General features: G+C 33.8%; 2 protein-coding genes and 1 pseudogene across 7 annotated transcripts in view; 1 reads left to right on the top strand and 2 right to left on the bottom strand.

Moving 5' to 3' along the window:
• The first annotated feature begins 39,253 nt into the window (after positions 1-39,253).
• Positions 39,254-129,033, top strand: KIF2A (kinesin family member 2A). 4 transcript variants are annotated; one of them, XM_074282420.1, is made up of 21 exons: positions 39,258-39,661; positions 77,549-77,643; positions 78,271-78,390; positions 80,135-80,189; positions 82,260-82,325; positions 83,077-83,177; positions 96,985-97,080; positions 100,738-100,792; positions 101,704-101,866; positions 104,231-104,321; positions 104,461-104,524; positions 105,411-105,502; positions 105,720-105,862; positions 110,856-111,060; positions 114,381-114,491; positions 115,400-115,467; positions 117,946-118,059; positions 119,320-119,470; positions 125,544-125,645; positions 127,098-127,233; positions 128,362-129,033. In XM_074282420.1, exons 1-21 carry the CDS (start codon positions 39,598-39,600, stop codon positions 128,445-128,447), a joined length of 2,178 nt encoding a protein of 725 aa, XP_074138521.1. In that variant the 5' UTR covers positions 39,258-39,597; the 3' UTR covers positions 128,448-129,033. The 4 variants fall into 4 exon arrangements, with proteins under 4 accessions (XP_074138522.1, XP_074138521.1, XP_074138520.1 ...); XM_074282419.1 differs by having other exon boundaries at positions 82,260-82,382; XM_074282421.1 differs by lacking the exon at positions 117,946-118,059 and having other exon boundaries at positions 39,254-39,661; positions 82,260-82,382.
• A 2,607-nt stretch (positions 129,034-131,640) lies between these two features.
• Positions 131,641-144,179, bottom strand: part of DIMT1 (DIM1 rRNA methyltransferase and ribosome maturation factor) — a 21,685-nt gene continuing 9,146 nt past the window's right edge. For all 3 annotated transcript variants that reach the window (XM_074282423.1, XM_074282425.1, XM_074282424.1), the window contains 6 exons: positions 139,413-139,536; positions 139,180-139,272; positions 138,749-138,813; positions 135,294-135,357; positions 134,732-134,838; positions 131,641-132,556 (listed from right to left, as the gene is read on the bottom strand). In XM_074282423.1, coding sequence (XP_074138524.1) covers positions 132,514-132,556; positions 134,732-134,838; positions 135,294-135,357; positions 138,749-138,813; positions 139,180-139,272; positions 139,413-139,536 — 496 coding nt within the window. In that variant the 3' untranslated portion in view covers positions 131,641-132,513. The remainder of the gene's footprint in view (positions 132,557-134,731; positions 134,839-135,293; positions 135,358-138,748; positions 138,814-139,179; positions 139,273-139,412; positions 139,537-144,179) is intronic.
• On the bottom strand, positions 136,972-138,450 carry LOC141551122 (zinc finger CCCH domain-containing protein 15 pseudogene; annotated as a pseudogene).

Raw genomic sequence — 144,179 nt, 5'->3', positions numbered from 1 at the left:
CTTAATGATGCAGATTTTTTTTTTTTTTAAGATTTCAACTTCCCAATGGGTGGAGGAAGTTTCTGTCAGATGTTCTCATCATAATGAGAGATAGTGTGAAATGGATACATCCTTGACTTTGTAACTAAGAAGATCCAAATTCAAATTCTTCCTCAGAAAAAAGGCTTTGCTAATCAGAGAAATGCAAATTAAGACAACTGTGAGATACCATTACACACCTGTCAGATTAGCTAGAATGGCAGAGAAAGATAATATAGGGGCAGCTAGGTGGCACAGTGGATAGAGCACTATCCTTGAAATCGGGAGGACCTGAGTTCAAATTTGGTCTCAGACACTTAACACTTCCTAGCTGTGTGACTCTGGGCAAGTCACTTAACCCCAATTGCCTCAGCAGCAAAAAAAAAAAAAAAAAAAAAAAAGATAATATAGAATGTTGGAGGGGATGTGGGAAAAACTGGGACACTGATGCATTGTGGTGGAATTGTGAATACATACAGCCATTCTGAAGAGCAATTTGGAACTATGCCCAAAAAGTTATCAAACTGTGCATACCCTTTGACCCAGTAGTACTACTACTGGGCTTATATCCCAAAGAGATTTTAAAGAAGAGAAAGGGACCCATATGTGCAAAAATGTTTGTGGCAGCCCTCTTTATAGTAGCCAGAAACTGAGTGGATACCCATCAATTGGAGAATGGCTGAATAAATTGTGGTGTATGAATATTATGGAATATTATTGTTCTGTAAGAAATGACCAACAGGATGATTTCAGAAAGACGTGGAGAGACTTGCATGAAGCGATGCTGACTGAAATGAGCAGGACCAGGAGATCACTATATACTTCGACACCAATACTATATGATGATCAATTCTGGTGGATGTGGCCATCTTCAACAATGAGATGAACCAAATCAGTTCCAATAGAGCAAGTAATGAACTGAACCAACTACACCCAGGGAAAGAACTCTGGGAGATAACTATGAACCACTACATAGAATTCCCAATCCCTCTATTTTTGTCTGCCTGCATTTTTTATATCCTTCACAGGTTAATTGTACACTATTTCAAAGTCCGATAATTTTTGTACAGCAAAATAACTGTGTGGACATGTATACATATATTGTATTTAACTCATACTTTAACATATTTAACATGTATTGGTCAACCTGCCATCTGGGGGAGGGGATGGGGGAAAGGAGGGGAAAAACTGGAACAAAAGGTTTTGCAATTATCAATGCTGGAAAATTACCCATGCATATATCTTGTAAATGAAAAGCTATTAATTAAAAAAAAGAAAAGAGAAGAAAAAAGGCTTTGCAACTACTGGCTATGCAACCCTACACATGTCAGCTTACCTTGTATCACCATAGGTAATCTCTAAGACTTATTAATTGCAAAGAAGATAGCAAGATTTGTTTTGGTTTTTATGTTTCTTTTGTAATAATAGCTTTTTATTTTTCAAAATATAGTAAAGACAGTCTTCAACATTCACCTTTGCAAAACCTTGTATTCCAAAGTTTTTTTCCTCCCCTAAACAGCAAGTAATCCAATATAGGTTAAAAATGAAGCAGACTTGCTTGGCAAGAGGAAGTTCCTCATTAGGGACTCCCTACAACAATGAAGACTCTCTGGCCCTAGTTCTAGGTCTATTACATTAGTTGCTACTTTGAAAAGTAATTATGTCTTCTCACAACTTGTATTTTTCCCATGAACTTGAAAGTATGTTCAGAAAATGTTAGTAACTAGTTTACAAATAATGTAAATGCTCCCTTAGGCAATTAGAATAGTCGCTGGATATTCTTTTCCTTTATAGTTTATTGTCCAATGATGAATAGGAGAATATGTAATTAGAATCTTTTTTGCATGACAGGGTACCTTGAAATATAATTCCATGATGAATAATCTCCATCATGGAATATTAATAAGCCAATATGCCTTATTCCTCTCCCTAAAGAGATAAAGACCATAGGACAAGAATGCAGTTTATACTATTTTATACAATCAAATGTGGCTTTTGTGTCATTTAACTTGGCTTGAATTTGTTGTTTCAAAAAAGATTCAATTGAGTGGAGCTTGGAGAATTAAGGGTGAATGGTAAAAAAAAACAAAAATAAAATTGCCATTAAAAAGAAAAAGAAATGCAATTAAATACAGTTGGTATGTGCAGTCATTTTTCAGTCATTCCTGACTCTTCATGCCCTTTTTTGGGGTTTTCTTGGCAGAGATACTGGAGTGGTTTGCCATTTCCTTTTTCAGCTCATTTTATAGATGAGGAAACTAAGGCAAACAGGGTTAAGTTAGTATCTGAGGACAGATTTGAACTCGTAAAGATAAATCTTCTGGATTCTAGATCTAGCATTCCAATCACTGTGCCCTCTAGCTAGATCAATAAATGGCTAACAAACAAATTTGCTATGAATCCTTTCCCAGCATTATATATTTAACTACCAATATGTGGATGAGGTCCTAAATGGTGTGTGAGACAGAAACTAAAGAATTGAACCCTGAAGCAAGAGGGAAAAGGCACTGATAGATATCAGTTTAGCTTCATGGTTCCACCCTCTGAGAAGATCATCCAGTCAGAAATCCAAGTTATGTCAAACCCCTGAGACTACCTTATGTAAAGGTCTTGAACAGTCTCACCTCACCATGTTTTGTCAGAGATCCCAGTCATGTCCCTGAGGTTAATTTTTTCTCTATAAAATCTACTTATGGGCCAACCCATGGCTGCTGCCTTCCAAAGGAAGTCCATCTGACACTTTGCCTCATGATGTCTTTCCCCTTACCTTTCTCCCATGCCATGTGGTCTCTCTCCTAATTCCACTATACTTTTCAACCCACTTCTCCTCCTTCTGGCTAACTAACTCTTTTTAGGTGCTAAGTCCCTTTTAGGACTCAGCCTGCAAGCTAAGGACATGCCTTGTCTTAACCTCATGTCCAACCTCATGGAATAATCCCTTTCCACTGGGTAATTGTGAGTTCCACTGAGGAATTTGTCTTTCATATGCTTTCCCACTCTATTTCATATTTACTATTCCAGTGTTTATTGTGTCCCTTCATTTTGTCTGTAACTTTACCCCTCCTAAATAAACCTTTTGCCAAAGAAAATGACCATTGTGATTCATTCTTCACATGACTGAACTCCAACTTTTGGTGCTTACCATCATCTGATGTCTACATCACCCATAACATGTATGATCACCAACTAGTCAATTTGCCTCTTTGGAAATGTTTCCTCCTCTGTGAAAAATAAATTTTTAAAAAATTTCTCTGGCTTTAAATCTCATTATTTTCTAAAGTAAAACTCCATTGTAATTTTAAGCAAGTCAATTTTGAGACTTATGTTTGACCCATGGAGAGATTGATATCAACCTGACATAAAGCTTTAGGCTAAATTAGAACTAAGTGATCATACTCTCAGAATCACATGAGGGTGAAAGAGCAGGAGCTAACTTCCATCAGCATTGAAGTCTTACTTGCTATTGATATTAAGCACAGGAGATGCCAAATAAAATGCAGCTCAAAAAAATTAAGCAAAAGTTTCACTGAAAACAGCAAATCAGGGGAACTGTTCCAGGGACACAAATCAAAATTTAATTCTCACTTATCATTTCCTGAGTATAAATAGATGGAGAATCCTTTTAACTCCCAGTAATCACTTAAAGCATGAAAACTAGGAAAGCTGGGCTCACATGAAGCATTCAGATTAGCATGCAAATTATGCTCATCCTTTCCTGAAGCTTTCACTCTAATACAGGGTTCTTAACCTGGAATATGTGGCTAAATTTCAAAGGATCTGTGAACCTGAATGGAGGAGAAAATTACATCTTTATTTTCATTTAACTCTAAGTGAAATTTATCATTTCCTTCAATTATTTAAAAACATTCTGAAAAGTAGTCCATATACTTCAGCAGACTGTCAAAGGGACTGTGACAAAAAAAAACAGGTTAAAGATTGCTACATGAAAAGGAAATTAGATTTTCTCTGCTTGATTTCAGAGGGTAGGACTAGGAACAATGAATGTTGCTGATTTTGGTAGCATGCTTTTAGTTATATAAATAGGCTATTTGAGGATTTACTGGGTCCCTTTTCATAATAGGTCTTCAAAAGAAGGGAACTTGTGGATATATTATAGTGGATTCTTAATCACATATGGCTTTAGATAGGCTCTAATGGACTTTAAAAATTGAGGTGGAATAAAATAAATATCACATAAACATGATGGGAAAAAAAGATTAAGAACATCTGCTTTAATACTCAACCAAATTTATAACAATTAATAACAATTTATTAAGTGCTTACTATGTGCCAGACACTATGCTGGGAACACAAATTAAAAGTATAAACCATCCTTTAGTTACAATCTAATAGAAGACCCAATATTTTCACAAATAGGCATATGTAAGATAACTACACAATAGACACAAGGTAGCTTTAGAAGGGAAGACTCTAGCAGTTGGGAGAAACTAGCAAAGGCTTCCTATCCAGGAGAGAAGATTAGGTTTAACCTAAATCTTAAAGGATGAGTGCAAAGGTAAAGATATGGGAGAGTGAGTGTTATGTGTAGAACATTGCAAATAAGACAGTATGGCTAGACTGTGTCAGAAGAGTGCAAAGGTATGGATATGAGAGAGTGAGTGTTATGTGTAGAACATGGCAAATAGGTCAGTATGGCTAGACTGTGTCAGAAGACTGAAACAGGGAGGAGCCAGGTTGTAACAAGCTTTAAATGCCAAAAGAGGACTCTAAAAAATTCCCTGGGTGCCAGCTTCAGATGGGTTCTTAGATAAGAAATCTTTAATATTCTATATGTTTAATGAAGGCTTCCAGCAGCTGTCTGATCACTGGCTATGATCTCACTTTGTAATAAAAACAAAGACATCTGTGACTTGCCTTAAAATTAGTGCCAGAGTCTGACTTTTCATTTATTGTGTAACTGTCTCTGCCCTACTATTTGCATAGAAAAGAGTTTCTTGAAGTTTTTTCTGGGTTTGCAAAGGAAACTTTACAATCGATACTTTGGAAAATGGCCAATACATTTTTTTTCAATTATATAGTATATAAAACTAGAAGAGATCTAAACTAATTCTGTCATTTTACAGATGGAAAAGCTGAGGCCCAATTTGTTTTTGTTTTTATTTCCCTATGTATATTGTCTTTCCCCAGAAAAAAAAAAGAACCAATAATCGAGAGTTTAAAAAAATACAACAAAGCAGATGTTGTTCAAAGCTCTTTCTCCTTCACATACAGAACTATTTGTGCAGATACTAGGCTTTTATCCTCATCCCCAGCTATCTAAAAAAAAAAAAAAAAAAAAAAAAAAAAAAAAAAAAAAAAAAGTGACTTAGCAACCCAACTTTTTTATTAAGGTCAGATAACAATCAAAACGTATGAGATATAGTAAGACCAAATAAGCAAGGCAATAAAGTTAAATTTGAATTGATTTTTACAACTAAAAAAAGTATAACAATTAAAAAAGTTCTTCATATTTAGAATCACAAATTTGTTATACATGTAATGGAGACTTCAAAGGACCCCTTTCCCTGATTTCAGACCAGTTTCTTTGACAGAGGCTATTATTGGGAGAAAAACAGATTTCACTTCTTTCCCTCCAATGACCTAAATAATCTTTTGAGAAGTAAACCCTGGGAAAAAAAAAGACAGAGGACAATGCATCCCACAGGCAAAAAAAAGTTGGGGAGATAGTACCAAAAGAGTGAAGGATTAACATAATGAAGGCAGAGAGCCAGGGCACCTTTCTGTGTCTTTTCTAAGTAAATAAAATCTTTGCTATATTTGAATCTATGTGTGCCTAAGTTCTTGTAATGGGAAACGGCAGTGATGTTGCTATCCCTAGAAAAGTGACCAATACTGAAATTCCCAGGTTACATATGAACAGGTAAACTGGACAGATAAGTGATCCCCAAAGATGTCTAGACCTTTAGTGTAAAGAGCAAACCTCTAAAATAGGGGTCAGATTTACATGGTTGGTTTTTAATTAAATTAGAGAGTGCTTAATACCTATTATGCTCGGAATTGAATAAGTAGTAGAGATGAGTAACAGCCAGTCTTTGTTCTCAAGGAGCCTACAATCTAGAAAAGAAGATAAGACATAACCACAAAACTAAGCAAAATCAAATAAATGGGGACAGCTACAAGCCCTGAGTGTTCTATTACTAGCTATAGAAAAGCATTTGTGTATTATCTGTGGTTAGTATAGCATAATTTCTTTGATTTTTATAAGTCAGTAAGTAGTAAAAAATAATTTAGCCCAAACTGAATCTGAAGTTAAACTCTTCCATAGTTGGTATTCCCATATCTACTTTCTCTCTGCTAATAAATTCCCAAACATTTGTACTTTAAAGGTAAGGCATCATCTAGTAAGATGTCTGTCACATAATAGGTACTATATAAATGCTTATTCTTTTTCCTTACTCCTCTCTTTCAACCCACATCTAATCACAGGACACAAGCTATGGTTGAGCATAATTTTTCACTCAATACAAATACAGGCAATGATTTTTTTGCCTAATAAATTCAATTTGATCTCTTCCATATTAGTCTTTCTTTTTTCCTTTACCCCAGGTTTTCAAATCTGTCATTGGGTGTCTCCTTCTTCCCAATTCCCAAAGGAACAAGCTGACTCCAAATTGGCCTACTTCTCAGTCTCAGTAATACAATGGTTCATTATTTGTTAAGTGTGCTCATCTTCATGTGCAAATGATACTTTTAGTCCAAATCCTTTAGTTCAATCCACTAGAGAGAGGACAAAATCTGACCATACTGGTCAGAATTCACCACCTTTGATAATTTATTCAGAGAAAAGGAATAGTTGACTCAGTTTTCCTTCCAACCCAGTAATTCACCTGTAGAAGTTTCTTCTCCACTGTTGTAAACTTGGCCATGAAACAATAGGTTATGGTGTCATCTACCTTCTATTCTATATCCACGTGTTCTATTATCTTTTCCTCTTACTAAGGAGCAAGTTTTTCATTGCTCAACATTTTCAAAAGATTTTCAAAGAAATATCAAGAGGGATTTCTTTGGTGTGGATTACCAACTCTTAAAAACAGACTGACAAGGGAGATGATAAAATCTCCTTCCTCCTAGATTTTTATGGAAAGCAATATTTTGGTAATATATAATCCTACATGATGGCAAAGGGCCAGAAACAATGAGGTAAGTTGTATTCCTTTGGTTCTATTAACAATGGAATGATAAAATTCATATAAAAAATTCAATGGAAAGTTGAAGGAGTTTATATGTAATGAAATAAAATACTAAATAAAAAAAAAAGTTGAAGGGAGAAAAATGTGACAAAGAAAGAAGAGACAATTTAAAGTTGTTATAATAGGCATGAAGCTCTTCCTTGTGGGGCAAGTTGGTTTTTCTGAAAAAGAAATAGTACTTTGTGTTCCAAGGAATGATACTTCAGATTCCCAAGTGCTACTCAGAAAAAAGGTTATCCATTGATGGTTATAGGAAGATGACATGAGTAGCTGGTAAACTCTTTGCTGAGGAATATCAAAGTAGCATAGTATCAAGTTGACTTTAACAATAGAGAACTCAGGTGTCTTCCCAGGGCATGTATCCAACACATTGACAGTGTCTTCAAAGACTTGTCAAAACTGCAAATCACTACCCACTCCTGGTGATTCATGTAGGATAAATAGTACTGCCAGAAAGAACCCAGAAAACATTGCTAGGGATTATGCAATTCTAAACAAGAAACTAAAAACCTTATTAAAGGCAGGGAGTTCTGATGAGAACAGCAGATTTAGGGCAGGTAAAGGGAGATAAATACAAAAAAGGGGTATGATGCTACAAAACAAGGCTCAAAAGTGATAAAGACCAGATTATAATGCTAATACGAACAACAAAAAAGAAGACTTTTTAAAAAAATATCTATGTTACTGTAACTAATCAAAAAAAAAAAAATTCAGACATCTCGATTAAATAACAAAGTTAAAGATAAATTAAGTATAAATAAGTACTTGATGAAAGGGACTTTGAATCACTGGATGAAAGATGACATCTCATGGGAAATACCTTGTAATTGGTTAAAGAGAATTGTTTGTGCCATAAAGATAATATATAAAAACATCAAGTTAGTTCAAAGCCTCTTCAATTAATTAATTAGTTAAATGATGGTCAAATTCAGTTGGAAAGGACTCCTGAGAAGAAATTGCCTTTGCTGGATAGAGGAAGAAAAAAAGTGTTCTCTTTCTCTCCAGCTCTCCTGCCAGGCTTATTGTGATAGTCTGGTGAGAGCAGGGTAATAAGGATCTGTGTTAGTCTGGTAATAATAAGAATAGAGAAGAAGAGACAACTACTAGAGAAAATGTTAAAGCAGAATCATCAGGACTTGGTAAACTACTAAGCTATAAGAGAAGAGAGAGAATGAAGATTTAAATAACTCCTGGGTTTCAAACACAAAAGACATAAGTGACAATACATAGATAGAAATAACGACATCAGAAAGAGGAGCAGATTAAAAGGGAAAGATGATCACCACAATTTAGAATTAGATGTCCAAAGAATATCCAAGTGGGTAGAGCAGTTGAAGATATAAGTCTACAGATTTAAAAAAAAAAAAAAAAAGTCATTACTAAAAATGATAAATTTGGGTGGAAGTAATTAATATTGAAGTGTAATTAAAACTATGGGAATGGATTGATTCAATTAACAAAGGAAAGTATATGGAAAGAGAAAAATCACAGATCATAAAAGCTAGAAGGAACTTTATAGACTGGGATATGCTAGAGCCAGCTCAGAGCCGTAAACCAATTCTTAAATTATCAGTATGAGCAATATATACCTTGAAAATTACAAATATTACAAATCACAAATCAACACTTGCTTTGTGATTTTGTTGATTTTCTAAACTAAAGAAAGTGATGGAAAAAAATGTTAATAATGTAGATTAAACCTAAAAGGGTATCATCCAAACAGATCTTCCAGAACAATTACCAAAACATTCCTGCAAACAGATCATCTGAACGAACTCTTTTGTTTTATGAATGATGAAACTGAAGCCCAAAGAAGTAATGACTTGTTCAAAGTGATCCCCAGCAAATTCATTGTCTTCTGATTTCAGTCCAAGACTCTCTCTATTATAGTGTCTTTCAGATCAGTAAAGTAGACTATCCATAAGGAAGACTTAGACAACAGTATTAAATATTGTTGAAAGATCAAAGAGTAAGAGGATTTGTTTAAAAAAAAAAAAAAAAAAAAAAAAGGATTCAGTGTTTATGTGGTCATCAGTGACATTTGACAGGGCAATTCCAGTATACTAGTATATGTAGAAATCAAAATGCCAGGAGTTGACAGAAAAGTAGAAAGAAATAGAATGTAAACTCAGTGAAGGCAATGACTGTTTTATTTCATCTTCTAGTAAAAGCTGCTTAACATATGCTTATTGAATTGAATTGCATTGAAGTTGAGGTACGATATGTAGACAATTGTTTTAAGAATTTTAGCAGTGAACATGTCTAATACAAAAATATGTTTTACATGACTTCACATGTATAGTTGATATATTGTTTGCCTTTTCAATGTATAGGGGAAGGTCAGGAGGAAGAGAATTTGGAATTCAAAATGTTTTTAAATGAAGGTTAAAAATAAACTTTGGAATAATTTTAGCAGTGAAATCGAAGAGAGCATGAGAGTAATGGTATTTAAGGGCAAAGGAAAGAATATTTTAGGATTGGGGAGAGCATGTATATAGCTATAGAAATAGAAGATGTAGGAGAGAAAATGACTCCTGAAGCAAGGTCCTGGAGGGAGTGGGTCAAAAGGGCAGCAAGAATCTAGATAGAGAAATTAGTCATAGGAAAAAAATAGGAATACTACTTCTGTGTCCAGAGAGAAGGAAGAAAAAAGTGGGTGATGATACTGAGAAGTTTTTAAAAAGCAAGAGAAGGGATAAAGAAACTATTTTCAAATAGTTTTAGTCTCCTCAGTGAAGAAAGAAACTAAATCATTGCTTTAACAGTGGATGATGTTTTTGTTTTTCTTCTCAGATTATTTTTACCTTCTTTCTAAATCCGATTTTTCTTGTGCAACAAGATAACTGTATAAATATATATACATATATTGTATTTAACACATTCTTTAACATGTTTAACATGTATGGGACTGCCTGCCGTCTAGAAGAGGGGGTGGAGGAAAGGAGGGGAAAAGTTGGAACAGAAATTTTGCGAGGGTCAATGTTGAAAAATTACCTATACATATATGTTTTGTCGATAAAAAGTTATAATAATAACAATAATAATAATAATAATAAGATTTTTTAAAAAGTGGATGCTGGCAATGTGGATGGATCAAGAAGAAAGAAAATTTTTTTTGCTATACTCAGCAAGTATTCGATTGGAGATTAATGTTATTAAGGATAGAGTAGGAGGATTATCAAACATCAGTGAAGACCCAGTTGAAGTTATATTCCACAAAAGATAATGTGGGGGTTGAATTGACAGGACTTGGTAATTCATGTGGAGAGGGAAATAGGGGGAAGCTCCAGAATAATGGAAATTTCAAGTCTGCATAGCTGGAGGAAGATGATACCTATCCTCAACCAAAAGTATATTTGTAGCTGCTAATTGCTTCTTAACCTAGTTCCTTACACTCCACCAGACACCTGGTATGAGATAAACTCTACCCCAGAGGTAAGAAGATGCATATAGAATTAATAGCTACTGGTCACCTTTATAGCCATTTTTGTTTTTTCTGGATTTGTAGATGTTAATTACTGAAGGCTTATTTTAGTGCTTATAATAATGCATATGAAGACTTTTAGTTTTAGCAAAAAATAGTTTTCAAATTCAAAGTTTCTCTTAATTTTTAAAATTAATTTATTTTTCCTCTATTGGAACTAGAAGGTAAAAAAATAAGAGAAAATGCTCTATGAAAACATTCAAGGCAGCCATTGTCATTAATCTCTCAAATACAAGGGGATGTGAAACTGCACTAGAAAGTTGACACTGAATTTTATGATTATCAATTACTTGATTTTTTTTTTTTACTAGACTTAAGAAGGTTTCATGTAGATTAATAGGTGTTTACTGTGCTGCACTTCAACCTACACTTTTAGCAGATTCAATTTTATCATAAATTTGCATTGCTGATATCACAGGTTTGTTTTTTTTTAAAGGGAACTTTACAATAAGATATGTGCAATATGTACAAACGCCTTATAAATATCTGTAGAATGACCAATTAACTTGATTTTTTTACATATAAAAAGAGTAGCTTATACTTTATCTAGATTGTAAACTTTTAATGGAGGTATTTTTCCTTAACATAAAATTTGGACAAAGATTTTTAATGAAACATCTCTAGAACTTGGATATTTATACTTCTTTTGAATAAATGCCATAAAAGAAAAACAAATACCCAAAATTTCGATTCATAAAAATGACAACCTATGACCTGAAAGCATTAGACTTTTTTTTCCTTCTCTTTTTGAAGATTCTCCAGGTTCTGAATTTCATACATTTGGTGAGACAGTTTCACACATGGCAGTCACATTATAGGAGAATGTTTTAATCTCAAAGATGAATCTCAAAGAATTCATAGGACAATAAAAGCAAGATAGTGAAAAGTATGTGCTAAATGTTAAAAGAGAACCTAAGACTCAAGAATATTCAAAGCACATTCCAATATCCAGCTGACAGGTTTTTCTTCTTACACAAGAAGAAAATTTATTTTCCTGAATCAATGATGATATCATAATGCTCACCATTAAAATTTCATTTGTATCATTCTAAGAAGTAGGACAGTATTTTAACTCAGTGTTCAAAAATTCATCTAGTAAGCAACTTTATTAACATAATTCAAGAGAATTAAGGTTTTATATATATTTTGTATTATGCTACTGGGAAATAATTCTGCTTTACTAAAAAATAACAGCACATTATTCATGTAATTATATTGCCTCCAAGTAGTAAGTTTCAGTAAACATAGTTTTTTAAATCATAGTTTTAAAATTTTAAATCCCACAATGTTTTAAAATGGAAAAATAATTTAAGTTAAACTTGCTGATTCTATTTTGGTTTGCCCCTTATATATCTTTAACCAAATTAGTTTTGTTTGTTTGTTTGTTTTGTTTTTTTAAATAGAGGGTTTACTGCTAAAATAAGTAGATGGCAATTCCATGCTCTTGGTTATTTGTTGATGGTGTCAGTAGATAGAAACAATAGCTAATGAAGTCCAAAGCAAAATTCTCTTTTGGTGGAATTTGTGATAGTTTAGTCCAAGCTCTTACTCACTGTTTACATGGAAAAAACCCACAGGAGATAATAGGGCTAGATGGGTTGCAGTATTAGACCATCTTAATGAAATCACAGGCTCATATTAGAGTATTTCCCAAAGCATTCTCCTTTTTATTTCTAGTAAATATTCGTGCCTCTTAATCTGTTCCAACCAAACCTTCAAAAGTGACTTTGCTAGTAACCAAAGAAGCACTTCATAGGAAAACATTTTGTAGAGAGAAAAGGCCACATTTTCTTTTTGAACTGGATGTGGGAAATCTCATGGCAGAATGCAAGAGTACTTGTCTTGGATTTTGGGTACCTGGGGTAAGAATCATGCCTCTTATGCTTACCCTGTGCCTAGCATAATTCCTGACCTTGAGCAAGGATTGTAATTTTCTTGAGTTAGAGTAAATGTACTCCAAGTTCCCATTTAGCTCTAGATCTATAATTTGATCATAAGAAATATGAGGTTTTGAAGGCTAGGATTGAAAATATACAAATTTAATAAAATTCCTTTCCATAAGCATAGAACCAGGTCAGTGATTAAGTAGATAAAAAATATTAAAAATTATATTCTTAAATCTAGGTAATTCATTCATTAAAGTCAGTCAAAATAAGCCAAAGTTTCTAGTCATATGTGAATACTTGGATATTTTGACGGATTTGTGATTTTTCTTTTCTTTGTGAGAGAACCCTGCCATAGTGAAGACTGCAAGCCCTCCTTATCTTCCCATCCTGTGCAATGTCTTTGCACAAACCTTCCAAAAAAGATATTTTTAGTTCTTTTAACACTAGAGAACAACATTGTAGTACTTGTGCTATCTTATTTGTTCTTTTGCTTTCTTAATACATTTCTATCTACTTTCTGTTCTTCTTAGACATGACCTTAATTTATACCAATTCTTCTACCTAAATCATCATTGGTAATGTTTTCCAGTCTACATATAAATATATCTTGTAATTCTCCATTCAATTTTTTCAAGAGATGAAACAATCTTGAAAAAAAAATATTTATTCCAAAGTCTATATTTATCTTTTCTTTATATTTCAAGGCCTTCAGTTAAACATTTGATAGTTGATTGGAGATTCATACTGTACTTAAAGGGAGAACATATAAAATTATACTTCTGAAATAAATATTTAAAATGAAGGCAGGAAGTTGGCATAGTGAGGAGAGTTCCAAAGCTGTCCAAAAGATCTGAATTCAAATATTGTCTCTAGCACTCACTAGCTATATCACCCTAAATAAGACACTTAAATTCTCTCAGACTCAGTTTGCAGCAACTAAATGGTTAGTGCATTTGTAATCAAGAAATAATGAGTTCAAATCCTTCCATTTACTATCTTCGTGACCCTAAGGAAGTCACTTAACTTCTTAGTTTCCTTATCAGTAACTATAAGAGGGTTAGATTAGATGACCCTTAAAAGACCTTTTCCAATTCTTGAGATAATTCTAAAATTTCCAATAAACTGGTGCCAGTTGTTTCCAAATATAGACATATCTATGAACATATTCTCATAGATATATATGTATATACATATATTATCTATAATTGATATTTTAATAATTCAATGGAGTCATGATTTTATCAACACAAACATTCCTATTAATGGTAAATATTGCAACCATTTTTCATGGAGATCCCATCAATGTCCTCTTCTTCTAAGTGTCTTGACATTAGGTTGGTATCAATGTTTCAATCACTCTGTCCATCTGAAATTCCTTAATCTTGCTATATAAACAAACTCTCTTCTTTTCCTCCTCCCCTTCTCCCTTTTCCTTTCCTCTTCCTCCTCTTCCTCCTTCTGCTTTTTCTTTTTTGGTCATGCATCTCTTTAATAGCATCTTTTGCCTCATTTTTTGTGTACAAATCATCATTGGGAATACACTGCAGTCCATCACAATGTGCTATTCTATCACCCTTTGGATGACCTACAGTTTTAATTCTTTGGGGAAATTGTGATGTTCTATGATTCACAGTCACATAACACATAATAAGAAAAACATTGCTATAGAAAAGATGAGTTAGTATTTTGCTTTGGGTTTTTTTGTTTGTTTTTTCAGAGAAACTCTTGGTGTTATTGAAAGCACTGCTCGTATACATAGCAATCCAGACTGCTTCCTTTTTCATTCATTTCTGACCTCAGTTTATAATTCATCTATAATATCTTATCAATATATATGTACTGATAGATCAACACTATGGGCTACCTATCCAACTGAAATTGTGGTTTGGATAATTCAAGTCATAATAGTCTAGTCAGTGGTGATTTACATTTATATTTTATCTTTCAATTAATAAGATTTACAAATTTATGAATTTGGAAAATGGACATATTATCAAAGTACATAATTCCAATGTTTTCAACATACCTGGTTGAAAAAATAAAAATAAAATTCCAACTAGCCAATTGTTTTTGTGAATGATTTTTTTCAAAGTTTGACTGAATTTTTACTATTTGGACCAAAATTATTATTTTTTTTTACTGAATTAACTAAATCAATTAGTTATTTTAAAATTATGTAGACACAAACTATAGAAGCAAAGAAAGGAGAAGATAGCAATAATATGGTGATTTTAATCAATATAGATTATGAATCTAATTCAAATTCCAAAATTATTATGGTTTTGTTACTGCTACTATTTTACTGAATGACTAATGCTTAATTTTTAATTCCTAAAATGTCCTCAAATCCTCTAAGGTGCAGGGTTTATTAAAATATACAAAGGGATATAATAACTTCACTACTTATTAAAATACACATGTACATTTTACAAGAAACATAATAAATCTTAATAATATTGAAAAACTATATACAACAAAGAACATCTGAATAATAGATGACTACCTGGTGGAGATGACAAATAAATGGTAAATGTAGGATATGAGTAATCACTGAACAATACCACTGATATTATTACTGGGCATATACCTAATATATGGCAAAGATAGAAGGAAGGGTCTTAAGGAAATGTACTTAACCTACGCTATAATCTGTGTGTGGGTGTGTGTGTGAGAGAGAGAGAGAAAGCACTTTTTGTAGTAGCAAAGAACTGAAAAAGTAAGTACCTTTTGGTTGGAGAATAGTTTGATAAAATATGTTGTTGTTGTTGTTATAGGAGTGGAATGACTATTATTCTGTCATAAGAAACATGGAATATAAAGAATTCAAACAAACCAAGGAAAAGTTATATGAGTGGATGCATAGAAAATTAAATAGATCCAGAATAGTCAACACAGTGACCACAATAATATAAGGAAAACAATATTGAAAGAGAGTAATGTTCCTGACTACAGGTAACTGACCATAAAAAAGGCTTCCCTTTACTTAACAGAGAAATACTAAGATGCAGCTACAAAACAAGACATACATTTATCACCCATGATCAAGATTTTCATTTCTTTTGTTTTTCTTCTCCAGTTCATTTTACTGATGAGGAAACAGGTAAACAGGATCCAATGATTTACCCAGGGTCACACAGTTAGTGTCTCAGCTAGGCCTGGCACTCTACTTATTTAGCAAAGACAAAACCAAATTAGTCCTTGCCCTCAATTAGTCCTTCCTACTGATGGAAAGAACAAACAAATTAGAGAAATCTTAGTGAATACAAGATTGCTTAAGGAGAGCACTAACAACTAGGGAGAATAGAGAAGACTTCTTACATGAGGCAGTACCTAAGCAGAACCTTGAAGACTTTACAACCTGGCATCCTACCTTTCAAATCTTCTTACTCCTTCCTCCCTCCCTTCTTCCTCTCTGTGACCCCATGATACTAGTCTCCTTGCTGTTCACACAAAATTCTCCATCTCTCAATTCTGAATGGTTTCACTGTCCCCCATGTTGGGGGATGCTTTCCCTTTCTTGTTGCCATCTACTACTTTCAAAATTCTATGTCTACTGATACCTCTTAATGTCAGCTCCTTCCCTCTGTTGATTGTCTCTTTCTTATTTTATTTATATATCTTGCTTGTACATAATTGTTTTCATGTTTTCTCCTTAGGTACTGTCTCTTACTTTTTTGGTTTCCCTCGCACTTAGAACAGTGTTTGACACATAGTAGACACTTACTAAATGCTTATTGACTAACTGACTGCAGATAAGGATAGTGGAACTGAGCAGGGAAGTCACTGGAGAATGAACGTGAAGAGATAGAAGCTGAGTTGGAGAAGATCTGGAATGTTGTGATAAGGATAATAGAAAGGTTTAGGATGAATAAGATAGAAAAGAGATGGAAGGACAGGAGATCTTGATCAAGGTCATGTAAGTATCATCATTTGAAGGGATGATAAGGTGTTAGATGTTGTAATGTTCTTTTTCTCTAAATTATAATCGTTCTCTGGGAGCAGGATTTCTTGGGGAACTTCTGGAGGCAGCCTTAGTTTCAGTTCAGTTCAATAATCCCAAAATGCAGCCAGGAGTTAAAGTCCAGATCCTTTATTGTGTCCTTCAAAATCCTGAATCTTTTCCTGGGCCAGGTTAGCTTTTTTAAAGGCCTATCTCTCTCTTTGGTTCCCGAGAGCTCTTGTCTGAATATCTCTAAATCCAAAGGTTTGTCCTTCAACCTCCAGCCTCTGATCCTTCCAATAACTCCAGCCAGCATAAACGTGGAAGTTGGAATGAATCTTGACTCCTCCTTCCAGAGAGTGGGCTTGTGGGTACTCCCTGGGCTTGTGGGAGCTCCTTAAAAGTATGCTCTTTTAAAGGTGTGAATATCATGGAATTCTAGTAAGTACATTACTGAACTAGAAAACTGCTAAGTACCATGCTACATTAGATAATTATTATCTCTATTCATTCCAGTGACTTAGCACCTTGTAAGAATCCTAACAGATGTGATCACCAAACAATAAAGTTAAACAGGGTGAAATAGAGAAATTGGTCATGACAGCTGATTGATAACTGATGAAGTGAGAAGCAAGGAGGTTTGAAGAAATGTCAGTGAAAATACTGAAAGCTTTAAATATGAGAGGAATTGGAGATAGGAAGGAATAATGAGAGTTAGAAAAAATTGGATAGTGACTTAATGAATGATAAATGATAATAACAATAGCTTTCATTTGTCTATAGTATTTTAAGTTTGCAAAGTGCTTTAGAGATAACTTATTTAATCATCACCCAACTGCCAGTTCAGTTGGGTCCCCAGTGGGGCAGATCTACTCATAGAGATCGTTATTTATCCTTCATTCTCAAAGAAGACCATGATATCAGGGAAATGATGCCATCACATGCAAGTATGTTGTATTTAAGTAAGGATCGGCTGGGCAAGATCACCAGCCTCACTTTCTCCTACAAAATAATCTGGATTCAATGGCAAAACATAGATCAGCTTGACTGAATATGGCTCTGGGTGCGATGACCTTTTTAAGATAAGATCCTTCCTTGGTTTTTGTTTGTCCTTCATTCTCAAAGAGGACAATGACAGCAGGAAAATGGTGCCATAACTAGCAAGTGAATTGGGGGCATTTTCTCAAGCTCCTTGCGACTGGGGGCCAGGGAGCTGGTCATGGCTTTCTGCATTGGGGTCTCCAGGGATAGAAGCTCACCTGTTGCACAGGTGACAACCTATATTCATTTTACCAGGTTGTGTAGGTTTGCCAGGACTGAGTATTAACCTGTTCCATTGGGGCTAGAGTCCTCATGGCTGTTCCAACCTGTGCTGCTGGCCTATGGAACTAGGACTTTGGGACTAGAAGCCTTCCACTGGCTTGTCCAGATATTACTTGAATTGAGCTGTGTTCCCTTTTACCCAAGTGAAACTGATTTTTCCTGTGGTTCTTCCAAGTTATCTTAAACTGGAAAGTTGTTTTACTTCATCTTTTTATGTATTCTATCATTTCAAATGTGTTTTTAAGAAGTGATTTAAAGTTATTTTGATGGAATGTGGGGAGATTTCAGACAACTTCCTGTCTTTTCTCTGCCATACTCTATCCTTTACTTTTATCACATGTCTACCCCCACCTCCTTTTCCAACCACATTTTTTGGGCGATGCCTTTTATATTATTTTGTGTGAAAAACACTGTTAGTAAAGTGTTGCAACCTACTTCCTCATACCATGTATCTCTTCTCTCTTCTGTGGGTCACAGGCAGTTTGTATGCTTTGATATTTATGATATTCCATGACTTGCAGCCATATAGCAATGCTAAAAGAATCTGCTATCAAGACTGATATTGAGTCAGGGAAGAACTCACACTTGCTAAAAGTGCTGTGCAATTTCATAAATGAAAATCAGTCTGCCTTCTTTCTTCTACTCAAGTCAAGACAACAAGCTTAAGTAGGAACTTAACATGTATAAGCATTGTACTAAGCAATGGAGATACAAACCAGTTCCTGCTCTCAAAGAGTTCATATTCTACTAGGGGAGAAAACCTGCAAAGAACTATGTACAAACAACACAGATACAGGCTAAATTGAAGATAACCAAAAAAAGAGAAGACTTCTTACAGAGGGTGGGATTTTAGCTGAAATCTGAAAAAAATTATGAAATAAAGAGGGAGAGCATTCCAGGCACTGAAGTGAAGAGAGATAGAGAAAATGCATTGAGTACGTAGATTGGCTATCCAGTTTGAGAAACAACAAGGAGATCAGTATCATTGGAACTTAGAGAGGAATAAGGCACAATCAGATTGGAAAGATCAGAGGGGCCCCAGCTATGAAGAGTTTAGAATGCCAAATAGAAGACTTTATGTCTGCTCTAGAAGGCAATAGGGAGCCACTGGGACTTATTAAATAGGGGGTGATAGGGTCAGATCTAGACTTGGAAAAGAATAAGGAGAGACATAAGGCAAAAAGACCAAGAAAACTATTGTGAAAGTCCAGACATGAGTGATAAGGACCTGTACTAGTGTGGTGGCAGTAACAGAGGAGAGAAAGAGAGGTTTAAAAGAGATGTGAAGATAAAATTGACATTACTTGGCAACAAGTTGATTATGAGAGGTGAGAAAGCAAGAAGTTGAATATCATATCTAGATTGTAAATCTAGGTGACTGAAAGAATGGTGATGTTTTCTATAGTGATTAAAAAAAGGGAAGAGTTTCTCAAGAGATATGCCTTTAATTCTGGACATGCTGAATTTAAAATGAATATGAGACAATGAACTCAAAATGTTCAATAGACAATTAAAGATGTGAGAGTAGAGGTCTAGAGAGAGGTTAGGGCTGGAAAAATAGATCTGAGAATTACTGATTTAGAGATGATTGTTGAATCCATGGGAATCCATGGGAGCTGATGAGATCACCAAAAAATAAAAACAGTATAGTGGGAAAAGAGGAATGAGCTCAGATGGACTACCCAAATTTACTTGTTTGAAAATTCAGAAAATGAGATTGGTTCCAATCATCGTTCTGCTATAGAGCCTGGGAGCTAGATACTGTTTGATACTATCTATGGCTTGGTGTGCAGCTGTCAGAAAATAATTGCTGCCAACTCTGATTTTGACTGCATTGTTTTTATACAGGCTCCAAAGAAGAATTTGTAGCCTCAGCTATGTATCAGGTCATATGATTTTCTCAAAAAATGGCTCTAGTCTGTGTAATACAAGGCTGTTGGTAGCTTGACAAATGCTGCAAATAATCTTAAGCTTCTTTTAACTGCATCCTTAGTGAGAAAGATTAGGTTATAACAGTGATCATTAGCATAATGAGAGTGTCTGGATCCTGCTTGCTTGTGATGTAAAGTATTGGTTTGGAAATTACTGCCTCACATTAGTCCTGCTATGCTTTTGTCCAGTGAAATTTAGGTTGGCTGCTTAATTTGTCTAGCTGTTGACAGTGACTAGATGCCTCTAAAACATATGAACACAGTTCTTGGGAATCAGAGTCTTCAATCTAGGAGGGACAATAGAGAACAAATGGAATCTCTCTGTTTCTCAGTGTGTGTGTGTATACTTTCTTTACACACATACATACATATATACCTATGTATACATTAGAAAAAAGACTCGCAGAGAGATGAAAATAATTGGTCTTTGTTATACAAGGAATTGTGTGGCAGATCTGCAACTAGAACCAGGGTTTTCTGGCTTCCAATCTGCTTCCTTTCCTATTACTCCTGATTGCCAACAGAAATTAACATCTGACACTGAAGAAAATGCACACATTTTTCCAAAGTACATTGCATTTTGTGACTATAGAATTACTAAAGTGAGGGGGAGATAGAAAATACAAATCTGCCTTAATTCACATAGTCCATTTTTATGAAATGGACTTCTCAACTGGAAGAACTAGAAACATCATGAATAGGGAGCTATGTATAGTGCTGGAACAGTTAAATAAAACTTAAGAGTTCAAGTAAAGTAGATGAATGGGTGACAAGATTTTGCATGGAGAACGGTGAGAAATCAATAGAAGAACCAATTACCAATACCCTCAGGAATATAAAAGAACTCAACCCTGGGGGAAAGGAAAAGACATGGAGCAAGACATCATGAAATTAGATCACAAACACATCAAGGCAGAAACAAGTAGGCAGAGTTGGCATTGAAGATCACTTTTTCTTGCATCTAGAATTTATTTCTGCCAGAAAGTTTGAAAGTCTTGAAAAAAAGATGAAATTATTAGGATAGGTAGTATGTAAAGCTATGAGGAAATCTTTTTGATCATTTATTTATATTGAAAATATATTCATTTATTCACTTATTTATATTTAAAATTGTGTCATATCATATTAATATCATAATTTCATTTAAAAATCTAAGTAATATGCATCTTGTTTCTGCTGGCCTTAAGCCTTTGTCTTATGTGCCCAATGTATCCAATTTTACCATCTATAAATGAAGACCTTCTACTCTTTGGAGTGATTTTCTTTTTTCCACATTGTTAAATGAGAGGGAAGAAAAAGGAGGTAACATAAAAGAACAATTGGGTTTGAAAACAAAGATTTAATTCTCAGAAAAACTGTTGAAATCAGTTATTAGTAAGTCTATGAGTCTATTACTATTGTCATCAAGATCTGAGGAGGTAGGTGTTAATGGAAAAATAGGAATATAATCAAGATCCTTTAGCAGATGTTTCACCACAGCAAAATAATAATGTTGAAGCTATAATCTATACTTTTTGTTATGTGAGCACTTTCAAAGCACTCACCACTAAGGAAATGGAGAACTTAATTAAACCCCTTTCATTAGTAGTAATGGAGAAAGAATCATACAACTTTAGATATAGGATTTAGTTTTAGTAATGGCATAGAGATAGGAGAATATGGGACAATTTGGATAAAAAAGGAATCTAATATTCCAAGAGAAAAGAACATATGAGTGATCTAAGACTGAAAAAGTAGATTAGAGATTGAAGTTGAGAATCTTAAGTACCAGATTAAGTCCTTATTTTTTTGGTTTTTGTCTAGGAAATAAGTCATTTGGAGATTTTTGAGTAGAAGTTAATGCTATTTTGACCACTGAATGGGATAGATTAAATAGCAAGAAATTGGGAAAGAAAGCCAGTTAAGGCAATTGCAATAGTGCTGTGCCTGAATTAAAATAGAGGCAGCATAATACAGTGGATAAGGAGTCAAATTCAAAACCAGGAGAACCTGGACTAAAATCCTACCTTAATACATACTGATTGTATGACCCTGGGCAAGTCATTTAATACCTCAAAATTCTAGGTAACTTTAATACTATAAGTTTCAGAAGGCACTGACTTGTCTTGGTAAAGAGAGTTTCCTTACCTCAGCATCTCTTATGTTTATGAAATCACAGGTCTAGGCCCTAGCCCCGCCTATACTTGAATCAATGTGGTGACATTAAAACTAGTAAAGAGGGGAGGGGATGGATAAAAGAGATGTGGCAGAATTATTGTTAATGATACATAAATGCTGTGATAGAGCCAATAATCCATCTCTTGAGATAACTAAGGTACATTTAGAAGCCCATATGCTTCAGACAAGAATGTTCATAGAAGTCCTTGTCAAAACAGGAGCTCCAGGAAAGCTTCACAGTCTCCACAATAATGAAAATAACAGAAGAACTCTGGAGTTGGAAATGGTGCAAATCTCCTAATTTCAAGGCCAGAGCCCTTTCTTTCATACTATGTAAACTTGAGCAAACCTTTAACCTTTCTAGGCCTGAATTTCACTATTCAAAAATAGGAGTAATAATTCTTATACTTCCTACTTCATAGGTTTATCATAAGAAAAAAAATATTCTTTAAATTCTAAAGGGTTTATAAGGTGTGTCCCAAAAGTCTTAGTGCAATTTTAAGCTATTAAGCTTTACTATAGTTATTAAAGCATTTAATTGCACTAAGACTTTTGAGACAATATATATAAATTTAATAATATTTAATAGGGGCATCTGGATGACACAATGGATAAAATACCAGCTCTAGAATCAGAAAACCTGAGTTTGAATCCATTCTCAGATACTTAACTTTAGCTGTGTGATCCTAGAGAAAGCACTGAAGCTGGATTGCCTCAAAAAAAAATTAGTAGCTTAAATTTGACTAATACTTTTGGCACATCCTATATAAATTTAATAAGATTTCATAGCTTTACACCCAGTAAAAGAACTCTGGGAGATGACTATGAACCATTACATAGAATTCTGAATCTCTCTATTTTTGTCCGCCTGCATTTTTTATTTCCTTCACAGGCTAATTGTACACTATTTCAAAGTCTGATTCTTTTTTTACAGCAAAACAACTGCTTGGACATGTATACATATATTGTATTTAACTTATACTTTAACATATTTAACATGTATTGGTCAACCTGCCATCTGAGGGAGGGTGTGGGGGGGAAGGAGGGGAAAAGTTGGAACACAGGTTTTTGCAGTTGTCAATGCTGAAAAATTACCTATGCATATATCTTGTAAATAAAAAGCTATAATAATAATAAAAAAAAAGATTTCATAGCTTTAAAATGTATTAGGATTTTTGGAACACCCTGAATAAATCTATTAACAGCAAAGTCACTTCTTTTTTTTTTCCTTTTACTATTTTTATCTTGACTCTGCTGATCTTTCTTTTGTATTATCCTATTGTTGATGTGAATCTTAAACATATAGTACATATTTCCCATGTAAAAAATAAATAAATAAACAATTTGTCCATGTTGAGTTCCTTGAAATTGATCTTTGATATTGGGTCTTAAATTTTAAAGTTAAATTTTCTTATTTATAGAAAGTCCTGAAAATCTGCAAGTTCACTGGATGTCCATTTTTTTCTCCTTCAATATCATAATTTTGTGGATATTCTATTTTTGGCCACAGGCCTAGTACTTTTGATTGTATATATATAATTCCAAGACCTGTGGTCTTTTATTGTAGCTACTAATAAGTCCCGTACAATTGTGATTGTAGCTTCACTATATTTGAATTGCTTTTTTTTGTTTCTTGCAAAATGTTCTCTTTGATGTGATTGTTTTGAAATTTGGCAATAATATTTCTGTGTATTTTTCACAAAGGATTTCACTGAGATGATAATGGGTTGATTTTTTTCTATTTCTACTTTCCCTTCATGTTCTATCATTTCAGAACAATTTTCTTGGATTATTTCCTGCATTATATGTCACAGTTCTCTTTTTGGTCACAACTTTCTCACAGTTCAGTTATTCTTATATTTTCTCCCCTTGATCTGTTCTCCAGATCTTCAGACATTTTTCCTATGTTTCACATTCTGTTTTATTTTCTCATTCTTTCTAATCTATTTTGTTATTTCTTGGTCTCTCATAGTTTGCTGACTTCCCCTAACTTGATTATAATTTTCAAAGAATTATTTTCATCTTTAAGACTCTATCTCTCCTTCTTAGTTCGTTAACTTTTGTTTATATTTTGTTTTTCTTGGTTATTATTTTAGTTTTTCTTCAATATCTATCATTTGATTTATAAATTCTTTTGTGAGTTTTCCTATAAATTCTCTCTGAGCAGGGAGCCATTTCACGTTATTCTTTGAGGTAGAAGTTTTTTTTTACTTGAGTGTCCTCCTTTGAAAATGGACCTTGGTCTTCTCTGTTCCCACAGGAAGTTTCTATGGTGAGGTTTTTTTCTTCATTGCCAATTCATTTTTTTAAATAAGAGGTTTTAGTGTAAGCACCTCTAATCATGAAGTGGGGGGATAGTACCTGAAACTTTCCTTCAGTTCTCCATTCTGACCAGGAGCCCAAATCCTGCAAGTACCCACAACCAGCAGCATCCTTGCTGTGCTGCTTCTACATTCAGTAGATGCTAGTTCTTTCTAACCCAGGGCCTTATCTCAGCAGCACAACTAGTTCTAGCAATCAGTCGAATTTCACTTAGTCTTCCTGGACTCAGACCCTAATGCCACAAACAGTCCAGGAGGTCAAAGTCTCTGTGGTTCCTGCTGAGACTCCAGCTACACTTTTAACTAGCTGAGGAGTCCCCAAGTAGTGTTTCTGTGGGGCTAATAGGAAGGTTTTTGCACCTCAGGTGGGGATTTCTTCAGATCTTGTTGGGTTGTACCAGGAGGACCCCTGTTCTACCCCAAATATTATTGATTTTTCATCAGTCTATGTTCACCTTGAAGCATATTTATGGTTGAAATTTGCCAACCTACTCTACCATTTTCCCAGAATCTTGCCCCAGGGAAAGTAACTTCTCTCAATGCTCCAGGCAACCTGCTAAAACTATAAATTGCAGAGGCATTAACCTGCATTAGTAGAGATTATTTTGAGGAAATTTAGCCCCTTAAAGACTAGATGAATTTGTCCAGGGTCATGAAATTAGTAGAATTTGAGTCCTCTTATTTTTAAATCCAGTACTCTATCCACTCACTATGCCACACTGACTCTACATCATAGGTTTTGTATGAAATCAAAATATAAAGCAAATCATTAAATAAAGAGAATATATATGTGTGCATGTATACACATATATAACTACACACACATATACATATATATAGCCCAATCTCACTTGAATCCAGAGAATCACATCAAGCCTGTATGTTCTTGGAAGAACACACTCTCCTACTCAATAAACTCCAATAATTCCCTATTACCTCCAAGATCAAATATAAAATCCTCTGTTTAGCCTTTAAAGCCCTTCACTGTCTTTCTAGCCTTCTAATGCTGCACTCCCCTCCATGCATTGTAAAACCAGTCATATTGTAATACACCTTAGAAGCATAAAAATAGTGAGGAATCGGCACTGGCAAAAGATTCCTTGATGCTTATTGATATCATGTAAGTGCTGAAGGTAAGTGAAGGAGAGTCAGGATGGAGACACTTAAGAAAGACTTCTTGGAGCAAATAAGACTTGAACTGGAATTTGAAGGACAGGTAAGATTCAAATAGAAGGTAGAAGAAAGGAATTTTATGAGAAGAACATTGTAAGTAAAGCACCAAGGTAGGAATAAACCTATTCACATACAGTTTATAATATCTTAAGCAGAATACTCCAACTCAAGCAGAAGGGGATATTTAGGGAGTACTTTTGGCTAAAGAGAGTTATATTATGGAGGACCTTGAATGATAACTAGAGTTTATATTTGATGTGGATAACCATAAGGAGCCATTGAAAGATTCTGAAAATGGAAATGTCATAATCAAAGTACTGAGATCAGCCTTGACTTGAACTGTTCTAAAATTGAACCTCCAAATGCCTTATCTCAATATGCAAGTCCCATCAACAGCTCAAACTTGTCCTCTAAAACTCAACTTTTCTTTTTTTTTTAACTTCTAGAGTCAACTTTTTTCTTACTTTTTCATTTCTGATAATGGCACCTCCTCATTTCTGAAAAAGGCATCCCCTGTCTGCCACAACTTATAGACCATCAGAAAGAAATTATTTTTGATAAATGAAATTAGGAAAAGTGGAAAAGAAATGAGAGAAAGATTTGGAAAAAGAGAAAAAAAACTTAAGAATCATTATTGTGAAAGTCATGAACAACAACAACAAAAAAGAGCCTAGACAACAGATTTCAGGAAATTATGAAACAAAGCTGCCTAAATCTCTTGGAATCAGAGGAAAAAGTAGACATAGAATCTACTGGTCACCTCTTGAAACAAATCTCAAAACAAAAACTCCAAAATCCAGAGCCATTAGATCAAAGAAAAGATACAACAACCAACCAGAAAGAAAGAATTACAGTACCAAGGAGAGAGAGAGAGAACACATATGATTTAATAGTCACAATTATAAAGGAGTAGAGAACAATATTTCAGAAGGCAAAGGATATAGGTGCACAACAAGAATAATTGACAGCAAAGGTGAGTATAATTATATGAGAGGAAAATGGGTTTTTAGTAATATAAAAGACATAATTATTTCTAACAAAAAGACCTCTCCCCTGCCATTTTAATAGAGATCTGAGTCTTCCTCATTTAGAATGTGAATTGCATGAGCTCAGAAACTGTTCCTTTCCTACTTGAATCTCCAACACTTTAAAAAGTTATAAAGTTCGTGGTACTGAAACTGGTGACTTTATACAACCCTCTCTCACTTAAATCCAATTCACTTGTAAATCATGGTACCACCTTCCTGAAGTCCTGGTCCTCTTCAAGAATAAAGAACAAACAACAACAATAATCCATGAGATCAGGCACTGCTCCTTTCATATTTGAATCTCCAACACTTCACTCAGTCCTTGATACATACTAAGTGCTTAATAATGTTTTGTCAGTTATTAATAATACGTGCTTTTTGACATTCATTGATAGATATGATAGCAAGTATAATAAATATAAATAATATTTAATATAACTATAAGGATTTGAAATGCTTAGCTTTGGTTTCATAATTACAAAAGTAGGGGAGGATTCTGAGAAGATGGCAAAACAAGTTAGCAAATTTCAAACTCTTCAGATTTCCCCCACAAATGGTATAAATTTGTACCTAGGGTGAACGCAGACTAGTGGAAAAAACAAGAAGACTTGGGGCAAAACAGGGATCCTCCAAAGAAGAAAATCCTGAGGATTAATCCAAGTGAAGTGCAAACATCTCCAGGCTAGCTTCAGAGAAACAGTAAATTGGGACCTCTGGGGCTAGCTGAGTTTAGAAGGAGTCTCAGCAGGAACTAAAGAAACTTTCACCTCTCAAGAAGACAGAGGAAACTCTGTTGATTAGGAGCACCAGGCTCAGCTGTGCTACAGAAACCAAGCGCTGGGTGAGAAGGAACCAGCACACCTGGTCAGTGCAGAGGCAGTGAGACACGGATACTGCTAGCTGTGGGCACTTGTAGGAGGTTGAAGATTTTAGTTTGGGGTTCCAGATTAGAGGGAAGAGCAGAAGTGAAGCTAGAGGCATCATCCCTCACCCATCCTATGTTTAGAGGTGTCTACACTCATACTTTTCATTTAAAAAAAAAATGAACCAGCAAAGAAGAAAGAATGCAACCATAGAACTTTACTATAGTAATAGGGAAAACTGAGGTTCATCTTCAGAAGGTTACATTAAAATAAAAAAAGCTTCTACCCCAAAGAGTAAAGTTAAATGGCTTCCTATCCAGAGAGAATTTAGCTGTGTGACCCTCAGCAAGTCACTTAACCCAAATCACATTAGCAAAAAAAAAAAAAAAAAAAAAAAAAAAGGGGGGGGGAATGAAAGGAGAAGGAAGCAAAGGAGGCAAGGTAGAAGATAAGGAAGAAATCCATGGATGGGAGGAGATCAAGTAATAATAGGGTTAAAGAACAGAATTAAAGTAGAAAAGTTGGCAGGGATAGGAAAGAAGAAATATATCCAAACACACAACAAATATCAGGAGTAGAATTTATGGGGGAAAAAAGTAGGGTTAGTAATCATTGATCTTAGACAAAGTCAAACCTAAAGATTAAATCAAGAGAGAAATCTATATGTCAGTCATACTAATATTGTTTTAGATGCATATTTACCTATGGACAAATACATATGCATATGTGTTGTCTGAGTATATATATGTAGGTTTGTAGGCATGTAGTTCTATGCATATATGTATATAGATTTATGATTATACTAAAGAAGAAAATCTCCAGTGATATAATTTCCTTTTCCTATACAGATCAGCACCTGCTAACTCTTTAGAATATTAGTGAGCTGCCTGAGGACATTGAGTTTAAATGACTTGCCCAAGGTCATACAACTACAGTATGTGTCAAAAGCAGAGATCTTTTTTGATTCCAAACTTGGCTCTCTATTCACTATATGCCCCATTGACTCCCTGTAAGTATAATACAATTATTATTTCTTTTAAGGATTTTAATATTCACTTCTAGCATGTTTTTGGATAATACCTTATATATTTCAAAGAGTTTTTAATAGCATTGCCTCATTTGAATCTTAGAACAACTCAGTGATATTAGGAAGAGTGTTACCATCCTGTGACTTTATTCATTAAATAGTGACACCCCTCATTTCTAAAATAGAGAATTGACTTAAATTCATAAGAATATAAGCTATTCCCTACCTGATAAATGGTCAAAAGTTATAAACAATTTTCAGATGAAAAGATTTAAGACATTTCTAGTCATATGAAAAAATGCTCTAAATCACTATTAAAGAAATGCAAATTAAGATAACTCTAAGGTGTTAATTCATACCTCTCAGATTGGCTAAAATGAAGGAAAGAATGATAAAGATTGGAAAGGATGTGGAAAAACTGGGATAATAATGCATTATTGGTGGAGTTGTGAAATGATCCAACCATTCTGGAGAACAATATGAAACTATGCCCAAAGAGCTAGCAAACTGTGCATACCCTTTGATGTAGCACTGTCTCTACTGGCTCTGCACCTGAAAAAAGATCATAAAAAGGGGGAAAGTACCCACATGTGCAATTAATGTTTGTATAAGCCCTTTTTGTAGTGGCAAAGAACTGGAAATTGAGTAGATGTCCTTCAGTTGGGGAATGGCTGAATAAGTTATAGTACATGAATGTAATGTAATATTATTGTTGTATATGAGATGATTAATATGCTGATCCCAGAAAAGCCTGGAAAGACTTACATGACAAGTGAGTAGAACTAAGAGACTATCATAAACAGCAACAACAAGAATATATGATGATCAATTGTGATGGACTTGACTCATTTCAACAATGAGGTGATTCAAGACAATTCCAATAGATGGAAAGAACCATTTGCATCCAAGAGGCTTTGGAGGCTGAATGTGGATCAAAGTGTAATTTCACCTTGTTGTTATCTGCTTGTTGTTGGGGGTTTTTTTCCTTGTTTTTTTTCTCCTTTTGTCTGATTTTTCTTGTGCACCATGATGACTATGGATATTTGCTTAGAAGAATTGCACAAGTTTAATCCATATCAGATTGTTTGCTATCTAGGAAAGGGGAGAAGGGAGAGAAAAAATTAGAACACAGGGTTTTACAAAAGTGAATGTTGAAAATTATCTTTGCATATACATGGAAAAATAAAATGTTATTTAAAAAAAATTTTTAAACTAGTCCTCTGCTCATTGAGATTAGCACATTAACCATTTGAAGAGTCTATCAAAGATAAAAAAAAAAAATGGACAGACCAACAGAATGGATTTTCTACCTAAATGCATATCATAGTTTGATAATAAACACTGGGGTCTTTTATTCTGGCTGCTGTTACAATTCTAATCGTAGCTCCAGTATATTTGAATTGTTTTTTTTCTTGTTTCTTGCAAATTTTTCTCTTTGACTGGGGGTTTTGAAATTTGGCAATAATGTTCCTGTGTGTTTTCCACAAAGTATCTCATCAAGGTGGTCGTCAGTGAATTTTTTTTTCTACTTTCCCCTCATGTTCTATCACTCCAGAATAATTTTCTTGGATTATTTCTTACACCATTGTGTCAAGGTTGTTTTTTTAATTAAAACTTTTTATTTTCAAAACATAAGTATTTCTACTGGGTTTATATCCCAAAGAGTTGAATGTTATGGAATATTATTGTTCTATAAGAAATGATCAGGATGATTTTAGAAAGGACTGGAGAGACTTAAATTAACTGATGCTACATGAAATTCAATTTAAAAAATGCATAGATAATTTTCAACACTCACTCTTGAAAAACCTTATGTTCCAAATTTGTTCTTCCCTTCCCTCCACCCCCTTTTCTAGATTCCAAGCAATCCAATATACGTTCTATACATATTTTCACTATTATCATACTGCACAAGAAAAATCAGATCAAAAAGGAAAAAAGAAAAAAAAATAGTAAAAAAACAAAATACAAGCAAGCAAGAACAAAAAGAAAATACTATGTTGTGATCCATACTCAGTCTTATCTGGATACAGATGGGTCTATTCATCACAAGACCATTGGAACTGGCCTCAATCATCTCGTTGAAGAGTCACATCCATCAGAATTGTTCATCATATAATCTTGCTGTTGCTGTGTACAATGATCTCTTAGTTCTGTTCACTTCATTTAAGGCATTAATTCATGTAAATCTCTCTGGGCCTCTCTGAAATAATCCTGCTGATCATTTCTTATAGAACAATAATATGCCATAACATTCATAAACCATAACTTATTCAGCCATTCTCCAACTAATGGGTATCCACTCAATTTCCAGTTTCTAGCCACCACAAAAAAGGGCTGCTACAAACATTTTTGCACATATGGGTCCTTTTATCTCTTTAGGATATAAGTCCAGCAGAAACACTGCTGGATTAAAGAGTATGAACAGTTTGGCAGGCTTTTGGGCATAGTTCCAAATTGCTCTCCAGAATGGGTTGAATCTAAGTGGGGTTTTTTTGGTCATAACTTTCAAGCAATCCAATTATTCTTATATTTTCTTTTCTTGATCTGTTCTCTAGGTATGTCATTTTTCTTATTTTTCACATTCTGTCCTACTTTTTCATTCTTTACGATTTGTTTTATTTTTTGATCTCTCATAGATTCACCGGCTTCCCCTTGCCCAATTCTAATTTTCAAAGAATTATTTTCATCTATATCTCCTTTTCTAGTTGGCTAACTTTTTTTTTTCTTTGCAATCTTCTTGTTTTTCCTGGATGTTTGTTTTAGTTTTTCCTCATTGTTTCTCATTTGATTTTAAAATTCTTTTTTGAGTTCTTCTATAAATTCTCTCTGGGCAGGGAGCCATTTCACATTACTCTTTGGGGTAGCAGTTTTTTGCTTTTGGTTTTTTTTTTTTTTTTTTAATTCCTTACTTCCATAGTATGTTTCTATGCTAGACTTCTTTCTTCTTTGCTGGTTCATTAAAAAAAAAAAAAAAAAAAAAAAAAAGAGGCATTAATGTAAACACCTCTAATCCTGGATCGGATAGTGGGAAATAGTGTCTCTGACTTTACTTCAGCTCTCTCATCTGGCCAGGAACCCTAAACCAAGAGCTTTCCACTCAATTAAGTGCCTGTAGTTAGCAGGTCTCTGTCCCACTGCCTCTGCATTCACCAATAAGCATTATTAATCAGCTGACCCTGGTATTCTTAATCAGCAAGGTTCCCTCTGTCTTCCCAGACTCAGACCCCAACTGCACGAACAATCCAGGAAGTGAAAAATTTTATAGTTTCTGCTGAGGCCCCAGCCATACCTAGGTAGTCCCAGGATTTCCCTCCTTGATGTTTCTAAGGAGCTACCCTGGAGGTGTTTGCCCTTCATTTGGGTTAATCTTGGACCCCAGGTCTTTCTTTGGATCTTCTTGGGTTATATCAGGAGGGTTATATCAAACTGCCCCAAGTCTTCTTGATTTTTCACTAGTCTATGTTAGCCCCAAGATGCAAATTTGTTCTATTTGTGGAAGAAATCCATAGAGCTTGAAATTTACCAACCACTTCCCATCTTCCCAGAATTCCTCCCACCCAATTTTCTTGAATGATAATAGAGTTCATTTAATAAGCTCTGAAAAATTCTGGGACTTATACAATCAGCATAGTACATTCCAGAAAGAGAATTACATTGGAGTATATGTTAAAAACCTGGCATGTCTTATCAATATCTATACAGAATTTTTCTTCTGTATAATTTTTTCAACAGATATTAGCATATAGATATCTTCATAATGATCTTCAAATGCTCATGAGAAAACCAAATATACATATTAAAACTTTACCAACCTTTGTATTTTTCTCTCCAAAGAAAACCTATGAACCATCCTCTATTTAATTCTTTCAATGTTTACTCTTTGGTCATTGAATAAAAATCTGAAGTACAGAGCATCAAAAAATTAAGTTAATATTAATGCATGTCCTAAAAATAATGTGAATATTAGCATCTCAGCCAAATGGCCAGCCTTCTAATGATAACCCTTTCTATCCTTAGCTAGATGGTCTTTAAAAAGGAAATATATCTAGGACCATATTCAATGCCTTTCCAGAATGTCAGAAATTTCTTGCATTCTACTAGAAAAGCCTTCAAGAACCTTGAGTTATTATTCTATTATGATGAGGCATTAAACTGGGGCCTTCTGATTCTGATATATAATTTAAAAGTTTATGCAATATGTCTACAAGGATATGTGTCATATTTTTAATGGGATAAGTAGATGCAGATACTTTATAATGCTATATTTTTCAGATGGTACATGGATGAGGTTAAAACTTTTTAATTATATATCACAAAAGCTCCAAAGAACATGTCAACCTTAATGAATGGTACAGAAACCTTTAGGGAGGCAATTATAATAATAAGTTTGCATTTATGCAGAGCTTTATACACATTATCTCATTTGATCCTCAAAACATGCCAGTGAAGTAGGGGGTAAAAGTATCATTATCCCCATTTTACAAATGAGAAAAAACTGAGGCTTAAAGAAGTTAAATGATAAACTCAAAGTCACACTGAAGATAAACAGCAGAGCTAAATTCTAACCTAAGTTAAGTGCACTTATCATGATGTTTCAGTAATAATATTTGTCAACAACTGAGTTTCATATATATATATATATATATACATATATATAATATTTCTGAGTTAGGCTAACAAATCCTATTCTAATTGAAAATAACATCAATGAATGATTTGCAGGATTTCATGAATTATTTTTCCTTTGAGATTATAAGGAAAAGTGATTATACCCTGACTGGATCAAACACTACTATGGAAATAAAATCTTAGAAATGCTCCAACCATTTATTTGTTTGAATGTTCAAACAAACATTATCAATGTTAAAGCAATTTATTTTTGTACATTACCTACTATCCATTACAACTTAAATGAAATTGACAATCTTAACAGAAAATTTTAAAAGTAGAAGCTATTTTGTATGTTGTCTAAATAATAGATATTATATTAGATAGGTACCTTAGTTCATTAAATAATTTTTAAAATATTATCTATATTTTAATTTTAATCCAACATCTCCTATTATTTTCCAGTAATCATTTAGCAAAAAATTATCAATTCACTCCCTAACAGATATAATCAAAAAATATGAACAAACAGTTCCTTAAAAGGAAAAAAGAACATACTATTAACAACTCTACAAAAGAAAGCTCCAAATCACTTATAAGAAAACTAAGTACAATACACAGTACAATAGCAAAAATAACAAAAGTAAAGAAAGTCGATGTTAGAAGGGTTGAGGTTGTTTTTTTTTTTTTTTAAACATGTTAATTTCCTTTGGCAAAACTGAGAATTAATCCTGCCATTTTGGAAAAACAATTTAGAATTATGAAAAGAAGATTAGTAAAATTTCTATACCCTCTGACCCAGAGATTCCATGAGTCATGTACTCATTTCTTGAGATCCCTGATACAATGTACATATATATAGTATTTATAACTACATTTTTTATAGTAGCAAAGAACTGGAAACAAAATAAGTATCCATTGACTGAGAGGGAAATGGCTGCACAAATTGTGGTATATGAAATGAATGGAATATTACTGTGATATAAGAAACAATGAAAATAATGAGTGGAAAAGAATCATGGGAAAATTATGAACTATATGAACTTACACAACATGAAGTAAGATAAACTAGAAAAAAACAAGACAGATAGACTACAATGAAAATGGAAAGAATGAGAACCATTGAGCCTGAAGGCAGTGAGATTATAATTTAAGGTTGACTTCAAATAAAAGGTTAGAGAAGGCACCTCCCTCCTCTCTTTGTAAAGGTGGGGAGCTGCTGGTGTGGAACACTACACATGTCAGAGTTTTTCAATGTTTGGAAGTATTGTTTTGGCAATGTTATGCTATTTTTATTTTTACAAGAGATCGTTCTATGAGAAGGATGGAAGAGGGATACATTGAAAAATGTAAATGATGTAAGAAAACAGATAAAAATGTATTTTAAATATATATTTTTTAATGTGTCAAGCTTAAAATTAGTACCCACCACACCTCTGATTTTACTGATTTGGAGAACTTTTTATACATGTGGGAAGTTTTTGGGGTAGACATTCCCTCTACTAAGGCATATCAGCAAGCAATATAGAATTTATAGTATCAGGGTTGCCTGAGTCTTGAAAAGTTAAGAAATTTGCCCAACATATGTTTTTTTTTTTTTTTCCAACATATGTTTAAAGTAGTACTTAGGTTTTTCTGACTTTGAAGGTCAGGTTATTTATCTACAAAGCCAGGTTGTCTCCAATCATTTAAAAAGTCAGGTCTATCTGTGATTACATAGCATGGAGGGAAAATAAACAGTAGACACAACTGTGGATGAGAATAGGATGAATCTTCTATAAAATGGAAGTGCCTAGCAGAGTGGATAAAAAACCAGAATTTAATAATATGTTGTTTACAAGAAACACATTTATGAAGAGAGCCATCTGCACATAGAGAGAGGACTGTGGGGACTGAGTATAGATCACACCACAGTATTTTCACTCGTTTTTGTTGTTTGCATTTTGTTTTCTTTCTCATTTTTTTCCTTTTTTGATCTGATTTTTCTTGTGCTGTGCAGCATGATAGTTGTGGAAATATATACAGAACGATTGCACATGTTTAACATATATTAGATTACCTGCAGTCTAGGGGAGTGAGGGGGAAGGAAGGGAAAAAAATTGGAACATAAAGTTTTGCAGGAATAAATATTGAAAATTATCTTTGCATATGCTTTGAAAATAAAAAAAAGTTTTAATAATAACAAAAAACCAAGAAACATATTTAAAGCAGAGAGACACACACACAATAAAAGTAAGGGGCTGAAGCAGAATCTTTCATGTTTTAGCTCAAGTGAAAAAAAAGTAGCAATCCTGATCTCAGACAAAACAAAAACAAAAATAGACCTAATTAGAGCGGTAAAGAAGGAAACTACATCTTGCTAAAAGGTACCATGGATAATGAAGTAATATTAATACTAAAATAACCTATTTATCAGATCTATGGAGAAGGAAAAAATTCATGACCAAACAAGAGATAGAGAGAATTACACATTTTTTTTTTAAATAGACAATTTTAATTATTTAAATAAAAAAAAAAAAAACCTTTTGTACAAGCAACTGGGATAAGAAGGAAAGCAGAAAACTAGGAAATAATTTTTTAGCAAGTGTCTCTGATAAAGGCCTCATTTCTTGAATATATAAAGAACTGAGTTAAATTTATAAGAATACAAATCCTTCAATAGGTAAATGGTCAAAGGATATGAACAGAAAGTTTTCAGATAAAGGAATCAAAGTTATCTACAGGTATATGAAGTAGTATTCTAAGACACTTTTGATTAAAGAAATTAAAATAAAACAATTCTTGAGGTACCACCTTACACATATCAGATTGGCTAATATGACCAAAAAAAAAAAAAAGAAATGTTGTAGAGGATGTGAGGAAATTGTAACACTAATGGAGCTGTGAACTGATTTAACCATTCTGGAGACAATTTGGAGCTATGCTCAAAAGGCAACCAAATTGTATGTACCTTTTAATTCAGTAATATCACTATTAGGTCTGTATCCCAAAGAGATCATAAGAAAGGGAAATGAATCTACATGTACAAAAATATTTATAGCAGCTCTTTTCATGCTGGCAAAATATTGAAAATTGAGGGAGTACCCATTAAGTCTGGGAATGGTTGAACAAACTATTTATGAATGTAATGAAATACAATTATACAATAGGAAATGATGAACAAGCAGATTTCAGAAAAATCTGGAAAGACTTGTATGAACTGATGCAAAGTGAAATAAGCAGAACTGGGAAAACATTGTATATAGTATCAGCAACATTGTGTGATGATTAACTGAGAAGCTCTTCTTAGCAATACAATGATCTGAGACAAGTAGAAAGTACTCCTGAAGTAAAATGCTCTCCATTTCCAGATAAAGAACTGATGGATTCTGAATGAAGACTAAAGCATACTTTTTTTTACTTTATTCTATTTTGTAGCTGTCTGCCACTTTTTGATCAGTTTTTGTTTCACTTCTGTGACTAATATGGAAATATTTCACATGTGTAAGTTATGTCAAATTGTCTATCATCTTAAAAAAAAAAGTGAGGTAAGGGAGGGACATATAAGTAGGAAAAACACTATATAAAAATATAGCTGCTGGTTTTAACTATTTTTGCATCTGTAAGAGGAAAAGTTATAACTATTCCTTACTGGTTTCTAAGTGGAACTAAAATAGAGTGTTGAAATTAATAGCTGAAGTCAATTTTCCATGTAAAATGATTTCGAGATGAATTCAATTGGATTAATGTTATCTCAGTGGCAATGTTTTATATTTCAAATTTTAAATTTACAACATTGTTTTATCCTATTATAATGCTTAGTTTTTTGCTTTGTGAAATTTGAAAAATGTTGCATAGGAATATTATGGATTTGGGGGAAAATTTTTAAAGAAAATAACTTTTCCCCTCATCAGAAAAGCTAATTTGTTTCTCTTCTAGTTTACTTATATCACCTTTTATACCTAAATTTTTTTTTTATATCACATTTTATAGCTAAACCATGTATGTATTTGAAACTTGTCTTGGTATATGGAATGAGATGTTGGTCTATATTTAGTTTTTGCTGTATGGCTTTCCAGTTTTTCCCAAAAGTTTTTGTTAAAGGGACTTCTTGTTATGGGCCAGAACTTGAAACAAGGTACTGAGTGGAATTGAGGAGACAGTGGTTAAATCTAGTTTAGCATTGATTTAATCCTACAACAGATAATGATTTCTAAGTGATATAATGATTGGTGTATACTCAGTCTGGAGCACATAAGGAAGAGCTGTCAGGGACAGGAAGGAGAAGCCCACTAGAAGCTCTCGGAGGAGGAGACAGATTCATTCCATCTTCCACCTTTGTGGTGGCTAGAGGCTGAAGCACAAACCTTTGGATTCAAAGGGCAGAAAAGGAAGCAGGAGCTCAAGCTCTTGGAATCAAGGAGAGAGATAGGCCTCTTAAAAAACTAGTCCAGTCCCAAGTGAAGGAGATAGGACTTTGAAGGAGACAATAAAGGATTTGTGGGGATTACTGAACTGAAAGGAAGGCTTCCTCCAGAGTTCCCAAAAAAACTTACAACAGAGAATATTACATTTTAGAGAGAACATTACACTTCTTACCCCAGAAACTAGGGTCCTAGGGCCATTGAACACTATGCTACTGTATGTTTGCTTCTGTATATTGTGTGTACCTTTTCTATTCCACTGATCAACTTCTCTCCTTTAAGCGGTACCAAATTGTTTTATTATGGCATTTAGTTTGAGATTGAGATCTGGGCCTATCATCTTCCTACTTTCCCACTTCCCTTAGTGTTCTTGACTTTTTATTTTCCAAAGGAAATTTGTTATGCTTTCTAGTTCTATAAAATGATCTATTAATTTGGCTGGTATGGATCAAATAAGTAAATTAATTTAATTATATTGCTATGACCTACCCATGAGCAATATGGGTTTCTGCAAGTCCCCCCAAAATTCACAGGTGTAGCCTTCTCCCTCTCCCCCATATTACATCCAATATTTGAAACAATTAAAAAAAAATCTGTAATGGAAGTTAAGAGTATGGGCAGTAAGACTCCTGTCAGCTTCCTAGCTTTCTGTTCTAAGGGTAGGGAAGAAAATATCCCACCCTGGAAGTTTAAAAGGCCTGGGAATGTGAGAGTTAGAATCCAAGCCTTCACAGCTGGAAGCTAGATACAGAAAGGAGCAGTTTTGGAGGAGACCTTCTGAATCCAAGCTTGGTGTAGAAATCCTTTCGATTTATTTAGCAGAAATGTCACGCACAGTGGGGGTAGAGACGACCGAGTGTGTTACCCATTATAACGTTTTTGGTAAAAATCAATGGCTCATAGATTTAAAACTGGGACATAACTTAGGGGCCACCGAGTTCAACTCATTTTTACAGTAGAAGACACGGAGGTTAAAAGAAGGCATGTGACTCGGCCAGGGCCACAGCACTACCCTCCCATTCCAATTTGAATTCAGGTCTTCTTGACGTCACGCTTCTCTCCCCACGCGGGCCACCACTTCCCAAGGACTCCAGCATCATCAGTAGTTGACGCTGCTCCCTCGGTCCCCTTAGTCCAGTGACATGGGTAAAACCTCAGGCTGTGTCATCATTCCCTCGCCGCTGTTTTCTTTGGGGAGGAGCGTCGGCGCCAGTCAGCTCCGCGGGATGAGAGTCATTTTGCTCATTGCATTTACCGAACAAGTAGGGAGAGATTTCCCTGCGGTTTCTTTCCTTTGCAGGCAGGTTTCAAGGTGGGAAGGCAGACCCGTGGTTCTTCATTCCAATTCCAGCTAAGAACAGCAAGATGTTTGATTAGGCACGACGTGGGGGCGCCCCGCGGGAGGGCTCTTGGGCCGGCCTGGTACTAGTGGAGAAGCAGAGCGTCATTCTGAGAGGGCAAACGCTCTAGTGCCACGCTCACGTCCCCAGATCCCGAAGTCAACCCTCGCCAAACGGGTGGGGGCCCTACGTAGTCTCTGCAGCGGCCTCGGCCGCACGGCTCGTAGCTGTAGCAGCATCAACTAACAAGCAAGACGGCCAACCAGAGAGCTCCGAAACCCTGGCTCCAGGGCTCTCCACTAGTTTTCCAGACCACGCCTGCCAACCAAAGTCGCGCGCGCGAGAGAGACCCTCCCTACCGCGGCGCACGCGCCTCCCTCTTCCCCCTCAGCCCGCCAGCCAGTCTCCTCAACTCCGCGGGGCGCTATGACGCTAAGCTCCGCGGAGTTGGGCGGGGCAAGACGAGTGCGTGAGGGGGAGGAGGGAAGAGAAGGAGATGGAAGATCCCTTCCGCGCAGGCGCGTTGCTAGTGGCCTTGCCCGCGTCGGCTTTATCCCAGACGAGGCTGGTAGCTCAGGCCCTCCCTCTCCCCTCCCCTCCCCGCCGCGGCCCCGGCCCCGGCTCCGGCCCCGCTCCACCTCGGCCTCCTGCCGCAGCTGCAGCCCCGGTGGGTGTAGCTCGGCTCCGCCTCCTTCGCTCTCCCTCCACGCTCCCGCCGCCTCCACTCCAGGCGATAACCGTCCCGGCGTCCCCCACCCTCCGTCTTCCTTACCTCCTTCTCCGCCCCCTCCCCTCCCGCGCCCCTTCCTCCCCCGCCCCTGCCCAGCCTTGCACCCGCAGCCGCCGCCGCCTAGTCCTCAGCCTCTTCTCCCGATGAGGTGATGGCAGCGGCCAACTTCGGCAAGATCCAGATCGGGATATACGTGGAAATAAAGCGCAGCGATGGTGAGCGCGGGGCCTGGCTCCCGAGGGGAAGAGCAGAGAGCCGGGAGGGCCCACCGGCCGACAGCCGCGGCTTCATTGATTCTTCGGGTTCGGCCTGGGGTGGGAGGGGGAGTGCAGAGAGGCTGTAGAAGCTTTTGTGTGTTCGTGGGCAGCGGGGCTCGTGGGCACGACTATGTGCTTGTGAATATGTGTGTACGTGCGCGCGCGCGCGTGTCTTGAGCTGGGTCGAGGGGTCGGCGCTACTGCAGTGCTAGGGGCGGGGAGGCTGGCCTGGCTTTTGGGGGAGGGGGCGTGCGGGAGAGGAGACATCGGGAAGTGAAGGGGGGGGGCGCTCTTCTAAGCGTGACGGACTTTGCGCCCAGGTTGGGAGAGGTGGGGTCATCAGGAAGTGCGGGGAAAAGAGAAAGAGGGACTGAGACAGATGCAGATGGGGTGGGGTCCGGGCGGGAGGAAACGGCTTGATTTACCCACAATTAACCCCTCCTTTGGACTCCAAGCCTTTGGATGCTTGCTGCTCCTTGGGGGTGACCCAGGATGTCAAACGCGAGACCCATTTTCCCTTGTAGCACTTCCCTGCCATCCTTATCTCTGTGGCGCTGGGGGAGGGGGGTGACTTGAGTATTTGGAGCGGTAGTTTCTAGCTTTGCTGTTGGAGTTAGTTTATTTTTAAAGGCGAGTCCAATAGATACTCTCTGATTCCCAGGCCTTCCTGGCTCTCTGGCTTTTTCCCGGGCGCGCTTTTACCCCCTTGGCTAGCCTTTTCTTGCTGGAGGATGTGGAGAATTTTTCTTGTCCACTCATTGGGGAGAGAGAGACTAGGGTGGAGGAGTCAGAGATGTGTTCTTCAAAGGTGAGACCTCTGGAGCAGGTTACGGGAAACGGAATAATTACTAAAATATGAAATATGGGAGGGTGATGCTAGGTGGGACTATGCTAATGATTTTAATCCCCTAAAAGTATCAAGGGAGACAATTAAGGGAAATTGTCGTTATTACCTAATTTATTAGGTATTTCTGTTTTTCTTTAGTTTTGTGGGGAGATGATGAAGATAGGGGAGGATGGGACCTCATTAAGACTCCAGTTCCAGGTTACTATGGTATACGGACTCCTTTCTTTTCACCGACGGGATTATGATATACATACATACATACATACATACATACATACATACGTAATGCAAGAGCCTTTAAGTCTTTCTCTTTTTCCTCTAAGGCATAGTTTTTGTGTGTATATTTTGCTCAACCCTCCATAGTTATTGTTGAGGGGGGGGGTGTTTCCCATTATTTCTGAAGTCAATTTATCTTAGCAACTGAAAGCTTTGTCATCCTGTGTGTGAAAAGCAAAAGCCTACCACTAAGAGCTTTAGGCGCTTTTAACTGCTACCGGAGGAAGGGATGCATATATTGCTTGAGGCCAGGGCAGTATTTATATACTTTTTCCAGAGCAATGTCATTTATTGCTTCTTTGAGATTAAATTTATTTTTAGGAAGGAAAAATTAAGATTTTAAAAATTAAAGACATTTTTTGGTACACTAAACTAAAATAATCATCTAACTTTTATTTACACCTTATTTTCCTTGAATGATTTGAGTAAAAATTTTTTGATGTGTTAAAATGAATTATGGAGGTTCTTGAGTGAATTTCTTTGCATGGTTTCTGTGTAGTGACATTTGAGGTGTGTTTGTGCAATTTTCCTGGATTTATTTGAGGAGACACTTTTTTTCTATTTAAATTAGATCAAAATGACAATAAACCTATAAATCATTACTGTCCTTCATGCTCCTGTTTGTAACTGATCTATTGTGCAAGATAATCTCCTTCCTGAACCTTCAGTCTTCACCCATCACCATTCAAGACAGAACTCAAAATCTTTTCCATGAAGTTTGGCCAGATTACTCTTGCCAAAACTATCTCTCCCTTTTCTCAACTATGAGTCTTAGTACTACTTGTAATGAATTTGTGGTACATTATACTTGCCCTTTTTAATAATTGTGTTCTTAGATCAGTTTTAGACTAGATTATATATAGCACCTTGAGGAAAAGTAAACTGAAGACATACATACATATATTAGACTTTGTTAACCCAAAAAATGGAGCCCCTTAACATCCTGATGCAAACATTTGGTGAACGAATGAATCCCTCATTCTTGGGATTTTTGAGTCTTATGATTTAGCTTTGCATCCTTAGAACCAGATTGAAGAGAATCCTAACTGAACTCCCCAGGATATTCCAAGATAGATATGACTGGCTGTTTTAAAGTTTAAATGTAATTCCACTTGTAGTAGACTGTAAATCTGAGTTCAAGAATCAGGCCCAGAACTGAACTTGATCTAGGGTTGGTAGATAGAGAAGTATTACTAATTGCTACCCCTTAGCAAACTTTTCTTCCCAGTCACTTTAAAGGTTGTTGTTTGGGCAGCTAGGAGATAAAGTGCATAAAGTGTTGGGTCTGGAGTTAAGGAGATTCTTCTTCATAAATTTAAATCTTATGTCAAATATATTTAATATCAGTGTGATCCTGAGCAAGTCACTTATTTTCCTTAGTTTCCTCATCTGTAAAATTTGAAGGTAGCTATTGTGTCCACAATATATCTTCTCTCCTCCAGAATCTCGAGTTCCTTTTAATCCAGTCTCAACTAGTATAGTCTTAAGGTTCCTCAATTTATTCATTGCCTTGCTTTGGACACTACCTTGTCCTTCCAAAAATTTGGTTCCTGGAATGAAACACAGAACTACAGATGTGGTCCACTCAGGGCAGAGTCAAATGGGTCTCTTACCTTTCTAATTGTGATTATTCTTCCTCTTCTGGAAGACTTGATTGTAGAAGGAATGACAAAGTATAATAACGTCTTTGCCAAGAAGAGCCCAATGGGATCACAGAGGGTTGGACATGACTGAAAAATGATGTAACAACAAAAAATTCTTCTTTGTAGATAGCAATAGCTTTTTTGGGGGGCTGCCATATAATATTTTTCCCCTTAATCTTGCAGTTTAACAAAACCTCTCTTTTTTTAGGTGTAGGTCTAGTCACATATTCCTCAACTTATATTTGCAAAATCCAAATGTGAACCGAACACATATATTGATATGCTTCTGTGTTTCTTAAAGTAAAACTATACATTTGTTTAAACTTGTGTTTATATGTAAAAAGCTTCATTATTCAGAGTTATTGATTCCTTAGCCCTTGGTTTTTATGGGAACCTGAAGAAAAGTAGAATTTTATTAAAGGAATATCCAGGACCTTTGTGGAAGTAAGATTTTTATTGTGGGGCTGCGGATAACAATGTTGGCTTCCACTAGTTGCAGAAAACTCTTGTCTCTTGCAGCATGGGCACGAGTCATTTTTTAAATTTCTCTCAGCAAAGCAACCAGACTTGTATTGTAAAGGCCTGAACTTAAATTATTTAACTCATTCCTAAGCTAGGAAGAAGAGAGTGCCTCTGGGCTTTATATGGCTTGTGGTAGAAAGGAGGGACTTAGAAGAATGAATGGTTAAGTTGAGTTATCTCAAATGAAAAAAGAAACAAATGCTTAAATCTACTCAGAATGTCATGTGATGAAATATTATGACTCTTTATCTTGTTCCTTATACTTCCACATATATAGAATGGGTAGTGCTGGAATGGACTCTAGAGGTCATCTAGCCAAATCTTCTCATCTTACAGATGAAGAAACTAAGACCTGGAGAGGTTAAGTGACTTACTCCAAATCACACAGGTATTTCAAGTCCAAGTGCTTTGCCTCCAAGTCCTGTGCTTTTTTTGCACTGTATTACTGATAGAGCATTGCTACTAGAAGGTCACAAAGGGAGCATTACTGTTTTCTACATTAAAGGGAAAAGTTGTAACATCTGTGTTAAGTATAGGTGAAAATAATGCTTTTGACTATTACCAGGAATTCCAGTAGCAATTGAAAATCCCAAAGGAGCCATAGGTTATTAACTTTAATGCCATGGGTGGAGATACTTCTTTGATTAGAAAGGTTAAAAATTGCTTATGCCCAGCTGGCTGTTCCTCTCATGTCAATAATACATATATATATTATGTATCTTTTTATATAGATCAAACTAGATGGACTTTAGAAGAATAGAGATAGTATTTCAGGTTATATGAAATAGTTATTTGTTACATTTTCAGATATCAAAATTATCTGGGAGAGCACCTATTGAGAGTAGAAAAGAAGAAAGGGAATAGCTTTATAATAGTGGATTAAATTCTTTTTGTACTATTTCTAATTGTTACTGTCCAAAAAAAAAAAAAAAAAAAAAAAGGCCTTTTATTTGTATTAGTGTTAGTGGATTAAATTTTTGGTACAATTTTTATTTGTTACCCAAAAAAAAACCTTTTATCTGAATGGTGCTTTGTCAGTTTTCAAAGTGTTTTTTATATAATAGCTCTTTTGATCCCCACAATAGCCCTTTGAGGTATTGGACTTATCTGTAGTTATTGAATCTCTACTTAGAATGTAAGGTCCTTGAGGTTAGGGAAATTTTTTTTTCCCCTTTGCTTCCTAGCACAATGCCTTGCACAAAGTAGCCACGAAATAAGTGTCTTCAGTTGAATGTAGGCAATTGTAAATATTAATCCATTTTACAGATGATAAAGTTGAAGAACTGATAGGTTAAACTTGTCCTAAATCATAAGACTAGTAAGTTTTTGCCGATACTTTGATTCCTTTGAGAACTATGTGATTTTGTGTTCTCTCTAAAATGTAATGTTCTCTGTTGAGGTTTTCTTGGGGTCTCTGGAGGCAGTCTTTGTTTTAGTTCAGTCATCACCACAAGCGCAGCCTAGGTGTTAAAGTCCAAATCCTTTATTATCTCTTTCAAAGTCTTATCTCCTTTCCTGGGGCCTGGTTAAGCTTTCTTTTCTTTTTTTTTTTTTTTTTAATTATATATATATATATATATATATATATTTTATATAATATTATCCCTTGTATTCATTTTTCCAAATTACCCCCCCTCCGTCTATTCCCTCACCCCGACGACAGGCAATACCATACATTTTACATGTGTTACAATATAGTCTAGGTACAATACATGTGTGCGAATATCATTTTCTTGTTGCACAATAAACATTAGAATCCGAAGGTACATGCAACCTGGGCAGACAGATATTAGTGCTAACAATTTTCATTCCCCTCCCAGTGTTTCTTCTCTGGGTGCAGCTACCCCTGTCCATCATTGATCAACTGGAAGTGAGTTGGATCTTCTTTATGTTGAAGATTTCCACTTCCATCAGAATACATCCCCATACAGTATTGTTGTTGAAGTGTACAGTGATCTTCTGGTTCTGCTCATTTCACTCAGCATCAGTTGATTTAAGTCTCTCCAGGCCTCTCTGTATTCCTCCTGCTGGTCATTTCTTACCGAGCAATAATATTCCATAACCTTCATATACCACAATTTACCCAACCATTCTCCAACTGATGGACATCCATTCATCTTCCAGTTTCTAGCTACAACAAAAAGAGCTGCCACAAACATTTTGGCACATATATGTCTCTTTCCGCTCTTTAGTATTTCTTTGGGATATAATCCCAGTAGTAGCGCTGCTGGGTCAAAGGGTATGCACAGTTTGATAACTTTTTGGGCATAATTCCAGATTGCTCTCCAGAATGGCTGGATTCTTTCACAACTCCACCAGCAATGTATTAGTGTCCCAATTTCCCCACATCCCCTCCAACATTTGTCATTATTTGTTCCTGTCATCTTTGGTTAAGCTTTCTTAGAGGCCTATCTGTCTCCTTGGTTCTGAGGGCTTGAGCTCCCAGCTGCCTTCTCTGGCTTCTGAAACTCCCCAACTTCCAAGGGTTTGTGCTTCAGCCTCCAGCCACAACAAATGTGGAAGATGAAACGAATCTGTCTCAGCCCTCAAGAGCTTCTAGTGTGCTTGTCTCTTCTGGCCCTGAGAGCTTCTAGCTTATATGCACCACACTCAGTATACACCAATTATTATATCACTAGGAAACCATTATTTGTTGTAGGATTAAATCAATGCTAAACTAGATTTAACCATTGTCTCCTCCATTCCACTTACTACCTTGTTCTGGCCCATAACATCTCCTTATAAGATTGTCAATCATACTCAACCATGCTAAATTAGATAATTGTTTCTATCAATTCCACTGACTTAGTACCTTGTAAGAATCCTTTGTTTCAAGTTCAGAGTTCTGGCCCATAACATTTTGTTTATTTTGCCAACAGTCCAACATGTAAAACTTATAATGATATTAAATTATGTTTGTTGTCAGTGGTAAAATTAGTTAAATGCATGTATATGTATCTGAGGTATGTATGATGATTCAAAAGCTTCTGTTTCAAAAAGAAACTTTTTTTAGTCCTTACACATTAAAAAGCTGCCAACCTAGAATTTATAATCTAACATTGATAACATTCATATAATTATGTAAGATTGACTGGTGCTGCTTGTAGACCTGGTAATAAATGTTTGGGTTTTTTTGCCCAAGGAGATTTCTTGGTTTAAAACTCAACTTCTGAATTCTGGCATTCTAAGGTATCTTCTTTTCTACAGCAATATTCTTTTCCATCTTGACTAAGTGACTTAGCACAGTTCCTGGAACATAGTAGTGGGTAATTAATAAATACTTGTTCCCCTTTCCCCTTTCTACTGTAGTCTGATATTTGATTGAAGCATACGACTATCTTATTAGGCTGTAAGGTAATTTAAATATATGGTTAATGGTAGCAATTCACCTTTATATAGTACTTTATAGCTTACAAAATTTAAAAGCAAAAAACCCCAAAGTTTAAAAGGCTTATTTTGAAAGCTGCTTTCTCCAGAAGAGGAAACTCAAGGCCTATCCTTATTACTGGGCCACTTTACTCCTAGCATGCTAAAAATGGAGTTGCCTTTTTTTTGGGGGGAGGGGGTCCTAGAAAAAGAACATATACTAACCTCTCTCTTGCCAATTAGCAATGTGAGCAAAATAACAAGGCCAGAAGCAGTTTAACCCAGTATTTTGCTGCTTGTAAGGATTGGAGTTCCTTTACTGGAAAATCCAAAACAAAATTACTGGAGGTTATTTCCTCAATCTCTTGTCATCTCAAGATATTCTAGTTTTTAACATTTTCTAGCTCATTGTAATACTGCTTTACCCAAGGACCTTGCTGCATACTGCAATAGTAATACTACTTCATCCAAGGACCCTGCACCTTTTATGCTACCTCTCTTTCATGACTGGAATTGACCTTGGAAATGCATATTAATTGAATATCATTTCTTAGTTTGTGTCAATATAGTTTTCACTTCCATAATGATCTTTGAGGCAGAACTTTGGATTGCTCTTTCCATTATTTTCTGCTTAATAAAAGAGATAAAGTTGGTGTTATAATTCCTGGATGAGATCCTACCAAAAAGGATACCTAAAGTATAGCTAAAAGAAGGATACTTAAGTGTTTCTTATTTTATTTTCTCATCGAAAGACCATAGTGTTAAGAACCCTATGTAGTCCATGCTCATTAAGAACTAGAAAATCTCCCATTGCTAGTAGCTTTACTCTCAAAAATAAAAAAGTAATGGATCAATTGCTGTCTTGCTGGGCCGTGGCTACAGTGATATCTTATTCTCATATCCTGCTTACTGCTGTCCAGCATTTGACTCAGCATTTAATCTGAATAATTTTAGTAATAGACCTATTGTATGTATAGTACTTTATACTTGACAAAATGCTTTCCTTGAGGTATACCACAGGTAAAATCTGTTCTCTTGGCATAACTTTAATCTCCTATATCTTTTCAGGTGTTCTGCCACTACTCTCCTTGTAGACTACTTAGCTGTAAACTATTTAAGTTTTTCTAGATATTTCACCTTATTTTTTACTGAGTAGTTCTAGCTTGAGACATTCTTTTGGGCTTCATGTTGACTTTTAATGACTTCTTTTCCTCTTCAGGGCTACCTTTAATGTTTATAAGGATTTATAGTAGCCCCAGAACAATGCATTCTAAAGTGTATGATAACTTGCCCTGAATTCTCTTTATCTTCTCTTATTTAAATTCATTAAGATTAAGTGTTTATGTTTTAATATGGAAATGTCTCATGGTTAATAAATTGAGGGAAAAAAACATTTTACCACTTGTATATGAGTCAGTGTGAACCACATTCTAAACTAATCAACGATGTATTGAAGTGTAGTGCACACAGTTATTATATATATATGAAGGCTGCATGCAGGTTTTTTTGTGATTTCCTCTCTAGGGTTGCCCTGAATCTTGTTTGATTCTATTTTTGTCCAAGGAAACTATTTTATAAAGTATGAAACATCAAGTCAGAATGTGAATGGACTTTTAATTAGTAATTGCTAGGTGTGCAAAAAAGACAAAAGTCCAATTAATGTGTAAATTTGAATTTTGGTATAGATGGTAGAGCAGTCAACTTTTTATTTTTTCCTGTAAGTGAGATTTAAAGAATTAATTTAAATGGAGGGAGGAATCTTGGAGTTATTGGGGGGAAAGGAAGGAACTTATGGAGTGTCAATGGCCACTTGATGCATGCAGTAGTAAATTGAGAGAAACTCAGAGCAGGGAGTATGATAGAAAGGAGATTTATTACAAACCTTTAGACAGAGAAGAAATGAAATGAAGTAGATTTCATGCACTGTGGAACAAAAGGTAAGGATTTTGGACCTCACTTAAACTGAAAAGTCCCCTTAAGGGATTTAGGGAAAGGGTGAATGGATGGAGGGAGTAAAGATAGGAATCAAGTAGAAAGATTGATTCCTACCATAGTAGAGAATACAACTTTGGTAAAAGTGTTTAGGATAGACTGCAGGCAGCTAGTGTGAAAGATAAGTATAGCAAGGATGAGATTTTGTGATAGGCTGGTGAGAGATAAAGGTAAAGATACAGTACTGAGTATAAGGGGACAAAATTGGACAAAGTAACATGATTTGACAAGTCAAGAGTGCAGAATAAAAGACCCCAGTGAGTTTTTAAGGGAAAGGCCAAAAACCCAATTTCCTAATGTAAAAAAAATAATAATAATAATTCAATTTAGGAAATGCTTTCTAAGGGCTAATAACATATTGTAACATTCAAATAAAGAAACGTCTTGTGGAGTCAATAGCTTTTGCTTTTAATGGTAAACCCATGTGGTCTTGAGTAAAGTGACATTTATGGCACACAGCTTTTTTTGTTTTGTTTTGAGCTGCAAATTGTAAGCATATAAACCATTTTTGACTATTCTTCTAAAAGCTGATCTCCATTTTTTAGCTCAAATCTCTTTGGAGTCCTAAGATTAACCAATTCCTGACATGTAATGCCTTCTTTTTCCTTGATAGTATTTTATTCCTTTCTCCTTATGTCCTTATGTTTTGCTTATTTTTTTTTTTCTCAATAATTCTGTACATTTGATCCAAGAAGGCACATTAGTGTACCTTCTGCTTAAGTAAGTCATGACTACTGGGGTGATCTCATTAGTGATAATATCCCTCAAAGAAAGGAGTGGTTTCTGGCAACTCCTCATTCCTTTTACCTGATGTACCTTTAAAGTGTGACATTAGCTTGCAAAAAGGTGGCTATAGCTAGAGGTTGCTGCTCCATAATAAAGGCTTGGTTTGTAGCCTATTCCGACAGACCTATAAGAAATGTGTTGATCTTTCAAAAAATTGAGATGGTATACAAACATAGTTTAAAAAAAAAAAAAAAAACTCTTTAGATCTAGATTTTCTGAGTAGAACCAGGAGATCATTATACACTTCAGCAACAATACTATGAGGATCAATTCTGATGGAAGTGGCTATCTTCAACAATGAGAGGATCCAAATCAGTTCCAGTTGATCAGTAATGAACAGAACCAGCTAGACCCAGTAAAAGAACACTGGGAAATGAGTGTGAACTACAACATAGCATTTACACTCTTTCTATCATTATTTGTTTGCTTGCATTTTTATTTTTCTTCCCAGGTTATTTTTACCTTCTTTCTAAATCTGATTTTTCTTCTGTAGGAAGACAACTGTATAAATATGTGTATATGTGTGTGTGTAGTATTTAATATATACTTTGACATATTTAACATGTATGGGACTACTACTAACTACTCTAGGGAAGGGGGTGGAAGGAAGGAGGGGAAAAGTTGGAATAGAAGTTTTTGCAAGGGTCTGAAAAATTACCCATGCATATGTTTTGTCAATAAAAAGCTATAATAATTTTTTTTTAAATCTAGATTTCCATGAGGACTGGTAGAAAATTATTAGAATCCAATTTTTTATTATTTTTAGAGAATGAAGCAAGGTCTGTGTCTCATTCATGAATTAAGTTATGGATAGGGATGGGTTAGCCATAAAACAATAGGCAAGCAAGAACTACAAGGAAGTTAGACTGATGGTCTTTGTACTTGTTAATTGGAAAAAAATGGTGAAAACATTAAACTTAATTTTCAGCCACCATTATATGCTTCACATAATGTTTGGCTAGCATTTAGAAAATTGTAAAGTTTAATCAAAATGATAAAAAATGTTATGGTGAATAGAATTCTGAGTTTGCAGTGGAGAGACTTGTTTCTCTTCACAGTCTTATCAGTGACATGTGACCTTGAACACATAAGGTAATTTTCCTTTTATTTCCCATTCATCTTCAAATGTAAAATTAAATTTTTTTATTACTTTAACAAGGTGGATCCTTGTGGCATTTTTCAGAGTTTTTGTTCCATCGTATTGAATAAGAAAGGTACTGTAGAATTAAAAATGTACAGTGGTTTTTTTGGTTCTCAGGAAAAGGAAGAAGGTAGAGTCTTTGAATTACTACATATTGGTGAACTTGTTGATTCTTTGGCAAAATTCTAGTGTGTATTAATAAAAGAGTATTTTATGAGTACAAAGAGAAACAAGGATAACTAGGTTATTGCATGGACTATTTATTAAGTTATTCCAAATGAATCTAATTTCATAATTTTTTTTAATAGGCTTACTAGACCGGTAAATCAGGGAAATGCCATAGACACATTATACCAAGATTCCGGCGAGGCATTTCAAAAAGTTTCTCATAGTATCCTGGTGGACAAGATAGAGAGATATTAACTAAATGATAGTACAGTTAGGTGGGTTGAAACAGGCTGACTAGATCCATAGAATGATGATTAATGGATCAATGTTTACTTTGAAAGCTCTCTAATAGAGCGTCACAAGGTTCTTATTCTTTTTTGTTCCATAATCTTTAATCAGTGACTTTAGATAAAGATATAAATTGTATTCTTTTCAAATTTATTGATGACAAAGTATTTTGACAGATTAGAACAATGAAATATTTCAAGATGGGCATGGGAGAATGAATGCTCAGCTTGAGCTTGAAAATTATCTGCATGAGTTTAAAATTTAGAAAATGTGAGGCAGTTCGGTAGTGCAGGGGATAGAGCACCAACCCTGAAGTCAGGAGGACCTGAGTTCAAATTTGATCTCAGACACTTAAATCTTCCTAGCTGTGTCATCCTGGGCAAGTCATTTAACCCCAATTGCCTCAGGGGGGGAAAAAAATTAGAACATGTGCCAAAACAGCAGTTTGGATCGGAAAAAAGACCTAGTTAGTGAACTACAAGTTCAAAATGAGGCAACTCTTGATTAACCAAGCAGTTAAAAAGCTAATGTGATCGTAGGCTCTTTAATAGATTTACAATGTTTTAACAAAGAAATGTGTTATAGTTTTACTGTATTTTGTCCTAGTCAGCCCTCATCTGGAGGATTATGTTTGGTTTTAGACATCACATTTTAGGAATGATATTGGCAAAAAGAAGAACATCAAGATAGGCAAATGACTCAAAATCACATCCTGTGTTTAGCCATAAGAAGAGACTTGTTGGCAGACTGCGATTTCTGTTTTCAAATATTTGAAACACTGTTCTGTTTGTTTGACCCCAGATGACACACATCAGTTTTTTGGTTCAATATAAGAAAAAACAATAAATTTGGGGTGGGGAGGGTGAGGCAATTGGACCTAAGTGACTTGCCCAGGGTCATACAGCTATAGTAAGTATTAAATTAAGGCCAGATTTGAACTCAGGTTCTCCTGACTGCAGGGTTGGTGCTCTATCCATTGTGTCACCTAACTGCCCCCAAACAAATATATACAACCCACTCTATAACTTTTTTCATTTCATAGAAGTTCCATAAAGTAATAGTGAATTAATAGATCCCAAATTAGACATACCATAGTTTTTTTTTAAAGTTTTCAACACTTTCCATCAGAATGTATTGACTTTTATATATATATGACTTACCTGATTATCATAAATTCTATAGATTCTAGCATCCCAAGCACATCAACATTTATATATACCTATTATGTCATAACAATCTACATAATACATTTTAGATGATTGTAATAAATGGAAAGAATACTTTAAAAATTATATGGAGTAAACACTATGGTGTTTTATAGGCATTATGTTACCATGGTATCTAGAAACTTGGTGTTTTTGTTTGAATGTTGTGATAATTCAATATAATTGGTTTCTTTTGCAATCCCCTATATTTTATATATCTAAGAACATTATTCTGAGAAAGAGTCTATTATGCTTCATTGCCAAAGGGATCTACAACCAAAAAAAGAACCCCTGTGCAGACAGAAACAAAATCTTAGTGCTTCTTTTCAGCTTAAATGTCATTGGCTCATTTGGCAAAACACCAATTGTGTTTTTGTTTTTGACCATTGCTTAAGATTTAATTTGTCCTAGTTAGTGGCTGGCTATTTGGATTGAATCCTTTCTTTAATTAAATTTTTCTTTTTCCATAGCAATCCCTGTTAAAGATCTCACAAATGCCTTTTGGTTATAAAGCCATCTAGATCTTGGGGATACCTCCAATATCACAAAGCCAATTTGAAGACACATATCCTCCTGATCAGTGGCGTTTTCCATGTATAAAAACACATTATTTTTTCTCATTATATCTCCACCTATAAGAATATTATAAAATGTTAAGCTCTGTAGTGATTTGATAATTACCACAAGATACAAGTGCTGCTTATGAAGTGACAGCTGATGATGATTCAGCATAAGTTCATTGAGGGTAGAGACTATTTTGTTTTCTCCCAGCTTTTCACAGTCACTTTATAACTGTTGGTTGAAGTAATAAATAGGGTTTGTTGCATTAAAAAACTGTGTACATGTAGCTTGTCATGCTGAGTATATAGATAACAGACTATTTTGACAAGTTTACATATCCTCTGCATATAACATTTAAATTTTACTAGGAGCTTATAATTTATTTATAAAATACTTCCATTAATTTGAGGAAATAATCTCTTTAAATAAAATCTTATTATCTTAGATAAACTTAGATGTGCTTTTTAATACTTATTTTCAGTTGTGTCCAATGTTTTTGAAAAGAATAATAGACCTGATGATACTTGTCACACGTGTATGTCTTCTTGATTAAGTCTGTGAGAGGGACCAGAGAATCACAGAATCTTAGAGTTGGAAGGGCCCTTTAAAGATCGTCTAAGCCAATGCTTCTCATTCTACATGTGAGAAAATTTGAAGCTCCAAGATGAAACCAGTCTAAGAGAAGGGGCAAAGCCAAGCCTTGACCTTAGTTCTTTTGATTCCACCTCCAGGATTCTTTTCTCTTTACTTGTGCTGCCTCTACTGAGCTTGTTTTACTCTACTGGTTGTTTTATTTTGCCTGCCTACCAACAAAATGTGTAGCTATTTTTTAGGAAATATCCCAAATTGTATTTCTTTATTTGTTGGATAGTTGTAATTTACTGCTTTTTTTTTTTTTTTTTCCCCTGACTGTATTCTTATACGTAATTATTTCTTGTGTACATTGTCTTTTAGTTAGCATTCTAATTGCAGGTGTGATTTGATAGGTTGGAGTTCAGAGTTTGATTTGTGGGGCAAGAAACAATGCATTTCATTGAGAGTAGAAGAAACATCCTCAAATTTCAGAGCACTAGTCATATACTTTTTACTGAATTTTAAAGCTGTTCACTTTCAAAATTGATATTTAGTGCATTTAAAAGCTATATAATTGTATTGTTGTTCTTATTTAAGATCTAGTAAAAAATGAAAATTTGCTTTTTTCTTTCTTTTTGCTAAGGCAATTGAAGTTAAGTGACTTGTCCAGGGTCCTATAGCTAGTAAGTGTTAAGTGTCTGAGGTCAAATTGAAACTCAAGTCCTCCTGACTCCCAGACCAGTGTTTTATCCACTGTGCTGTCTAGCTGCCCCTAATTCAATTTGCTTTTACATTTGCCATGCAGATATTGGATTAATGATATCTACATTATTAAATGTGAAAAGTTGAAAGTTTGAAAGGATAAAAACTACAAAACTATTTTAAAATCCTAAACCATTTTAAGTCCCCTTATAGTGATGAACATTGATGAAAATATCATGTTGGGACTATTTGATTTAACATTTGATAACATCCAAATAAAGATTAATGAGGATGAACAGTATTTAGAGTGTATCATAGGGAGAGAATCTAGTTGTGGATATGGATTAGACAGCAATTGCAATATCCCAGGCATGGAATTTATAAGGACCTAAATTAGTGTGGTAGGAATGGCCAAAAAACAACAAAACCCCAAACCTATGAAAGACATTCAATAGGATAGGAATCAGATACTTTCTCAATTTCCTTATTCTTTACCTTATTTTTTTCCCCTTCTTTCTGGTATATGTTCCTGGTATTATGCCAAGAGTATATATTTCACATTCAATATTTCTTTCCTATTGGATGTATTTTAAGTATGTGTGGTTTTTTTTTTTTTTTTTTTTTTTTTTTTTTTACTTCATATCATCTTATTTTTTCCAGTTACATGTGAAGATAGTTTTCAGCATTATCTTTATAATATTTTGAGCTCTCTGATTTTTCTCTCTTCTCCTCCCCCCAAGACAGTAAGCAATCTAGTACATTTAATGCATTTAAAAATAAATTCTCAGCTCTTTTTTCTTTTTGATTTAATTCCAATGACTTTCTCTAGGAATCTTTAGTACATACATATATTTTACTTTAATATGTTTTGCATTTAGTGTAAATGTTGCTAATGAATTTGCTTTTTGCCAGGCACTGATGCTAGACTTTGGGGATAGAAATACAAAAGTGAGTCCATGACCTCAAGGAACTTATACTTAAGGAGAAATGGTTGGCCAAGTAAGGGAGTTTGGTTTGAAGAGGCACAGGAATGGTAATTGAAGCCACAGGGAAGCCAATTGCCAGGCCCTTTCTAAAAGCAGTGGTAATATTGGGTCAATTACTGTCTTTAGCATAAGTGATAAAAGAACATATTTTAGGTTGATAACTGAGAATCAGCTGGACATAATGGATTAGGTGAGTAATTTGGTATGGGAAAGTGAATGGTGAGCATTGTGTTTTGAGCGTGTCTTGTAACTACAATTTGCAGTACTTTGCTATAAACAAAAAAAAGTGGGGTTTTTTTTGGTGAGATGTTTACAAAATGACTTTGGGATAGGAAGTAGGAAACCTGCATACTTTTTCTCTTCAGCGTCCTCTTGCTACATTTGAATTTACTGTGGTTCATAGTTCATGACATTTCTGGATGTCACAGTTCAGCATGTCTTTTCTTTTTTTTTCTTTCTTTTTTTGACCATCTGCTGAATAAAGGTCCCACTATTCCAATTTCTAACTAATGTAGTTTAATCCAGATGAAGGATGATGAGCAGATGGTTTAGGAGAATTTTATGTTAACATTTGAGTTCCCAGATATCCTAAATTGAATGGTTTCTGTCTGAGCTTTCTGCTGCTTGCAAGAAATTGTGTGTAATTAATCAGATCTGTAGTAAGACACAGGTGCAACAGTTTTGGGTGGTTGAAATATATATTATTTAAATAGTTGTTTTCTAATAATACTAGCTAACTTTTATGTTATTTATTTTAACTATGTGCTAGTTATTGTTCTAAATGCTTTACAAATACTATTTCATTTGAAACTCCCAACAACCCTAGGAGTTGTTATTACTTCTATTTGCACAAGAGGAAAGTGAGGTAAACAGATTAAGTGCCTTGCCTAGGATCACATAGCTAGTGTGTATCTGAGATCATATTGTAATTCAGTTCTTCCCTAACTGCAAATGTAGTACTCTCTACCTGTGGTGCTATTTAGTTTCCTCTAGTAGCACCTTTGATAGTGATTAATATTAGGAAATTTATATATATATATATATATATATATATATATATATATATATATTTTTTTTTTTTTTTTTTTTTTTTTTTTTTTTTTTTCTGAGGCCATTGAAATTAGGTGATTTGCCCAGGCTTACACAGCTAGGAAGTGCTAAGTGTCTGAGACCAGATTTGAACTGACTTCAGGGCTGGTGCTCTATCCACTGTGCCACCAAGCTGCCCCAATATTTTTATTTTTTAAATTACTTACATTCTTTTTAAAAAATAGTATTAATTGCTTGCTATATGCCAGGCACTGTGCGTTCCCAAGTGCTTGTAATACAATTAAAAGAAAAGCAATCCCTGCCCTCAAGGAGCTTATAATTCTTTCGATTATTTTAAAGATAATTTTCAATATTTTTGTGACATACTTCCCCTCTTCTAGAGACAGTAAGCAATTTTTTTTTTTTTTTTTTTTTTTTTTTTTGAGGCTGGGGTTAAGTGGCTTGCCCAGGGTCACACAGCTAGGAAGTATTAAGTGTCTGAGACCATATTTGAACTCGGATCCTCCTGAATTCAAGACTGGTGCTCTATCCACTGCTCCATCTAGCTGCTCCAAAAAAACATTTTTTAAAGGTGAAAATTCAATCTTCATTTATTCTTTGTAATTCTTCTGGATATGCATGACATTTTCCATCCTAAGTCTGTTAGAATTGTCTTGGATCACCAAATTGCTTAAAAGATTTAAGTCTATGATAGTTGATCATCACATAATCTTGTTGTGTAGAATGTTTCTCCTGGTTCTGCTTACTTTACTCAGTATCAGTTCATGTAAGTCTTTCTAGGCTTCTCTGAAATCAGCTTGCTCATCATTTTTTATGGAATAATAATAATCCATTACATTCATGTACTGTAACTTATTCAGGCATTCCCTAATTGATGGGTATCCATTCAGTTTCCAATTCCTTGTCACGACTGATATAGAACTGATATAGCATTGTTTTAACATTACTTTTATTGTAGAGTTAGACTGAATTTAGTTTTTGTCCATTCAGTTCTATTTCTAGCAGCATAAGTTTTGAAGCTCATTTATAAAACAATATTACTTTTTGTTATTTTCCATTTTTAAAAAAATATTTTAATGGCAGACAACACATTGGAAAAATATTTTTAAAAGTTTTTATAATCTTTTCTCATGACTTTCCTGTAAAACTTCTATCCATTATTCCAAGGAAATACAAGGACAGAAATGAGCAGTCTTTAGCTTTGAGTACCATAGATTTTTTTTTTTTTTCCTCCATGCTATCAGCAATAATTTTTGTTGCTGTTGATGAAACAGTTTCCATCCACATCTCGTATGGCATACGGCACTAGGTTTGCCCAATACTAGAAGATTCAAGTTGCTTGGCCTCTTTACTAAGTAGAAGAGTCTTTTTAAAGATTCGTGATTATATCAGTATTCTGTGTATTTTGGCATTCTCAGGATTGCTCTTCAGACTTTTGCTAAAACACCTATTCATTGTACTTGTTGGCTTGAATCCAGGCATAGAATTTCCAAGTGAAATTTGGGAAAGGTGACTGAAAACTAATTGGAATCGTTGGAAAAATTGTTATTTCAGGGTCATCTTTCTTAAATTTATTTAAAGTTATTGGTAATTATTTTTCCATATGTTTACATTGCTAGTTTATTGCTTGGTTTTAGAAGCTTTTTGTTAAGTGAATAACTAATAGATTTCTATTTTATTTTCTATGAAGTATTTAAAGTAATAAAATGATGGTGTCTAAGCATATAGGTATAAAAAATACATGAGTAGCACATGTATACATGTGTGGAATTTGTCTTTGAATAAGTGAGAATTTAAAACATTTAATACTCTTATATTTAACTTACATGTAAATACTTTTTTTGTGTGTTGAGCTTTTAAGTAATAAATATTAGGCTGTTCCAGTCTTGAAGTCAGAACATTTAAATAACTTTTGGAGATAAATGAATAAAAATATGTGTCTTGGGAATCATTCACTCAGGGAAATGTGCATATGAAAGAAAAGCCTTGAGAGATTATTTTCCAGAACCTCATTATTGATCAAGTGATCAATAATGAGTTTAAGGTGTTTTAAATGAATATGAGATTTATATATCTCCACAATAATCCCTATATAAAATTATACTTTTTATTAGTGTGCTATATATTTCTGAAAGGATTAACTGAATTTTTTTTTTTATCATTCCCAAAGGAACAGAGCAGTATTAAATTTCCATTATTATTTTGAAGTCATTTGAATCAAAACACTTTGAAAACTATTTAATTTATATATCAAGCAAATTTTTTTGGGGGGGTATTTTTTATTAATTTTTATATTTATAACTTTTTTTGACAGTACATATGCATAGATATATATATATTTTTTTTTACATTGTCCCTTGTACACACTTCTGTTCTGAATTTTTCCCTCCTTCCCTCCACTCCCTCCCCTAAGATGGCAGGCATTCCCATACATATTAAATGTCTTATAGTATATGCTTATCAAGCAAACCTTAATGAAATTTGATTTATATATTTGGCTTTGTGAGTGTCTAAATTCCAGTATTTTATTTAAAATTTGAGAAGAAATAGTGAGGATAGCATTTTGTTTCATACCAAACACTAAACATGGATCTGCTAAGAACAGTTATCTAGATTTAGCATTTCTACTGCCCTAGAGATTTGTTAAATAGCAACAGTGCTGTTTAGTCAGCACACTCATTTGCATTCTTCCCTAGTGGTTCCATGTTCCATCATTGTTATTGAAGATATGTATAGGTCCCACATGTTGAAAAGAAAATTTTTAGCACTATTACTTAGTTTGCTGATCAAATAGCTAGATCTTCACTCTTTGCAGATGATATGATGGTATACTTAGAGAACCCCAGAGAGTCTAATAAAAAGTTATTAGAAATAATTCACAACTTTAGCAAAGTAGCTGGATACAAAATAAATCCACATAAATCCTCAGCATTTTTATACATCACCAACAAAATGCAACAGCAAGAGATACAAAGAGAAATTCCATTCAAAACAACTGTCGAGAGTATAAAATATTTGGGAATCTATCTACCAAAGAAAAGTCAGGAATTGTATGAGCAAAATTACAGAACACTTGCCACAAAAATAAAGTCAGATTTAAATAATTGGAAAGACATTAATTGCTCTTGGATAGGCTGAACGAATATAATAAAGATGACAGTACTCCCCAAACTAATCTATTTATTTAGTGCTATACCAATCAGACTCCAAGAAACTATTTTAATGACCTGGAAAAAATAACAACAAAATTCATATGGAAGAATAAAAGGTCAAGAATTTCAAAGGAATTAATGAAAAAAAAGTCAGATGAAGATGGTCTAGCTGTACCTGATCTAAAGCTATATTATAAAGCAGCAGTCACCAAAATCATTTGGTATTGGTTAAGAAATAGACTAGTCGATCAGTGGAACAGATTAGGTTCACAGGACAAAATAGGGTACAACTATAGCAATCTAGTGTTCGACAGACCCAAAGATATCAACATTTGGGATAAGAATTCATTATTTGAAAAAAACTGTTGGGAAACCTGGAAATTAGTATGGCAGAAATTAGATATGGACCCACACTTAACACCATATACCAAGATAAGATCAAAATGGGTCCATGATTTAGGCATAAAGAATGAGATCATAAATAGATTAGAGGAAGAGAGAATAGTCTACCTCTCAGACCTGTGGAGGAGGAAGGAATTTATGACCAAAGGAGAACTAGAGATCATTATTGATCACAAAATAGAATATTTTGATTACATCAAATTAAAAAGCTTTTGTACAAACAAAACTAATGCAAGCAAGATTAGAAGGGAAGTAACAAATTGGGAAAATATTTTTACAATTAAAGGTTCTGATAAAGGCCTCATTTCCAAAATATATAGAGAATTGACTCTAATTTGTGAAAAATCAAACCATTCTCCAATTGATAAATGGTCAAAGGATATGAACAGATAATTTTCAGATGAAATTGAAACTATTTCCACTCTTATGAAAGAGTGTTCCAAATCACTACTGATCAGAGAAATGCAAATTAAGACAACTCTGAGATACCACTACACACCTGTCAGATTGGCTAAGATGACAGGAAAATATAATGATGAATGGTGGGAAAACTGGGACACTGATGCATTGTTGGTGGAGTTGTGAAAGAATCCAGCCATTCTGGAGAGCAATCTGGAATTATGCCCAAAAAGTTACCAAACTGTGCATACCCTTTGATCCAGCATTGCTGCTATTGGGCTTATATCCCAAAGAAATACTAAAGAGGGGAAAGGGACCTGTATGTGGCAAAATGTTTGTAGCAGCCCTTTTTGTAGTGGCTAGAAACTGGAAAATGAATGGATGTCCATCAGTTGGAGAATGGGTGGGTAAATTATGGTATATGAGTGTTATGGACTATTATTTCTCTGTAAGAAATGACCAGCAGCATGAATAAATACAGAGAGGTTTGGAGAGACTTGCATGAACTGATGCTGAATGAAATGAGCAGAACCAGGAGATCACTATACACTTCAACAATAATACTGTATGAAGATGTATTCTGATGGAAGTGGATATCTTCAACATAAAGAAGATCCAACTCACTTCCAGCTGATCAATGATGGATAGAAACAGCTACACCCTGAGAAGGAACACTGGGAATTGAATGTAAACAGTTTGCACTACTGTGTTTCTACCCAGCTTACTTATACCTTCGGAATCCAATTCTTACTGTGCAACAAGAAAATTGGATTTACACACATATATTGTATCTAGGGTATACTGTTAACACATTTAATATGTATGGATTGCCTGTCATCTAGGGGAGGGAGCAGAAGGAGGGAGGAAAAAATTTGGAAAAATGAATACAAGGGATAATGTTGTAAAAAAAAAATTACTCATGCATATGTACTATCAAAAAAATTATAATTATAAAATTAATTTTTAAAAAGCTAAAAAAAAAAAAAAAATAGCTAGATCTTACTGTGACCCAGAATAGAGAGATTTACTTCTAAATCTTACATTGATCTTCCCTTCTTAATTCAGTTCAAATCCTAAACTTCTTTCCTAAGTTCACTGTCAATATACAGAAATGATATTTTTTCTGCATAATGCTCCAGAGTTATGTGATGTTAATAAATTGGCGTTTGGATGGTACAATGGACAGAGCACCAGAAATGAAATCAGGGAGTCCTGAGTTCACATCCAATATCAGTCACTTACTGTGTAATCCTGCCTACTTCAATTTCTTTATCTGTAAAATGGGGATAGATATAATACCTACCTCTCAGATGTGTTGTAAAAATTTTTCTAAATTGAAATGTTTTGTAAAGTGCACTGAAAACCTTAATGTGCTATATAAATGCTAGCTATTATTGTTATTATTAAATTATCTGTAGTCTACTTTTGCAGTCTTTGAAAAGATCAGAGATATTCATGAGTGTATACTAAGTCTTTTGGGAGCTTCATTTTTTTCCCCCTATCTTCCAATCCCATCTTCATTTTAATTCCTTTTGTCATTGGGCCTCTTAATTGAATAGATTCACTATAGAGGATTTATAGAAAGGATACATACATACATGTGGTTTGCAAGCTGCGTTTTTTTTTTACCAGTATAGATAATTTAATGGCTGTAAGTAAGATTGGAAACCTGTCTTTTCAAAAGGGAGATTTCAAATGAATGAGTAATGAATAGATAATTGTGGTATAATTTACCAAGATAGATTATTTATAAATATCCTAAGTTACTATGCATTTATCTGGAGATGGAGAAAACTTTTTGATACAACACAGTACATTGGCAACTTATTCAGAATTTTTTTCTTTCCTGAAACCAATGAATATTTCATAGATTTTATATTTAGGAGGAAAATCAAGATGAGATCTATCTTAACACAGACTCATAAATCTTAAAATTGTTTAGAAATTGTAGAAGCTTTAGATTGTGTTACAAGTTTATTACTTCAAGAATATTCTCTCAGTAATTGCTTTATAGCTTTTAGTTGATAAAAATACTTTAAAGTACATAATTTCATTTGATTCTTCACAACAATTCTATGGTGTAGACAGGCTTCAAAGAGTATTATCCTAATTTTGCAAATGGATAAAATTGTTTGAAGAGGTCATGTGATGACATACTCAAGTTATATGACTTGGCTAGTAGCTAGGAAGTGGCAGACTTCGGGTGTGAACTCTTGTATCTTATGACTCCTAATTCTTGTGTTATTTCCACTGTACCAGACAATTTATTCCCCCAACTATTTATAAAGAATAACTGTATATTTTTAACCAAACCTGTGTAACAATATTGTCATTGTTATTCACTGATGCCTTAATTTCTTATTTGAGAATAAGGATATCTTATTTTGGTTTTTCCCTAAATACTTGTTTAAGGAGTATGTCTATGGAAGAGAGAACTACATTTGCATTCTGTAATCAGATTCTTCATTTTTCCTATAAAATATACCCTTAAAATTTCTTTGTCAAATGTATTAGAATTTGGGGATTTTAAGAAATTTGTTCTGTAGAAATTGGAATAGGCTTTTGATCCTTTAAACAGATATTTAATAGTAAATTAGAGAAATTATGATGCATTACTTAAATAATCTGAATTTTATTTTTTTATATTGTTATTTTTAAGTTTAATATTACCAGCATATAACCAATCCTTCCTGGCTAAGGTTTTATATTGTACTAGTGTTGTGAAAATAAGAAGTCAATGCTAAGTTATACAATTTTCATTTTAAAATGTTATTCAGTAAATTCTGGTCATAGTCCAAGATTGTAGATTTCAAAAGGATTGGGTGTTACTGGCATAAGTGATTCGGTTTTGTAACATCAGGGACATTATTCTTGCATACTTTTTAATAATTCATCTTGTTAAAGAACCTCTTGTTTTTATAGGCTGAGATGAAATTTGTTTAAAACAAACTTTTAAATAAAAAACAAGCAGTGACTTTTTAGAAGGCTGCCTGATTACTAAAGTGAATTCCAAACCTATGACATTGAAATTAGAAATAAAAGAACTTAGATTTGTAGTCCTAATGTGTAAAAAAGCAATTGCTACCTATTTTCAAAGCCTGAAATCTAAAGTCAAATTGCTTTTTTTTGTCTTTTTCTAATATCCTGAATATATCTTTTATAGTTTACTTACATTAGCTAAAAGTTTTAAGCATTCTAACTTTTTAAAATAGAGTGCTGAAATTTTGTTAGCATCCCTGTTGATTTATTTGGCTTTTGTGCTCCTGTATTTGAAACTGAATCTTACTTTATATGCTAGACAAGGTTTGCGCCAGCCTAATTAGTTGCTGGCATTTCTTAGCCTCACAGCTGCTGGATTCAGCTGTGTACTAGAAAAATATAATGGAATACTGTTTTCAGGGAGCAAGAGAAGATTGTCAACATGTACAACTAGTTTTTGACAGTTCAATAATAAGCTTTGAGTAGCTCCACTACCTATCTAAATTTACATTTCTAATTTAGTTGAAATTATTTGATGGCTGAAAAATAATTTTTGGCATTTGCTGAATTAAGTGTCTTGGCAAAACAGGTATATTTTTGAAATGTTTTACAATTTAGCATTAATCTGGAATTTAGCTCTTAAAAGTGGACAAAACTTAAAAAATTTTTTAAATAGAAGTAATAATTTTATAATTTCTATTTGAGGAATGGTTCAGATAGATAACAAGATTAGATAACTAGCTTTTAAATATGAGCTATTAATATATAGAATTTACAAAAATAACAGTGAAAATCTGCTTTAAATTTAAACAGATTTTTAAATATATATATTATAAAATATAAATATATTAAAAATATATATATAGAGAGAGAGTTCTATTTACATCACATTTTGGCTTAATTTTCTCTGTGTAGAGTATGCAAACCTCCACAAAAGTCTTATACCAATGTTTCATTGTTCCAAGGATCTTTCTTTTCCGGGGTTCTTTAAGGCTAAGTCACCAGAACACAAGATTTGGCAAGTTCTGCCATGATGGAAAGGCTTCCATTACAACACCTGACAACAGACTACTTTCTGAGGACCAGTATAGTGAAGTATGGAGACATTCATCTCCTACCAAGGAATGAAACTTTTTTTTGGCCTTGGTAATTCATGAAATATACAGAAATACAAGATAGCTTTGCCAATGAGATCTCTTCATTTTTGTGGTGTTAGTGGCAGAAAAGCGGAGAGAAAGAATACTAAAAACCCTCAATTTTCACACTGTCAAGAAAAATTAATTTAAGTTTTTTCAGTATTAATATGTGGAGTTGAAACACTTTTGAAGGAATTGAACCCACCTCTGTTGATATGTTCATTGTAAATTTAATGAGAAGACATAAAGAAATTGCCACTTCTGTAGGAAGGTAGGTGAAGGAGAGATTAAACTGTATTGTTTTTATGTCGCAAAAGGCAGTAATAAACATATATGATACTTGGTAGTATTGTTTTGAAGCATTCATGAGAGTAAACACTCAGATCATAATGAAGATAGTAGCAGTGTTCTTAACCTCCACACTAAAGGATAAAAAAAGAGAACTCTTCTAGTTAGATACTCTAAAATAGTCACTACATACCTTGGTGTCTGTTGACTTTGATGTGAAATTAATAGAAGCATTTTGTATGCTAAGCACTAAGGATACAAAGACAAAAAAGCAAAGGTAATCCTTACCCTTAAGGATCTTAAATTTTTATGGATGATGGGGTAAGTTCTGCCTGTATAAAGATATATAAGATATTTGTAGAGTAAATAAAAATAGTTGAGGGAGGCACTCATAACTGTGGAGAAAGAAATATCATTTTAGCTGAGCTTTGAAGTAGGTTAAGTTCCAAGAGGTAGAGGTGTAAGGATGGAGTTGGTTAGTTGTTGTCCTTCATTCTCAAAAATGACATTACTATGTTAGAGTCGAATTACAGTGTGTTTGACTATGGCTGATCCGATTCATGAAGCTTGGAATGCTCTGCCACAGGTCAGACAGTCCATTTGAACATTTGGGGTGGATTCTCTAATTTTGTGCACCTCAAGTTTCTTCTGGGCTAATTCAATTCTGTTTCACTCATAAAGTTCAGCACCTTTTCTGATGAGGACATTCCTTGCTGGGGTGTCAGTGTCTCCAATGTCATACAATGGATTCTAAGAGATACTTTGAGAGTGTCCATTATTGCTTTTTCTGACCATTTTGTGAGCACTTGTAAGGATGGAGAGCATTACAGTGATAGGGAACATTCTTGTAAAGTCACAAGATGTGGGAGGTAAGATGTAAGAAATGACATCACTTTGACAGGAAAAAGGTTTGAGGGACAGTGAATTGGCCCCCTATTTAAAAAGTTTGAGGACCACTGCATTAGAGGACTAGAGGAAGGAAAAATTATATTGGAAGGTATAATAGGGGATGAAGAAATGATAGTAAAAGCTTTGTAGCCTACTTGAAAACTTTTTCTAGCAGAAAATTGGAAGCTGATGGCTAGTACTTAACTAAATTATTTAAGCAAATAAAATTGGTATAACATTCATTTCTGAATTTGCTTTGTGTATTATACAAGATTAGGTTAGAGCAAAGGTCAAGGTCAAAACAAATTAATCATATTTTTAAAAAGTGAAAGATATTCTGGACCAGGATAGAAGTTGTAACTTAGCCTATTGAAAAAAGGTATTGATTTTTTTTTTTAATGAGAAAGTAATAAAAATGACTCATCTATGGTAAATTTTTTAGTTAACTTTAACTGGTGTAAATCAGGAGCCTTAAGGAATAGATTAAAAGATCTCGGAAAGTTAAATAATTTTTAATAAGACATAGTAACACTAGACAACATTGATTTAGATGACAAGATTATATATAATATATTATGAAAAACAATAGAAGATAAACAGTGTTACCTAGCTTAGGAGCCATAGTTAGGTTTAAATCCTGCCTTTGGACATACCTAGAACATAGTACTATGTTCTATAGTACTGATCTGTATCTGGCTGCTGGACTGAGGTGGCTGTGGAGGAGAAAGGGAAACAAGTGACTTGTACAGCCCTCCCTCACTGAAATCCAGTTCACTTGCATGTCATGGCATTACTTCTCTGTTATGGTCCTCTTTGAGAAGGAAGGACAGTTGGAAAACTGTCAGTTTGGAAATCAGCCTTCCTTCCCTTTCTCTTTCTTCCTTTCTTCCTTTCTTTCCCTTCCTTTCCTCATCCCCTCCCTATGTTCTCATAGAGTATTATATCCTTACCTCCTCATGCTTTTAAAAGCTTTTTTTTTCTTCTTTTGGATCTCTGAATCTTCCCAAGATATCTTGGGGTTTATTGGCTATCTTTCTTTCTTAAGGAACATGCCTTAAACCAAAACCACTGTGATTTCATCAGTTGGCCACCAATAGGTCCTAGGCCAAGTTCCATTTGGTCATTGTTTGGGTCCTGATTGACTCAGATTGAATGTAAATAGCATTCGTTTTGCTTTGGCCAGAAACCCTGAAAATCTTCCCTTCCTAGATTTGTCTGTCTGTGTATCTTATCTAAATATCAGTTTTGACTTGTTGAAAGAGATGATTCTTTGCCCCAATTGCTACTTAACCTTAATTATTGAATGAACACAGCCTCAGTCAAACAGCCTTATTGAAGACCTTAGCTTAAAAAGGCCAAGGTCTCCCATTACATCCAGGGCCATCTCCAGTTTTTCTGATCTAATCTGGCCACTGGACCCAGATGACTGGGGAGAGAGGGGGGAGGGAGGGAGATGAGGCAGGTGACCTTGCATGGCTCTCCCTCATTTAATTCCAATTCACTTGCATGTCATGGCATCATATCCCTGATGTCATGGTCCTCTTCAACAGTGTTCCTCAAACTTTTTAAATAGGGGGCCATTTCACTGTCCCTCAGACTGTTGGAGGGCCGGACTATAGTAAAAACAAAAGCTCACACTCTGTCTCTGCCCCTCAGCCCATTTGCCATAACCTGGCGGGTCGCATAAACGTCCTCAGCAGGCCGCATCTGGCCCGTGGGCCGTAGTTTGAGAACCCCTGCTCTTCAAGAATGAAAGACAAACATCAGTAACCTAAGAAATATTAGTTGTTTGCATAGTTGTATGATCATAGGCAGATAATTAAATCTTACTTCCTAATCTTTACAATTGAGAGAGTTGAAGATCCCTCCCATTTCTGAGTATCTGAACCAATGGTTCTTCTATTTGTGTTCATTTCTACAGGTGGTTTTACATAGTTGACCACATCTTTTGATAACATGAATGATTAAGAGGTACAGTAGATAAAGGATCAGAGTAACAAAACCTTTCTGTTGAAATACTGCATTTTCAATCTCATAATTTCCCTAGGGCTTAAAAAAACAAACAAACAAACAAACCAAAAAAAAAAAAACAGCCTTAGAATTTGAGAGTTATTGCTAGCCTAGAGATGACAGAGTGGCCGAAATTCATGACATACGCTTCTAATCAATCAAGCAGCAGTTAGTAAGCAACTACTTGTATTTTGTTATTTCTTCTCAATTGTTTCTGACTCTTCATGACTTCATTTGGTATATTTTTGGCAGAAATAGTGGTTTATCAACTCATTTTATAGATGGGGAAACTAAGGCAAATAGGGTTAAGTATTTCCCTGTGATGACACAGATAGTTATTAAAGGCTGAATTTGAATTCATGTCTTCTTGGTATTCTATCCAATAAATACCTAATTGTCAATATTGTGATAAATAATTCAACAATGTCTTTACATTTTTGTGTTAGGCTAAGCAAGCAATAAATTGTCAGATTATCATCAGAGGCACTTATAACATTGTTCATTCCTATAGCATTCTTCAGAATATTCTTGTACAAGATAACAACTTTGAGGAAATATAGTGAATCATCCTTTCATGATCCTGATGTTTCTTAATTTCACTGTGAAGTGAATTAATTGTTAAATTCACCAGAATAAATGTATGATGTCATTGTGTACCAATGAACCATTATCAAACCTGTTCTCTAGCCACTTAATGCTTTGTCTCTTTAGTATTATTTGTCTCTTACATTTATTTATATTTATATTTATTTACGTTTATTTATCTTATATTTGTCTCTTTAGTATAGTATTAAACATAGACTATTTGATCATGTCCTTTAAATAACCATGATAGGGGCAGCTAGATGGTGCAGTGGATAGAGGACCAGCCCTGAAGTCAGGAGGACCTGAGTTCAAATCTAATTTCTTAATACTTAACGCGTCCTGGCTATGTGACCCTGGGCAAGTCACTTAATCTCAATTGCCTCAGCAAAAATAAATAATGATAATGATAACCATCATATTACATCAGTGCTTATTCAGATACTTAAAAATCATAAAGTAAACCCTGATAATCGTGAATTTGTCTGCCAAGATGGATTCTGCAGAGCCAGAGGCTCTGGACACTTCAGAAGTACAGGCTTGGTAGACACACTATGATCTTTTAGAGAGATATGGTATTATAGTGTGGTAGAAAGAATAGATTGAGTTTGAGACCTAAGTTCACATTCTTACTCTTGATAGTACTAGATTTACAACTTTGGACAAGCCAATTTATATCTCAACCTCAGTTTTTTGTTTTGTATAGTGGGATTAATATTCATGGTAAATCACCGGCTTCTGAAAAAGAGGCTTTATAAATAAATTTGCTGTTACAATTGGGATAGTTCCTACTCTAGGTGAGATTGATTGGAATTTTCAGAATTTCTACATCTTGAATTGGTGTTGAGAACCAGGCAAGAGAATTGTTTGGAATGAAGTTGAGGGTCATTGAAGGTAATGAATGAATCTTAGGTTCTTCTGATTCTTTGTCCAGGCATTATGTGCTAATTCTGGAATGGCTACAGTCATTTCTTCCTAACAAAGTAGGAATAGCTGCTAAGGAATGGAAAAGTAGATTATACCATGGTCTATTCTTTGACTAGCACCATCACCATTGCTTCCTTGCTTTCTTGATCATTTCTGGATGACCCAAGGGTTTTTGCAGACCTTAAAGAAATAGATATATTTTAGCTATTATTATGTTGATTCTAAGAAAAGCAAGCTGCTGGGGAACAGAGAGAGAATATGCTCTTAATTAATTTGGGTATATCCTTACTGTATTATGGAGTGTAGCCTATCTCGGCAATACTTATACTATGTAACATTCATCCATCTTCTTTCATAAGTTTATCTGAAAGGAGCCATTTAATGTGTTGGGAATACCTTTATTACATTTTTATGACATCACAAAGATGTCAGAGGATCATGCAGGCTGTCCATAAGTTATTTCTGTACTCACATATCTGTTGTATTTTATTTGTTCATCTTTTTCTTTGATAACATCCTTTTTGCTAATTCTGCATGATTTTTTTATGTTGGAGCTAGCTTATTTTTATTAGTCATTTCTGTTTCATATTATGTGACCCTCAAATCTGTGCTTTGGAGACTGTAGTATTATAAAACTTGAACATTATACATGTCACTTAGTTTAGTCTTTATTTTTCATAACATTTTATTTACACTTTAAAATTATGAGCCATCCATAATAAGTGAATCATTTTTGTATGCTAAAATCATGCCAAATGTTTGAGATTTTGTTTAATAGAAAGATACAATAAATGTGTTCCTTATTAGAAATCAATATATTGTGATAGTGATTTAAAACTATTTATCTCTTAAAAAATATTTCCAGCATTCTTCTTATTCTTTACTCATTAATATGAATATCTTTAAAAATATGTCTAATGAATAAATATTGTTTTAATAATATTTACAAGAATTGTAGCTTATAATTAAAAAAAACACTTAAAAAAAAAAAAAAAGCAGAGAACATTTTAGGTAGTGTTTTCAGTAACATAACATTCAGAGCTCCTATGGGGAATTCAGGTTTTCCTATGGAGATTCACATTGAAATTTAAGACTTTACTTTGCTTCCAAAACCTGTTCTTTCTTAGACTCTAGGATTTGTTTAAAGTATTGTATACGTATAAATTTATTTTATTTTCAAGAATGACTTACCATTTTCAGCAGAAAGAGCTGTGACTTTATGATAAGCAAGACTAGTTAGATCATGATTCCTTCTGACTTGTTTTTGCTTTTAAGTTGACATCAGTGTTTTTCTTTTGTTTGTTAACCTTGAATTCTTGCAGGAGAAGCAGTACTTCTTCAAAGTTTTTCAGGATTTTTCTTAATTTTTCTTAGGATTGGGGGGTAAAAATCATGTTTTTCCAGAAATGTTGGGAAGGAGTTTTCTCATATGAACACTATTATGAAGTTGAGATTCTATCTTGAATGTTATATCCAGGTAATGGTGGGCCACAGTTTTATCGGTAATAATGTTCCAGATTCAGTGCAGTTTATTTAATTCTCAAGTATATTTCTATTCAATAAAATTGTAATTTATAAAAGATAGCAAGCTTTATTTATTTATCTGGTTATAGCCAGCATATTGTTTCTTACATATTTTGTAGCTGTTAAATTATTACAACCTGCAGTGCTATGTCGTACACAGTTTTTATTTTGCTTCTTATCATTTCCTTATACAACCTGAGGTGATTAGTAAGTACAGGTTATTTAAGGATAATCCTATAATTTCTGGTGGTGATGACCTGATTCTGAATTGTTATCATAAACCTCTTTGTCTCTATAAACAAATTCACATGACTCAACCGTTTGTCTAGTTATTGTTTATTGATGTTCTCGACATTGGTTCTTCCAGATGTAATTCATGAAGGGCTTTTTGATTCCACTTTTGAATCTTTGACCAATTTTATAGGCTCTATTTAGGGGAGAAAAAACCTTTGGTTGTGTTCAACAAATTCAATGGCATGTGTCTAATGTCAGCCCATTACAAAACATTCTGTATCTCATTTAAGCCTCACAAAAACCCTGTGAAATTCCATAGGTATTAAAATTTTATAATGTTAACTATAGAGTAGTAAAAACTTAGCAGTAAATTTAGTAAAAGTAGTAAATCTAGTGGTAAATTTTAAAAGTCAAATATTTTTGTTAAATTGTTTTTCAATGGTATCTAATTCTTCATGACCCTATTTAAAGTTTTCTTGGTAAAGATACTGGAGTGGTTTGCTTTTTCCTTCTCCAGATTTTACACTTGAAAAAACCAAGGCAAATACGGTTCTGTGATTTTCTCTGGGTCACACAGTTGTGTCTGAGGCCAGATTTGAATTTACGTCTTCTTGACTCCAGGCCCATTTCATATAGCTGTCCTTAAAAAATTCTATATTGAAATATAATACCACTACTTTGTCCAGTAATACCACTGTAAATAACATTCAACTTAATCATCAAATCTGCCTATTACAATTCCAGTTAAAAATAAAAAGACAAAAAGACCAGATTTGGTTAGTTCATATTGAATCCCCACCCAGATAATCTACCTTGTATCCCCTCAGTAACAGGGTAGGGAAAGAATATGTTAGGGAAGATAGAGAACACTCGCAAATGAACTCTAAAAATCCAATCCAAATGCTTGGTCTAAGGAGGTTAAAGAATATTCTACCAGCAAAAGATGAAAGCATTAAGAAATAGCACCTAGTTAGCATCCTTAGAATCTAGACCCTGATTCCCAGTTGTTTTTTTGTGGCAGTGTTTTTGTTTGGTTGGTTTTTTTAGTCCTTTTGTTGGTAGTGATATAATGTAATAGAACTATTAGTCTAACTCAAAAGAGATTCAGGCTGAAGTTTTGGTCAAATGGCTTCTTCTTTGAGCCTCAGTTGAATTATAAAATTCAATTAATATTGCACTACTTCACAGAGTTGGTGAGGTATGGATTTAAAGATTTATGGAGTACTGTATAAATGTCTGTTGCAGCTATTCTAATTTGTTTTTTATATATTATACTTCCTCAGTATAGTTAGTGTGTGGTATACCAAGTTATATGGTGCTGCTCCAATCTAGCTACTGGTGGAACGGGGAAGGGTTTTGAATCTGGTGTCAGAGGTACTAGGTTCTCCAGTTCCCTCATATTCTAGCATTATGATCTTGGAGAAATAACCTTAAAGTTTTTTTATCTGTGAGATGTGGAAGTTGAACTAGATAACTTCTGAGGTTCCTTTATAACTCTGTGATTCTAAGCATTTTTTTAAAAAAGTAATTATCCCATGTCTGCCAGTCATTGATTCAAACTGTTAAAATAAGTTAGTTTTAATGTATTTATACTAGTATAAATATCTTCAGTCCAATAATACCTTCATATTAAGATCCAGGAACTCATGATGGGGAATTTTCAGTATGATAATATATTCCTAGTTTAGGTTAATAGCCTGATAAAAATTGGCTTCCCAGCATAATACTTCCTTCCTGCTCTTTTTTCCCCCATTAAAATTCTGTTTCATTCTAATAAGGACCTTTCTTTTCTTTGATCTTTCTTTTTTCTTTCTTTCATTCAATTGAGTGACTTGCCTAGGCTAGTACATATCAAGTGTCTGAGTGTGAACTCAGGACCTCCCTAACTTCAGGGCTGGTTCTCTATCTACTATGCCATTTAAACCGCCCTCAATACGGACTTTTAAAAAAATTGTGTGCCTATTCTTGACACATTTAGTATAAAACAGTATTTAAATCCAGCCTTCCTGAACAGAAAAATTACCAGGATTTGGATTTTAAATTTCCAGTTTTTTCTCAGTATAGGTAAATATTGCAGACAAGCCTGTCAAAAATATTATTTCACTGTAATGATTGAGTAGTTCATGGATGTGAACATGGTGTATCTGATGAAGTGTTGGTTTCCAAATTAATTCTTCTGCCTTTGACTTCTCTTCTAGATTCTAGTTTTGCTAAGATTAGAACCAGAGAAAAAAGTCCTGGAGTATAATAGACAATGGAAGTTTGTGACTTAAAAGTATGTAGCTATTAAGAAACAGATGGCTAATTCTATTAAGTTGATTTTAAACTTTATTACATACTAGTGCCATGCCTAGAATTTTTTCTCTCTCCTATCTTCCCTCTTCTAGTCTCAGTCCAAGTCCCACTTTCTACAAGAAACCTTTCCTGATCTCCCTTAGGCTAGTGCCTTTCCCTATTGATTATTTCTAGATTATTTTGTATATATCTTGTTTTTATATATTTGTTTGCATGTTTTCTTCCCTGTTAGATTATGAGCACCTTGAGAGCAGAGACTTTTGTTTTTTTTTGGTGTCATCATTGCTTAGCAGGGTGCCTAGCACATAGTCGACATTTAATGCTTGTTAACTCAGTTAATATAAGTTTTATCTAAAGGAAGAACCAAATTTAGTGACCAAGAGAGTCATTGAAAAGAGGTTAGGAATAAGAAGAATATCCACATTAGATTCAGATTAAGCTTCAGGACAATAAGATCTCTATGCCTCTGTAATCATAATAATTCTGTGGATTTTTTGGTGTCTTATTTTTGCCATTAAATTTCCTGATGAGTTAACTAATCCTGTAAGAATCATGACTAGATTAAAGGGAAGAATATATTTAAGTTTGTAGAGATTTTAAATTTAAAAAAAAATCTATCCCAAACAAAATTAATTATAGAATAAATTAAAATAAATTACCATTACAAATTCATAAAAAATAAGTAAAAACAATATTAAAAAGTGATTGTGAATGTTCCCTATACTATGTATGTGTGTGTGTGTGTGTGTGTGTGTGTGTGTGTGTGTGTGTGTGTGTGTGTGTGTGTATATATATATATATATATATGTACTATTATACTATGGAGAAAGTATTTCTTCTGGAGGTCAGTATGGGACTAATATTTGCAGGAGGATAAGGTCTGAAGTATCTATAAATCTGTAAAAAAGGAGTTGTTTTGTTCTATGATAAAAAGCTATTCCAGGTCTCTCAGGATCATAGACTTAAAATTGAAAAAAAAAAAAAAAAAAAAAAAAAAGCCTTAGAGGTCATCTAATCCCCAAACTCTCCATTTTCTGAGAATTACTTTGAAGTCCAGAACATATAGTGACTTGCCTAAGAGTCAGTTGAGAATGGCAAATATTCAACTTGAACTGGCCTTTGGAGCCAGAATCAGGGTCTCTCCCCCTCCAATCACACATTAAAATTTTAAATAATTGGACAGAGTCCATTGGTGTAATAAAAGGAAGACTGAGAAAAGTGTTAGGATGCCCTAGATTTCAGTTCTAATTCTTTCTGGCCACCTGTGTGATTGGGGACAATTTTGTTTATATTTCCTACTTCATGAAATGGTTGCATAGAGATTTCTTCTTGTGAATTCTAAAGTCAGTGTAAATAAAAGCTGTATTATTGTATCATCTTCATTTTTAAAATAGGGTTCAAATAGAAATGGTTCCAAGAAAAGTGTCTTATCATGCTGCTATTCTTTTATATTTAATATTTTATGGGTTGTTACATGGATAGATAAAGTGCTTTTTTGTAATTCAGGAAAATTTTTCATCCTCTGGAGGTCAACTGAAAGCATGCTCTACAAGCCAGTGTTTTAAAAGCTTTTTATTTCATGTAGCTTGAGGATTATATGATATAGACATTTATTTAAAATGCCATAAATAGATCGATATTATCTCTAGATGATTATGAGCAATGTTATAGTCTAGGATAATGGTCCAGTTTCAGAAGTTTTTTTTTTTTTTTTTTTTTTACTTCTCCTAGGATATTTCAGGTTTGTATTTGTATCATGGAAGTTGTTGACTGCCATTGCATGAAAGACACCAAGTTTCTGATTTTTACTACTGGGCTCCTTGGTATTTGCTAAGTGCTAAATAACAACTATTTTGTAATTTATGTTGGCAATCACTTAGATCTGAATTGCCATCATAAAATCCCCCTTTTCAAATCTGCAAACATGATCTCATTCTTCACATCTTTTCAGTGAAATTCAGATAGAAGCTGTCCTAGGGCAAGTTGCTATCCTCTTGTTAGTATTTTTGCATATAATGTTTTGTCAGCTCTTACATGGGTAAATAGTAGAGATTTCTTTTCTTTTTTTTTTTTTATAATTTTTATAATTTTTGCCACTTTGAATATGAGGTGGTACCACATTTTTTTTCTAATATGCAAAAAACTACTTTGTCTCTCTCCACGTCTCCAATTGTAAAAGAGAGAAAAACCTTGTAATCTATGCATGCTAAAGCAAAACAAATTCCTGAAGTAGCCATGTCTAAAAAGTTTTAATTTGTACCCTAAGTCCATCATCTCTCAGGAGATGTGTTTAGAATGTTTACTCATGAGTCTTGGTTGATTATTGCATTGAACATAGTTCTTAAATCTTAGAATTGCTTTCCTGGTTCTGCTCATTTCACAGTATATTAGTTCATGCAAGATTCCTGTTTCTCAGAAATCATCCTCTTCATTATTTTTTAGAGCACAATAATATTTCATTAATTCATATACCATAGTTCATTCAGCCACATTCTTCTAATTGAGTTTAATTTCCAGTTCTTTACCACCACAGAAATAGCTCTATAAATATGTTTACCTATATGAATCCTTTGCCTCATTCTCCAATTGCATGTTTCTGGATAGATTAATTTCTAAGAAAACTCAGCTTTGCTGCCTAACTCCCATTCTTCAAAATCTTTTTTTTTTAAACCAGTATTGTTCAAACTGCCAATTCAAAGTTTTACTAATCTATGAAAATTACTGCTCAAGGTCCTTAATTTAAATATTGACTCTTTACATACAAAGTGAATTATGCTATAATTTAATGTGTATAGTTTGAATTAGGCCTAATTCTATTTTTTATATTATAACATATTGTTTTATCAGCAGGTACTAGATGTTCATCATTAATATTATATAGTTAATTTGAATTATTGTAGTCTTGGTTTTAAAGATTTGTCCTTTTGATCACCTCCACTTGAGCCCTTTTTAGATGAATCAAGGATGCTTGGAAGTTTTTACAACCCTATATGAGGCTTTCCTTCTGTTGTATCAGATGAAACTAGGATGACTTTTTACTAGAACATTGACCATTAGTTTTTTTGGTTACAATTATTCATAATTGTGTTGGTAGAAGTAGTACCAACACTAATGAAATGACAAGTATTTTTAATTAGTGAAATTTCCCATAAAACAGAAGTTGATTCTGTGATGAGAAAGAAGAAAATATTATATATTATCCAGAGGCATGCTGACATATTTAAAAATTCAGTTCAATCTTTGATCAGAAGAGAATACATTGTATCATTTTTGGAGATGTTCTGTTTAGTTATAGTGTAACACCAGCAAGGTTTTTTCCACTTTTGAAGAGAAAATATTCTGAATTGAAAAATAAGCTAATGGATTTTTCAAGCAAAAATCTCTTGAAATAAAATGCCAAAGAAGTTCTTTAAACATGTTGAATTAGATGTGAAAACTAATGTGCTTTTGAGTTGCTGTCAGCAAGATGTTATAACAGTATTAAAACCGAAGCAAAAAAAAAAAAAAAAAATGCTGCCAGATCTTTTAAGGATAGAAAATTCTTTAGAAAAGTAAAGTAATCTTACTAGTTATTCTAGTTTCTATAACTTTTTTATTATATATCGATATCTTTATACATAATATCTTTGAAATTTCTTAATCATTTGAGTGATAGAATTTAGATAAAGCATTTTTTTTACTGTTATTGGTTGTGTTTTTATGTGAGAAAATATGAGGACAGGTTTAGGTAAATTTCCCTTTTTTGTGATAATAGTTATCAAAAAGTCTTGAAAAAATAATGTGTTAACATTTTTCAAGGAACCTTCTATAATTTTGACATATGCATGGGAGATATCTCCTTGGAAGAAAATCTTTAAGGGCACATTTTCCCTTATCAAAATACATTGCTATAGACTAGCAAGTTTTGGATTACCTATACCTTTCATTCATTTGAGTGACTGTATAGTTGTGTGGTTTTTTTTTCCCCCCGTAATATCAATTGCAAATGATTGCCAGTTTCCTTTCCATATCTTCAAAAGGAGTTTTCTCACTGTGTATATTGATTAGCCTTATAAAAATTTTATAGAGAAGGTAAAATAAGTATATGAGTGAGTTATTGATAATTCCTTAATTGCCTGGGAGAGGAGCGGAGGTAGATAATATCCAGGGATGTTTCCAAGTATTTGGTAGTTTTTTCATCGTTCAGATATTGTTTGTTGGCAATCTGGTGAAATTTATAAAAAACTCTTCTCAAACTGTTTAATTTTGCAAAAATGCACAGGATTACAAAGGAAATTAATGATGTTGAAATCCATTTATAAAAATATTTTTAAAAACAAGGTCATCCTAGGGTATCTTTTAAATCCCATTTAGTTTCAAAGATTTATTTTGACTTTATAGTTTATTTCTGTGTGGCCTTGAGCAATTAGTAATTTTATCTGCCTCAGCCTTCGTTTTCTCATGTATAAAATAAGTGGGTTGGACTAGATTGGCTTTAAGAAGGTCCCCTCTAAGTCTAAATCCTATGAACTAATTTTATACTGTTTGTGCAGTTGACATATTCTACAGTTAGCATTTATTTGTATAGAAGTCAGCTCCCAAATTAGATGGTAAATTCCTTGATAGGATTTTTTGGTCTTATTCCAGAAACTGATGCCTAATGGATGCTTGTTGACTGATTATTTATCTTTGTATTCCCCTAGAATACATAACATGATGCAGTCTATATAATAGATGCTTAATGTTTATTAAATTAGTGAATGATGAAGCCCTGTTTATGACTGGCATTATTTGAATTTGGAATGACTTTTCAAGTTATTGTTCATTCCTAATTCATTCTCCCCCCCAAAACAAAACGAACCCTTTTGTTAAAAATATAATAGCACAACAAAATTAAATAACATGTTAATGATATTTTATCCCTTGTACCTTATTCACATTTAGGTCGAATACATCAAGCTATGGTAACATCTTTAAATGAAGATAATGAAAGTGTCACTGTTGAATGGATAGAAAATGGAGATACAAAAGGCAAAGAGGTATATGCCATTATATTGAGCTTCATTTATAATTTTATGATAAAGATCTGTTTTTAAAATTTTGAGGTATTTTTGGCTTTATTCAACTGTAGTCTTATGATTCTTCTAACTGTATGTTTTGGATTTTATTTACTGTATGATTTGGGTTAAGAATAAAAAAATTTTATTTGCTGCTACACAGATTTCCTAGATGTGAGTTCTCATTAAAAAAACTGTTTAATAATAATAATAATAATGAGTTTAGTGAACTGATTTTTTGATTGGTTGTCTTACTGTAGATGTTAACTGTAAAAATAAATTAAGCAGAATACTACTACACTTTACTGCAGATGTGTTTTCAAATATGCAACAGGAATGAGGTGTGGACAAGATGTATGTAATATGCACTAGTAGAAGATGTAGCTACATCTAATCAGACAACAGATCCATCAAAATATATCTTAAAGATGATATTTTGGCTTAATAACTACCTTCAACTATTCTGTTTCCTATTTTAAGAAATTATGTAAGAATGAATTTCTGTAAAAGCCGCTTCTGTTTTATCTACTAAGTTTGTTTGTTTTCTAAATCCACATGAAAAATGGCTTTAAATATGCGCTTATCTAAGTACCTTTTTCCTAAAAACAGATTGACTTGGAAAGCATCTTTTCACTTAACCCTGACCTTGCACCCGATGAAGAAATTGAACCTAGCCCAGAAACACCTCCACCTCCTACCCCTTCAGCCAAAGTAAACAAAATTGTCAAGGTTTGTAATTATCATTGACTATTTAAGGTGTCACTTGGAATTTGTGGTTCAGAAATGATGGCATATTAAAGTTGTGTTTCAGAGAGTAACCAATTTCTTCCTATCCTTAAGTGATTAAAGATGTCTGGTTTTTAATTTATGGAATCTGTAGAAGTATATGACCCTAAATTTTCTTATTTCAAAGCACATAGCTCAGCTATCACCTACTATACAATAAATAGCAGAAGCCTTTCTCAGTGCCACACAGTTATTAGTAAATGTTTTAAGGATTCAAACTCAGGACTTCCTGACTTCAAGGACAGCACTCTATCCATTATGCCACCTATCATATGTTCTATATTTACTAATATGTGGGTATCCCTCTAGTCAGGTGTAATACCCCTTTTGTTTTCATGTATCCAATACTTTGTGCATGGTAGTCATTTCATAACTATATCTATGTGTAGAGTTTTTAACTGTTTGCATATTTGTTGCCTTCTTAGGGAATTGGAAAGTAATAAATGCTGATTCTTGATTTCTTTGATTTTTAAATTGAATCCCTTAATTTTCCTTGTTAATATATTATGCCCTCTGCAGCACCCAGTACTCCTTGGATACACTTGAGTATTATGATTCATCAGTCATCTATTATATCCCCATTTTTTTTCCTATAATAAATCAGCTACCTGACATAGGACCAATTTATTGCCACCTTGTCTTTACATTGCTTAGTTTTTCCTTCTTTTCTTATCCCTTCCCTGTCCAAGGAAACCATTTATTAATACAAAGAATTTTTTAAAGAAAACAATTAGCAAAACCAATTAACAGTTGACATTACATGCACCATTACTTACCTGTGGGACACTCCATATTCCATCACCTCCATCCTGCATTCTCACACACCTCTTTCTAGAAAGGAGATTGTGAGTTGTCTTCTCATCTCTTCTTTGGGCCCAAGCTTAATTGTTTCATAGTTTTGTGGTGGTTGTTCTTTCTATTTATATTGATGTCCTTTCCTATGCTAAAGACATAGCTAGTAACATAGCAACTATTCAGTATCAGGTTCTTCATTCAGAATTGAATACTTTTAAGGAGTTCTGACAGCTTTATAACTGAACCATGTGATCAATATAGACATGATTATTTTTTTAATTACTTGGAATTTTCTATTGCAGTTGAGGCTTTGAGCTATTTATAAATAATAAATTTCAAGGGAAAGTAAAGACATTCAAGTGGACAGTGATAAAGTGAGCCAGTTTATTATTTGAAACAACTTTTAATTTCAGATGTGATTTCATTTTCATCTAGGTCTCAAACTTTATTTAAATTTTATTTAAAATGCAAATGTTAAAATATTAAAAATTAAAATATTTTATGTGAATATAAAACATTTAAAGCAAATATAAAAATAAAAAGTTTCATGGTTTAGTGAATAAGTACTGGATTTGAAGTCAGGAAGGCCCAAATTGAAATCCTGCCTTAGAATAGTTGTGTGACTATGAGCAAATCATTTAAACTCTCTGGTCCCTGTGGCTTCCAAGGTTCAATGTGTTGTTATAAGACCCTGAATTGTGTGTTTTTTCCAGAATTTTTCATAGAAAAGATTTTAATACATAGACACTATTAATTATAAAATTGGGTTATCTCTGACTTTAGCATCTTTCTTATAACTTTTATGACTTGCTTTTTTAAATGTAAAAATATGCTAGAATTGTGTTTTGTATAATGAATGGATATAGAGGAATAAATAATTTTTTTTCCTTAGAATCGCCGGACAGTGGCCCCTATTAAGAACGACCCCCCTGCAAGAGACAATAGGGGTAAAGTATAAATTTGACTACTATTAATATTAATTTCATTTATGAATATGGGAAATAAAATAGATGTTTTTTGTTTAGGAGTGTTTTTTTGTTTGTTTGTTTTTTACTAGAACTATGGTTTTATTAGCATTGGAACTTTCAATAATACAGATTAGCCATTTATCTATAATTTAGTCTTAAGATAGTGTCCGGGGGCACTGAGGGGTTAAATGATTTGCCTGTGGTCATTCATTATAAGCTTTAGCATGATTTGCCAAGGTAATTAAAAGGCTTTTGCATGTGTATCTTGGAGGACTTTTAATACCATTTTTTTTTCTAACTCTGGGCCTAGCCCTCTCCATCATTGCAAGAGACTTTAAATTATACTTAATTTTTCTTTTCAATGCATTTGGAATTCACATAAGTTTTGAGAAAAATACTTTTTTTTAAGTCAAAGAATGATAATGCTTTCAGATAAAACTATCTAATTATATAATTTGTCATTTTGAGTGTCATAACACTCAATATGGTAATTATATATTTGGCTGTTAGTTTTGCAAAATTTAGGGCTTTGGAGAAGCTCGTAGAGAGGAACAGTCCCCAGGATTTCCCCTCAAACCTCAAAATAATAACTGAAAGAACAGTTCAGCATTCTACTGTTTACTTTTAGACATCAGATTTTACATTACAATTCTTGCTTTTTTCAGTTCTTTTATCAAACTTCCAAAATTCAAAATTAACATTAACTGCCTCAGTTTTACATATACATATTTTTGTAAATTGGGGTGTGTGTGTGTGTGTGTGTGTGTGTGTGTGTGTGTGTGTGTGTGTGTGTGTGTGTGTGTGTGTGTAATTTGTGTCTCACATATATTTGTGTCTCACAACAACCCTAGAAGCAGATGTAACCTGCATTTCATAGCTAAGCAATCTGGGCTTTCAGGGAGGGTTCATGGTAACTTGCCCCAGTTCACATTGTGAAGATCTGACTATGTCTCTCTTTTTTGTGACAACTGATGCTGCAAACAATAGAATTCCTAGGGAGGGAGGAGGAGAAGATTAAAAAGCTGGTTCCTATAATTTGGATTGAATATGAGGGAGAGAGGAACATTATCTGCATTGTAAATGGTCTTTGATACACTTATTGAAAATTATAACTTTCATACTGTTATAATATTTTGATGTTCATGGAACTTTATATTCTTTTTGCCTTTTTTATGTGAAATAGCCTCTATAGAGAAAAAAAAATTTGGTGTCGACATTCATTATTGAGTATCAGCTCAACTAGTATAATTTAGTGAAAATTTTATTTCTGAATCTGTATATACTACTTTAAAAATATATTATAAGCTCTTCAATAATTCAATGCTTTTATGTCAGTTCTTATTGAATAAAAACTGGCAATATCTGTATGAATATTTTTTAAGATTTTAAATATGTATATAGGTACTTTAATGACAGCAAAAAATGTGATATAATTTACTACCTCATTAAACTGTGTCCTTCCAGTTCATTTGTTATAAGAAGCACATGAATGACTTAGTATAAATTCTGGAGAGTTTTCTGAAGTATAGAGATGTTAAATGATTTGCCCCTGGTCTCACAGCTAATAGGAGCCTTTGAGGTCTACTTGCTTATTCCTTGTATCTACCTTTCCTCAAAGTTCTTCTTATGGAGTCATTCTTGTAGGCCATTGACCTCAGGTAACCCCAGATTCTCAAAGGACAATGCCTGTCACTTAGTAAGCACTTACTAAGTACTTTTCCATTCTTTTAAAGACAGGCTTCTGTAATTTAAATTTTGATATTGTTTACTAACCTGAAAAGACTTTGAGTATGAACCTGGTAATGGACTTGACCAAGGACCAACCTAAGTCAAGTTTAAAAAATATTGTTTCCAGAAAGTTGGCCACTAGACCAAATTTTTTTTTTTTTTCTGTAGCAGTTCATGAAAACCTGTTAGAACTTAAGGTATGGATTGCATTGTCGTCTGGATCAGTTGAAGGATTTATACTCTTGAATTATACATCTTTTGAAGTTATAATAGTATGTAGAAGTTGTTTTTATTAATGCCACAAATAATTTTTATTTGCAGTGGTTGGTTCTGCGCGTTCACGGCCTAGTCAGTTTCCTGAACAGTCTTCCGCCACACAACAGAATGGTAGTGTTTCAGATATATCTCCAGTTCAAGCTGCAAAAAAGGAATTTGGACCCCCTTGTATGTAAACCACGTATCAAGGATTCATTGATTTCAGACATACATGTATTCTCTCTTGGTCTAACTTATAAGTCCTCAAAGGAAAGGGTCAGTTTTCAAACCCGATTGATTATTGTCTGTCTCTCATTGTGTTGAGATTCTTACTCTAAAGAATTAAATTTTGTGTTCTCACATCCTTGGTCTATCAATTTGAGCTTAAATTTATTTTCCTCTATATTATATATAATTTGGTTTTTATAAACAGCAAATTTTAAGGATATCTCAGCACTTTTAGTTTAAAGTTGTGTTTAAATAAAAGCTGGGAAAACCATCTGTCTAGGAGATTGTAGAAGGAATTCCTGTAGAAGGAAGCAGATGACCTCTAAGTTCCCTTCCAAATCTTAAGACTCTATGATTCTAAACCAAGAGATGACATGTATCAGAATTTGTTGTGGAGTTTTTTTTTTTTGGTTGTTTTTTTTTGCGTATTGTCCTGTTCCTAGTTTTTATAAAGCAGCTTCTAAATAAAGATTAAATAGTTACATTTGGCATGCATTGTCATGTGAGCCTATTTTTTAATGGCATGAAATTTAAAAATAGGAAATATTTAAATGGTGACATATTAGTAAAATATTACTGTGAATACTATAAATTATTATAAGGAGAAAACATACCTGTAGATTGTATCAATTTTTTTTTTTTTTTTAACTTTTAGCACGGAGAAAATCCAATTGTGTGAAGGAAGTAGAGAAATTACAAGAAAAACGTGAGAAAAGGAGGCTACAACAACAAGAACTTAGAGAAAAAAGAGCCCAGGTTTGTATTCTAAAGTTATATATTTCAAGTGTGATCTAGAAGTTAGAAGGCCTTATTGATCAAAGTGATTGGTTTTTAATCAATAAAATTATATAGCATTCATTTATATTATAGCATTTCATGCTCTAGGATTCCTTTTTTCTTTTTAAATATTTTCTTAATTATTCCAAATTTTTTCTTGGTTTCCTTGGGTAATGAGGCATTGGAACATCTGAATAAATAAGTATCTGAGCTGTAGCCACAGAAGCTGTTTTTTCTTTTGTGTCTTTCTAAGACATGAATTGATATAACAAAAACTTCTAGCAGATGCAGCCATCTAACTTCATCTTTCACAGTACTCATTGTGTCACCACTATAGTGTTCATCCACCATTGGCCTTGTAGGCTTGTTTTATATGATAATTGGAATATTTTGAGGAAATTGGGAAAGGAAATGTGAATAATGTGAGGAGCAAGTAAAAGAGAGAAACGATGTAGGTGTCTTAAAAGAGAAGACTCAGCTGAAGTTGTGTAGTGTTAAACTGAATATGTTGTTGATACAGACCTAACCAAGTGTCATTGATGTTCTTTATTGGACATATCTAGTGGAATCCTTTGATAAAGTTTTTATCAGCTTTTAACTGTCCTACAATCATACTGAGTATATAGCTGTCAGAGATGTGCTGGTAGGGCCTATGCTGCAATACTGTGTTATATTTTCTGAAATGGAAGATCAGACAATTTCTCCAGGCTGGTGATTTTGCCTGAAATCATTGTTCTTCCTATGTAACACGAGACATGTCAATGTATATTTTTCCTAATTGGATACTTTCATCATCAGATAACTAATAATGTACATGAACCTGGATCTCTTGTGCTGCTGACTCAGCTTGTACCCTCTTCTGGATTCTCACCCAACAGTAGAAGCTATAAAACAAGGGGATTGAAAAAGAAAATGTGAAAGGCTCTTAAACTGTAAAAATGGGATGTTAGATTGATCCAGAACTTGTCATGATGGTGGTAGTGATGGCAATTGTTCCTACTTTCTCGGATCTCCCCCTGTAATTCTCTAAGTGATAGAAGTTAGTAAAACAATATAAACGTGCATATTAGTTTATCATATGTCATTTTTAAAATATTTTTTTATATATGTGCGTATATATATATATATATATATATATATATATATATATATATATATATATATATATATATATATATGAGATTTCATAGGAAGTGGTTTGACATGTTTTTTCTCTTTTTTTGTACAACACTGTTATCTAATGAGGTTCTGTTTTTTATTTATGTATTCACAGTGACAAGGCAGCATGGCATAGCAGATAGAGAGTTGATCATGGAGTTAGGAAGACCTGGGTTCAAGTTCTCCTGATACAGGCTAGCTATATGACTGATCCCTGAGCAAGTTTCTTAAATTTTAGTGTTCTATGTGATGTTCTAAGATTTTTAATTCACAAAGCAAATGCCATATATTTCTGATTTCACGGTGTGGTTTTTTTGGGGGGTTTTTTTGGGGGTTTTTTTGGTTTTTTTTTTTTGTTGTTGTTGTTGTTATTATTCACTCTATTTTGCATTTAATAGTAGATGTTTTCTTATTTTTAAATTTATATTAAATATTGATATCTATGTAAAGTACTTTTATACATTCATCTTTGATGAGTTATTTTTTACTTCATGCATTATAGATATAAGCTATAAAGGACTTTAAACTTTTAATAGATGAAGATACAAAGTCAGATTAAATGACTTAACCCAGAGCCACATAATACAGTGTGAGAGGCAAAACTAGAAATCCAGATATGTACCATGCTATTAAAATTTTTTAAATATAAGTTTTTTTGTTCTTTTTTTGCAACTTAAATTTGGCTAATATGTAGGGAAAAGTTGCATGTTCAAGCTGAAGTGAAATTAATAATGATTTAATGCATTTATTGATAAATTTTGTTCTTTTGTAAAATTTATAGTTTCTATTCAGATGAATCTAAACTGTTATTTTGTTTTTGTTTGTTTTTTTTTTTAATCAGGTATTGCCATTTGCAAATTATCATCCATAGTTTGTTCTAATTTTTAGACAGTAATGCCTTTCAACAGGCATTGTGAAATAATGGGTGTAGAGCTGGATTTGAAGTCTGAAAGACCAAGATTCCAATCTCACCTCTAATACACACATTTAACCCCCTCTCTTAAGAGCGTACATTGTAGAGAAGATGATTATTAGATTTGGAAAAGGGGACTGGAATTTAGCCAATTCAGATTTTTAAGATCAAGAAAAACACACAACCATTACCACACACTTTTTAAAGAGAGTGAATTACTCCCCCTGGGGACTGAGTCAAGTTGCCACTATTTTCTGCTGTTACCACCACAACTTCAGTCTTTGGACAAGGAGAAGCCTTTGTAATGCAAACTCTTCTATGTGCCCTTTGGATGGGAACTTCATAAGGATGGTGTTTCTCTGGGTCTTGCTGTGTGTGTGTGTGTTGTGTGTGTGTGTGTGTATTGGGAAATAAATTGGCTTTAGAAAATTTTGATATTCTTGTAATGACTCCACACTTCCCATGGAAACAAAGAAGACTCATCTTTTTTAATACTAACATTCCCCTGATATTTTTGTATGACAACAAGAAATAGAATTTATCAATCTCTGAATTAAAATAAGTATCACACAGTAGTCAGGGACATGTTCATGGTGGATGTGTGCAGGCTATAATATGTAATCAGTTTTTAATTTCAAATAATAAAGATGTCAAAAAATAGGTGGATGATATGAAGAGAAGATAGATTGGTCACAAAGGGAGGACAAAGGATACCAGGTGGACAGCCAGAGTGTTCTTTTGATCTCCTTGCAACATCAGAAGAAATTGAGGAAATCTTCCATCACTTCATGTAGATTTTGGTGATAAACTTAAGGACATTGATAAGAGTACCATTAGAAAGGCAGTCATGAATGTCTTGCAGTTTGCATCATTGGAAAGCACAGGTCTGTTTGACTTTTGAGAGAGCAGATTTTACTACTTTTATAAAACCAGGGAGACCAGTGTTTAAACTTGTATATGACAATTGGAGAAGTAAGATAAGAGCTCAGATATTTAGGAGAATCAAAAAAAGAAGTGGTGCATGTACTGAACCTTGATTGAAGCTAGAGATTCAGAGAGGTGTAGTTAAAAGAGATATGCATTTAAGGGATGAACAGTGTCCTATATCAAAGAAAACAGTGGTACTGGAATCTTGAGTTTGGGGAACAGTAAGAATCCTGTTTTGGCAGGAATATTAGAGTGAAGAAAAGGTAATCATATGAAATCAGCTTGGAAAGTTAAGTTGGAGTCAAACTATAAAGTGGTTTAAGCAGCAAACTGAAGAATTTTATCCCCAAGAGAATAAAAAGATATTGGAGGTTCTTAACCAAGGTAGTAAAATGGTCAGATATTTATTGGAAGGACTTTTGGCAACTATATGAAGGTTATATTGGCACTGGGAAGAATCAAGAAGCCAAAAGAAAGCCAATTAAACTGTTATAATAGTACAGCAACAGAATTCTGAACTAAGGTGGTAGCTGGGTGAGGAAAGAACAAGATCAATATTAGATAACCCATTGTTTCAAAACACAAGAAGTCCTTGTTAAATTTGGCATGCCATGATTATTTTATGGGTCATATTGAAACCTCCATATTCACAGTGATGTATGTTGCCTTACTAATACCACAAAAAGGAATCCTATTGAATACATCTTGTTCTTTAATAAGTGTTTATTATGCTCATAAAGCTATAGTGTTGCAGTGGTGAACACTATATGTAGTCTCTAGACAGCAAATAAATTAAAGTTTTTTTTCTGCAGAGCACTGATTTTATAATAAAAAATAAGAAATTAGCTCATCACATCCAGTTATAAAGTCATAGACTTTAGCATCTGTGCTAGCTTTTATTAAGCATCGTCTATGTGAGAGGCATTTTAGAGGCAAATGTCACAGACCCCTGCCAAAAAGGGGTTTACACTTACACTTTACACTTTAACAAGGAAAGAGATACATATGTATATATATGTCTATACAAACTATACATAAAATATATACAATATAGTTTGGGAAGGGAGAGTGAAATTTAATAGGTGAGGGGAATTGAAATAGCTTCAAGTAGAAAATGGCAAATCAGAGGTGAAGAGGAAAAATGATCCAAACCTGTTGGGCCAAATCGTTCATTTAACATATATATCTGATTAGCTGTAAAATCTTGTCACTTTTTTTTTTTTTTTTTTAACTATAAATAACTTCATAACCTTATATTAAGCAAATGTTCTCAGAAGAACATTTCTGGTTCACCAGATTGTCAGAAGGGTCCATGACACAAAAAAATTTCAGAAAATGCTATAAAATCTGTAAAGGGAAGTAATATATGGAGTGTCCCAAAATTTTATTATACTTTTAAGTTTTTACTAAGATTTTTGGTAAAAACCATATAAGAAGACTGGAAATGTAGTAGGAGACTCATTGTGAAGAGTTTGTCAAATGCCAGATGGTTTATATTTGAACCTAGGTGTAATAGCTGAAAACCATTGAAGGAAATTGAGTTAGGGTAGTCATATGCTCAGACCTATCCTTCGGGGAAACGCTTTGGCAAATATGTGGAATAAAGGAAATATTTGCAGTAGTTCCAGGCAAAGGTGAGAAAGATAAGAATTATGGCTTTAAGTAATGTTAGTGAAAGGAAAAGATTGTTTGCAAGAAATGTGGAGATAAAAAGTAACAAGTTTTGGCAGGTAATCACATACATGCACACACACACATACACACACACGGTAAATGATGGAAGATGAGAGATTGACTTAGGTTGTGAATCTAGAGTAGTAATAGGAAAGTTTGGAAAAGAAGTGGGCATTTTAGAAAAAAGGTAATCCATACGGTTTTGGACATATAGTTTAAAATGGCATTCTTTTGTCAGCATCTTTGTCATTGAAAAGTAAAGTGATATGGAGAGGTATGGATTTGTATTCTTAGAAATAGAACATTTCTCTGCCTTGGTTGAGTATTGTCCAATTTTCTCAGGATGGTCTCCTGCCAAATAGTATAGAAACTCCATACATTTTTAAAAATTTATTTTAATAGTTTTTATTTACCAGATATACGCATGGGTAGTTTCATAACATTGACAATTGCCAAACCTTTTGTTCTAATTTTTCCCCTCCTCCCCCACCCCCAGATGGCAGGTTGACCAATACATGTTAAATATTTTAGAGTATAAATTAAATGCAATATATGTATAGTGCACATTAGCCTGTGAAGGAAATCCAAAATGCAGGCGGACAAAATTAGAGGGATTGGGAATTCTATGTAGTGGTTCATAATCATCTCCTAGAGTTCTTTTGCTGGGTATAGCTGGTTCAGTTCATTACTGCTCTATTGGAACTGATTTGGTTCATCTCATTGTTGAAGAGGGCCATATCCATCAGAATTGATCATCATATAGTATTGTTGAAGTATATAATGATTTCCTGATCCTGCCCATTTCACTCGGCAACAGTTCATGTAAGTCTCTCCAGGCCTTTCTGAAATCATCCTATTGGTCATTTCTTACATAACAATAATATTCCATAATATTCATATACCACAATTTATTCAGCCAATCTCCAATTGATGGACATCCACGTAGTTTCCAGTTTCTGGCCACCACAAAGAGGGCTGCCACAAACATTCTTGCACATACAGGTCCCTTTCCCTTCTTTAAGATCTTTTTGGGATACAAACCCAGTAGCAACACTGCTGGGTCAAAGGGTATGCACAGTTTGATAACTTTTTGAGCATAGTTCCAAATTGTTCTCTAGAATGGCTGGATATATTCACAGTTACACCAACAATGAATCAGTGTCACTGTTTTCCCACATCCCCTCCAGCATTCTGCATTACCTTTCCCTGTCATTCGAAACTCCATACATTTATCATCTAGAAGTTAATCTCCATTTCCCAATGATTAAACCTTTAGGCCTTTTTCTGTTTCTATTGAAGTAGAGTTATCACATCTTCTTGATTTGCCTTGAGAGTTGTACTATTTTTGGTAGAGCCAAGATGGCAGAATAAAGGCAGGGATTTGCTGAGCTCCCCCCCAAACTGCTCCAGATTCCTTTAAATAATGACTTTAAACTAAATATAGAGCATCAAAACTCATTAAAAGATGGACCAGAACATTTTCCAGCCAAAGACAAGTAAGAAGGAAAAGTCTGTGGCACCAGACTAGGAATCAAATGTGCAGTCCCAGCACGAACCACACCAGCACATCCCCAGTGTCAGCAAAACAGGAATAGGCCTTTGGCTTCTGAATCAGTGGCAGTGATTTCACAGTCTAGAGACAACAAAAACTGCTTAGGAGAAAAGGTCTATCAGTAGAGTGAGAGAAGCTTAAGAAATCAACATACTAGGAGTGGGTGTGGGCAGTGATGGTGGCAGCAGCTTTTGGAGGCCTTAGCTCACAGTAAGTCTTTTCACTATTACCAAGGAAGGACTCTGTTGCTTTAGCTTATCAGAACTTTAGAGCTGAGTGCGGACACTCCCCACAGTTCCAGGGCAGAAAAGAGTGCTTATGGTCAGGTTCCTAGAAGGATCTCTGAAAACAACTTGGGACAGGGCACCCCCTCCACCCTGGAAACAGAGCCCTGTTTTAAGAAAGAGTTAAAAACCAAGTAATGATTGGGGAAATGAGCAGATAACAGGAAAAGATTCTGACTATAGAAAGTTAATATGGCGAAGGAGGATCAAAGCACACATTTAGAAGACAATAACAGAGTTAATATTTAATACATCCAAAGCCTCCGAGAAAAATAAGAATTAGTCTTAGGCCATGGAAGAGAATTATATTATTTTGTATTCTTTACTACATATAGACCAATTTTCTTCAAAGGACTTTTATTTTCAGGGTATTTGTTAATCAGGCTATTTGTATAAAATTCATTTTTTTTCCCCTAAAATATCTTCCTTTTAAAATATTTATGATACCCAATAAATTGTAGGTGATCTCCCTGAAATATTTCATTGTAGTCTCTTTGATATTGTTAAATCTTTTTACATGTTGGTGAGGCATTTTTGATGAATTGTTTTCAGGTTCTATAGAAAATAATTAGTTTCCTGATCCATTTTACTTTGGAATAGCTTAAAATTTAAAAGAAATAACCCATTTATTTCACTTTGGAGCTGAAACCTTAAGCTTTAGCAATATAGATGGAATGAAATTTTTTTTCTATGGAGCATCACAGTTTTTCAGAGTTGAAAGAGACCTCTTTAACTCTTAACTGGCCCAAAATGTGGAACATAACAATTAGTGACCATCCAGCTTTTGTTTAATTATCTCCACTGGGGGAACCCCACTACCTCATGAAGTCCACTTTTGGATAATTTTTTGACTTTAAATGCAGACTTGCCTCTTTGTACCTTCTAACCATATTCTCTCCCCTCCTTGTGGGGCCAGGCAATTTCTAATCATCTAACATGGGCTTAATTATCAACTCTGCATAGATTACTACCAGATCTATGTATCTATTCCTACTCTTTCCTTTAAGGTCTAGTAAGTACTATGTCACAAATTGCCTTTTAGAAATGTTAAACTCTAGGAGGCATCTCAAATTTGACATGCCCCAAATAGAGCTCATTACCTTTCCACAACAATCATCCCTTTCTAAACTTTAGTAAAGTTATTTTTGTCAGGTGCTCCACATTTCTCAAGTTAGTTGAGAAAGTTTGTATCATCCTCAGCACTTCACTCTCCTGTCATCCATATTATTAGTAACTTGCCCAATCTTGTCATTTCTTCCTCTATCACATCTTTCCCTTCATGCTACTTGCATGGCCACCTGTAGTTAAAGATTTGTACCTCTTATCTGGCCTATTGCATTAGTCTTCTAACTGGTTTCCTTTCTTCAAGACTCCCCTTTTGAATTTATTATCTTCATAGTTTTCTAAATTACGTAATTTTCCTAAAAGACAGGTCTTATCATATTACTCATTTAATCAACTCCAGTGGCTCCAACCTTATTCTATACTACTTAACTTCATCTAGTAGTCCAATTATTTCATCTTACTATTGTGCACATTTACCATTCCCATTTCTCATATCTATGCCTTTGTATGGCTCTTCCATTGTCCTGGAATATTCTTTTCTCCATTACCTCTTTTTCTTGCAATCCCTAGTTTCCTTAAGACTTGGCTCAAATATCAATTTCCAGATGAGTCTTTCCAGATGCTCCCAACTCTTAGTACCTTCCTTCACAAAATCACCTTATGCCTGCATGTTATCATATAAGATAGATATAAGATATATAAGAGCCTGTAAGAAAGGAATTCATTCCCTTTTGACTTTGTCTTACACAGACTAGGTACTTAGTAAATACTTTTAAATTGATTAATCATTCTTCCTATGTGACATCCTTTTAAATACTTGGAACAGTATACCCTAAGGTGTTCCTTGGGACATTCACCCTAAGTCTATAGGTTAAATATATCTAGTTCCCGACCCATTCAGATATGACAGGATTTCCAGGTCCCCCACAGTATTAATTGCCATCATTTGAATGCTCACAGCTTTATCAGTTATCTCCTTAAAATGTGGCACTTAGAAGTGGGCATACCACTTTAGGTATGGTCTGACCAAGTTAAATTACAGTCTCAGATCACATTAGCTTTTATGGCTGTCATAACATTCTCTTGATACACTGAGTTTACAATTTGTAGAATCTTTTTTTGAATAAATACTATTCAGACTCCATATTCTCTAATTTTATTTGAATAATTGATGTTTAGAACACAAACTAAATTAAAATTTACATTTATTCCCATTTTTTTTCTTCTTAGATTCATATTGACACTCTTAACAATTGAACTGTTTGAATCCTCATACATTTTATAAGCCTGTTATTTATTCTTTTATTCATGTTATTCATAATAAATTTTAAACAACATGGATCAAGAATAGAGCCTTAATCTAGTAGAAACTATCTTCCAATTCTAATTTACTCTTTGGGTCTAGCCTCAGCAAGTTCAGAACTACCCAACAGTACTATCCTATAGTTTATATCTTTTCATCTTCCAAAAAAAAAAAAAAAAAGCATGAGGCTATTGAATTATTTGCTGAAAAACTTAAATATAAGAGTAGCTGGTATAAACATAGCATTTAAAGGTTTACAAATTATTTTGCTTTTATTATATCTTCTGCTGATAAAATTATCCTTTTTGCCGTAGTCCCCTATACCTAATCTCCCCATGTTACAGCACAAAAAGGTTAAATAATACATAAGAAAATCATACATTCAGTAAATTATCTTAATATTGGAATTCAAACCTGAACTTCCTGACTTCTTAAGTCCAGCATTCCAGTGAGTGGAACTGCTATTCTGTATGTGATTCTTAGGGAAATTGTGGTGACCCACTTTAGGATTTGTGATGGAGAAGAAAAAGAAAATTAGAAAAAAAACTGATGTGTGCCATAGGTTTAGGGAGAATATATTTCAAAATACTTCTAGAAAGAAGAGGTAGGATACTACTTCACAGGATAAATTAGCCTCTGAGGAATGAGAAGCTACTTATCTTGTTCTTAAATGTAAGAAGAGAAAATTATCTTAATCTGCTTGGATCTAATCTTAACAAAGTTATGCTGGCTCCCTTCCTTTCTCCCTTCCTCCCTCTCTTCCTCCCTCCTTGCCTTCCTGCCTTCCTTCTTTCTCCCTCCCTCCCCTCCCTCTCTCCCTTCCTTCCTCCCTCCTTTCCTCCTTCTCTCCCTCCCTCCCTCCCTTTCTCTCTTCCTTATTTTCTTCCTTCTTCCTTTCCTTCTTTCCTCAGTCCCTCTGTGTTTGAGAAATGAAGACCTTATTGAAGAAACTTGTTTCAAAATTCTTTTTATAATTACTGTTGTTAACTGTATTTCCTCCCCATTTAGTCTCTCTCTCTCTCTCTCTCTCTCTCTCTCTCTCTCTCTCTCTCTCTCTCTCTCTCTCTCTCTCTCTCTCCCTCCCTCCCTCCCTCCCTCCCTCCCTCCCTCCTTCCCTCTCTCTCTCTCTCTCTCTCTCTCTCTCTCCCTCCCTCCCTCCCTCCCTCCCTCTCTCTCTCTCTCTCTCTCTCTCTCTCTCTCTCTCTCTCTCTCTCTCTCTCTCTCTCTCTCTCTCTCCCTCCCTCCCTCCCTCCCTCCCTCCCTCCCTCCTTCCCTCTCTCTCTCTCTCTCTCTCTCTCTCTCTCTCCCTCCCTCCCTCCCTCCCTCTCTCTCTCTCTCTCTCCCTCTCCCTCTCCCTCTCCCTCTCCCTCTCCCTCTCCCTCTCCCTCTCCCTCTCCCTCTCCCTCTCCCTCTCCCTCTCCCTCTCCCTCTCCCTCTCCCCATTCATCCTGGCTCCTCAAAAGTGTTTTGGTACTGACTACTCCTTCCCCCAATATCCCTCTGTTTTATCACCCTCCCCCCCTCTTCCCATATCCTTTTTATCTCTCTTAGATTTGTTTTCCAAGTCAGTTGTTTTTCCAATGAGATATTTTATATTTTTATTTATTTAAAAGACTTTTTTTTTTTTTATTTGCTTTATTGTATCTTGATTTCTCATAAATTCATTAGTTTCCATTTGCCAATTCTGTAGGGCTCTATTTCCAGGATGAAGAATGCACTCTGTCCTAAGCTTCAGGGATTTTGTATAGCTGTTTTCAGAGATCCTTCCAGGGCCCTAACCACAACCCCTCGTTTCTGTCCTGGAGCTGTTAGGAGTATCCCTGCCCCACTGTAGCTATAAGCTCTAGTGTGCTAAAGCAACAGAGTCCTGTTTTCCTGAGGCTGGGGTTAGGGCAGGGGATTCACTTAATTGGCCTGCCCTGGGATTGCAAGCTGGACTCTTATCCTGATTCCAGAGACCTTTTCTGCTGATCTTTCAAGTCCTCTTTGGTGTTTCTAGACTTAGAGGTTGAAAGGCACTGGTAGTGTAACTGGTTTAGAGTTTGGTAGGGGCAAGGGGACTTTGGAATCTCACCCTGGTTCACAGACTTTTGCTTCTGAATTAAGTTTCCTTCAACTGGAAAATGTTCTACTCCATCTTTTTGGATGTTCTGATGCCCTAAAATTTGTTTAGAGCTATTATTTAAAGGAATTTAGAGTGGTTTGGGGGATAAATTGGACAAATTTCTGCCTTTACCATCTTGGACCCCATTTATCTTAAATTTTTTTTCCCTTTCTTGTCTTTTTGATTTTTACATTTTTGCTATCAAGTCATACCACAATAAGTATTGTTGACTAGATAGCCAAATTTGTCCCATTTTTTAATTTTTTAGACTCTCTTGGTCACCTTACTTTATACTCATATTAGGTTATTTGCATTTATTGTGTTTATACTTTCCTTAGTCTCCTTTCTTCTCTCTGCATCACTCCTACACTTGCTCTAGAATTTCTTCAGTCAATGAAGCCTGATATGCACACTTTCAGTACCTATGTGTTTTTCTTGATAGCATTCTCTTATATATAATCCAGGGATTGAAATCTCTGGATCAGAGGATGAAAACACTTCAGTAACTCTTCTTGCATGATTTCAAGTTGTTCTCCAGACCAATTGAATCACTTCACAGCACCTTCAGGGAATGTACTTCCCATTTTTTGTATCCTCTATAGTGATGAATTTTTCTATATTTGGGTATCTTTGTTATATTGTGGGGTTATTTTACTTTGTGTTTCTCTGAACTTTTTTTTTAGCAGCTTAAAACATGCTTTTGACTTTTGAAAGTTATTCATCCTCTTTTGTCTGTTCATTATGGACTGCCTCTTAGTCTTTGTAATTGTGCTGATTCAATGTGCTGAATTTTGTATGTAAGACACTTTAAAAATGCAAAGACCTTTTTTTCCCTTTCAACCCAAATATTTTCTTTTGATTATAACATTTTTTACCTGTGAAAAGTTTTTTTAATTTGACAAGATAAAACCTTTCTTTTTGTCTCATGAAAAAAATCACTCATTTTGTATTTTTTTTCTTTTTATATACATCTAATAAGTATTTGAAGAGTGATTCAAATCCAGGTCTCTTTGACTCCAGGTCCATTGGCCTAATTTGGTCTGTCTACTGTGGCCAACTACTTACATTGCCCTGGAAAAGAGTATATTGACATTTAAGTATAGAGAAAATGAATTATTTTGGAGGGAGGGGGTAGAGTGAGTAGGGTAGAAAAGAATCAGAAAGATCCTATGTAAAAGAAAACATTTGAGCTAATCTTTCAGAGAAACTGAAAATTCTTTGAAATTGTGGGGAGAAGTGCATTCTGATGGGAATCTTGGGGAGTAGGATGGGGAGTGGGGAAGGGGGGAGGAACTGCTGAAATTGGAATCATATGATGAGGTTAAGTAGGACTGGAGCACAAAGATAGGTAAGGAGTAGATAGTGCTGGGAGTTATCTTTGTAGAGAAAAGATGAGAAACATGAAAGTTCTAGAGTTGAAGATACCAACAGGCAGTTTGCTGAAGGGGACCTCCTGGGTCTGACAAGCAAAAATGGTAAAATGTTATGTACATCACTTTGTATATATATTGAGAATAAGAAACATTATGGATTGATTTAAACAAAATACATTAAAATATATGTTTTAGCCAAAACCAGATTAATATATATGATAAAAGTGTGTACTTTGGTCATCTTTCTAAAAGAAAAGGTTAAAAGATTTGAGGCACAGCATAATTTTTTGTTTTGTTTTTTGTTTTTTTGATAAATGGAAGAAGGATAAACCAGACCTATGTCAAGAAATGGAGAGTGGAAGAAAAATTATAGAGGGAAAAAGACAAGTGAAAATATCTGAAGCTACTTAATAACAGACATGAAGATCTTAAAAAAAAAATATATATATATATATAGTAGCCTTTTCATTACTGCTTGCCATAGGCTTCAAAAAAAAAGATGCACTAAGAAGATAGTATTTAAGAACCAAAAACATTAAGGAGTAGATTGAAGCATGGGACATAACCCACAAGAGCTGGTTACTATGTAGTGTAAATCTTGCCAAAAGGGGAAAAAAAAGAATACCTGGAAAATTATGTAGCTTTGGATCATCTTATACTTTAATACTATTAATCTGAATGAACTCCAAATAGATAGGCATTCTTATATAAAAAGGTCACAGTATTTAAAAAATGAGAATTAATAATAGAATGGATGATTATATCTTTGACACTAAAAGTTGAGAGAACAGAGGTGGGGGGGGGGAATTCATAACCAAAGAATTTAAAAAAAAAAAAATCTTATCAGGAAGCATTTATTAAATGTACACCATATTCCAAATGTACTGGATGCTTTATGATTTACAAAGCTCTTTTCTTTCATCATCTCTATGAGGTTTAATAAAAGTATTCTAGTCTCACATGTGAGGAAACTCAATATGGAAGAAGTTAGTCATCTAGAGTCACATTCTAGTGCTAAGTAAAAATTGAACCCAAATCATTTCCATGTCCAGTGTTCATTCTACTACATGAAGGGGATTGCTCTGAAATGAGATATGGATGACTCCAGGGAGTTCTGGGAAAGACATGGGGAATTAAGGAAAATTTTTATCTTAAGATCAATATATATACACATGTGCATAAATATGTGCAAACATACATATCTGTATGTAGAGAGAAAGAAATAATAGTAGAAACACTCCACCTACTGGTTATATTTGGAGAAAATTTTTTATTACAATCCAGCCTACCCTAGAAGTGAATCAGATTTTGCTTCTGTTTGGCTATAACTAAATACCTAGAACCACTAACTTGACTTGCTTTTTCAAACTATAGACAGAGGTAATAAATATGACATGATTGTTAATGAATTTCTATTGTTTTTCAATTTATAGGATGTTGATGCTACAAACCCAAATTATGAAATCATGTGTATGATCAGAGACTTTAGAGGAAGCTTGGATTATAGACCACTTACAACAGCAGATCCTGTAAGTTTTTTGGGCTATCATTACTAATGGGCTTAAACATATACTTATGTAGTTTATAGTTGACATTAATTTTTTTAACTTTTAAATTCATGAATGCAGTGCTCGTTAATAAAACTATCTTCCCTTATGTTTTCTCCCAAATGTTAAAATAAGAGCAATTATTTCCCTATTACATTTTAGCTTTTCTTCTAAATTTAAATGATAATAACCATAGTGCCAGTGAACTTTTTAATTAGTAAACTTCTCTTTGTCCTTGCCAGAATAGATAAACAAATTCTAATGAGTGGAGGGGGAAGGAATGGAGTGACAGTTGTGGGTGAGATGTATAAGGAAGAAGTAATTAGACTTTAGGCTTCTGTGTATCTGTGTCTGATCTTCACCAGAAGATCAGAAGATCTTCACCACCTACTCTTTCCACAACAGCCACCCTTTATCTTTATCTTTTTTTTTTTTTTTTTTTTTACTACTTGTTCTGTGCTTGATGCTGTAAGCCATTTATATCTGTTAATATATTTCCATTTGACTGGCACTTAATTAACATCTTGTTTTAATAAATGGAAGTGAAAATTGAATTATTAATGAAGGATACAGAGTGTGGCAGGAGATATGGACCCAGATGATCAAACAATTCTCTTCTGTCTCTACCAGTCTCACTGTTTTATAGTGGAAATATCAGGAACAAAAAGGAAAGATAATTGTGTGATTAACAATGGTGTTTCTTCAAAAGAATTCAAATAAACACCTAGCTTGAACATTTATGTTGTGGAATCATCAAATGTGAATTTTGTATTAGATTTTATCAAAAAAGAAAAATAAGTATGCTAGAGCTTAATAGTATCTACTTTGGCATATGACACATATATTTTGTATAATCATTTCAATCAAAAGGAAATAATTGCCTAAATTGAATATATTAACCACATAAATGGAGCTTTCTTTAAGAATCTGATATTTTAAAAAATTGAAAACTAAGGAATTTAGAATCTCTCTAGGTTAGGCATGTTAACCCAAATTAAAGAGAAAACAGCTGGTACAGCAAAACAGAGACCTTTAATTGGGGCAAGTGAGCTGCAGCTGTCACACAACATGTGCTAGAAGGGGTCTAGGAATAGAGTTATTTAGGTACTAAAGTGGAGGAAATGGCTAGGCTACAGCCATTTTACAGTTTCATGAAGTAAATTGTCTTGCATAAAGAAGCAAAAGTTCATAGAGAAAACTTGGGAGTCTCTGGGGAAGAGTTTGGAACATTTACAAAATTAGTCAGGCTAGAAGTGATGATGTCTGGTCAGAGTCATGTAATTCATGAATCTGGGAATGGAGATAAGGTTATATTCAGTCAATTAGGTTAACAAGCAGTTTTAAATAAGGGAATAAAATGGATTCTTTATAAACATTAATCTGGCAGTGAGATTACAGTATGCATCGAGACTCTTGTAGCAATCCATAGATTTTTTTTTTCATAATTGGAAAGGTAACTGTTCTCTGTATAAAAAAAAAATCTTCAAGAGTTAAGAAGATAGGGACATTCCTTTACATAAGAAAGTTCCATTCCAGGTCCATTTTTCTGAATTGAATATAGAAAGTTTGGTAGCTTTTGCAATGGCAAATAATGGTTAATAGTAAGAGACAATGATAAATCAGTGTGTTGTAGTGGAAAGCACACTGGACTTAAGAGTCCTAGAAAGCTGGGTTACTAAGTACTCATGACTTGAGCAAGTCACTTCATGTTTCTGCACTGCAGTTTCCGTCCTGACATAGTGCTAATGTTGATTCCACGTTCTGTATCAGCTCTTAACAATGTCAAAAATCCAACAATTCAGTCATATTATATAATACTTTGCAGTCTACAGATTTTTGTCCTCAATATCTTATGATGTAGAGAATGCAAATATTTGCATTGTACAGAAGAGTAGTCTGAGAATGTGTGGTTACCCTGGATTGATAATCCCTTTCCTTTGGATTATACAATTCTAAGTAACAGAATTTGGATACAAGTTCAGATTTTCTGATTCCTAGTGCAATATTCTTTCTGTTATATGAGATTGCCTCTTGAAAGAGAGAATTAATGGTTTCAAAATGGAGGTAGCATGTGTAGATAACATTTTAAAGTAGTTAAGTTAAACTTGCAAGTAAGGATTATAATTTCAAGATATTAGCAAATTCTCTTCTCTATTCCCGACTTTATTATATTACTGGGATGTGTCACATGAGCTCATGTGAGTCCCTATGAAGTCAAGAAGAGTTAAAATCTAGGAAACTGTTGGAATTTGCTTCAAATATAAAACCATGGTCTTCTACTCTGGGAGTAGAGAAAAAGTGAAATGAATGGTGAGAGGCCAAAATATATAAGAATAAGAGATGAAGGAGTTCATAATGGATAGTTTCTGTCTTCTCACAAAATAGGAGGCAGGATCATCTGCTAAGCTGGAAGGAGGGGAAAGAGGCATCAGAATTGCAGGTCTGAAGACAATGTAAAAAAGTTTAGAACAGTTACTGATCATGAAACCTTGAGCGTCTCATTCACTTAACTGCAATCACCTTCCCCCAATATAATTTTTCAAACATCTTTGCTACTTCAAAGCATTTTTTTTTTATTTTCACTTACATTGAGGAAATCATATATCTTTCCAGACATCAGATAAGACACAAACAAATGCTAAAATATGTAGTGTAATTCTCCACAGAGCTGCTTTTCAAGTTTGTAGTTCAAGGTGAAGTAATTTATTTCTGTTGTACTCATTCATGAGCCATTCGTGTGCTCTAAAATATAAATGTACTGTGCTTTATTTTTAAGCTTACAACTACTTTTTATACTTAGTACACAGTTCCAAAAATTGCTTTTAAATATTCCATCTTGAGCAATCTGGAAATACGCCTAAAGGGCTATCAAACTATGCATACCCTTTGATCCAACAGTGTTTCTATGGGCTTGTATCCCAAAGAAATCATAAAGGAAGGAGAGGGACCTGCATGTGAAAAAATGTTTGTTTGTGCCAGCCCTTTTTGTAGTGGCTAGAAACTGGAAACTGAGTGGCTGGCCATCAGTTGGAAAATGGCTGAATAAGTTATGACATATGAATGTTAGGGTATATTATTGTTCTATAAGAAGAGCAGTGGGATGATTTTAGACAGGCTGGAGAAACTTACATGAACTGATGCTAAGTGAAATGAGCAGAATCGGGAGATCATTATACATACACGACAACAAGATTATACGATGATCAATTCTGATGGATATGGCTCTTTTCAACAATGAGATGATTCAGGCCAGTTCCAATGGTCATCTGTACCCAGAGAGAGGACTGTGGGGACTGAAAGTGGATCATAGCATAGTATTTTTACTCTTTTTGTTGCTGTTTGCTTACATTTTGTTTTCTTGTTTTTTTCCCTTTTGATCTGGTGTGTGTGTGTGTGCAGCACAGTAATTGGAAATATGTATAGAAGAAATGCATAAATTTAATATGTATTGGATTATTAGAGGAGGGGGTGGTAGGAAGGGAAGGAAAAATTTTGGTGGAACACAAGGTTTTTCATGGGTGGATGTTAAAACCATCAATCCATAAATTTTGAAAATAAAAAGCTTTAATTAAAAAATAAATAAAATATTCTACTTACCACATCACAAAATAGTCATTATTGATATTACTTTTCTCACAGATTGATGAACACAGGATATGTGTTTGTGTAAGGAAACGACCACTCAATAAAAAAGGTAATGTGATCTCAAAGAAGATGAACTGTCTTGTTTTCTTATTATTACTAACAATAGACTAAAAATTCTGAATGGCTTCCTTTTCTATGTTCTTAACCATAGAATATAAAATGTGGAATATATTAGGTATTTTAAAATTTTAAATGGTAAAGGCATGACACTAAAAAGGTGGTTTATTGTCTTCCCATTAATGATCCCCTTTCTGAATTCTTTCATCCTTAGCATCAGCTTTTTAAAATCATAGACTTATAAGCACCTTTGAAGTGGAAGATATGTTTAAAACCATCTGAATCTTTAGAAACTTCCCTTTGTGGTTTATGGGGTAGTAACAGAATAAAATCAGAAATGTCCCTGTGGTTATCTTTAAAAGGTAAAAGGTCTCACCTCTCTGCCACATGGGAAGGCTCTCTTCCATAGAAGGGAGATATCTGAGAAAGAAACATCACCCACTGCAATGCTGTGTGCTCTTTTCAAGCTCCAGTAGATAATTTGGATTTTATTGTTGTTCCATAATTTAAATTCTTGAAAGGCTCAAAAATAAGCCAACCTAGGTAAATTAGCCTGTATCCAATGACAGCATTTTCTTCTCTCAAAATAAATATTCTTCCTTCTGAAACAGAAGAGGTCCTTGTTAATGATATCCATTATTTGAATCACCAAGGTTAGGATATGGCATTTTGTTTTTTGTATTATGCCTTAGTTGAACATGTTCAATGAAAATAACTGAATGCAGGGGCAGCTAGGTGGCGCAGTGGATAGAGCACCAGCCTTGAATTCAGGAGGACCCGAGTTCAAATTTGATCTCAGACACTCAATACTTCCCAGCTGTGTGACTCTGGGCAAGTCACTTAACCCTAGCCTCGGGGAAAACAAATAATAACTGAATGCTGATTTGTTTCATTCACTCTTAGAAACGGTAATGAAAGACCTTGATGTGATCACAATCCCTAGTAAAGATGTTGTGATGGTACATGAACCAAAACAAAAAGTGGACTTAACGAGGTACCTAGAAAACCAAACATTTCGTTTTGACTATGCCTTTGATGACTCAGCTCCTAATGAAATGGTTTATAGGTATGTAAATGCTTTTTTTGTGAAGTTGTTTTCTATTCTTTGTGCTCAAAAGCTACATTTCTTTTTACAGAGTTTATAATTGGTCTAGTAAATTATCTAATTCTGTTTAAATGTAAAATAGAAGAAATGTCCTATTAATGTAAACAGAAATATTATTTCTGTTGATTATTGAAACCTGTGGGTCCATAGTATACTTAGATTAGTGTAGTCAGATTTTTAAAGCATATTCTGTTATACTTTTTATTGTAAACTTTGAGTTATGAACATATCACAGGTATTCTTTCTTCCATGAATAATCAGTCATGATTTTATCATATCAAATTTTATTTAGTAATTTGAATTTAACAGTAACAATAATAGCTAGCATTTACATAATGCTTTAAGGTTTGCAAGTACTCTGTGCTTATATAAAAATTAGTGGGTTTATGCAAATATAGCACCCACCTCAAGAGGTCATTATGAGGATCAAATGAGTGTATATGTATGCATATATATGTATGTTTATTATATATCTATGTATGTGTACACATAAAACCAGGATTTATATTCAGGACTTTTTGACTCCTGGTCCACTGTGCCATATAGATAGAGTATTTTACATAAATTGTTTAATATTCACAAGATGAGGAAATTGAGATATTCTTTGCACAGGCTGTTTTTTATCACTTTTGTTTCTTAAAATACTTATCTATCAGTTTCACTTCATATACCACATCTACAGGAAGCATTTCCCTCTTATTTTCCTCACATTTCCTTATGCTCATCTATGTGCATATTATACCTTTCTCACTAGCAGGAAAACTCCATTAGGACAAGAACTAATTTTTCTTTTGTCCTTGTATCTCCATTCTCTAGTTTGATACTTCATATTTAGTTGGTTTGATAGATAGATAGATAGATAGATAGATAGATAGATAGATAGATAGATAGATAGATAGATAGATATCCTGTATATAGTTTGTTTATATATAGTTTCTTTGTGACTCTTTAGAACAGTGTCTGTTGTTCTTGTTGTATGCCTTTCTTTATATTCCTGGCCCAAAATTACGTAATGACATGTTGGATACAGGTACTTAGAAAATGTTTTTAGTTGGATTTGAAAGTACAAGTTTTGCCTTTCTCCAGCCATTTTCATAAAGAGTATTTATTTTCACCATGTATCATTCCTTCAGATAAATATCCACTAAGTCTTCTTTTAATTGACTTAAATACTAGGTCCTGAAAACTTTAAGAATTGGCATTTCAAGTTTCCTAGATTAGGTAAAAAATGATATTTATTTTCCTGTTCTTGATGATTTAGCAAATATTGATCAGATTTTTCCCCTTATCCTTCAGCTTTTCAAGTAGAAAAATTATAAATTCTTTCACTCTTTCTAAAAAGCTTCTCTAGACCATTTAGTTCAATTTTTTGTATCTTCTCTACCTGTAATGTGACAACTATGATATGGTTCTTGTGCTAAAATCCTTGAGTTTTGTTTTTATTTTATTTTAATAGTATACTTGATGAAGAACTTTTTGACATTAACTGTACAGAAATAATCTGTATTGATTGATGTCTTTTTCTGACTCAAAAGCAGTAACTCAGAGTTTATCATCTTAGATATCTAGTGTCTATTTTTAAATGTAAAGCTTATCTGTTTTCCCATATTGGACCTTACATGCTTTTCTTCTCTTCACTCACCTAATCTTGTCAGTCTTTCTTCATTCTAACTTGTCATTTGAAGTGATTTGATCCTTTTTTCAAGGTTTCATTAGGTTTCAATAGAAACCAATCCCTCCATCTTTTTTCTTAAAATTTGATTATTCACATTCTCTTTTAGTCTCTTCCAAAAGCACAAGCTATGTTATTGTTATTTTATGTTATTGTCACATAACCATAATCTATTTGCTGTGCTTTCTATTTTTAAAAATTTTTGTCTGAATTCCTGATATAGAAACTCTTTCCACCTTTATAGATCATCAGAATTGTAGATAGTTTATTGTTTTAGAATTACCTAAAATACTAAGAGGTTAAGTTACTTGAACGTGGTTGCCAGTTCACATGTTTCAGAGGCAGGACTTATATTATTTATCACAGACTACAGTAGCTTTGATGTTTTGTGTTTTCTCCCTGCTCTTTTTATTTGTCACTAATCTCCTTTTCATTTCCTTGTTTCCATCATTGTTAGATGACAACATTTTTTGTACAATTTTCTGAAAAATAGTGACTCTAAAACTCTCACATTTTCTAATGATTCTGGAATTTAGCTTGTAAGGAAATTTTTTAGTAAACTAACCTGGGCCAGTTTTCTCCATAAATGTGACTTTTCCCAAATTGAGTAATGAAGATATAGTGATTATTCTTATATTTTTGCATTTTTCTAGGTTTACAGCTAGACCATTAGTAGAAACCATATTTGAAAGGGGAATGGCCACATGTTTTGCTTATGGTCAAACAGGCAGTGGAAAAACTCACGTAAGTGATTCCTAGAAATTGAGTCTTAACATGAAATTATGAATTTTTTTTTAGTGATTGTATTTTAGGGAATCCACAACACATAAAATAGAATTTGCTATTTTAATGTAATATTTACTTTTCATTTTTAAACTTCTAGACCATGGGTGGTGACTTTTCAGGAAAGAACCAAGATTGTTCTAAAGGGATATATGCCCTAGCAGGTAAGTAGGCCTTATTGTATTTGATTTATAAATATTATGATGTGGGTTTTTGTTGTTGTTGTTGTTGTTGTTGTTGTTTTTGCTTGATTTCCTGTTTTTAAAGATTGTGGAAAGCCTCCTTTTTTGGTCTAATTGTAAACTAACATTTTAAATAAATAGCATATATTAAAGAAATAAGCAACAAGAAATAAATCTTAAATAAGTAGCATAACAAATAATTGTTGATCATTTATTTCATCACCTTTGAATATAAGTATAACTATGTGAAATGAAGATTTGGACTGTAGATTTTTTTTAAAAAACTGTCAGGTTTTGGGGATTTTTTTTGTTTTGTTTTATTTTTTTTGCCACTACAACATTACTCTATAAAAGGTTGACCTCTTTAGAAAATTAGAATAAGACTTATTGGTTAGAAGGATTATTTTTCCTTGGGGAGAGGGGCATTGTAGAAGAGGGGAAAGCTACCAACAGTTTTGTCCTCTAACTTCCCTTGCCCTCTCCATTCTCCTTCTCCCCCCCCCCAAAAAAAAAAAAAAGCCAAGGTCATTAAAGAATCTTTTAAAATGCACAGAAAAGAACAAAAGGAAATTTAGAGGAAAACTTACTCAGGACATCTTTGCTTTGAAAAACATGTTTAATTTATTTCTTTATATTTAACATAATACTATATGGCATGTTCTCATATATGTATTTTTAACAGAAAATTCTATATGATAGGGATTTGTAGTTTCCATATGATCCTTTTTTTTCTCTTCTGTTTTGTATATGAAAATGTGTGGTTGCTTAGATTCATGACTTTAAAAAAATTTGAACAGTAAAAAATTTGCATTACTTTATTGTGATATTAATTGAAACAATTATTTTCTGTTTGATTGAAACTCAACAGCTCGAGATGTCTTTTTAATGCTAAAGAAACCAAACTATAAGAAGTTAGAACTTCAAGTATATGCTACCTTTTTTGAAATTTATAGTGGAAAGGTAAGTATATGTTTTTAGTATTAATCATGAAAGTTCCACTACTAAAATTTGAATAGAAATTAACTCATTTTTAAAAATTTGACTCTTGAAACAGTTTAAAATTCATCATTTCTGTCTAAATTGTTTAAAATATAATTAATTAGACTTATGTTCTTTAAAACCCTCAGACCTGTTAACATTTAATTATCTAACATAAATGTATTTTTTCCCCCCAAAGGTATTTGATTTACTTAATAGAAAGACAAAACTGAGAGTGTTAGAAGATGGCAAACAGCAAGTTCAAGTTGTGGGATTACAAGAGCGGGAGGTTAAATGCGTTGAAGATGTCCTAAAGCTCATTGAAATAGGAAACAGTTGCAGGTATTGCTTAATCTTTAAATTTATGCATTCAAAATATCAAATACTTTTGGAATTATCTTTTATGTGTAGATATAGCTTATGTATGGATATGTGTGCTTAACATTAGAAAAATCAGCTCATGGCTACTGGTGCCCTCACTTCCTGGAAAATAGAAAAAGAAAAAAATGGAAGCAGTATGAGTTTATATTCTTGAGCTCAGAGATCACTGCAGACAGCATCTGCAGCCATTAAATTAAAAGATATTTGCTCCTTGGAAGGAAAACTATGACCAATCTGGTCAGCATACTTAAAAATTTAAAAAAAAAAAAAAAAAAATTGAAGAGAAATCAAAGACATCACTTTGCCAACAGAGGTCCATGTAGTTAAAGCTATGGTTTTTCTAGTGGCAGTGTATGGCTGCGCATTGGATTGTAAAACTTAGACTATATAGGATGGTTAAATATTGAAGCTGAGCCTTAAATATTTTGGCCACATAAAGAAAGGATAGGACTCATTAAAAAAAGGCCCTTATGTTAGGAAAGATTAAAGGCAAAAGGAGAAAGGGGATGGCAGAGGATGAGATGGCTAGATAATGCAGTAGAAGCAAGGAACATGAACTTGAATAGACTCTGAGAAATAGTGGAAGGTAGAAGGAACTGGTGTGCTATATGGTCTATGAGACTACAAAGAATTAGAAACAATTGAGCAATATGTGTGCTTAATAATATATAAAGAATTAAGAAAATCCTTTATTTCACTTTTATGGATACATTTTTTAATTGAATAAATCCCAGCCCCTTAGTAAAAAAAGTTTTCATTAGTTGTGACTAAAAATTCTAATTTGGTGACCAGTCTCACCAAATGTAGTTAGAATGGTTCCTGTGACAATAGTCCATTGCTAACCCTTACTCTAAATATTTCTTTGCTATAACCAAGCTGACCTTTGAACTTCTCTTGAATTGGCTTCAAGATCTCTGGTTGATCTTCATGAATACTATTTTGTGTGTATATAAAATACTTCAGTAGGTGTATGATTTCTTTGATTTCAATACTATATGTTACAGCTTAGTGTCTTCTCAGAAATATCACTTTAGTTATGTTCTCCCATAAATTTTCCACAACGGATCCACCCAACATAGTCAATAGCCCCACTTTCATACTTTGAATTTTTTTTAAATCACCAATAGAGCTCAAAGTAACATCCATTATTCTTTGTTTTCTATATATAATTAGCTCATTTACATATTCTCTTGAATGACCTGCATCATATTTCTCTGAATAATGTGGTTGTCTGTGATTCATTAAAAGCACTGTTCAGAGTCCCAAAGGCAATCTCACCAATTTGATCACTAACTCAGTTACAGTTCATTGTCCTAGCTCTTTGTATTATCCTTTTAGTTTTATGTGTATGGAACATAATGAACATTATCTATTTGGTTTTTCTATGTAGATCATAGGATTGCAGATTTAGGGCTAGGAAGGGACCTTAAGGTCATCCCTTCTAATCACTCCATTTATATAAGAAAACTCCTTCAGAGTTAATAAATAAACTAGAAAAATTGGCAAATGAAAAAAATAAAGACAAACTCATTAAGAACATAATGTAAAGACAGCTACAAATAAAGCCTCAAAGAAAATTGCTAATTGGATTCCAGTCCAACAAGAGTTCCTGGAAGAATTCAAGAGAGATCTAAGAGTGGTAGAGAAAGAAATGAGAGTGATGGAAGAAAATGATGAAGAGAATGCTCTTGTTTAACAGCTTATTAAAAGAGGCCAAAAAACCCAACTCAATAAAATGACACCTTTAAAAACAATTGATCTAACAGAAAAAGAGGCACAAAGTTCACTGAAGAAAATAACTTCAAAAATTAGAAATGAGAACTTGAAAGCCAATGATTCCATGAGACGTCAAGAAACAATAAACTAAAGCCAAAAGAATGAAAAATCAGAAGATATTGTGAACTATCTCGTTGGAAAAATAGTTGACCTGGAAAATAAATTAAGGAGAGATAGTTGAAGAATTATTGCACTCCCTGAAAACCAACTCAACAAAAGAGTCAAAAACTTAATATTTTAAAAATTTATCAAGAAAAACTTTCAGATATCTTAGATCCAGCGATATGACAGAAATTAAAAAGAACCTACTAATCACTTCTGCAAGTGAAACTCCCAGCAACATTATACCCAAATACCAGAGCTCCCAGGTGAAGAAAAAATTATTTCAATCAGACCAAAAGAAACAATTCAAATAATGTAGCACTACTGTCCAGGATTGTATAACTTTTAGCAGCTTTCATGTTAAAAAAAAAAAAGTGGAGGGCTTAAAATATGATATTTCAGAGAACAAAGGAACTAGAATTACAATCAGATACTATCTACTCAGCTTCACTGAATATAGTTCTTAAGGGGAGAAAATGGAAATTTAATAAATAGAAGACTTTCAAATCATTTCTGATAAAATCTGAATAGAAATTTTGATACCAAACCAAAGACTTGAGACAAACATAGAAAATAGTAAAAAGGAAAGAGAAATCATAAGATAATACATGTTTCTCCTAAGAATTTTATCATTAGGCATTTAGGAGTCTATGTAGACAGTAGACATGAAAGTGAGTAAAGGGGTGAGAAATCAGGATGTACTGGAAGACCAAGGGGAAAAGGGAGTAGAATGGGGAAAATTTTCCATATAAAAGAGATGCAAGGGGAAGATGTAGTGAACAGGTGATGGGTGATTCTTGAATGTCACTTACCGAAATTGATATAGAAGTCAGAAGCAAAAGAGACATTTAAGGAGAGCCAGGATAAAAAGAGATGGGAGGATAAACAGAAAACAATAGGATGGAGGTAAATACACAATCAGTAATCATAACTGAATGTGAATAGGATGAGCTCACTCATAAAATTAAATTAAATTAAAGAATTGAGAAAGAGCTATCAATCTGTCAATCCTCTCCATGTCCGGGCCGGGTGATGGATTAGATGGATTAGAAACCAAAGCCAACAATATGCTGTTTACAAGAGACATACTTGAAACAGAAAGATACATATAGAATTAAAATAAAGGGCTGGAGCAGAATCTATTATGCCTTGTTTAGCTAAATTTAAAAAGGCAGGAGTAGGAGTCATGTGCTCCACAAAGCAAAAGCAAACATAGACATAATTAAATGATATAATCAGAAAAAATACATTTTTGCTAAAAGGTACCATTAACAATGAATATAAAAATTTTTATAGCAAGTTTCTTTGATAAAGACCTCATATCTCAAATATATTGGGAATGAGGCAAATTTATAAAAATAAACTCCATTACTTAATTGAAAAATGGTCAAAAGATATGAATAGACAGATTTCAGAAGAAATCAAAGATATCTGTTTCACCATTGTTCAGTCATTTCAGTTGTATTCAGCTTTTTAGGATCCTAAAGGTCTTGTTTGGGGTTTTCTTGGCAAAGATACATTTCCTTTCCAGTTCGTTTTATAGATGAGGAAGCTAAGGTAAAGATTAAGTGACTTGCCCAAGGTCTTACAGCTAGCAAGAGTCCAGATTTAAACTCAGGTCTTCCTGACTCCAGGCCCAAAGCTTTTATCTCAGGTACAACAATAATCTGTTGGTTCAGTTGTGAATTGAGTCTTATTCTGGAGAACAGTTTCAAACTATGGACAAAGAACTATAAAACTTTTGAACCAGGAATAACACTAAATATATCTGTAGCCCAAAGATAATAAAGAAAAAAGACAAAGGTTTTATATTTATATATATATATACACACACACACACACACACACACACACACACACACACACACACACACACACACACACAATTAGTGGCATTTTGAATGGAAATAGGAAAAGAAATACTATGAAATTCAACTGGAAAGATAGATAGATAAAAGCCATATAATGGGGGTTTTAAATATAATGCTGAGAACTTTTAACTTTATCCTAGAGGTAAATGGGGAGCTCTGAAGAGTTTTTGAGTAGGGAAGGGTCAGAGTAGGGTCATGAACTAACTGAAAGAACAAGATTGTGTTGAGAGAAAGGAGAGATTATAGTGAAGATGCAAAATAGTTTTAAAAGAGAAAAAAGAAACAAGGGTGAAAGTTGTGTTCTGGATCTTAGAGGTGGAGTCATATGGGACCATGCAAGGATGTGACTCCCAGAGAGTGGTTGAGGTGGAATGAAAACTGGAGTCGTTTAGAAGGTTGATGAATTAATGGGAGGAAGGCCAGGTTATTCAAGGGACTTAAATTTGTATGTTAAAGAGTAGGTGGATTTGGATCAGATTTTGACTCTGAGAAATGTACTGGATTCCTTGTGAAAAAACTTAAAATATCTTGAAGGTCAGGTCCTCAATTAAGGAGATGAACTGAGGGATAAAGATTTATGAAGTGAAACTCAAAGGATGAGAGATTATAGAGGTATTAGTAACATAGGGGTTCATCTGCAAATGGAAGTAGATATCAAGGAATATGTCTACTCCTTCTCTTGGCCCTCAGAGGAGGAGCATTTAATATGAAGAGAGTGTCGGGAAGCATTTTCTTCTTGGGAAAGCTACTTCATATATGGACAGGCATGGATGAGATGTAGTCTGCATCTTTTGAGGAAAGACATTAATGAGATTAGAAACATGGATATGTACATTTATATTCATTAGTTTTTATGGTCTTAACATGTCACTGGGATGATGACAGATTACTTTTGCAAGCTTGAGTGTGTGTTTTTTTTGATTATTATTATTTTATAGTGTTCAGTTTTTCAGAATTCAATACTTTTTTCAATACTGTTTTCTTCAACAGCTTTATTCTTAGATATAAAATACCACCATAAGAATCCCATCTTAGTTGAATGTTTGTTTCCAAGATAATAGACAAACTTGAGATATTTGTTTCCTACTTAAATAATGAAAGGCGTTTATATTTTTATGTCCATTGAGTTTTCATAATCAAATATTGCCATTAAAATATTATCATGTGATATGGAACTGAGAGTTTATTATCTCATCTAATTTTAGAACGTCTGGTCAGACATCTGCAAATGCACATTCATCTCGGAGCCATGCAGTCTTTCAAATTATCCTCAGAAGGAAAGGAAAATTACATGGCAAGTTTTCTCTCATTGATTTGGCTGGAAATGAAAGAGGAGCAGATACTTCTAGTGCAGATAGGCAAACCCGGCTTGAAGGTGCTGAAATTAATAAAAGCCTTTTAGCACTCAAGGTAAATAAAATGCATTCAGTCAATAAAATGAAAGTTTTATTTTTTTTTCCTCTTATTTCAGAACACTGGTTTCTACTTCAACTCCTTTGATGTAAGACAAGACTTGTAAATAAGCATTTTATATTCACATCTGTAGTTTATCTACTATTTATTCTCTTTATAGGTATTACCAATTTTAGGGGAGTGACTGAAAGTGGATAAGATGGTTTTGAGGTTCCTTTCAGATTGTGCTGTCAATTCAAATCACCACCGTTTTGGTCTGATTTACTTCTTAATCTATCTGGATTATATTGTCATTCAGTTTGTAACTTTTGATATTGCTATAAGAGATAGTGCTCTGTCTTTCCTGAAATTCAGGTACACTGTGTATGTAGTAAAGTACTCTTCTAAAAAAATCTTACCAAGATTCCCCTCCCCTCAAAGAAAGGAAAGGAAGCTAGTCTGTGTAATTTGTTCTTGATGAATCCATGTTGGCACTTCCTTTTTATATTTTAGGATATATTAAGGAAGATATTCTAGGATTTTTGTAGAGTTTGATATTTAGTTTGGGGAATTTACCTTCCTCTTTTTCTTTTCAAAACTGGGACATGCCCATCTCTAATTCTTACAATTTTTCTTGTTGCCAAGATTTCTGAAAGATCATCAATAGCAGTTGTCTGCAAGTTCTTTCAGTAACCTGGGATATAATTTATCCAGGTTTGATGACTTAACCCACTGGGGGAATTAACTAAAAGTACACTGCTATTTACCTTGGATTTCACTTTTTTATTAACCATTTTTGTTCTCTGCTGCTTTCGAGGCTAAAAGTTAATATCACTGGTAGATAAAAGAGAAGCAGCCTTTAGAGAGTCACTCTTAGACTTTCTTAAAATATGAAATAGAATAGTTGGAGGCAGTTATTAAGGCTAAATATTATCTTAAAGACATATTTTGATGGCTCTATTGTCTGATTAGTTGTAACTACATTTTCTTTGAGTGCATACCACATATACCTAGCCACACCTCATTTCTGTGGCATATTATAGATTGTCCTTTGTAAGTTACATTTAGCTCCATGTGTTCAGATCATGTGTCCTTAATATTTTTTTAGTCTTGCATTTAAATTATTTGTAGTACATTGTTATCAGCTTGTGCTAGTCATACATCTTTGCACTGATCTTCAAGTCAATTCAATTTTGATTCTTTTGAGAACAGTCTTTTATGGTTCATAGCTATATATACCATCACTGAGAGATTAAAAACATCTTAAAATAATTTAACTTATTTTATACACCTTATATTAATTAACTTTATTAATTAAATTTTATTTTTATAATTTTTTTAAAGTTAAAAATAATAGCTTATGTGACAAGGAGCAGTTTGAAATTATTGAAAATGCTACTTAGTGTCTCAAATGCTTTCCAGTTGGGTCTTTTTTCACTGTGAAGATAAATAAACAGATCTCTTTAATGGCCTTGAATCTCATTGTCGAGTTCTCGTAGTGTTCCAAAGCTAGATACTAGCAAGACAATGGCATCTGCAAAAAGAGGCATCTGGAGAAACTGCACTGGCATAGGTTTGAGAACTCAGGTATGAAGTGTAGGAATAGGCTTTTGTTGGGTTTTATTTTAAATTGAAGAAAAGGACTACATACTTTTATTCCAAAAGAGACATAAGAGTTATTATCTTGTTAAAGCCTAAGTTTTGTTTTGTTTTTTCTGAAGCAATTGGGGTTAACTGACTTGCTCAGGGTCACACAGCTAAGAAGTGTTAAGTGTCTGAGACTAGATTTGAACTCAAGTCCTCCTGACTTCAGGGCTGGTGCTCTATCCACTGCATCACTTAGCTGCCCCTGAAGTCTAAGTTTTAATGTTTCTGTGATAATTCTTTAAATTCTAGCTCTACAGTCATAGAACTTTAGCATTTAAAGAAATCCTAAGAGGTTGTCATCTGATAAACCTCATACACAATAAGAAGTCACTCTATAATGACTGATAGTCATCTATCCATCACTTACATATTCCTACCATTCCAATAAGCCAGTTTTTATAAGTATTATTCACTCAAAATGTGCTTAACAAATATTAGTGTATACTTATTTAATTCAATTAAATGTTTACTGTGTATAAGACAAAACTTCTGGTATTTTATAATAAGCAAGAATAACGTAATTCTCTTTCTTGGTCATAATATATATTTGATTTTCATTCTTGATTTTTTTTTTTCCTCTCCCTACATCTCATCACCACTGGGAGAAGAGGGGGAGACAACTAAAAAACATCCATAGCATAGCAAAACAAATTCCCACTTTTGTGATGACCCAGAAAGTGTCTCATTCTGCATCAGTTGTCTTTTAATCTCTAGAGTAATGAATTGCTTGCTTCGTGATCATTTCTTTGATCAGTGATCTTAAGGCTTTCAAAATTGTTTTATGTTATAGTAATTATATAAATTATTCTGCTCAGTTTACTCATCATTCCATAGAAACTCAAATTTTCACTGAAACTGTCTCTTTCAAAATGTCATACACTATTTTATTCATATACCAGAATTACTTCTGTTATTCCTTATTTGGTGGGCACCCCTTTAATTTCCATTTTATCAACTTTTTTGTTCATACTTCCAAATTACCTCCCAGAGTTGTTGGATAATCTTAGTCCCCTCTCCCCCCCCTTTTTTTTTTGGTCCAGATTTGCCAAGCTGTCTGGAGTGTCATAGAACTTCAGATTGCTTTAATTTTCATTTTCTTCCTAATTATTGGGCATTTAGAGCTTCCCCCTCCCCCATATAGCTATTGGTTTCTCAGATTTTTCTTTTTTTTCTTTTTTTTTTCTTCAGATTTCTTCCTTAGAAAAATGCCAGCTCATATACCATTTATCATTTGAAGAATGGTTCTTATATATCATATATATATATATATATATATAATGTGACATTGTCTGCATATTGCTTTAAATTTTTTTCAACATACACAAATTAACTGGACTTAAGTATATTTGGTCTCAGTGACCTAAAGTATTTACTGAGATTTCTAAAATATTTAAAAGTTAACACTTCTGCTTCATTTATGATTTGAAAATTCTTTTTAGTACTGTTTCTATAAGATTCTATAAACCTAAGATTTTAGGTATCATTTCAGTAAAACATTTTCCCTTTATTTTCTTCAGTTTTCAAGGAATTAGAGCACTTGTGAGAATTTTCAGAATACTTATAGTTTCAGTAAAACTTGTAGTAAAATACTTAAATGCTATATCAGGAGCAGCTTTTAAATATTTCAATTTGACTTTTGAGGAGAATTTCATAGAAAACTGAAATGTGAATCTTGATTTCTTCATTTTCAGGAGTGCATCAGAGCCTTAGGTAGAAATAAACCTCATACTCCCTTCAGAGCAAGTAAACTCACTCAGGTGCTAAGAGATTCATTCATAGGAGAAAACTCCCGCACATGCATGGTAAGTTTTTGTTTGGGGCAGGGGAGACAAAGAAGAGGGTGAAATCAAACTGATTCATTTCAGAGTGAGAGTAAGGAGACCAATATGACATTGAGGTTGTGAACCTAGGTAACTAGAACATAGTAGTATCCTCTACAGTAACACTTAGGAAGTTTAGAACAGAGGTGATTTTGGGAAGAAAGATAGTGAATTCAGTTTTCTAAACATGATGGTTTAAAGTGTTTATGAAACATCCAGTTCTAGATGCTTAATTGGCAGTAGATGATTGCAGGATGGAGGTTAGGAAAGAGATTAGTGTTAGACAAGCAGATCTGAGTCATCTGCATAGAGACTAGGACAGAAAGCAAGAGAGGTGATGAGATCACTAAATGAAAAAGACAGAATCTTGGGGGACCCTCACATGAATAATGTGTGCATGAAGATTAGCAAAGGAGATTGAGAAGTAAGTTAAGCAAAACCATGAGAGAGCTTGGGCACAAAAACCTAGAGATGAGAGTATAAGGAAGTTAGGGATGGTGTCACAGGCCGTAGAGAGAAGTAAAGAAAAAGCCTTTAGATTTGTTAGTTAAAAGGTCATGACTAACTTTGGAGTAATTAGTTTAAATAGACTGATGATAATAGAAAACACTGAAAAGTCAAGAGAGTAAGAAGAAAATAGCACTCCTAGGAATGGACAGCAGTCAAAAGGAGTTAGCTGTAGAAGTAAATAATAGCTAATTTGGATAGATCTATGCATGAAGAGCCTTTTGGGGCTAAGGGAGACAGTACTTTATCTCATAAATTTAACTCATTTATTATGTCTCATGAAGTCTTCACCTTTATCTGTGTGTGAGGCCTATTATTCGCTTTCTGTTGTCTTGATCATTTACCACAGACTTTCTTGACTTTTGCATTTTGTTTTCCCCTAGATTGCTACCATCTCTCCAGGGATGGCATCTTGTGAAAATACTCTTAATACATTAAGATACGCAAATAGGTATGGCAACTAGTTTTCCATTTGGGAATTTGAGAGGGGGATAAAAGAGAGATTTGACTACATTTAAAGCACAGTTACGAAAATTATGTCTAATTAAGACACCTTCATTCTTTGCAAATAGATGTTTCTTAAATTCTCATTATGTATGGTTTTTCCCTCAATTTCTGAACATTAATTTTATATAATTGTTCTTCTGATGTTAAAAATGAGGGAATCAAGTGATAACAGTAGAAATTTTATTGTACTGTTTTGTATGAGTCTTTTTGTTTCTGTTGGCGTTAAACAATAAGCTAACAAACATTTATTGTGTAAGTGGCACCGGAGATATAAAGAAAAGGCACAACTACCCATGAAAATTAACACAGCAGAACTAACACTTCAGACTTCTTCACATATGATACTTTTGGATTGGTCAGTATAAGTCATAGCATCAACAGAAAAATTTCTTCATTCTCAATCAGTGAGCGTTCCAAAGAATTTGGATTGGACCCCATTTGTTTACTTTGGTTCCTACAGAACATTTAGCTCCATTAGGGATAGATAGCTCTTTGCGATTCATTGACTTTGTATAGATTCTTGTTTCATATTTCCTGACATTAACTTGGACTTCAAATTTATAATAAATAAATAAATAAATTCTAATGGAGGTTGGAACAAAAGTAGCTTTAATTTCCTTGGGTAGTGGAATATATTATGTATATATATAATCTATATAATGTAAAAACTGTAGATCCATTTCTAAATTTAACCCTTGTATCATTTGAATCCTAAGTAGACATAAACCTACATAATTCAATCAATTTTCAGGGTCTTTGGGATTTTATAATTAAGAAGGGAACTCTTGGGGCAGCTAGATGGCACAGTGGATAGAGTACCAGCCCTGAAGTAAGAGGACCTGAGTTTAAATGTGGCCTTAGACACTTTCTAGCTCTGTGATTCTGGGCAAGTCACTTAACCCCCAATTATCTCAACAAAAAAGAGAGAGAGAGAGAGAGAGAGAGAACTCCTAATGTAGGAGGCTCATATCTATGTGTTTGGGGGAGGGGGGTGGAACAGGGCGGGGGACGACAGGACAACTATACTTTTGAACATTTCCATGTTGTGTCACACAATTTGGCTTAACACCATGCTTTTGTGGTGTGGCTCAAATTTAAAACAAACAAAAAAAAACCCTTTCCAAATGCTATGCAACCTCTCTTAAGCATAAATTGCTTTCTCCAAGTTGAAAAGAAAATTTTGATTAAGAAACTAACAAGACTCCATGTCATGTAGTAATTTCTTCCCTTTTAGACCAAGATATAAAAAAGTTACATTGTACTTGTATTGGAGACTTCTCATTGACTTTTAACAGTTTTAACATCTGACTATCAAGTTGTTTTTTTTTTAATGGTTTAAAAAAATTAGTGAATCATAGAACTAGAAAAGAATTTTAAGACAATACCTAATTGCAACACGTTTGTTCATTCCCTACATTCCTGCTGATCTTTTAAGACAACTTACAGTTGTCTTTTGTAACACAGCACTCTTATAGTTTAAAAAAAGTTTTTGCTTTCATTAAGACCTATCTTTTCATTTAGTTCTCCCAAGACATGGAAAATAATTGATCAGCATTTAATGTCTTTTAATAAAGAACTAAATAAGTTTATTAACTCATTCAGTTTACTTCATAATGGTCTAGTTAATATTTTTATTTTTGATTGAAATATGATATAATCTTCAAATTACTGTCATTTTATTTTATAGCATAACAATAATTAGTTGATATTTTTAAATGTGCAAATATTTTATGTTTTCATTTATAATGAAAGAACTTGATGTAATAAATTGCAGACTGTACTTTCTCAAGAAAGTAAATATTATAAAGGTTGAAGAGCCAAAGACCCAAAATACCCTACATATTTGTACTATTAAGTGGGGTATAAGTTCTCAAATGTTAATGATAACCATGATAAAGCAAAATAGAAATAATCAGATATTATGGTACAGTCCAAAGGCAGGGCAAGCAGTGTTTAGAAAAATAAGGGTTGGTTTTTAGATTAAAAAAAAAAAGGGGGTATTGATGACTATTTTAGAATACAGTTGTGAGGATTACAATGAAAATTGAATTGAAATTGAAAAAATGATTTTTTTAAAAATTGTATGAATTAGTAATGTGAAGGGAAAAATAAGAATGTAGCTTGAAAAAGGAATAATATAAAGGAACAGATTCTCTAAATGAAGGCATGTTTCTAGAAAGGGGCATGAGGAGTAGAAAAACTTGCCATAGAAAAATAAAAATATAAGAAATATGGGGAGCAAGAAAGGGTTGGTTCCTGAGCCCAACAAACCATTTTACTAATAGGTTAGATAAGAAAAAAAGTTTGAGTTTATTTTTTAAACAATTTCAGTAAGTGATAAATGAGATTATGGAATTTACATGTACACAACTGTCTTTACAAAAGCATTTTCTTTTAATTTGTTGCTGTTCTGGTGCTGCAGAGTAAAGGAGTTTGGAATTAGTCCATCAGACATTCCCTTCTCACAGGGTAGTGGCAGTCGCTCTGATCTCTCTCCTTCCTATGAGTATGACGACTTTTCTCCTTCGATCACCAGGTCTACATCATTCTATGCATAAGATCCTTATTATTTTTAAGTTGTGTTGTTTTTTTTTTTTTTTAGATGAATTTTAAAACAAAACAAAACCTTTTTTTTTCTTGCCATGAAGCCATTATATTTTGTTATTCTCATTTCATTTTGCCAGGTGGTGGTCCTGCATGATGTTATCTTTTATTATTGTTGTTCATTTATGTGTCTAAACTATTCCATAGAATTCAAGCTTGCTTAATTCCCTTCATATTTATGTATTTTTTTTAAATGATGATGTCACCTTTGTATATATTAAGTAGAATAGTTCTGGTTTATGTAATTTTATAATAAGGTGTTTTGGTTTTTTTTGTTTTTTTAGTAAAAATTATATTGGCAGTTGCATGTTAAATCATTTTATGCCATTTGTTTAAAAATGTTATGACTTTATGAATTTTTTTCCTTCAAACAGCATACTCCCCCAATTGTAAATGTATAAGTGATTGATAAACTTATTTATTTTTTAAAATGACAAATTAAAAGATTTTTTTTAAAGATAAAAGAAAAATAAATAATTTCTACATATATTTTCTCCTTTATGGCAAAATGTACTTTAGCACGCCAAATTAAAAAAAATAAATAAATTGATGAGCAAAACAATAAGTAAATAAGTAAGTTTTGGGGTGTTTAAAATGTTGCCTAATTGTATAATATTAGTAATAATAACACCAATAAAACTTTATTTATTACATAGTACTCATAAGTTATTTTCTATAAGCCGCCTCACAGTGGTCTTCTAAGGTAGAACAGGGTATCTTATTCCCATTTTGCAAATGAGAAAACAATCTTAGATTAAATTAATCTGCTTAAAATCACATTAGAATGGAGTTAGAATTAAAATTTAGGTTTCTTAACTCTTAAGTTCAGTATTCTTTTCATTATACTATACTGATTTTTCCCTGTTACTAGAATTTAGTAGTCATTGAAATGTTTCCTACTTCCTCCTTCCCATATCTTATTTATCTATAGTAACTGTTTTTATAATAGTAATTACTTTTTATAATGATTATATGACAAGATTATTAAAATGATTGTGAAATAGTCTAAATTAAATCAGAAAAGTAATAACCATTTTATTAGTGTTCTTCCAGACTTCAGAAAAATAACTTATGAAGTTGCCATCATCATTCTTACTAAGTAAATTAAAGTACCTTCAAATTATAAAACTTATTGTATTGGTTTTACTGAATGAATCTTTGCTCATTTACAGTGTTTTCTGTATTTTTTAAGGGTAAAAGAATTGACTGTAGATCCAGCTGCTGCTGGTGATGTCCGCCCAATTATGCATCATCCGCCAAATCAAATTGATGATTTAGAGACACAGTGGGGTGTAGGGAGTTCACCTCAAAGAGATGACTTAAAACTCCTTTGTGAACAAAATGTAAGTAGCGTAATATAACCATGTTAATTTAATGCTATTATGACCTAGTAAGACTAAAGATTGCTTTCTTGTATTACTTTTAACTAATCTAAGTCTTGACATATACCACTGTTTTGTTTTATCATGTTATTGTTTCCTTTTAATCAATTGAAAATATTACAATAGTTCAGGTAAATCCCAATTAAGACAAATAATGGAACCTTTGACCATTTGTACCTTATATATCCAATGGGCTAGAGCCAGTGACTTTATTTTATATAATTATAAGTTCAAATGGTATAAACTTGAACAAATACTACCATTTCTGGAGATTCATTGTTTGTTCTAATCAGCATCTGTTTTTATTTATTTTGAATGATTTTTCCCCAAGAGATTTTTTTTTAAGCTTGTTTTTTGTTTCTCCTTTATAAACCTAATTTTTTATTAATTCTCATATATTTTCTTTTTTATCATTAATATAAAATAATGTGTTAATTAGGACTGATTTAAACTAAAGTATATCTGGCAATTTCATTATTTAATGCAGTTTTTCTATATTTGGTTTTTGTTATTCTGGGTAGATTTTTAATTCATAATATATTGGAGGCAATAACTTCATGAAAAAGAAGGATAAAAATATATATTAATATCATTTTCTCAAGGCATTTTATCTGACTAGATAATCCTTAACATTTTAGAACTTTGATGATACTTCCTGATCTTTGAGGTATAGAATCAAAGATTTATAGCTCATTGTAGTCCAATCTTACTCCACTTTTGCAAATAAGAAAACTGAGGCCTCCATTGATAAGGTACTTGTCCAGTGTCACACATGAGACCATCTGACTCCCAAGGTCCTGGCTTTTTTTTTTTTTTTTTTTTTTTTTAAGTATATCACAGCCACAAAAAAAGAATCCCTTTCTCTTCTTGTGAAGACAAAATAACTTCAATGACTTATTGTGAGTAAACCACTGAAGAAATCTATAGTTTACTGACTGATGTAGAACCACAGATGGATTCCAGTAATTGTAGTCATAGATGATGACACCAAATAAGGAGTTATTCAAAAAGGAAGGGAGCAACTTATAACTTTTTTACTTTTAAGGACTAATAAGAAAAGAGATGGCAACTTTTAGGATTTCTTGTGATAGTGGTAAAATTAAAATTACTACCTCATGCCCCATATGCCAGAAAGAACAATGGCTTTAGAGTCAGATGAAATGATATTTGAGGGCTGACAATAAAAAAAGAACCTAAAAAGAGGAAAGGGGAGTACTTGGCACAGAAGTATGATGAAGTCTTGCAATTAAATGGAAATGATCTGAGGTGGGTGAGTTACAAAATTGATTTCATATTTTAGAATGATGAGTTTCTGGAGATTTTGAAACCTCTGCTTGCCCTCTCCAATCATAGATTGGAAGGGACCCCAGGGGCAGAGTACTAAGGAGATATGAATTTCAGAATTGATATCATTTTGCAGTGTGAAGTTTTTGTAGATCATGAAATGATCAAAATAATTTTGCTTAGTTAAAAGAATATTTGTATTAAATAGAGAGATCTTGCCTAGTTCCTATGACTTGTAAAGAAAGGGCACAAATATAGAATTTCTTTTAGGCCTTTGTAGGAGAAGAACATATTGGCCATAGGTTTTACACATCTTTTAGTGCTTCTGTGAATAGACAATGGGGCTATACTGCCTGCCCAGCTCCTGTAGATTAAGTAAAGAAAGAAAATTACCATTTTATCAGGTTGAGTGTGTCAATCGTTATGCCAAATGTTATGGAGGACAAAAAGTTATACTTTCTTTTGAGATTACAGTTTAAATACATATGAAATGTATGAATAAACAACAATGTAGACTAAAACGTTTGGAAGGGCTTCATATTGAAATGGATTTGAGTAGGCATAGGAGGGTAAAAGGAGGTTTACTTAGGCAGAATGGAAGAGGTAGCATTCTAAATAATGGCAAAGTAATACCAAAAGTACAGAAATGTTCATTCATGAACATAGCATATATGAAGGTGATAGTGAGGAGACTAGCTTAACAGTAGTGAAGAATGACATGTTCAAATTTAAAGAAAGGGTTTTTTTTTTTTTAATATCAAAAAAAAATATTTAAAATTTAAATCAACTTGTTAGCATTTTCTCCCTTAAGCATAAACTTGGGATTGGCAGAACCAAATTTAGCTGGCAAGCTAAGAATAGATTTTCTATTTTTAATTACAAAAATTCTTTAAAATGCAATTGCCTGTCTTTATATGACCTGATTTTTAATGCCTATCCTTGGTGTATATAATCCAATAACTCAATAAATTAAGCCTTGATTTGTAGTGTTAGCTGATTTTTTTTTTTTTTTTTTTTGAGACATAAATGCGTAAACTGCAAATTTAACAATTGCATCTCTGGATCTGTTGGAGCTGGTTCTAACACATTTTGAAATGAAGTCACAGAGAAGGAAAATTAATTGTCAAGGTTCTAATACCCTTTCCACTATTCTACTCTGATCTCATTGAATCCTAATTTAAATTAAAATTTTTGCCCTATAAATTTCCATTTCTCCATGTACCAGAATTTGGTGTTTTGACTACTGTACATGTATGTGCAAGTACAATATGTAGTATTTTATATACTGTGGGATTTGAATGAACCACTCTGACTTCATCTCATGAATCTGTTCTGGATCTAGCAGTGTCTTTTCAAATCACTTAGAGGGTTCAGTTCCTATCTTATGAGAAAATTTTTTTCAATTACATGTGTCTGGGAAGCTGAATCACTTCTCTTTATATATGTATACTGAGACCCTTTAACTAAAGACTAGATTAGGTTGGCCAGAAACTCAGGTTCATCCAAAGATTGAAACACAAAAGAGTTTTCTCAGTTATATATCTCAAAGTAACCCATGTTAACCCATGTGTCTTATCAGAAAACTGAACCCGTATTGAGTAAGTTATTATTTTCATGTTCCTTTGACTAAATACAGACAGGTAAAGAGGGAATGGTTGGAATACACACACTTTTTTTTTTTTTTTTTTCTGATTTCAAATAATCATACTTACTCACTTTCCCTTTCCCAATTTGGAAAGTCCCTAATCTTTCCTCCAATTTAAAAAAAAAAAAAAATCAAATTACCTAATTTTGTGTCCTGGTTAATTTTTTTTTTTAAATTAATTGATCTTATTTGATTGTTTTTAATACATAAGAATTGGTCTCACTCTTTATTCAAGATCATTTGTTACACCTGTTTTGGTCATAAAATGTAGAGCTTAGATTGTTTCTTCTGTTTTTATTCAACACAATACTTTTTTATCTCATTTGATGTTTTTAAGAACTCTTAATTGTTATTCTTATTATGGTATAATTTGGGTCTGAGTGAGGATTGAGAGATTAAAAAGGTATTTGAAGATTTGGTTTGGTATAGTGAATTGAGTAATTATATTTAGCAGTCAAGAATGTCTAAGTTCAAATTCTGCCTTCCATACTTAGTGTAGCTATAGACAAGTGAGATAACTGAAGCTCCATTTTCCTCAATTTGTGACAGTAAAAACAGTATCTTTGATGAAATGGGGCATAACTATACTTGTACCTGTATCATAAATTTTTCCATCAGGTTCAAATGTTATGTTATGTTATATTCTATTCTTTAAAAACTTTAAAACATTTATACAAATAAATATCTTCTTACTTCAGTAATTCAGGGTCTTGACTAGAGTCACTAGAGAAAGAAATGCAGAGCGTTAGTGATAAATCAAAAAGAACTTTCAAAAAACAGAAAAACTGGGCAGACTTAAATCTAGGGACAGTTAGAGGAAATCACCCCAAAGTTTCTAGCACAGAGGGATAGGTGAATAATGTTAATACTGTTAGAAAAGGAATCCCTGAAAAAAAGGATGAAAGTGATTTTTTAAAAGTTCTTAGTTATTCCTTTCTTTGGTGTATTTAACAAAGACCTTTCATTTCATCCTGGTAGGTACTCTGTTCTGTGATAACAGTCTTTTACAAACTAAAGTGTCCTAAAATGAAACCTCTCTCAATCTAGGTGTGTCCTTAACAGACATTTTAGTTTGCTCAGACTTTTCTATGGTAGCCTTTCCAAATTTAGGACTTAACTTGGTCAATGCTACTGACTTCAAGCATTTAGTGTCACCTAGAAGTCCCACAAAGATATCAGCATAGGACTTTGTAGAATGCTTGGTGGTATCGTTATGAATATTGAATAATAATATCTAAGTTCTTTGGATCAAAGACTCAAACTCTATAAAGCTCTCAGGAACATAATTATGATTATTTCTTGATGAAAATTTCAAATTAGAGAATTCTCTCTCTTTAAGATGACATTTGTTGAGGAGATAATAATAATAGGAGAGTTTTAAGATTTGGGGACTTCATTAAGAACTTTTTGCTGCCAACAGCAGGATATCTCTTCTTGAACTTTAAAGAAAAAGTTAAATTCATAGTTGGGCAGGTTTGAATTAATTTTTTTCACAAGAACAGTAAAATTCAAAAACAGTTCACTAAACTTTAAGAATACATTGATTATATGTTATGGACTAGAACTCTGAACTTGAAAAAGATTCTTACAAGGTGTTAAGCCAGTGGAATTGATAAATACAATGGTTATCTAGTTTAGCATGGTGCTTAATAGTTCTCTAGTTCAGTACATGTATTTAGTACTTAATAAAGTTCTACAAGATTCACACCTTTGATAATATAATTATAAGAGAGCATATAAGCTCAGACAAACTCAGCTGGCGTTAGAGCCAGAGAACACAAGCAGACTGGAGACAAAAGCTCAAGATCTGTGAGCCAAGGAAAGCCAGATTCACTTACATCATCTCACACCACTGGTGGTGGCAAGCTCTCCTACTTAGCTTCTCCACTGAAACCAAAACTTCAGAAGGCCTCTTAAGAAATCTATCCTTGGCCCCAGACAAGGAAATGAGATTGTGAAGGAGATAATAAAGGATTTGGACTTCAACACCTGGCTACTCTTGTGGTGATTACTTAATTGAAATGAAGTCTGCTCCAAAGACTTCCAGAAAATGAACTAAGTACACTACAATTATACCTCAGAAATATTGTTTTTCATCAAATATTATTTCACTATCACAAATTGTATCAATTATAAGAAGCATTGTGGTATAATGGAAAATCCTGGATTCAAATTCTCTCTCTAAAACTCACCAAGCTGTGTGACTATGGATAAAACACTGAGCCTAAGCTTTGTCTTCTGTGAAATGGGGAAGAATAATATGTCTAGTACTTCCCCATTCTGGTATTTAGATCACTTAAGTACTTATAGTACTTTCCATCCCTCAACAGAATTGTTACAAAAGTCAAATGAGATAATGTATTATGTGTCAGCTACTATGATGCTGATGCTGATGTCATGCATGAATTGGTAAAAGGTTTTATAGACTGGTGTAGTTTTAAACTGTGCAAAGATGACCGGAAGTATCTTTTAAAGGGAGGGTCCCTTAAACTTTGGAAGAGAAAATAGTATGATAATGGGTGTCAGAAAGTGGTAATAATCTCTTTTGTTTTAAGCATGGAATTTTAGCAAGTGGATATTTCCTTAAAACTTCTTCCCTTTACATAGTCAGCATGCTTCTAGAAAGTTATCAGTTTTTTGAGGGGTGAAATTCAAAGGGATGTTGTGTTTAGAGCAAGGTTTATTTTCCACTTGCAGCAACCCCTTTTCATCCAAGAAATTTTTACATGATCCCAAGCATATATACCTATATAAGCACATGTATGCAAATAAGTATACAAATCAAACATATACTGATAATAAATCATAAATTATCACAACCTCCACATTTATTTAGGGTTGTGACCCAGTTTAAGAAGCTGGGGTTTAGAGAAATCTTTTAAGTATGGATAATTTGCTTCTATGATGGTAAATTTGATAAAAATGAGTTTCATCTTTTGGTCTGTCAGAAATTAATTGTGATTTTACTATGAAAGTTGCTATATTAACATTATAAATGTTAATTATAATAGTATGGAAATAATGTTATCTACTCAAAACAATTACCTTTGATGAGAGGGAAATAGAATACCAATATTATGTCATAAGGTATTTTTTTTCCCCTAGGAAGAGGAGGTTTCTCCACAGTTATTCACTTTTCATGAAGCTGTCTCTCAGATGGTAGAAATGGAAGAGCAAGTTGTAGAAGATCACCGGGCAGTCTTCCAGGTAAAACATTGTCGATTGTGACTTTTAGAATTTTGAAGATACAATTTTTTGGTCATCTGACAATAGTACAATAGCCTGATTTTAAAATTTCAGAAGTTTTTCCATGTGTCCTGAGGCCCCCCCCCCCAAATGTATCTATAGTTATATAATAGAATCTCTGTATCTTTGGAGATACAGATTGCCTCAGCAATAAATAAAATATTTGGAATGATTTTTTTTAATTCTTATGCTTGTTGAATTAATTTTTGATATATGATTTCATTGAGGAAAAATTTTCTGGCACCTATGTTGTTACAGAATTCTTTTACATTGTGTGGAACAAAAGATTTTTGTGACATGGTTTAGAAAACATGTCCTAGATTTCAAAAACTTTAGAATGTAAAAAGAGAGAACTGCAATCTCTCAGAACTGAAATTCTGAAGATATAAATCTTAGATGCTGTAATGGAAGGAAATGGTGAGATGACAGGAAGCCACAAGAATTTAAATTTAGGTGATAGAGACTCATATAAACATTTTCTCATTTTAAGTCTTATTGATAGTGTGCAGACCGATTATGGTTATAATATGGATACTCTCTATCTCATGACCATTCTCTGGTCCCCGTTTTAGCTTGGTGTAGGAAAGTGAAATGGCTGGACTGAAGAAACCAGCTAGGTCCAGGCAGAAGACTGATTGGTTCTAGATAGCCCATAGATGTTAGACAGCTGTTAAGAATTTTATACTAAAATGAGTGAACAAAGGGAACTAGGGGAGAGGGTTCATCTTTTGAGGTTTGGGGTTTTTTTTTTTTTAACATATGAACATATTTAACAATTCTAAGCTGGCAAGGCTTCAAACATATTTTCAGAATTTTGTTGGAATAAGAGGGGGGCAGTCCTAATGTATATTCTTATCTTTCCCAGCTCTTCTCTCATTTCTTAAGTATAAAGATTCATCATCAAGTGTAAATTAAGTTCCCTAAGACCTTTTAAATTTGATCAGGTTTTTAAAAGAATCTATATGAAACATGAAAACAAGAGCATGCCACTAAAAATGACTGCAAAAGGATTATCATGCATGGGACCCCTTAACAAGAACCACAAGGATTTTTAAAATGAAGCAGATTTGAGTTGCTTTATCTATAACCATGATACATTTAAAGAGAAAACTTAACAGTACATCCTATAGTCTTTGCAAGGACTGATGGAGCTGACTTTCCTCTGACCTGTGATCCATGCATTCTAATGGCAGGCCCTAAGGTGAAGCTTGAGAAATTCATTAAAAATGACAAATTCAGGTCAACATTTAGGAGCTAGGTAACAATCTCTCCTATCCACATCTGCCTAAATTAGAAAAATAAAGGCTTTCCTATGGGTTGTCAAGCAAATGATGTAAAATATTTGATTCTGTTTGTGGACATGTCTTAAAATAATAAGAAAGCTTGAGATACTTAATTTTTCATCCTTAATAGGAATCTATTCGATGGTTAGAAGATGAAAAAGCCCTCCTAGAAATGACTGAAGAAGTGGACTATGATGTAGACTCATATGCTACACAGCTTGAAGCAATTCTTGAACAAAAGATAGACATTCTTACAGAACTTCGAGGTAGAGTTTTCTTTTTATGTTTTAGAAAATGTAATTATTTGTCTGTATACTGGTTAACAGTTCATGCTACAATGAGGAGTTAGTAAAAACTTAAAACTGTTTTCATCCTATATTAAACTCCATGGGTCCTTATTAGATACTTATCCTTCTAGGCCTAATAAAAACAAGTTTTTTTCTTGAGGGGGGGCAAAGGTCCAAAAAGCATGGACTATCAGTTCCTTTTGGTATATACTTTTCCCCTGTCCCATTCCCTCGAAAACAACATCTTGTCATTAAAAATTAGTGCAATGAAAAGTTCTGTCTACTAATAAAATAGAAGAAAATGTAAAATGTTTATTGTTCACTAGAATTTACTTTTCTTTTTTTTTTTTTCTTTTTTTGGCTGAGGCAATTGGGGTTAAATGACTTACCCAGTATCACACAGGTAGGAAGTGTGTTAAGAGTATCTGAGTTCTAATTTGAACTCAGGTCCTCCTGATGGGCTGGTGCTCTATCTACTGCGCCACCTAGCTGCCCCAAATTCACATTTTTCTAAAAAACAATTTCAAATTCTTAAGTCATTGATTATTTGGACAATGAATATTTATATTTGGTTTATGTTTATGTTATCTGTGCTATTTGTTCACTATATAGCTTGTCAATATGACAGTAGGAAATGGGATGGGGGGGAGATATATGCAAAGATTAGGTGAGAGAAATTGATATTGTTTAAAAATTAAAGTTTGGAATATTATACCAGTGGTATCAAATTCAAATTGAAACAAGAGGCCAGTAAGGATCCTGGCAGGCCACATGTTGACTTAATTTTTAAATTGTAATGTCTTTATTTCATTGTATTTTCATTTGTTTTGTTAAATATATTACACTTCTATTTTGAACTCAGGTCCTCTTGAATTCAAGGCTGGTGCTCTATCCACTGCACCACCTAGGTTCCCCCATTACACTTATATTTTAATCTTTTTTATGCTTCATTAGACATGTAGAGAGCATGTATCCAACCCTTCTGTTTTAGACCTCTTATTATTTACCTTTTTTTATTTATTGGCCAGCTGGCCATGTAAAACAGTTCAATGCATTTTCTAAACATGAAATGAAATATTTATTCTTTTGTTCTTTTCTTTTTTTAAGATAAAGTGAAATCTTTTCGTGCAGCTCTACAAGAAGAAGAACTGGCCAGCAAGCAGATCAATCCGAAGAGACCCCGAGCCCTTTAAAATGGGCATTTGCTGTTAAAGAATCCCCAGAACTCTCCATACTCTTAACAAATTGCTTTGGCTACAAGGGCCATTTGAATATTTTAAAACTTTTTTTAAAGTGTCTGTGGAAATGTCCTGTTCTTCACCAGAATGACATTTCAATTTGTGTGAAACACTCCTTTGTCTACAAAATGCTTTCTAGTCCAGGAGGCAAAATCAAACAAGACTGGGATTTGTGAAGCATTTTGTTTAATGTTGCATTTACTCAAATTGTGAAGCTTATTACATTTGGAGATCCTTGCTTTTTTTTTTTTTTTTTTTTTTTTTGGATAATGAAGTAAGACTGTGGCCTTTTGTTTTTAAAAAAAAAAAAAAAAAAAAAAAAAAGCCACAGCATTTCACCTGTTCAATTTTCCTACAAAGACCAACTGAGCAGTTTTAAATTGTGTTTGCGTGCATGCATACCTCATCAGTGATTGTACATATCTTGTCCTCTCCTAGAGACAGCTGTGCTCACCTCTTCCAGCTCTGTGCCTTGATTAAGGCTATTGACCCTAAATTTCCTCTTTAAGAAGCACAGCCTTAATAAATGACATTCCTTATTTGTCAGTGTAAATTACCTTTATCGTGCGTATATTTTTATGTGTGTGCAACTTTTTTGTTTGTGTGATTAGTTCATTTTGGAGGATGTGCCATATCACCAAATGGAACAAAAATCTGACAGTGGACAGAGCCACTGGATCATTCTATCTTAAATGTGTAAAAAGAAAATAACCTGGAATTACGGCTTCAAATATCGTAAAATGTGGTTTCAGTTTTTGGGTTTTATTGTTGTTTCTAGCATTTTATTTGTAAAGAACAAAATATATAAATTAGTTAATGTAAAATAAAAGGTAACGAAATACTGAGAAGAGTTGTATCTTAGGGTAATACAGATAAGCAATGTGTGTGCCAGTGTGATATTAATGAGAATAATAGTGCAATTCTGATCCATACAAATGGGATGCCATTATTTAAATGGTACAACTAACAATCTAGACAAAAGTACCCTTTTCAATAATATATTGTTAAAAGAAAGTGGCTTTTGATGCATGTTTAATAACTATGGTCTACAGATAGTTTTGTGGAGTTGTATGGTTGCTTTAAGGCAAAGTAGCCATTACATATTTTCCTTGACAGTGAAATCAGCTATCAAGTGAGGCAGTTGTGCTGTGAAGAACACATGCACACTTAGTAGCTCCTTCAAACACCTATTTTGTGATCAGTGTCATTAAATTTCATTCTCACCAAAAATAGGGTGAAGAGTATCCTGCACTTTTTAGATGGCAGCTTTTTTTTTTTTTTTTGCAGATTAATCTTCAAAGGAAGGTTTGCCATTTCATGTAAATATTCTGTTGGGTGAAGAATTATAGCTCTCTAGGAGTGCTCTCTGTTCCCTAAATAATAGTCCAAAAAGTAGATTAACCAACTCTCCTTAGGAAATCCTGTTTTTAATTTACTTTGGGAAACTGTTAACTCATTTAATCCTGAGCAGCAAAAAAGAAAGCAATGAGTAGAGAGCTAAATGAGCCAGATTTGCCATTTCAGTATTTGCAACCCCCATAGGAAGGCTGTGGGAAGCTAATATTGCATCATAGTGGGAAAACTCCTTAGACTGTAAACATAAAAATACAAATGTAGTTTTTCACAATGTGTTTAATAAATTAAGCTATCAAATAATTTTTAGAGATGAGAATTTACTTCTATGAAATTCCTTGTAAAAATAACATGAATCTCTCCATTTTTGAATGAGGTATGTGTAAAAAGTTTATAGAGTTGAGAAATGCTTGGAATAAAATTACCACACTCTGTTCAGGAAAAACTTAAGAAATTGCTAGTACAATATCAAAATAGTTGCCCATTACCTAAATGACAAAGGAAAAGGGAACTGTCAATTCAAAACTGATAAGATTGATTTAATTTATAGCTTGGTGTTAAGTAGGGATAAGAATTTTGCATGGAAAAAGACTATTTTAACTTAGAGAAACTTAATATGGCACAACTATTGTGACAGGATTTCTTCTCATCAAGATTTAAAGCAATTTCAGAACAGTAAAGAAATAAGAAAACCTGTGCCATCTGTACCTAATTTAACCTGAGTGTTTAATAATTTATTCAGCTTTTCATAGCATCTTATTTATATGAGGAATGAAATGAGACCAGAGATAAGGCAGGAAATTTGGTTCATTTGGGTGGCTCATCTGCTAATGGATAACTTCTAAGTGGGGAGAGTAGTACCCTTTCATACATTGTGCTCAGACCTGAAGTTAAGAGAATAGGAGCTTGCCCATGTTCACACAGCTAATAACAAATGGGACTTGAAAACCCAGATATAATTCCATATTCAGTATTTCTTCCACCCTGTCAAATATACCCAAACCAATCATTTAAAAAAGGGCTAATTTCTAATTTAACTTTTTAGAGTTAGTAATAAGATTAGATTGCTTAACTGGAAAATCTTGCTTAAAGCAAACTTGAGTTTACATAATATGCACAAGAGTTCAGTATGATTTTATAGTATGGAGTTCCTGACATTTAAAATAAGTTTTTAAAAGCATATGACAATTGTAGAAGTAAAAATCTATTATTACCCATATGAATATTAAGATTCTGAGAACTGGCATACAATAAGTCCTTATTTTCATGCAGTTTATAATTCAGAAAAACAGTACAAAATTAGATATTGCCAACATAAAGGCAGTTAATGTTTCATGGCTAGTCAAGAGCTGGTCTGATAAAAGCAGATTTAATCTGGACACCATAAATAAATGTTGACTATTGGAAGTGAGTTGGAAGTAAGGGGACCAAATTTTGCTACACTGTACATAAAGTACATAATATTTTGGGATTCCATTAAAGCAAGATATTAAAACGTAAAAAAGTCTAAATTTTAGATTTATTTTCTGTGTTATAACATAAACAATGATCCACTTAATGCAGTTTTACATTAAGGCCACTAAACTAATGGTCCTAAGCACTGTAAATTGTTTAAAATTGCAAGAGACTTTCCTCATTCAGTAATTTTCTATACTAATGAAATCATAGGTTCAGTCCTAACCCTTTGAAATTGTCTTTACAGAATTTCTTTTAATCAAATAGTTGTCTTTCCTAGTTGTAAGATAATTTTACAATACTTCTCTTTGGATGTTAAACAACAAAAAACAAAGCCAAGTAAAATTTGTAGTTTTATTTTATTATTTATATGTATACAAAAGATACAACCATATCATTGGAGGGTATAATTTTTGTGAGGTGATTGATAACCCTACCAGTGATACTTTTGGTTAGTCAGCAATTTTCATATCTGGGAAGGAGCTTATAGATCTTCTCTAATCTTAACTCCCTCATTTGACCATGAGGAAATTTGAGGTCCAGAAAATGAAATGTCTTGCTTGAAATCACATAGGTGTTGCATTATCTGAGATAAACTGAGAATTAATTCCAGGATCCATATTTCTCTCAATATGCCACTCTACCTACTGCAATGGGAAGGGAAACTAAGCTCAAGTAGGTAAGAAAGATGCAAACAAATAAATGAAACAGAAAAGTTCATGACAAGAAAAATGAACATTAAATAAATGGGAGAAGACTGGAATAATAGAAAAGTTATTTTATTGGAATAGATGAGCTGTCTTTTAAATATAAGTAAACAAAAGAAAAGGCCCCTAATAATAGAATTACAACAATAAATAAGAGATGTTTTAGAACGTGAACAGGTAGAAGTGAAGATTCATGTGGTGTTTGTGCGTAATTGCGGCTGTTAACTTTTGGAAAGAATTGTATTTGATCTGGAAGGTCAATGACTTGGCACTCCATGCCCAAAGTTACATAAAGACTGAACCCTTAAAAAAAAAAAGTATAGAACGAATTTGCCCTTTAAAAAAAAAAAAAAAAGTTACATCAGGATGAGAGGTTATAAAATCTGCATGGTGTTTGATAGTTATCTTTATGAAAAATAGAGGTTCACCGTCTTCATTTTATCAATAATCCAAGAAAGTAAAGTTACAGCTTCTGTAAAGTTCAGAGTATCCTCTTTTTAGTCAGCCTAAGAAAAATGGATGCCTTCTGCATTGAAGCTATGTAGAAGTCTGGAAAAAAAAGATGAACATGAAAAAGTAAGTAATAACCCAAAAAGGCCTATACTGATTAAAATGTGTGTGGAAGAACAAAGTCTTAAGTTCCTAATAGCTCACTTAGTTTAAGCAATATTTGATTTTAAAATCATAGTACTAAAAAACCCTTGACAATCCATTGTAACAAATTCGAAATAAAAACATACTTGAGGGCAAGAACATTCAGATTCAAATAATCCCTTCTGACATTTTTTTACCTGTGTCCATGGGCAAAATTTCAGAGCCCTAGTCAACCAAGACTTCAAAAGTTACAAGTGAATTGCTGATCTGCATTAAGGAAGGAATTCCCACACCAGTACTTAATTCCCAGATGAAATCACATCAGAACTGAACACAAAAAAGGGAAAATGCTCTCTGTATTCAACTGTAACTGTTAAAAACTTATTAGGTTGCCATTCATTTCTAATCACTGAGTTTAGTCTATTTAGGCTTACATTTTATAGTTGAATTGAAGAGCTCTTAATCCCTAAAAAAATGTTTAAACACATCAAGAGAAATCTATAGTGTCATGAATTTAGAGTTAAAAGTATCAGAGGCTATTATTGCAACCTCTTGGTTTAATGTCTCTGCCCAAGGTCACCTAGACAGAATTCACATTGAAACTCCATTCTAATTGCAAATTGAAAACAATGTATCATGATGCTTCCCAAAACAATAACCCAATGTGATATGGAAGGCCATCCCATATAAGGAAGTTTCTAATGCTGCCTATTGGAATTAAGTGGAGGGAAAGTTCTTAATGTACAGACACAGATAGAAATGAAAAACCAGGAATTTCCCATGGTTTCACAATGGCTTGTAGAGTCATGTCTATCTCTGTAATCCTGTATCAGATTTTTTTGGTTATCATTGCACCACCCTTTTGCCCTTCACAAAACTTTAGGGTAGAATTTTTTTAAAAAGACAAAAGCTGGCTCTGAGATTAGTCAACATGTGCCTGGGGATACACAGAGGCAAAATGTAGTCTTGAGTTATTGAGGGGCTTCCAATGTAAGAGGTGGATGCCAAACAGCTACTTAAAGCCTCCACTGTCATGCTATACCTCTTAAGTAGGAAGAATAGTTAGTTGTATCTGGCAAAGAAGGATGCTATAATAGAGAACCACAATTAGGAAAGTGCTATGTTTAATTTGCATTAACTACTTTCTAGGCACGACCAAGGCATTTCATCCCTATAAGCCTACTTTATCTCCTGCCTAGGGATAATACCTGTAGTACTTAACTCATAGGACTGTTAGGAGAATCCAGTGGGAATGTCTAGTGGTTTGTATACCTTGAAAGTGCTATGTAAAGTAAATAAATGCCAGCTCTTATTAGGGCATGTGCGATGTGGGGGTCTCTAGTTAGTTGTCCATAAGGTTTTTTTTTTTTTTTTTCTTATGTGGAGAATAAAATGCTCTACTAAAAAGATGCAACTATACGTTCTGGTAGAGGATAGTTTCTAGAATTAACACATAATTCCACAGTATCAAATCAACAAACTTAAATGTGTGTACCATTTGACTATTAAAACATCAAACCATTTGTATTTAACAAAGCTAAGTCAAAGAATTAAGACAATTACTGGTTTTCTGAAGGGCAAAATTCTCACAAACACAACCATGGCTGATTTGGGGAAAATATTGCCTTTAGAATTACCCAAATAATTATCTGCCTTAGCCTCACTACCACCATTTTCATGCTCAGTTTCCTGGCCAGTGGTTAGCACCAGGACAGAAAGAAAGCACACAAAAATCTATTCTGTGGGATCAGATTCCTATACCTCAGCTAAGGAAAAGTAAATCAATAGCTGCTACTTAAGCACTCCAACTGATAAGTTTATTAAGCAGACAGGCTCCTAAAGGAATACTGAAAAAGCTACGGATGAAAGTCAGTTAAAATTTCCCCTTAACTCAGAGGTTATCTACTATCTCTGGTTTTTGAATAAAATCTTTTGTGCTGGGGCTAGCCAGCCTCCATCTACTACACCAAATACTATTTCATGCAACTCAAGTCCTATGCAACAGGTTTTCTAAGTAGCCCCTCTGTGTTGCTCTTCTCCAATGGCCTTTAAATACAGCATCTTAAGGTATCAAGAGTACAGAAATGTAAATGTATTTAAGTCATTTTAGAAAAATTAAAATGTAATTACATAATGAAGTCATCAATGTCCATGGAACGGGCCCGTTTGTCACTAAAATCTGTAGCCATTAGGATTTGCTGTATTTTATCTGCAATGCTGAAATCTTCTGGTATTGCCTATCAACACAGGATGCAGAATAAATGAACACAATATCTTGCAATGCGGCTACTTTGACTCTTTTTTGGGGGGGTTCATGCAAATAATAAAAAACTTCTAGTTTATGTGTGATAATATAGAAAAAGATTATAATTAATACAGATAAAATGAATCTTTTGAATATACAGGTTGTATAGAGAACCAATGAGTGCCTCCCAAGTCAAATTTTCTGATTCTGTGTTATAATTGGATAACCTCCTCCCATACCAAAAGTCCCAATCACACCTTTAAGTAAGAACATATTTATTGTCCTTATCTTTAAAATGGAAATAATTTATAAATTCTAGATAAAAACATTGCTCATAAATAGGCAGAAATTACATATAGTTACTACTTCAAACTACCAGAACCAAAATTAAAATGTTTATAATAAAGATAGACACTATAATACTCTGAGGGATTGTTTTCTACTTACAATATTGTGGACTGAACAATGAATTCGGTAATTTTTTTCCAAAAGCTGTTGCACTGCACTCGACCTATGGCGATGCAAAAATGAAACTGATAGATTGCCAAAGTTTGAGTTTCAGAAGATTCAATATATTTATGTTTAGTAAAAGATAGATGTTATGCTTTCATAAAATTTAAATGTTTTATATTTAAATTAATGAAAATAGTCACTAAATGTCGTATTTTAGAGGCTGCAATAACTTTCACACATATTAATAACCATCTTATAGAACTTTTATGATTTACAAAATATTCACTATTAAAGGATTGAGAATTGGAAGGCATCTTGAAGAATATTTAATTCAACACCCTAATTTTGCAAAGGTTCAGTGGAAAAACAGTGACTTGTGCAAGCTAAGTGGTAGAGTTAGAATTTGTACCTAGGTCTTTTAACCCTGTGTTCTTTCTGTTGTCCTACATTGTCATATTCCACATCTATTATTTGATTTGTGGTCCCTCACAAAATCCTAGTGAGGTAGCTAGTGAAATTATTAAGCCCATTTTATAGGTGATGAAATTGAGCCTCAAATTGTGACTGCCACTAGCTGTGTGACATGATCTATGACTAAAGCCTAGGTCTCTTAACTCCAAATACACTGATCTTTGTGCTGCATGGCAGCTGCCTCCATGACAAAGGAATTAAAGGAAATAAAAAGGGAAGAAGGCTTAAAAGTACTCTTGTCTTGTGGTTTTGTGAAACCTGGGTAGACTTGTACAAACTGATAAAGGGTGAATTTAGTAGAACTAGGAGAACGGTGCATATGATAAGAATATTGGGAAAACAAAGAACTTTGAAAGGCTAAAGAATGCTGACTAACGCAATCTCCAGTTATAATTGCAGAGAATCAGTAGAAAATATGCTATCCCATCTCCTAGCATAAAGGTATGGACTTACCATTTAAAACATACACAAACACAATATATATGTATATATGTAATTATACCATTAATAATAATGTGTGTATACAAACATATACACACATATAACATTTATTTAGGGGACATGAACAATGTGGGATAAAAGGATTTTCTTTTTTTTCTGAAGAGATGGAGAGAGAAAAATATGGTCATTAAAAAATTTTTTTAAAGAAAAGTAATAAATGAAATTAACTCCTACTTTGGACAACATGCAATCTGAAATACTTCTTTTAAATTTTTAGTATTTGATAGTCTTTATTTACAACTCTGTTTAAATTTTTAAGAGACAGAGGGAAAATTTAAAACGGTTTACAGTAGGCATAACAGATGATGCTGTCAGTTTAAGGAATTTGCATTTTTAATGTCCATCTGATTAATTATCCAAAGAAACCCAACACTGAATCTGCATAAGTAGTCTATTTTTAAAGAAAAGTAATAAATGAAATTAACTCCTACTTTTATTTTTTTTAAATATAAATACTAATGAAATCAAATCACTCATTAAAAAGATGCAGCTTAAATGAGGGATATTTTTCAATATATATGTTAGCACTTGCTCAGTGAAACGCCCAAGTTGTAGAAAAGCAGTTATATTTCCTAGTTTGATTTTCCACAAAATCTTTTGTAATGACCATTATATTTCAGATTTCTTATGACCTACTCTAAACTTATTATGAGGTATAGTCAAGGATAGACTAGAGGTGATAAGGACATTATTTTTGTTTGTTTGTTTGAAGGAAAGCATCCTGTTTAGGAATTCTAGACAAGAGAGAAAAAAACTAATGTAGTCAATTTCATTTTATGCTGAGCTAAAAATATTTTTCATCTGACTTGCTTGTTGTCATTCCTCTAGATCAAGTATGTTTAATTCTTCTTTTAATTCATCCAAATCCTCTCCAGTAAAAAGGTTTTCAACAGGAACAGCACTAATACCTCCATTTTCCTGTTCATTATTTTCTTCCAACTCACTTTGTTCTCCATTTTCTACCCCACCTTCTGAAGCTTTACAAAATTATTATCATCCTTCTCTACTGAAATATATGTACTGAATCTTGAAAGATCAAAATAAGATCAATCTCATCCACGTCCTTTGGAATATACTGGCTCAAATCTATGTCATTTACTCTAACCAGATTTTCAATCTCATTACCACCTTTCCTTGAATATACCAGATATCATTTGTTTCTTTATCATCATCATCATTAACCAGCTCAGTATAAAATTCAAATATTTCATGACCACCCATCAGTGTTTTTTCTGCTTTAAAATTTGCTTTTTTCTTTTCCATATCTTCTTCAAGATTATCAATGTTTTTTTGTCTTTTCCTTTTTTAAAGTGATCCTAAGGCAGAATATTCTCTTTCTATTAAATCTTCTAATGAAACTGCATTTTCTTTTTATCTTTTTTTTTTAAAATACAAAACCACAAGGAAGAACATGGTGATATATGTAATTATCACCACCTCCAAGACAAATCCTAAAGCAGGCATAATTGTTGTGAAAACAAACTAAAAAAAAGCATCAAGAAAACGCTTGCACACGATTTGAGTTTTTGGTTTTTTTCTTTTCTGCCTTACCATGCTACTTATTTACCATCTTGTAGCTTTTTCTCATCCCAATTACCCATGGTTTTTTTTATTTTTTTTCAAATTCTTTATCTCTTGCATCTACATAAACACTTTGTTTTTCACATTTTCTTTCCAGAGATGAATCATGAGAGAACTTACATTTATCTCCTTTGTCCTTGCTTGAAAAATGCATATACTACTGATTTAGAATCTGTACCTTTCTTTATTTTCTGAGCAGCAAATACTGGTTTGAATAGTTCATTTAGCTCCTGAAGTTTTCTTGTCATCTTTCTTCAATTTTTTATCATCTTCATTTTGTGCAGCTTGCAGTGGATTTTGTTGACCAAATTTAACTTAATGAGTCACAGCCTTGATGAACTTCTTCTGTTGCTTTGCCCCTTTCTTTTTCTTCAAACCAAAAGTTTTGTCCTCAATGATTTTCTCCCTCTTTTTCTGCTCCACTGTCTTGCTGTCCCTAGCCTGAGCCTGTTTTGGGAGGGGCATGGCAGAGAGGGCCCATGCTCAGGACACTGCACTGCTCAAGCCTGAAAGGAGAGGAACAGGGAAAGGGAAAGCCACTGCCTCCACCACTGGCCCACATGGAAGGCCCAACCTGAAATACTTCAAGAAACCTCAGTATCCTCCTCAAACTTAGCAATTCAAGCTAACACATAAGGCTTGCTACAGAAACATGTTGGTGCTATATTAACCATTGTATGATGGGGAGCCATAGCAGAAATGGAGAATTCCAAGAGCAGTAGTAGAGCTAGGCCAAGAACCAAGACTTCCAACTCCCAACTAAGTCCCACTTCATTAATTCCTGGTTCATCATCTATAATTATATAGTGATTTTAAAAGCTTAATAGTGTCTGGACCTGTATACTGTAAAGCAGCTGTTATTGCATAATTAGAAACACTAATTAGAGGACACTTACTTAAATGCTGCAGACAGAGTTTTGTTTTTCCGCACAAATGCTATCCTCACTAGACCATCCCACTCCTGAAACAGATAGATATTGTTTTTACACATCAAAAACTTGTCAGTTTGCGGTATTCTCTCCATGAAAAAAACCCTTATTATGTCCCCCAAGCTAATAATGATTGAAATACAAACATATAATACCAAAAGACCAATCAAATACAAAGGAGCAGTTGTTCGGAAAGAAATAATCTTCAAAATTAATGTGGTCTCAACAAAAAGATATAACAATGCAGTCTGTAAAAATCCCCTGAATTTCCTAGTGAGCACTAGTGGTACATAACACTTAATGTTACTAGGCTTGGTCACTGCTTATAATTTCCTTCTTCTGAATGATAGCCCTATGCTCTTGTGCAGCCTAGTGGTCTGGCTTTGTTTTAACCTTACCTGGAAATTGATGGGTGGTGGTGGGTTCTTAGGTTCTATCCTTACCACACTTGACTCAACTTTTGGTGGAGGTCTGAAGTTATTCTTCCCAATCTGTTCATCACAAAATGAGAATCAGGTTTCATTTTGTTTATTTATTTTTCTTATTTAGTGACTAAAATCACTGTACTGAGAAACTCAATTTTGGATGAAGAGATCATACTAATTTTCTCCATGGATTACATTTCACTTACTTTCATCAGATGATCTACTCGTGCTAGTAATTGGGTATTGATGGAAAGTCTGCAGTATAACTTGTCTCCTGGTTTTGCAACCAAACGGAGAGCAAATTCTCTCTGGAACATAAGTACAGCACACCTGAGAAGAAAATAAACGGAAAGAAGGAAAATACTCACTTTTCATTAAGAACATAACCATAACAATAGTACTCAATAAAATTTTCATTTATTATGTATAAGACATTCTGTGGCTGGCACTAGAGATTCAAAGACAAAAAAGAAAAGCTCAGCATACAAATTAGGAAAGACCTTTTGGTGGAGTTGACACCTATGCTTTAAAGTGAAGGAATCCTTAAAGGCAGAGGTAAGAGAGTCCATTCTAGATACGTGCTAAGGTGCAAAGGTAGAAGATGATGTGCCATTTATGAAGTAAAGGCTAGATGGTGGAATAGCAGGAATCAGAAAAACCTTGCCCTCCTCCACAAACTCCTCCAAAGAAATCTAGAAAATGCACCAAACAAAATCCTGATTGGATAAATACAAGGAAAATAACAGTACATAATCTATCAAGTCTTAGTTAGCATAGGAAGACAGAGAGGTCTGCAGACTCTGCTCATGAGGTCAAGTCAGGAGTGCACTGACCCCATGAATCACTCCAGCAGTCAAGGAAAGGCTATGCACAAAGAGAAAAGGAGGTGCCAGATACAGATATCACCAGACCCACACCAGGATACCTTGATGAGGACAGAGTGTCAACTGGCTGTTCTGTCATCCACTACCCAGTTCTGGGCCACAGATCCAGGGTACACTAAGAAGGAGACCTGTGCCAAGAGTGGTGTTCCCAGGGAGAGAACCATGGGCCTTGTACTTAGAGAGAAGAATCTCAGAAGAAAGTGGCAGCAGAAAGAGGCTCAGACTACAGAATCAAAGTGAGTGGTCTCAGTTTCATCATCTGGCTCAGCCTGCAGAGGAATAAATATGGCAGTTCTCAACTAATAAAGCTTTCCAGTTGGCTGATAGGGCTGAGTGCAGTCACATTGTAATCTTGCTCAGATTAGAACAAACCAAACTCAAACACAGATTTCAACTTGTGGGGGCAACAACTCTCTGACCTGCATCAGAACACACTGGAAGCATTGCAAGTTTACAGGTCCCCACCTGTTCATCAGTTCCTGCGAGAACATCACATAATACTCCAAAAAAGCAGTAAAAAGCACACATTTCCCTCTAGAAGTGCACAAAGTCTGGCCCTAACATCAAGTACATCAAGAAAAATCCCAGCAGTTAAGAGTTACTATGGTTGCAAAGAAGTTCAAGATACAATCCCAGAAAAGAATAATGACTCCAAATAATCTACACACAAAACCTCAGAAATAAACATAGGTTAAACATAAACCCAATCAGAATTCCTGAAGATATGAAGATTGCTGTTGTTATTGTTATTTTTAAAAAGAGTTGGGGCACCTAAGGGGTGCAGTGGATAGAGCACCAGCCCTGAAGTCAGGTGAACCTGGGTTCAAATCTGACCTCAGACACTTAACACTTTCTAGCTGTGTGACCCTGGGCAAGTTACTTAATCCCAACTGGCTCAGCACAAAAAAAATTTTTTTAAAAATGTTTTTAAAGAGTTAAAAATATTTTTATAAATAAAGTGAGAGTACTTGAGGAAAAAATAATGAATAAAAAATTATATAATTGGAAAGGAAATTAGCAATTTGCAACAAATTTTCTGAAAATCAGAATGGACCAAATGGGATAACAAGAAATGTTTAAAGTTAAGAGTCTGAAAAAAAAATTGTTTTAGCAAAAACTGACCTAGAAAATAAATTGAGGAGAAAAAAAATTGATCATTAGACTACATGCAAAACATGACCAAAAAAAATGTAGCATTTCAAAAAATTTTAGAAGAAACCAGAGGGCAAAGGAGAAAAAGAATTCACCAGAAAAACCTCAAAATGAAGAATCCCAGGAGCATCACAGTCAAAATCCAGAGTTTCCAAGCAAAGGAAAAAAAAAAATGAAAGTAGTCAAAAGAAAAAAATTCCAATTTTGAGCAGCCAGAAGCACATATAATTTAGCAGCCACTGCTAAAAAGGAACAGAAAACTTAGAATGAAATATCCTAGAAGTCAAAGGTTATACAGGCTTCCAGCCATGAATAATTTACCAAAAAAAAAAAAAAAAAAAAAAAAAGATCCTTAATATAATAGAAGACTTCTGAGAATTCCTAATGAGAAGACTAAAGCTATGTAGAAAGTCTGAAGTTCAAACACACATTATCTCACTAGATCCTCATAACTTTGCAAAGTAGGTACTTCTGTCTGCATTTTTCAGATGAGGAAACTGAGACATACACGTTAAGTGACTTGCCCAAGATTTCAGCTATTCAGTATCTGAGGCTAGATTTAATGTTAAATCTTTCTAACTCTAACCCTGGCACTTTATCCATTGTACTACCTAGTTGCCTGTCAAAAGAATGGAAAGGTAAGATAAGAAGAAGACAGATTATAAAGAATTTTAAATGACAAAACAAATATAATTGATCCTGGAGGTAATTCTTGATTTCTGTTTAGGACAGAGTTTTTGAGAAGTGTATAGAACATCCCATTCCAGATGTCTAAAAGGCATTTGGTGATTCAGGGCTAGAGGGCAAGAAAGAAACCAAGGCAGGATCTATAAATATGAGAACCAAATTCATAGAACTCAACCCAAGGAAACTAATAAGATTACCAAGCAAATAAGTATAGACCTAGAGTTCTTAACATTTTCTTTATCACTTACTCCTTTGGCATTCTGGTGAAGCTATATTAACATCTTCTCAAAATAATATTTTTAATGCATAAAACAAAAACAAAGAATTACAAAAGAAACCAAATATATTGAAATGATTTTATTTACATATATATATACTTATATATATGTTATGAGTTATATATGAGTTATATATGAGTTATGAGAAGAACCAGGAGGAGGCAGCGTAATGAAAATCTATAGAGGACAGAGTACCTAAGAAGACATGATCAATCTGCCAAATGCTACAGAGAGGGTTAGAAGGATGAGGATTAAGAAAACATCCTTGGATTTAGCAATTAGTCAAGAATTTTAGCTGAATTACGAGAGTAGGAACTAGATTGGGAAGGGCTAGGAACAGAAAGAGAAGAAAAGAAATGGAGGTACTCTGGTTGAAGGCAGGAGCACAGAAGGAGCCGGCAGATGGGAAGAAACTGAAGATAAGGATCTAAGATTCAAGGCAGCTAAGTGGTGCAGTGGATAGAGCACCAGTCCTGAATTCAGGAGGACCCGAGTTCAAATCTGATCTCAGACACTTAACACTTCCTAGCTGTGTGACCCTGGGCAAGTCACTTAACCCCAGTCTCAGGGGGGAAAAAAAAAAGATCTAAGATTACACACACACACACACACACACACACACACACACACGCAACTAATAAAAAAGACCAATAGCCATTCACCTTAAGTGGTCAAAGGATACCAGTAATTCTCAAAAGAGCTGCCAAGTATTAATCACACAAAGATGCCCAGTGAATACCTAGGATGACTAAATAAGTTATGGTACATGAATAGAATAGTGTATTACTATGCTATAAGAAAGTAATATTCTTTCTATACCAACTGAAGTCTGCAACATGAGTTCAAATTCAGCCTTAGACACTGAATAGCTAACCTTGGGAACATCACTTTAATCTCTCTTTGCCTTAGTTTCCTCAACTATAAAATGGAGATCAAAATAGCACCTACCTCACTGTGTGGTTATGAAGATCAAATGAGTATTTGTAAAAACCTCTTTGCACAGTATCTAGTACATAGTAAGCATATATAAATGCTTAGTTTATTCCCTTCCACTCCCCCCATCCTAGAATGTAAACAAACAGGACCACCACCAATACCACAAAGGAAAAGGAATGCTATGACATTTTAATGACCAAACTTGACCCCCAAATATGTAAATGAGTAAGAAGCTCATTTTTGTCTGTGAAGTCGTGAGAGATTACAAGTCTCTACTGCAAATGCCAAGATTTTTTATGCTGGTGAGTTTTGCTAATTTTTTCCCTTTTATATTCTTTGTTATAAGAAATGATGCTCTGTGAGGAGGAAAGGAAAGAGATACCCTGGGAAATATAAGTGATGTAAAAATAAAAGATATCAAAACAATTATTTTTTAAAAAAAGAAAAAAGTTCCATGCAGTCTTTGATTTTGCTAAATGTCTGACAAAGGCCAAATTAGAATAATGAGAAGCATTCAGAAGCGAATTTCAAAGTAAGAAAAACCTCACTCCCTCTAAAATGTGAAAGGAAGTAAAAAAAACCTAGAATAATTCCCACTAAAAGCAAAACTTCAGTCTGTTAGTTTTAGTTGTAGGAATGAGTAAATGCTGACACAAGTGTCTAAATATATGTGATCAACCCTTAACTAAGAAAATACAAACAGCTTCTAAATGTAATTAAGATTTAGTTTTAAAAGGAACAAGTTTCTAAAATATCTAGCATCTGAATCCATCTGGAAAAGTTCTTAATAGCACAGGTTTAGAGCAAAGATACTATCTAGCCTAGCCCTCTCATTTAAAAGCAACCCAGTGCTCAGAAGCTTAACAGAGATTAAGTAGATTGCCCAAAGTTACAGCTAATATTAAAGGAGGGACAGAAACCCAGGTTCTCCTCAGTCCTCACCTGCTGCATTGTCCATGGTGCCTCTCAAATTATTATTGGCCAATGAAGAAGAAAAAAATAAGAAAAAAAGATTCTTGCTCTTAAACTTTATTCT

Source organism: Sminthopsis crassicaudata, chromosome 1 (genome assembly GCF_048593235.1).
Source record: "Sminthopsis crassicaudata isolate SCR6 chromosome 1, ASM4859323v1, whole genome shotgun sequence".
Taxonomy (NCBI): Eukaryota; Metazoa; Chordata; class Mammalia; order Dasyuromorphia; family Dasyuridae; genus Sminthopsis; species Sminthopsis crassicaudata.
Note: the sequence above shows the minus strand (reverse complement) of the source record. Positions and strands in the feature narration are given on the sequence as shown.

Excerpts from the sequence above, each read along its gene's own strand:
- KIF2A (XM_074282419.1), top strand. The coding sequence starts at position 39,598 with ATGGCAGCGGCCAACTTCGGCAAGATCCAGATCGGGATATACGTGGAA. Across the intron at positions 39,662-77,548 it reads GGAAATAAAGCGCAGCGATG|GTCGAATACATCAAGCTATG; the intron begins GTGAGCGCGGGG and ends ATTCACATTTAG. Across the intron at positions 114,492-115,399 it reads AAAACTCCCGCACATGCATG|ATTGCTACCATCTCTCCAGG; the intron begins GTAAGTTTTTGT and ends GTTTTCCCCTAG.